This window comes from Phoxinus phoxinus, assembly GCF_949152265.1.
Source record: "Phoxinus phoxinus genome assembly, chromosome: 10".
NCBI lineage: Eukaryota > Metazoa > Chordata > Actinopteri > Cypriniformes > Leuciscidae > Phoxinus > Phoxinus phoxinus.
This window is the reverse complement of record NC_136885.1, coordinates 25,178,428-25,322,606: the sequence shown is the minus strand read 5'-3', so window position 1 is coordinate 25,322,606 and position 144,179 is coordinate 25,178,428. Positions and strand designations below refer to the sequence as shown.

At 38.1% G+C, this 144,179-nt stretch overlaps 5 protein-coding genes and 4 long non-coding RNA genes across 10 annotated transcripts; 1 reads left to right on the top strand and 8 right to left on the bottom strand.

Moving 5' to 3' along the window:
- Positions 1–50,789: 50,789 nt before the first annotated feature.
- On the bottom strand, positions 50,790–60,626 carry LOC307005826. Its single transcript, XR_013799336.1, has 3 exons — positions 60,589–60,626; positions 52,035–52,253; positions 50,790–50,828 (listed from the first exon to the last, which is right to left on the bottom strand). It is a non-coding gene; the product is annotated as an uncharacterized lncRNA (long non-coding RNA).
- A 5,389-nt stretch (positions 60,627–66,015) lies between these two features.
- LOC307005382 lies at positions 66,016–71,450 on the bottom strand. The gene is made up of 3 exons (XR_013799257.1): positions 71,319–71,450; positions 69,456–69,622; positions 66,016–66,511 (listed from the first exon to the last, which is right to left on the bottom strand). It is a non-coding gene; the product is annotated as an uncharacterized lncRNA (long non-coding RNA).
- Positions 71,451–74,679: 3,229 nt separating this feature from the next.
- Positions 74,680–97,132, bottom strand: LOC307005383. Its single transcript, XR_013799258.1, has 5 exons — positions 96,998–97,132; positions 96,852–96,869; positions 78,406–78,477; positions 76,743–76,865; positions 74,680–75,111 (listed from the first exon to the last, which is right to left on the bottom strand). It is a non-coding gene; the product is annotated as an uncharacterized lncRNA (long non-coding RNA).
- A 1,582-nt stretch (positions 97,133–98,714) lies between these two features.
- On the bottom strand, positions 98,715–108,675 carry rragca (Ras-related GTP binding Ca). The gene is made up of 7 exons (XM_079626940.1): positions 108,182–108,675; positions 106,347–106,550; positions 103,621–103,820; positions 101,179–101,293; positions 100,794–100,936; positions 100,373–100,521; positions 98,715–100,282 (listed from the first exon to the last, which is right to left on the bottom strand). The coding sequence occupies exons 1-7, from the start codon at positions 108,359–108,361 to the stop codon at positions 100,131–100,133; spliced, it is 1,143 nt and encodes a 380-aa protein (XP_079483066.1). The 5' UTR covers positions 108,362–108,675; the 3' UTR covers positions 98,715–100,130.
- LOC307006199 lies at positions 107,516–116,228 on the top strand. The gene is made up of 3 exons (XR_013799416.1): positions 107,516–107,906; positions 108,021–108,139; positions 116,160–116,228. It is a non-coding gene; the product is annotated as an uncharacterized lncRNA (long non-coding RNA).
- Positions 110,570–114,100, bottom strand: gja9a (gap junction protein alpha 9a). Its single transcript, XM_079625768.1, has 2 exons — positions 113,962–114,100; positions 110,570–112,683 (listed from the first exon to the last, which is right to left on the bottom strand). Exon 2 carries the CDS (start codon positions 112,659–112,661, stop codon positions 111,165–111,167), a length of 1,497 nt encoding a protein of 498 aa, XP_079481894.1. The 5' UTR covers positions 112,662–112,683; positions 113,962–114,100; the 3' UTR covers positions 110,570–111,164.
- A 584-nt stretch (positions 116,229–116,812) lies between the features above and the next one.
- Positions 116,813–123,017, bottom strand: rhbdl2 (rhomboid, veinlet-like 2). The gene is made up of 8 exons (XM_079626929.1): positions 122,514–123,017; positions 121,865–122,081; positions 121,031–121,179; positions 118,975–119,087; positions 118,191–118,291; positions 118,031–118,091; positions 117,862–117,923; positions 116,813–117,661 (listed from the first exon to the last, which is right to left on the bottom strand). The coding sequence occupies exons 2-8, from the start codon at positions 122,075–122,077 to the stop codon at positions 117,479–117,481; spliced, it is 882 nt and encodes a 293-aa protein (XP_079483055.1). The 5' UTR covers positions 122,078–122,081; positions 122,514–123,017; the 3' UTR covers positions 116,813–117,478.
- A 560-nt stretch (positions 123,018–123,577) lies between these two features.
- Positions 123,578–136,131, bottom strand: akirin1 (akirin 1). Its single transcript, XM_079625256.1, has 5 exons — positions 135,465–136,131; positions 125,390–125,536; positions 124,627–124,761; positions 124,414–124,485; positions 123,578–124,291 (listed from the first exon to the last, which is right to left on the bottom strand). Exons 1-5 carry the CDS (start codon positions 135,667–135,669, stop codon positions 124,281–124,283), a joined length of 570 nt encoding a protein of 189 aa, XP_079481382.1. The 5' UTR covers positions 135,670–136,131; the 3' UTR covers positions 123,578–124,280.
- A 1,013-nt stretch (positions 136,132–137,144) lies between these two features.
- cnr2 (cannabinoid receptor 2) lies at positions 137,145–143,820 on the bottom strand. Of its 2 annotated transcripts, none has more exons than XM_079626939.1 (4): positions 143,601–143,820; positions 140,886–140,988; positions 139,507–139,605; positions 137,145–138,899 (listed from the first exon to the last, which is right to left on the bottom strand). In XM_079626939.1, exons 3-4 carry the CDS (start codon positions 139,583–139,585, stop codon positions 137,821–137,823), a joined length of 1,158 nt encoding a protein of 385 aa, XP_079483065.1. In that variant the 5' UTR covers positions 139,586–139,605; positions 140,886–140,988; positions 143,601–143,820; the 3' UTR covers positions 137,145–137,820. The 2 variants fall into 2 exon arrangements, with proteins under 2 accessions (XP_079483065.1, XP_079483064.1); XM_079626938.1 differs by lacking the exon at positions 143,601–143,820 and adding an exon at positions 141,102–141,450.
- Positions 143,821–144,179: the final 359 nt, after the last annotated feature.

The following is a 144,179-nucleotide window of genomic DNA, read 5'->3' as shown; positions in this document are numbered from 1 at the left end:
GTTAGCTGACTGAGTTGAGTGAGAGCCCTCCAGAGAGGCCTCAGAAGAATTCGGCCAGAGCAGAAGTGTAAACAGGTGGAGATCTCTATTGTGCAGCTCCGCACAGTTTCCCGTACTGCGCGCGCACACACACACACTCAACATTCCTCCATCCACCCACTGTCAGTTATTGTTTTGGGCTTTTTTCTTCCTCCCACTTTTTATTCAGTCCCCACCGTCCCAAAAGCAGCCTTTTGTACTCTTGTTGGGCCACAAACTCCCAGCGGACCCCCCTGCTGTCAGTGGTGGGTCTTTCCCTTGGCAATCTTTGAGACATGGTTTGAGAGGGAAAGATAGGGTCTTGACTGGATCCATGCCTTGGTGACATAAAAGGACTGGCATTGCTATTTTCATGCTCCCAGAAAGCATTGCAAGATATGCACCTGTATGCAGTGTGTGAATTATTACTTTCAACAGGGTTAATTGTTAAAGTAGCCTAATAACATTCAGAGCCCATTGGAGTCAACGTGTACCATCTTAACGCTATAAAGCCCACTGTATCATATTTTTAAAGGGTTAGTTCACCCAAAAATGTAATTTCTGTCATTAATTACTCACCCTTGTGTCGTTCTAAACACGTAAAACTTCCGTTCATCAATATATATTTTATTAAATCTGAGAGGTTTCTGGACCAGACATAGGCAGCAACGTCATTGTAATTTTGAAGGCCCAGAAAGGTAAAGACATTGTTAAAATAGTCCATGTGACTACAGAGGTTCAACCTTAATGTTATGAAGTGAAAAGAATATTTTTTGTGCGCAAAAAACAAACACAAACATATCAACTTTATTCAACAATTTCTTCTCTTCTGTTTCAGTCTCCTGTGCTGATCACACAGTAAACACAGTGCAGCGTTTCTGGGTTCTACGTCAGAACGCCGGCTTATTATTGGCCAGCTCCTGCATCAGCGTCACACGCATGCGTCTTACGTGAACAGCGTCGGCCAATAATGAGCCGGCGTTCTGATGAATGGCAAATGATGAATGGTCAGAAAGCAATGTGTAGTCTGACATGTTGTCCACGACACCACAAGAATTTAGGAGTCAAAATCGCATAATCTGACACAGTGACTATCGTAAAATATTGTGTAGTCTAAACCTGGCATAAGACTATTAGGAAGATCATTAGGAAGGAAGTAACAGAGTGACGACTGATATTTATATGACAGTAGTGTGTTATAAAGATCTCACTTTTTTTACAAAGAATTTCATACTTTTGCTCAATTTGGTCCTCTGAATAAAGATGTTTTTGTTCCTCTTCGAGTTTGAACTCCATTATTTAGACTTTGTCAATAAAATATTCAATAAACTGTACATAATATACCTTTCTGACTATCATTTTCATATGTCAGGCTTTACAGGGTTAATAATATAGCTAACTATATAACATTTCCACATTTTATATACATTGTAACAGAATGCACTCATTTTGCTATTCCTATGGTTACCTCTTCAGATGGCTTTTATTCATAAGCGTCTTTTTAGCGGCAAATGAAAATATGCATAATGGCCCCCTTTACACCTGGCATTAGCATACGTTTTTCAGTGACTGGAATCCCTTGCTCATACTGGGAGTTGGTCTGGAATCGATTTTGTATATGCATTTTTATTATCTGCATTCAATTATGCAAGCAATATGTAATGTTGATGCAACAAAGGGAAACAAGAAATGACAGAAATCAGTCTGAATTATCAGTAAAAGTTTTTAAAATTCTATAAATAACTGAAATGTTTCAGAAAAATATTAGAGCATACACATACATATTATTGTTCAAAAGTAAGATTTTTTTTTAAAAAGAGCTAGTACTTTTATTCAGCAAAGATGCATTAAAGTTATCACTTAGGCCTATATTACAAAAGATTTCTATTTTAAATAAATGTTCTGTTTTACAGTTTCCACAAAAATAGTAAGCAGCAAAACTATTAATGTTACTTGAACGTTAAATCGGCATAATGATTTCTGAAAGTTCATGTGACACTGGAGAATAGAGTAATGGCTGCTAAAAATCATCTGTTTCAAATAAATCCAGCCTTGGTGAGCATAAGAGACTTCTTTCAAAAACATTAACTTCATATAATTCAAACCTACAGTAGGATAGTACTTATAGAGAGAACACAAGCAGCTTTAACTTTCCACCATAAGAGAGATTTCCTCTTTCATGGCATTCATGCATTAACACTAATAAGGCTCCCTACTGCTATATGACAACTGGCAAACATGGTGTATTTGCAGTTACCGTAGCATTAATGAATCAATAGAGAATTTTAAAAAAGGCCTTTAAAACTACAAGTGACCCAGATGGCTTTCTTCTGTATAAATGTTTTCTGAGAGTGACAGGGAAAGCAGAATGTTAGTGCATGCATGCATGAACGTGTGTGTATGCTCAGACAATACCTGAAATGACACAATAACACAGACAATCCTAGAGCGCAACTCCAGAAAGAAATGACAAGCAGAACGAAAGAGAGAAAAACTTCTGTTCGCCTGGGGAATTGGCGCTGACCCATCTGTTGAAACCGCTCCGCATATTGTGACCTAGATAATAGGGCATACTTGAGCTTCGTAGGTAGATCTAGTGATGCGTCTAAGCATTGGACACATATCGATTTATGTCTCTGAACTAGATGTCTTAAAATAGCGAGGGCTTTTGCATAATTTGAGAATGCAGACGGTAAGACGCTACCCTAATGATGCAGGCAAGCGTTGAAATGAATGTTTCAACAAACACATTTATTTGCTAAGAATGCTCTCGTTTCATTCTGCTGTCACTTTCTTTGAGAAAAGTCTCTGTCTACTGAAAAGGCAGACCAAAAAACGTGAACAAACTGACTCTCTGAAACGGCAAGGCGCTCAATTGCCCACCCATCGGCCCGCTGTTCCTTTTTGGCCCCACTTTCTCATTATTAAAAATGTTGCTTTTATTTTGCTCTCTTTTCTTTGCTCGTTCCAAAGACGGAGGTCTTTTGTGCGAGTCCAGAGGACTGTGCTCCGGGTGAGGGGCTGAGGTGTATGGGAGAGAAAGTGATATCTCTAGCTCCTAATGAAGGAGCTGTTCTGTTTATGAAGGCACCTTTTCAGGCCCACCTGACCTCGGAGGCACCAAGAGAAAGTTCTAGAACACTGGAAAGGGTAAGTGGGGAGCATGTGTATGTAGGGGGAAGGTGGGGTTAAGGACTAGGAGTTGCAAAAGAGCCCCCCCTCCAATCACTTTACCTCTGTAAATGCACAGAGACACAGGCAAGAGACATCCTCAAGAGTGCCCATTGTAGCTGGCAGTATTATGCTTGAAACAGAGGAAAATTAATTTGCCTTTTTCTATAAAGAGTCCTTATTCGCAGTCGAAAGGCCACTTCACAAGGGGGTGGGCTGGAGAGACCCTTGTCCGATCCTCACATCCGAGGAGGCATATGTGTGAACGGATGCACGCATTTACAACTGCCAAAGCTCACACACTTTTCATTCAAATACATGTATCTTTGCCTGTAGTAAAAGTTCAGATTTGCTGAACTCTGACCTGTGAATTTTACCAACGCTAAAATCAAAAATTTAGAAGACAAATTACTTTTAGTTGACAAATTACAGAATCCTGAATCAAATGCAAACCCAGTAACGGCAATCTGAACAATTCACTAACAGAGTGAGGCAACCATTAATTCAAACCACTAAATCACAAGCAAGAATTCAAACCGCTAAATCACAAGCAAGAATTCAAACCGCTAAATCACAAGCAAGAATTCAAACCACTAAATCACAAGCAAGAATCTTTTGTTTGCAAATCAGACATCAGGGCTCGCACTCAAAGGAATTAAAAGGAATTAAAATTGAAGTTGTATGGAGCGGAGCAGACGCTTTCAGTTTATAATTGTAGCGTCCATTGACCAACAGAATTACAGATTTAAAAAAAAAAAATTATTACTGATTTAAAAAATAATATATATATACATATAGCCTATATAGATATATATTAAAAGTAAAACGACAGTGGGGGCAGTGCTGCGGTCAAGAGTAATGTAATCGTGTACGGCAGGGGTCGGCAAGTAAGTTTGGCAAGAACATAGTCAAAGGATAATTTAAGAAATTAATTGATGAAAAATGCAACTAGAATTGCCTGTGACAGACTGTTACAGTGTCTTCCGTAACTGGTATTGAGCTGTGTTAAATCCTTTAGTAGGACAGTCATTAACAAAAAGCCACATTTGTGTGGCAGTGTCCGGGTTTTACACTGGATAAATTAATAAAGCAGTAGTGAGTGACACGTAATCTGGCAAGTATCTTCATTCACCAACTTGCACCACAGACTGCCTTGCTAAAACGCACATAGGCCTTATATGGGAGATGCAGAACTCAAAAAAACAAAAGAGGACTTGAATAAGCCCATTAATGTTTGAGTCATGTGTTTTATTTCCTCTTTCCATATTGTGAATCATAAATGTGTATCATTTTAATTTGCTTGTTACACAATGGAGCCTAACTTATTGTAATAATTATTTGACGTAGCCTACTTTTACACAGAATTATTCCGTGGCATCACACTGCATTTGTTTAATTGTTTGCGTGCTTGAGGTACGCTATTACGTCGTGTGCAGAGTGATGTTAACATTTAAGCTAGCTGGTGAGAGAAAATGGCACTATTAAAGAGTCTAAAGAGGAAAGTTGACATTGAAAAATAGGGAATACAAAGAAGAATGGAAAGACAACTGTGCATTCATCCTACCTAGTTTTGTGAATGCAAAGCCGGTGTGTCATATCTGCAACGAAGCGATCCAGACTCTTTTGAATGTCTTTCAGAACTTTTCAAATTAAAAGCTCTAAATTCATCTCAAAATAAAACAGTGCTGCAAAAACGTTCTCATACTTTTATTTTGAAAGCAAAATGTGAGTATGACGGCATAATGTTTTGAAGACTAAGTGATTGTGAGTAAACTGTTGCTGTCATGAGTCATGACAGATCTATTGCAGAACCAGCCGCTATCAAAATAATCTGGCTGCGGGCACTGGCCAGATATTATCGCCTGTTGCCGACCCCTGGTGTACGGTAACACCAACCACCGCAGCAAGCCTAGTTGTAATAAAGCAAAATGTTTCAAAATGACACTTATTTTTAAGCAATTACAACATACATTATATTTTCTGTATGTACACAACCATAAGTCTTTGTTGACTTTTGTGGGTGCCAGGGTTGGAGGTCAAAGGTCAGCTTGAGTGCAGTTTCGTTTAGTACTATTAGTACAATCAGCTTTGACCCATCATAGACCCTCAATCAGTTGTGGTTCAGGAAGGCCACTGTACACTGTCACGCCGTCACATAACTTCACAAGCAGAACTGTAATCACGGCGCCCTGGCCTGGCTTCTCTTTGTCAGCCTCACTGTAGTGGCATTAAATTTTAAGTGCGAATGTGATTATCGTGCCGCATTCATTTTTAATGGGCTTTGCCACTATGTGTTTTAACATGCAGCAAAGCACCACCGTCAGCTGAGTCAGCCAAATTTTGTGCTGATGGTGCATATATTCGCATATATACATGTGCTGCTTATTTCTGCTTCTTTCTTTCTAACCCTTCTCTTATTCTTCACCTCTTTTTTTCCCCCTTCCTAGCAAGTTGTGGGACGAAGGCCAAGGCAATGGTTAGTGGTGCAGTGAACTTGCAGTTTGAGCTCCAACTAAAGTTTCAAATGCAGATTTGCTGAGCAATACATCAATTTAAAGGTGAAGTGTATAATTTCTAGCTTTTAGTGTAACCAAATGGAACTGCAAAAATAATGATAGTTTAAACAAGTTTTCATAACACACCTCCGTCTACCAATAAATGGCAAAACTTTTTCAGCAGTTCTGGAAATATCTTTCCCATTAATTTTTTTCATAGGGATTAAAAAAATTTTTTTTACAACATATCAGGAATACTTTTAGCTGTGTTGCTAATATCATGAGTTCTAGACTAGATGCAGCGAATTGTGGCTGAATTTCTTTTCCTGTAACACGTCAGCCATGGTCCCACACAGGTTAAACACCCTCTGGTTCAGTAGTGCAGTAGGCATGCCAAACACTCATTATAGTTTGAGCTGGAAAGAGATTGATAGATCTGAGAGGGCCACTATCAATAGCTATGCCCGAAACTTCCCTACTATAGTATGTGAAAAACAGTATACACCAAAAGAGTAGTATGTCCGAATACACATTCGAAAAAAAGTAGGTGAAGAAAAGTACCCAGATGACACATGGCAGTGAAGTGACGCTGGTAGGTCACGTGACATTAATAACGGCGAATGTAGTATGACTGAATTTCATTAATTCTACCCATATTCATACTATATAGAGCATACTTTTTAACAGTCACAAACTAAATTTAAATTCAAATGTAAACTCACTCAAACAGTATGCGATTTCGGACATGTAAGGTTTTGATGGTGCCTGGGAGGCTCAATGCTTACACTTTTGGGGGAGATAAAGCCATTGTAGTCAATGAACAATAAACTGGATTAAGAGAATGTTTTTTTTAAACTTACATACTTCACCTTTAAGTAGTTTGAGAGTGTGGAGAGACTGACTCTAAAGTGTTCTTTTTAGGCGATTACCTTGTCTCCGTTCTCTGATTGGTAGAGATTTCTCTGTAGAATCACGGGTAATGTCGTTTTTCACCAGGAATTTCACTCTTGAGCATGATGTTAAAATAATGCAATTTATTGCTTCAACAAAAGAAGATAACATTGATCGACAACCTCATAGTCTTTCATTTTGTATACGTTATCATTCAAACTCAGTTACCCTATGGAGAATATTAATGAGATTTTACTTCCAGAACCCGACTGTTGCGCTCTTTGGCTGAAAAAAAGAAGAAGAAGAAAACAGGTTGCCCCACCCCAAATGAACACCATTGGTTGAGCCAGTGTTGAGTCGGGATGCTAAAATAAACAGTGGAATATTTTGAATAGCCACAGAGCCACAATCAGAACAACCAGTGTAAATCAACCTACAAATGGTTTAGTTGTGTTGTCTGTGCACAAAAAGCTGGGGCAGGAGAAAGTATTTTAAATTACACTCTTCAGCTTTAAATGAGCCAATGAAAGTCCAGTTTTGACAACTTGATTAAGAAAAATCTACATGTTCATAGACGTCTTTGAAAAGACATTGAAAATAATCAGCCACGATTTTCCTCGGGGTATTTGTTGGCATCTTTATCGAGAGCAATAAAGGAAATGGACCCATCCTACCACTGGAAGCGAACAAAGACTTGATTCAACATAGAGGAAGAAAGAACTGAAAGGTGATGCCTCATGGGAGGGAAGCAGACAGGAAGTCTGCCAAATCAATAACACATTATTAGTTTGGGGGGCATGAAAAGAGATAGGTGAACCTTAATACACCTATGATATCTTCATAATAACAATATTGAGATTTATAAATATGGGGGGGGGGGGGGGGTGTTGAAGGCAGATACTCGGGACAAGTGAATTCCAGCTGGCTTTATTAGCTGCCAGTCTCGCTGCCAATATGTTCCTTGACTTCACTGCCCGAAATGGTAACTGTCCTTCGTCAGATCAAATTAAAGAGACTGACAGGCAATAAGAAATTTGCGGCATTAAATGCATTTTCCTTTGCTGTGCATTCATGGCTCTTTACATACAGAAGTGTGTGTGTTTGGGGGGGTTGCTTCAGATAGAGCTTTTATTAAAGCAGGTATTTTCTAACTCTAGGTCCTCCTGATAAGCGTTGACAATGACACAGGAAGCTAGAAGAAATGCGTGTGACATCCCGTCACTTTTTCACACTATTGGTCTGCGCAGTGTCCACAGAGTTTACGGATGGTGAACAGGCAAACATCTGCATGCTACATTACACGACCAAATTTGTTTTGAACAACTATTTTATTGCCGTTTGCTGTGCGTCTTTCTCTGTCTTTTTTTAGATTAATTTCTCTTTCTTCTACATTTCTCCAGATGCACTGGGGATGCACGGGACCCCGCAATCCCTCTCGGGCTGACTTTTTGTTCAACTGGCCACACAGAGAGTGCTCTGTAAGCTGCTCTTGCAGAGAACCCACTTCACCTTCAGATTCTGAATAGAAGTTGCAGATGCTCAGGCTCTGCTGAGATCAGAAACATGGTGGGCTAAGCTTTACTTTAGGTGCTTCAAGTCATTTTCCTGTGTCGCCTTCAGTACACTTTATCGACAGGGACAATGTAAAAATACAGTGATTTTAAGAAGAAGAAAAAAACGGAACCCTGAAACAATAGTAAAAAGATAAATAAATAATATAAAGTCACAATTACAAAGAAATGTGGTTTTAATTCTAATAACCATTATCTTACAATTATTTTTTACTCTGAGGTAAAAATGGGGTTCCACAAAAGATTTTGTTTATATTTTACAAAAAGTTTGGATTGGCGTATAGGTGTATATTTGGTACTGACTTAATTGGTATCTGCCAGATACAACAATTCTGGCCTATACTGACAAGCCAATAATTGTTCATGTTATTATGGATGGCAGATATTATAATTCAATACTATTTTAAACCAAAAAAAAAAAAAAAAAAAACACTAACCTAAAATTAAAATGAATCATTTTTAATGCTGTGAATTTAGGCATCACAACATTATAATGTACTGAATAAATAAATATAAAATAATATAATAAAAAAAAAATTGTAAAATGGACCTTCATTTCAAGATTAGCTAAAGACCAAATGTAACCGTGTTAATAAATTATTAGTGTTTTAAAGATTAAGTGAGTGTTCGATGAGAGCAAGTGCAAGTTCACTGAAGTACATAGAATATTACAGACCATAACTGAAATTAATAACAGACTCACTCAAATATCTGCAACATCTAATTTCTCGTAAATAAACACTGAACTGAATATATGCGTGTATTTACAACCACTCAATACTACATCTTAACATGCTTACATTACAAGCACATACTGTCAACATAAATGTTATTTCAAATTATTACACACACACACACACACACACACACACACACACACACACACACACACACACACACACACTCACAAAAGAAAAAATAAATCTTAAGCAATTTGCCAAGACAAGCGCTCAGATTGAGACAATGCCAAAAACACAAAGCTGTCGCTCTTAGAGACTCCAAGGCCTTAGTTGGCACTAAAATAGCTCTGGTAACTGCTGTATACCCACTGGAGACCTATAGAGACATGAGTTTCATGCCAGCAGGACTCGCCGCTTACATAACCCTGCCAACTCAGAGGCCCGTATAGTACTGAGTACATGTGGGTATATGTTTGTGCATGCCCTCTGTGCCCTCTCAGCGTGCGGCATGTGCTCGGTTGCCCTGTAGGTCAGAGGTATTGGGCATAGTGCCTAGCACTGACACAGACTGGGCATCTGACTCCTGTCACTGTTCCCATTGCCCAGGCAGCAACAGCCTGGCATGGCCCATCGACAACTGGTAATGTTGGCACACAGACCCAGAAACATTCTTCTACATGCCTATTCAGCCCAGAGCTGTTTGGCAGACATTACTCCCCCGGTTCTGTCTGAGGCGGCCTCTCATTCCCTAATCATTAAATAGTTCGTATTTTGATCCTTTTCCATGTGAAATAAACACGTTTAACTTGTTGCTGTAAATGTGCTGTTTGAAATTTTTCTTTGTATTTGATTTTAGATTCCGTCTGTTCAGTAATAGACAGATATGAACTTGCTTTTTGTGCCAAATCAGTGTTTTACAGTGTATATTAAAATATATCAGATGATTTAAAGGAACATGGGTTCAAAACAAGTTCAGCTCAATCGACAGCATTTGCAGCATAACGTCTATGCTCTTTAAAAAAAAACAAGAATCGAGGTTACGATGAGGAAATAAAAATAAATTGGACCAATTATTGGACATAAATTGGACCAATTATTGGACATAAATTGGACCAATTATTGGACATAAATTGGACCAATTATTGGACATAAATTGGACCAATCTAATACATATATCTACAAAACAGACAATACAGACAAAACATCAGGATAGCACACAAAACTAAAATAATGCAAAAACATACAAAAACACGCATATATATATTCAAATGTTTTTGCATTATTTTATGTTTTGTCTGTTTATTGAGAGGCCACTTTCTATGAACTCTGATTCATCATGTGGCTTTCTATTTTACCACCGGCATTATTGTGGTGATTATCAGTACATTTTAAGGTAAAAAGCTGATTTTTGGTAGTAGATTGGTATATTATATAAATTAATGAAATATCATAATAAGTCGTAAAATACAGGCACCAATATACCATCCTATAATACTTGAAATATTGTCACCTCTTGTCACTTTTTTTTTACGGTAAATTTAACAGTATATTCATTTACAGTGTAACTTCACACAGATAATATTAGCGATTTTTTTACACTAAAATTGTGCATGTTAACATTGTTCACTTCCATTGTGAGTGCCTCACTGTAACCTCTGATATTTTAAAGAAAAAGGGGGGAAAGTCTAAATTACCTTTTGTGGTAATCAACATTATGCCACAAGTGCTGTCAATTGAGCTTAAATGGCATTGAACCTGGGCCATTCCTTTAATGAAGCTCACATATTCTCACCACTCTGTGACATTTCAGCCCCTTTTCATGAGCAAACACACCCAAATCCCAGGAGGTTGTGTGGCTATGAAGCTTTGCAACATGGTGCCTGGTGTGTAAAATAAATAAAAACGTATGCTAACACAATTGGGTGGGAGACCTTGCGTGTGTGTGTGTGCGTCTACGTGTGTGTACAGAGATGGATCACCACCGCCTCTATCTTCTCCGTGGCCATGCCTAGCAGCGCGTCAGCAGCGGGCCGATTTACATTAGGGAGATTTAAGCTGTCTGAGCCAATGGTGACAAGTCAAGGTGTTTCACTTTAATTACAGCCGGCAAGGTCACCTCCCTCCCCGCTCACCCTCAGTCACAAGGAGCACAGAGAGATGGCAAAAAGAGAGAGAGGGAGCACTCACGGATGTTTTTTTACATTTATGTTTAAAGACCCCATGTTTTTGAACACAGCCTTAATTACAAACACTGACACGTGAGTCGTGACCAACGTCTCTTGCACTTCCAAGACAGGAAACAGTCTGTTAGGAATAATACCACATGACAAAATAAATGCTGGGTTAGGGTAAAGCATGGGAGGCTATTTCTGTAATGCTTCGCATTGCATTGTGGATGACATAATGTATTATGATGCGATAATATGAAAGATTTCGCTTTTTTCAGCTCTTCGTTTTACAATAGCTGCCTGTTTCGCGCACCCCAAGGCTGTTGTTCTGTAAAGTGGATATGACAGGCGCAGAGTGCAAACAGTAGCTTAAAGGTGTGAGATTTCAGACCATCAGTAGCCCTCTGCAGGATTCAGGATACTGCGCTGATGAGAGGTGTCAGACAGGTGTCTAGGGGTCTTTTTCTCTCCATCCCATGACAAGTGAGAGCAAGCCCCCTGGGCAAGCTGATAGTCTACATTGCCTATCTCCTCACACATCTGTCACTGAATCCCAGGCCTCACTTGCCCCTTTTCCACCATCAGGATCCTGGTACTGGAGCTCAGTCTAGAACCTTTCCTCACATTTACACTCAAAAAGGTGGTTCAGGGCCAGAAAAACAGATAATGTGTGCACCAAGTAAAGGTTTCAGAAAAACATACTTCTGATGTTTGCATCAAAAGCTGCGTGTGATGGTATAAATTAAGTCTTTTTCGTTTTGCTTTAAATTTTTATATTAAAATAATAGTTATATTAATATAAATTAAATTAAAGGGGGCCTCATCAAACTTCCAAGGGGCCCACGGGCATTTTAAAACAACTTAAATAACTTGTTTTTACAGAACATATGTGACCCTGGATCACAAAACCAGTCACAAGTCGTAGGGTATATTTGTGGCAATAGCTACAATAATACATTGCATGGGTCAAAATTAGATTTTTCTTTTATGCCAAAAATCATTAGGATATTAAGTAAAGATCATGTTCCATGAAGATATTTTGTAAATTTCCTACCGTAAATATATAAAACATTTATTTTTGTGAGTGAATACAGCACAATCGCAAACATAAATGGACAACTCTAAATTTTTCGATTTTTTTGCACCCTCAGATTCCAGATATTCAAATAGTTGTATCTCGGCCAAATATTGGATTACCCTAACAAACCATACAGTACACCAATGGAAAGCTTATTTATTCAGCTTTCAGATTATGTATAAATCTCAATTAAAAAATTTTTACCCATATGACTGTTTTTGTGGTCCAGGGTCACACATGGTTCTTGAAAGATGAAACTTCTGTAATGAATCAGGGTTAATTCGTTTAATATATCAATACTCTTAGTGTCTGTAAAGAAAAAAGTTTGAAAAGAAGAAGCCTTGTTTTAGTTACAGCAGAAATACCTAAAATATCTTACTCCATGGGGGGCTTTAAGTCGAAAAATTGAAAACCACTGGTATAAAGACACAAAATTGTGCTATACGATAAAACATGTGAAAAGATTAAACAACGACCACAATGAGCTATTATATGCGCTCAGGTTTAGTAACAAAGTAAATTATGTCATTGTTTGACTCTGAAGTCTGCATATGGGAAAGGGAATATGTGTGTGGAAGGTGGGCAGACTTTGAACTGAAACATTTTGAAAGCATTGCTTTTTGGAAGCACCGTATCAAATTCACATGGTTCGTCTGGGACTTATCATGCTTTCACGTTCCCAGTCTAGCGTCTCGTTTTTACGCAATATTACAGACCGAAACCCCCTACGGGATGTGTTTAAGAGCAGAGCTCACTGAGTGGCATTGAATTCAGATCTAAATGCACACAAACGCATTTGCACATGCACATACAATCGGGAAGACGGTGAGCTGTCAGTTAAACGCAGCCATATCTTTCTTATCGGCATCACAGCTTTTCCAGAGAAAGCCATGGTCAAATTAAAAGGAAGGGGGTGTGAAGTGGAGAGAAAAAAGAGGGAAGTGCCTTCTGGGGAAGTTATTAAAAAAATAGAGAGGGGGAAAGAAAAATAGAGAGCATAGAAAACTGGCTGCAGTTCAAAGGAGGAGGGTCCTTTGCCTCTTAAGTCTCCAAATGGCAGTTGCTGGCAAGGCTGCAAAACACACAATGCCTCGTGGCCAAATGGCAACACACAACTCTCTGACAGAAAATGGTGAGAGGGGAGGGGCTAAGGGGCATGGAGGTGAACTAATGTGGTACCATTTCTTGTGTAGGCAAATGAAGGAAATGACCTAAAGTGATGCTAACCCTTAACCACAGGGAAAATGAGAAAGGGTGAAACCCTGGGCCAAAGGGAATTGGACTCTGTATGTTTATTTATCATTTTTATGACCGACTGTTATGAGAGACCAGACTCAATCGTTTGGGTCTACTCTATATAGCTTATAATCATGATAGGCGCCTTTTAGCCTTAGTCACAGTAAATGCATAGAGAGGATTATGCGAATACCGTGGTTGGAAATGTAAAAGGCATAAACTATACAGATCAACCCCAAATGCGCATGTATACCAACACTCTATCTAAACCACCAATTTAATGAGACACTATTTCATTGCATGTATGCAGCTAAGCAGATTTATGCACAGTCCTCCTCTCCCACCGCTGCTGTAGCCCTGACCTCAGGTCAGTAGCAAGGCTGGATGGAGGAACGCAGGCTCACAGTTCATCATTACAGTCTACAACGCGCGTCCAATACACAACACACCCAATCTCATTCTTAATCATTCTGGTTATACGATACAGCACATGGAGACCGACACAAATCAACCCCTGGTAGTACAAGAACATGTTACAATGCAAGAATATTATTTCTATAATTAAAATGTTACTACTTCTATATGAGCAAGACTGCTGTTGTTCAGAATTTCAGCAGGCAAACAGCCACGCGGCGCGCACACCAACAGCATGATTGTGATTTTGCTTTTATACAACAGTTCAATAAACAAGAAGTTAATGTTGATTAACTTATATGCAATTCTTCCTGGCAATTTGTTAGTTTTCGCTCTGCCAATCGAGATAATTCCAAACACATCCACAGCATTTGCGCGTCTCTGAGCAAACACACAGCGGAACTTGACTGAATCAGTGTTTCAGAATCGGGTGAGTGAATGATTCAATGACTCACTTGAAGACGATTGCTGCATCTCAATTCGCCTACTAAAAGTGTACTCTTTTTGTGGAGAAAAAGTGCATACTTTTTTCAGTGCGGAGCAGAAGAGTGGACAAGCTTTGGGACATACTATCACGTCATACAATTGCAAACGGTTGCTCTCTGTCGCTTAGTTACACGCATCATGTCACGCAAACTGGCCTGTCAATCATCTTGTCAATGATAAAATCCTCCACATTTCATTTAATTTCATTTCCTACTGTATCAGAGAGAAATGCAGTAGCACGTTGATCTGCAGTCGTGGGTCTCTCATGCAGAGAACTCTCCTCATATTAATGCATAATGATGCATATAAAAGTTAATGGCCAAACGGAACTTTATAAAAGTCCAGATTGTTATTGCAGATGAAATATAACACGGATAACATTAAATGCATATTTTTCTATCAGGTTAAACTTTGATTAGTCACTCAAACCCTTATCTAAACCTCTCACTGTCGGTCGCGCATATCCGCCATGTTTTGTATCCGCATAGTTTTTTAACACTTCCTCCTCCAAAGCGCAGTGGGGTGTGAGCAATATTAGCCTTTAGAGTGTGCACGGATCCATACTTCCACTGGAAAGAGTAGACCATCCGGGGACTTCTGGCATACTCTTTTCAACATACTATGCTTTGGGACATACTTATTTTAATCAATTTTAATATGGACATTGAGACGCAGGGGATCACATGTTTGTGTGTTTGAACGAATCAAACTAGTGAACGATGCAATACCTCACTCACCTCTAGTTTGTTGATAAATGAATCAGTGTTTGAACAAATCGACTTGCTCGAAAAAGACACGTGTTGCCACCTACTGGAGCGATGTAACCTGCAAAAGGGTCACAGAAAAAACATAATGCAGCTTGTTTTGAATTATTATCATAAAAATCTATTCATTTTTACTATGATAACTTTGATGTTAGATCCATGTTGCATAGGTAGATAAAAAAAAAACCTGAAGGATGCTTATGTCCATTTGCGCATATATACTGAATGCAGAGTGGGATAATAGGGGTTGAATGTGGGGTGTCTGTAAGAATTTACTGGCTTTGACCCAGTACCTCATGCCGCCACAAACAATGACCCAAATCCAATGACAAACTACCCATCAGTGCACATAGTCTGCGCAGAGGGTCCTTTTCGGCCCATCTGTCAGACTGCAAGTTGCAAAGCCATTGAAAAGTCAAATCAAAGTTTATTGTTCATGTATGCACACTAATGTCAACATAACAAAGAAATGTGAGTTTCAGTAAAGATTTCACTTATGTAACATGCTCTTAGTCCAGTCTGAAAAAACAATCCGCATTACTATAGAGCTCATTTTGAAAAACAGCATTTCTGTCTCCCAGGCTGAACAAAGCGAAGGGCCAACCAGCGTTACATGGTCATTCAGGAGAGCGAGATTTGAGGTGAATAGGCCCAGATTCAGATTTGACAGCAACAGCTGCTGAGAGATCTGCAAGCTAACAGCTGCTACTTTCAAAAATGCCTTTATTTTTTCTTTATTTTCAATTAAAAGCCTTTTTTCCTCTCTCGATCCAGCTCTTTGCTAATAACATAATGGCAGGTGGAATGTCATTGCTGGGTGTAATGCAGCTAAGTCCTGGTTGCTGTTTTAATGCTTTTCTAATTGGAGCCCACTCTCTGCCACAGCGTGCGGGAGGCAAACAGAAATGATTTGTAAAATAACGACTGCGGAACTAACTAGCCCTCGTACTAATGTAAGGCTTTTTGTGAGGTGAAAAAAAAAAAATGTGCGAGCCCTAATTGGGTTTGCCTCAAAAAGACGTTTTAAACTCATCATTTCATTTCACAGGCTTTTTATGTCACATTTTGCTGGAGAAGAAAAAAGTCGAAGAGAGAGCGCTCTCTCATCCATTTTGAGGTTAATGGTCAAGTTTCAAGCTTTTAAAACAGGGTGAAACCATGCTGAAAGGATTTGGGTTAATTAACTAGAAAGGTGTTTTACTTTTTTGCTTCTCTGGATGACTTTTCAAAGTGATTTTTTTTCCCCATGCCACACAAAAACAAACAAGCCATGTTTCCTCCCGAAAAGGTACGTACAGAGACAGTGCATGGCTCACCAGATGATACACCACATTAGGTATTCTAAAACAAAACTTATCCAACATTTTGCAGATAAATGTTATGAATATATAGGCCTCACAAAAGAGTTTGCTTTTTTATGCTAATCTGCCAATCTCCTCAGTCTAAATTCTGAAATTAGGGTGTAACAATATATCGTTATGTCATTATATTGTGATATAAAAATGCGACAATATGTATTGTGATGTGAATGATGAGTAGGCCTATCGCGATAAAGAGTTTTTTTTATCCAAGACTCAGCTTACTGTATTTATAAGGTAGCTAGATCACCCAAAAAAATAAAATTATGTCATCATGTACTCACCCTCATAGTTTCAAACCTAAAAGATTTCCGTTCATTTTCCAAACACAAATGAAATTATTTTTTATGAAACCTGGGAGATTTCTAGATCTTTCTAAATTTCTAGATTTCCTCCATTTAAAGTCCAAGTCCAAGCCTCAAGTCCACCCCTAATGTAATAACCAATTTAGCATTTTAATCAACAGTACATTTTGTTAACTTCTTAACATGTCTTAGAAGTAATAATGACTATAATAAAGACCTTTTTCTTTATTTTGGCTTAAAGTATCGCAATTGTATCTTGAGTTCAGTATTGTGAATTGTATCGAATCGTGACATGAGAGTATTTTTACACCCCTAAATGTATGTCAGGGTAAAAATAAAAGTAGCCATACTACTAAAGTGCTTTTGACTGAAGTACTCTTCATAACATCAGTTTCTTAGTGTCTCTGGTTAGCCCCTGCGATCCCTGTGTATTTATACCCCTGTGTTTCAATGTTTTATTGTGTTTTGTCAGTCGTTGTTCTTGTATGTGTGTTCTAATTTGTTGCGCTCCTGGTTCCTCCATTTGGATTATATGTTCCTGATTCCCTTGTTTGGAGTATATTTGTTCCAGGACTGGATTAACTATGTTTGTGCCTTTTTTGGAAAAACTGTGCTTGTATTTGGAATTTTGCCTGTCCTTGTCCCTGTAACACACTTTTTATATATATAAAATAATATATATATATTATTATTATTATATATATAATACAAATAAGTTGCGAAAAATAGTAAAATAATATTAAAGGATTTATTGAAAAATAACTTTAAACTATAAAAAACAATAACTAATAAACTAACTGTTATACATAATATTGAGTTAAATGATGCTGTTCATCATATGCTAATTCGGTTAAATATTCTCCAGTTTTACAAAAAAAATATTAAATAAATCATTAATAAATGTTAAATATTAAAAATGTGATAAGAAAATAGTAACTTGTAGCTAACTACTTTTTCAAAAAGTAAGTTTGACTGTAATTGAATTGAATGTTGAGTAACAAGCTGTACCTTTAAATAAGCCTCATAAAACCTGGAATGGGATGCTGCCTGGTGTGTTAAAAAGTGTGTTACACAAAATGCATGTCAGTGTAATATAGGCAGTAGAACTATGCAAGAAGACTTCAGTTTATGAACAGCCCAAACAGAGCTCTCTTTCTAGCCTGCATTAGTGTCCTGACCTGCAGGTCCTGTTGAATCTCTGTCACATTGTAATAACCTGTCTTTTATCTTAAACACCTCCTCTCCCCTCAGGCCATGGTAAAGCACCTGCAAGCCTGACATATATCAAAAGATAATGGTAAAAGCTGCAAAACCTTTTTTTTTTTTATTGGAGTCTCCTTCCACTAGCAGCCAAGATGTGGCAAGGTGTACAAATTAGCCTCGGCTCTTTTTAGCCGTTTTACTCGTAGATAAACAATGTCCTTAAAAAGCCTCTTTCTACCATCCCTGCTACTGTGTTTTTTAAGAGTTTGAAATATTATCTTGACAAAAATAGCAAAGGAAATAAGCCCAAGGTGAGAAAGTATATAATTCGTCTAGCGCTACTCGGTGTATTTGTTTTGCGAGAATGCTAATGAACAGGGGATAAACTTCGTAAAGCAGCATTCATCAATATTTGAAAACTATTCCTATGTAATTCATTTACTCTCCAAAATTCCTTACAAAACTCATTCAAGTCATCGCTTTTTACCATGAATGATACAAAATATGCACATTTGCCAAGCTCAGTGCTCATCAGGTGTCATCTCATATATTCAGATCTCCTTTAGCAACAGTCTAATACTGTAAAGTAACACACAGGAGATATGTTTTATGATATCATGTCTCATATAGGGTAGATTAGACTGTCTGTAGCCTCTAGCTATAGCTAAAAGCCACGCAGTGGACAACATCCACATCCAGGTTCATCCACTTTCACACACCTGCTCCAAAACACAGCTGCAACACACCTTCGCATCCAGAGGAACTCACTTTCACAGCTGTAGATGCTTCCTTAAAGCTGCTTTAAAGTGGTAGAGTTAATCTGAGATCAGATCGAGCTTGACAGAATGGATGTTGCTCACTGAATGCTATGTGTAAGACTGATCTGGAAACAGCATAGCCTCAGGTAGCCGCCTCACCTTAAAATACCTGTTTTATATACCAGCGTCTCAATTTCCCTGCCAAACATCTGCTTCCGAGTTCTTTAACTACCCCCATTATGGCTAATTACACAAGATTTTATCCGAGGACCGACTCTTAAAGTTCAATTTCTTGCCTGCGTACAAGCCAATGGGGCGAGAAGTCTGTGTGTGTTAACATGAGCCTTGTGCGACAGATGAGAGAGAGAGTGACATTAGGGGACGTTGAGAATGGCAGAGATGCCCGCTCCAGCTGGTAGTGATGTCTGTGCCAAATGTTTGTCGATGCGAGCAGCTTGCCGAAACATGGCAGTAGAGACCATCGCAACGACCAGCTCAAAGCTCTACAGGCCATCAGCTGCTGAACCCAGATACTCACTCACTGCCCAGATGGACTCATACAGGCATTAAATATAGTAGAAGAAAAAAAAAAAACAGCTTTAAAAAAGACATGTTTGTATGGGTTGCTGTTACCAAGACTGTGCCGCCTTTGGACCACTTTGTTAAAACCAAAGACAGCGTCCAAAAAGATGCTAAAAAAGGCTTAAGCAGCATAAAAGCTGAACAATCTGAATGTTATATGACTGTTATTATGCACTATATGTAGATGTGTACATTGTCAGAATTGTTTTTTGATGGTCCCTTTTGAACATTCTGTTGACTATAAATAACGTTGCAACTACATGTCAACTAACTCTCATTGGAGTATGACTGTCTGCTTAATATCTGCAAACTCTTTATTGTGATGCTCCTCCAACAGACACTCTACTGATTAACTTTGCAACGACATGTCAACTTATTCTAACCCTAACCCTACCAGTCTCTTAATACTCTACTAATACTCTAATGAGAGTTAGTAGACATGTAAGTGCAACGCTACTTGTAGTCAACAGAATGTGTTAAAGGGACCATCAATAAAGTGAAACCCATTTCTTAAAAGTTAGTGAAACACAAAGCTGTAGTAGTCCCACCCGATGAGCGTGAGATGGGGCGAGAAACTCCCAGGAGCAGCCAGATATCTTGTTAGTTCATTTGGCTAATGGTGGCCGCGTGAAATATCGAGACTGGCTTTCATTAAGGCAGGGCTGTTTTATTAGCCAACGTATAGCTCGGAGGACTGCCTGTTGAGTTAGCAGGGCAGCTCCATCTCGAGTCTGCGGATGAAGCAGAGAGCGGCGCATGAGAAATGATGGGAAGGCGTCTGAACGGAGCGAAATCAAAGGGAATCTGGTGTAGTACTTCACTGAGCACCGATTCCTGAGGTGGGTGATGTATGAATGTTTGATGAATCTACCACCATCTTTGCTGGAGCCTCCCCACACACGCGCAAGATTGAGTGCTCAGGCAGAGGTTTTGATAGGCATGCATAAGAGGGACGATGAAATACTCTCGCGCGCACACACGCGGAGCGCTCAGAGCCATCGGGAGGGGGCGTGGAGGTGGGTATGTAGAAGGATTCGGGCTGTCAGTTGCCAAGATGAGTGCTGACAATCAGTCAGTGGGAGAACAATGTTTCCTGTCAGTAAGTACTCTAATCACCTCACTACAGTTTTAGTTAAACTGCTTTCTGCACACGCGCCTCTGACACCCAAACCGCTGTTCAAAGACTACCCTGAGGGTGGGGAGGTGGAGGTGGAGGGGGGGGGGGGGGGGGGGGGGGTGTTAGTCAGCACCAAGACAGGTAGGAAAGAGGGAAACAAACAACAGCATTTTCACCTCTCGCCGCTTTCAAAGCGCGCGGGAGGGTTGCGAGCGGCACGGAGAGAGAAAAGCGGCTCGCGCTGCCTGCTTCGCTCCAGCAGGTAGTGCCTGTCAGAACACATCGATGTCTACTAATTGGGTCATTTTTGATATGAGGACGGCGTGCCAGCGTATTGATGGGGGAGTGATCGGGGAGCCAAACGCCTGTGAGGCCGCTCTGGCACGCGATCAAAGCCGGAGCGAACGCCGCCTGCAGACAATCTGGCACGGGCCGGGCACTGCCAGGCACAAGAGCATCTGAATACAGGCCTGGCGCCCCTGCTGCAGTCACAGGATTGTAATTTGTTACATGGGCATTTCGGAGCTGTTGAATGAGGAGAGACTTAATCCACATGTGTAGTATGAAATTGGTGGTTTTGTACCAGTCTATTCCCTCCCTTCCGATGTCTCAAATCCCCCCAGGAATGACCACGCTGTTTTGGCTGTGAAGGCGGACAGGGATCTCTAATCTGTACTCGTTTCTTGCTTTGACAAGATTTCGCTCTTTTTTGTGTGTGTTTGTGTATGTGTCTATTGGAGATTCTAAAGGCTGGAGCGAGTGATGTAGAAAGGGAAAAACCCCCAGGAAGTGTGCGCTATCATCCTCTCAGCATCCGTCCATCCCCCGTCATGTTAAAAAAGACAGGAACACACACCTCCCTCCTGCACTTTTTTTTTTTTTACTTCAGTGAGCATGTCTATAGGCCACCATATCTTCTTGATTACACATTCCATTAAAAAAGCAAAAAATATTTATTTAATATCTGAATTGTTTCTCTCAGACAGCAATGTGATTAAATTGAGACATTTGTTTATCCTGCTTTTCAAATGTTTGTACTTAGGAATATATATTATTAGTTTGATCTTAATTTTATACATCTATACTTATAATCAGTGCTGGGCAGATTACTTGTTACTTGTAGTCTGTTACTGATTACATATTAAATGAGAAAATAGTTGTTAGTAATGTAATATATAGATTACTTATTTTATGTAATGTATTCTGACTACTTTTTGATTACTTTCGGCCTGTGTGTGTGTGTGTGTGTGTGTGTGTGTGTGTGTGTGTGTGTGTGTGTGTGTGTGTGTGTGTGTGTGTGTGTGTGTGTGTGTGTGTGTGTGTGTGTGTGTGTGTGTGTGTGTGTGTGTGTGTGTGTGTGTGTGTGTGTGTGTGTGTGTGTGACATTCTTTATCAACAACATGAAAGGCATTAAACATTACATTATGTCAGGGTTTCCCCAACTTGGGTTAATGAAAGAACAGGAGTTCTTAATTACATCATAATACTGTAAAATGAAAAAAAAAAAGAAAATAACAACAATCAAAATAAAACGATTGAATGCTTAAAATATTTATGTTTTATTTGTTTACCTGCATGTCAATGTGACTATTATCCGATATCAGAGAATGTGAACATGCAAATGTGTTGTTCAATTATAAAAAAATTTACTTGCAGTTAATTAAATATAAGTGTTCCACAGCTACAGTATATCAGCAGTGTTTAGTAACTTGCATAATTGTTCATCTCAAATATGGTGTAAATGAGAGGTGTTTTTGTCCCCAGATTTTTTAGAAAGGAAAATTGAAAAGAGTAAAACGAAGAATTAGGGAGAATCAATAAATTATGAATAATGTACTTCCATTGTATGAATAACATGTGGCTAATTGTGTAATTCATTAAAACAAATAACTAATATGATTTTGAGCATTTAAAAACATAAAATATAATCTAATTACAAGTACAACATTTCTGGAATCCAAATACTGTACATCCAGATACATGTAATAAATCACTGCCCAACACTGCTCATAATGTATGTCAACAATTGTCTAATTTGTCATAAAAATTCATACTTAAATCTTATTTAATTGCCCTAAAGTAAAAAAAAGAAAAGAAAATCTGCAATAATATTGGCGTTATATTTGTGTATTTTATAGAGTGCAAATAGATACATATAAACTCAATGCATAACATGGTCATACACATATACAAATCTGCATATATTTTAATAGAAAAAAACGAATAATCTTATCATGTATTTAAAACTTTCACATTTTACATAACACATATCTATATTTTTTATAAAATTAAATAAACTGCATTTATTCATACCTTTCACATATTACTAAAACGAATTCTTGTCAAAGACTTGCTGTTCATTCAAGATTTCATGCTAATCTTTTATTTCAATTAACTAAATGTCTCCGATGTGTAACCCATATCAAAAGCTTGTCTGCTTGGTAAAACAAATCTGGGACAACCACTTTAATTTTACTTATATTTATTGCAAGAAGGTAACATTCAAAACATTGTAATGTGAGCGGATTCCAATTTTTTAGATTAGTTAGATCTTTATATTTCCCACCGGGGTCCTGTTTAAGCAATAATAAGATTAAGCCTCCTTGCTGCGTATCTGACAGTCTAGGGTTGTTTGTTTATTTGTTTACATGGTGTCTCTGTCGCAATCTGGCTCTAGCACCACTGAAGCAGTTCCAGTCGGGTAATAACTGTGGGGCAAACTCCCACACCTCCAGAAAGAGTCTCACTCCTCGCACACACACACACACACACACACACACACACACACACACACACACACACACACACACACACACACACACACACACACACACACACACACACACACACACACACACACACACACACACACACACACACACACACACACACACACACACACACACACACTGTTTGCATCCAGAAGAACTCTGAGACCCTTCTCCAGACCTCAGAAAAACCTCTTACTGGCCAACAGAGCAGAAGACAAAGGACAACTTCTCTCCCCATGCCAAGAAGAATCACGCCTCAGCCTCATACATAAATCATGAGATCCGGAGGAGTCTTTAAGAGAGAGAGAGAGAGAAAGACAGTCAGAGTGAGAAATAGGGAGAACCCAGAGGATATTTTGCCACTCAAATTCACCCACACTGTTATGGGTGAGTTAGATCCACTCATATATTGAGGGGGGAAAAGAACAAATAAACAGGTGCAAAGGAAATCCCTCTGAGAGAACCCCCAAAAGTGTTTGTGAGCTTGTGCATTTGCTTCCACGTGTGCTCATAAGTGCATGTGTGTGTGTGTCCACGCACAAACAAGTGGGCTTTATATGTATGGGATATAGCAGCTCTTTGTGTTTGGAAATCCAAAGCGAAGCCAGCAGCACTGGGAGAAAAGCACCTGTTCAAAGGGACCTAAAAAGCCAGTGGAGTCCTCAATAGTCTCCATAAGGCCTGCTGAGATGCTGACTGAACTGCCCAGATCTCAGAGAGCTCTCTCTCCTCTTTCATCACTTCTACCCCATGCACTACTCCACCAGACCTGCAGAAAAAGTGCACCAAAAAACGAAGACCTTATGCTGGCAAATTCAGACTGACTAGAATTGCCTTAAATAAAGTGCTAACAATAGTTATTTTATTATTTTATATTGTTTATACTTGTTAACACTATAACAAGTAGACTATAAACAATGTAAAATAATATATTATGCATACTATATAATTATTACAATAAATCATTTAGATTATTGCTCTTACTATTTCTAAATCTACGCACATTTGAGGTAAAATGTAAATAAAAAATAATGAAATATAAGATAATCATATATAAGAAAAGTATATTAAAAAAACATTTTACACATCTGTTTCTGGACATTCACATACCCTCACTATATATATATATGTACAATGGGTGTATTTATATATATATATATATATATATATATATATATATATATATATGTGTGTGTACAATGTGTGTATTTATACCTACACATGTTTATATATGTGTGTACAGTATATACACACAGTATATTATGCTTCATATTAAACATAAAACATAACATTTACATAAAATTAATTATACTAATTATCATTTTAATTTCTGGAATTTGTACATAAATAGTATATTTTAATATAGGTAAATATAAGCACTTTAATTTTTTTTCAATTGCTCAGCCATGAAGCAGAAGATCTGGAAAGTGGCAGCCAAATAAATCAGACCAGACCTCTTCTAGTATAGTGATATAATAGTGCTCGGAAGACAGAGGTCAGTAATGGAGAGTGGTTGGAAAAGACAGAAAGATACAGAAAGACTGAGAGAGAGAAAACCTGCACTCTTTCCAGAAGTATTACATCATCCAATATCACTTCCTCACAATCAATGTTACTCTTTCTACGACTCAAATTTTAAAACTTTGAGCATCTCCAAATTCCGTCATAAGTAGTTGCTAGTCAGTAAATTGCCAACAGCATCATCATCATTTATTTTGTGACACCAAACTTCTTTGTTTCAGAAAAGCAGGTCTGATTGGGAAGTTGCTAATTACACTGTCACAGGGCTATCAGTGTGTTCCCACTTCATGGGAAGTAAAGTACAGCCTCCTGAGGGACCCTCATAATGGGGAGAGTGGTGCTATCACCTCGGGGGCTGAAGTGACAGCGTGTATGGATGTCAACGCCAGTTTGGTGTGAGGTGTCTGACTGAGAGTACAGTTCACAGCGGGTCGATGACATCAACCCATCATCACCGTCACTGTTCTTACAGTTCGTGCACTGCAGCGCCTGTGATGAGTATAATCATCACACTCTATCCGTTAAGTCAGACTATCACACGCTCATGCCCAGCCAGAAGAACACAAGAGACCTCAGGTTAAAATAAAGCAGCTCAAATGGGAAATCAGAGGCTTGATCTATTCAATTGTAAAGTCAAGGTAACTATAAAGTAAAAGTGGATTATTCAATTTGAATGGTTTCTCCCATCAGTTAAATAAGCAGAGACATTGTAAGAATTCACAGAAGTCATTTTTGATATGGCAGCCTGCCTAGTGTCTCATGCGTACTCATTTACTGAATCGCCCTGCGCATCCATGCAGCCTAGCATGGATAAGAGCAGCAATAACCCTCTTTGGGGTAAACAGAACAGAACCAACATGAATGTATGTAAATATAATTAATTCAAGATTTTAAAGTACAACATAATTTGACAATTTATTCTGATTCAAGGGGAATCAGAATGCTAAATCCTGACTGGGCGAGAGGAGGAGCTGGGGATGGAGGAGGGTAATTTGCTCCTGAGAAACACGAGCTGCTGGTAATACTTAAGGAGCTCATGTATATGGTGATAGGCGTCGTATTCCTATAGGTAGATGTGGATCAGCTGAGAGTCAGCTGATGCGAGCTTGACTAACGTGACCTGCCAGAACTAACGCTACGCTTGATTTTTACTAATTATGTTATTTTCTTTAAAGAGACCATATTATGCCCTTTATTACAAAATCTTGAGTTTGACTTTTGCAGCACCTCTCTTCCTGTCTGTAACTTTGTTTATTCATGGTCTCTATGAAGCTCCTCCTTCCGAAAAGCGTAATGTGCTCTGATTGGTCGGCTGGACCAGTGTGTTGTGATTGGTCAACCGCTTCGAGCATGTTTCGGAAATGTCACGCCCCTTACCATAACCGCGAATTTCAACACACCCAGGCCTCACCCCCTTTGTGTGTGTGTTTGCGTGTGTGTCTGCCTTGGGCGGGAATTATTTAAATGAGGGATATTGTGAGGTGACAAACAAGGCGTTTTAGAAACAATGCTTACTGATTACTCCCTTTGGAGAGGAATTTGTGCTCACACAGCAACATTTCACATTTAAGAAATTTGAAAATGTAAAAAAACTAAAAACATTTGTAGACCTTTTTAAACAAACAGAATGTGCCAAAGCTGATTTAGCCTGGTTGTATGTTTTGGTCCTGTTATGATAATTTTTAAACGTCTTATTCCAATGTGCAAATTACGTTAAACATCTAAGTTGCAGTTTGGTCTGGTTTTTGTTTTGATAGTATTTACGTTTTTTTGACTACTTGAAAACATAACAGGAAACATTTTATTTTGGTTACTTTTATTTTAGATGTGGTTTCTAAAACGTTTTTAAAACAATGTAGGCTACTGCACCATTATATATTGCAACCAAAATACAACATTGTGAATGGTTGTAAAAATGTTTTGTGTTTGATGGGTTCAGCCCGTACTCCCCAGTATCAGTTCCTTGCAAAAATTATTTATTAACGATAAACTTGCAGCTCATATATGGCAAATTTGTGCCACGGGGGTTTTCCAAACCACTATATTTGTGTAAAAGACTAATGCACCACAGAACAAGTATGCAGAGCGGTCCATGTGCAACCCTGATTTACTGTCACCCGCTGCCACCTCCAGCAGCCGGGCTGTGAGGAATGAAGGGATTGAAGTGGAGGGCCGTGTATAGGGATCGATGGTGGGGGGAGGCCAATAAGAGCTCTCGCCCCACAGACATGCTGGTGGTACCGTGATTCTGCGGGTAATCAATCTACTCCCCAGGCCGCCCGGTCCAGCGAACAGCTTTGTTGCGCTGGGCCCTGTGGAGTCATGGAGGGAATCTGCTTTATTAAGACTCATTTGTCCTCTAACAAGCCACAGCGGTGGACAGGTGATAAAACACTACACCACAAACACATATGATTACCGTCATCATTGCCAACAATGTCAGTGCAGCCGCCGTCTCCCCCCGTGCAGGTTTCTTTTGTTGTGGCAGCTCACACAACTCAACCCAAAACAACACACTACACATGTTGCCGATCAGAAAAGTGCCATTAAAATCACTGTGCAAATTATATATTTTTTTAATATATATATACACAACACTACAAGTTTGAGGTTAGTCCTTTTTATTCAGCATGAATGCATTAAATTGATCAAAAGTGACAGTAAAGACTTTTATATTGTTACAAAAAAAATATTTAATATAATGATGTTCTATTCATAAGCAGAAACAAATCTATATTTTACATTTTCAACATTGATAAGAAATATTTCTTGAGCACCAAATAGAATGATTTCTGAAGGATCATGTGACATTGTAAACTGGAGTAATGGCTGCTGAAAAATAAAATTTTGCCATCGCAGGATTTTTTTTTTTATATATATAGAAAAACATATTTCGCAGAATGCTTCTGCCCAAACCTGCTCCTCAGATAACACAATTTACCACCTGCTGAAAAGTCAAACAGTATATACAAATGTATTAAAAACTATTAACCAATAAAACATATTTATATTTTTCAACAGTGTTAAAAACACTGGACCTTGTGCTTTGACTTTGTTTGGGGGGCCACAACTATACAAAAGAGAGTCAGACACCCCGAGACTTATAATCCTGGGAGGATTTTAAAATGAACATTGAAATAATATTGTACTCTAAGACAGATTTATACTCTGGCCACTAAGTCCATATTTCTGTACGTTTGTTGGACTATGAATACTTAATGATGACGAAAACCTAATCATGATGACCTGCTCGTATTTCAGTGCGAAGAGAGCAAGGGAGAAAGAAAAACTGAAACTAGACGAACAGCAAAAACTATCCCCAAGGGCCTTTTTTACAGTTAAATGAAATAATTAGAGCCAACTCCCCTGTGGAAGCACTTTTTTAAATTCATTTTCAAGGAAATAATTAGTTTTTTGTAATTATGTGTGTGTGTTGCATCTTTAATCTTTAATCATTGGGAAGCAGCCCCCCTTTGGGCGGCAAGGTGTTACGCTACACCTCTTTTTTTTGGAACACTTGTATTTTCGCTGAATGTCCATGCGGAGTGCCAAAAAACTGACTTGAATATGAGGGATGCATACCAATGCTGGAGCTGACCAGGCATCATGTACCAGTGCTTGAGGAAGCCTTTGCTTAATTGGGCCACAAGGTTCAGAGGAAGTCCCTTTTGTGGCGAGAGAAATATTAATTATATACAGCCTTCTCCGACTATTGACGTAGCAAAAATCTCAATAGAGCAAGAGTAAGAATAACCCCATTTAGCCTCATGGGCCATTGCATATTTTAAACAGTCAAATTTATATGGAAAACAGAGGTCAATGGCAACAAAAGGATATAAAAAGAGCAGGGCAATTCAAGAATGATTGTCCAAACACATGAATATTAGCTTAACTAAAAGTTAACAAGCAACTCTTAAGAAACATACACTAACTAAGTGTTAAAGCAACAAAATACTTCACACTGTGGCACAAAAACAATCTAAAACACATCTCAGTTCTTAGTAGTGGCCATTGTGGGCTTGAGAGCCTTTGTTTGTATGTTCATAAAACCCTCCTCACACACACAAACTGCACTTTAAACAGGACACAGCATTAGCGGTTAAGCCCTGAGATTGGATGTGGGATCGCCATCGGCGGTTTAGTTTATGCTTGGCCACAACATCTACTGCGTAACGTCTTTCCTTAGAGCTCTGAGCTCCCAGGCACTTGTATTAATTGAGCTAGTAATTGAACAGTTGTCTTCATTAGTTCTGGTCCCCTGCACACGAGTCTTGGTTTCGGGATTACCAGAGATGTGTTTGCATGAGGAAGAGGGGGTTGAAGCCCTGAGGTGGATTTGCAGAGAGGGTTTCAAGCTCACACTGCTGGATTCTGTGAGAGGAAATGAGAGATGACCAATGTGTTCACCCTAGCAACCAGAGCTAATCCTAACAAAAATCCATGAGATGGAATTGCAGAGGCAATCAATATAATCAATCACCAAACACCACAACAACAAACAATATAGTTATAGTTCCTGACAGACTCTGAGGAAGGCTGAACGGCTCAAATGCAACAGTGTGCAGTGTTTTAGTTATTTGTAATGTTTCTACAGTGAGCCATGGTTTGAATAGGGCTTTTTTAACTGGAAAAAGTGCCTTGGATCTTTTTTTCTAAATACTGATATAGTAGTTATAGTGTAAGTTATATGAATAAATATACAGACTTTTATGTCTGATAAACTAATTATTACCTACAAATGATTCTTTGAGTTGGATGGTTTCAGTCAATTGATTAAACCAATTCACAACACTGATTTAATTCACTGTTATTGCAAACAAATCATTATTTTGAGTTAGATGGTCTCAGTAAAACATGAATCAGTTCACAAAACCATTCAATTGTTAACGCTATCAAATCATTCTTTAGAGTTGGATGCGTTTCAAATAACAGATTTAACTAATTAATAGAACCAATTGGCTATTGCTATTGCTAAGTTTTTGTTGCTTTAAAATTTTTCATTGACGTTTTCAATGAATTGACTGAACCAGTTCACAAAACATTTTGTTCGCTCATTATTGCTAACAAATGATTCTTTGAATCAGACATTTTCAATTACTGACAAATGATTCACAAAAATGATCTGGGATGTGTTCTCCAAAGCCAATTATGTTCTGTCGTTACCAATAGAGTACAAAAGAACTTGCGACCATAGTTGGCTAACTATGCTTTTGGGAAACGCACCTCTGAATGATTCGTTCACTGGTTATTGTTAACAAATCAGTCTTTTGAGTGGTTTCAGTTAATCATTTGAATTGGTTATAAAAGCAGTGTGATTGATTAGTTTACTGGTTAATTATTTTTTAGTTGGATTTTTTCAATAAATCGATTGAACAGATTTAAAAAAACACCAATCTGGGGTGCGTTTCCCGTACAACTATATAGCTCACTGCTTAACTACCATAGTACGATGCATCGTTGGAGAAATCAACTAGCTAGTCACGACTGTTTCCCGAAACCGTATGTCGCAAAGTATCGTTCAACCACGTTGGTTTATGACATCTCACACGTGGTGGACTAATAACTTATTTTAATTAATCTGTTTGAGATCGAATTAACGCTAGATTTTGTCATATAAGTTACAGACATGGAATCTGAAGACCATTTCTAATTTTTCTCAGTTATTTTGCTTTATTACCAGACTCAATATTTGGCTCGTTCTTACATAGTAGAGCACGTTCGCACATGCGCAGTCTTCAAAAACGGTGCTTTAAATCTCTTGACAAACTAAAAGACGTAAATTACATTTGCATGTATTCTAAATAATAAATAACACGGGTTGTACTGAATGTCAGCTTGCTTATTTTGCTAAAGATAAGGATTTATTCAGTCTACATCTCATGTAAACTAGAAACTATGCTTCTAACCACAGCTCGAGAGTTTCAAGTTTGCGATGCTGTTTGCGAACGTTCGTTGGAACGCTGGTTTCGGGAAACACCAAATCGTTGAACTATGCTGATAACGACGGAACTTGCGACCATAGTTGGCTAACAATGCTTTCGGGAAACGCACCCCTGAATGGATGACTTTTTACCTTTTAATGGCTTCAATGAATCAATTGAACCAGTTCACAAAACCGCAGAATTTTTTTTTTTTTTTTTACTGTTTGAAAGAACTCTGTTTCATAATCCAAATAAGATTTTAAGGGGAAACTATAGAAATTACCTAAAGCATTCCTAAGTGCTTTCTACCATCATGTTTCACAGTAAAACAAAAAAAAAACAAGAACACAAACTACTGAGAAACAAGCAGGATGCGGTTTGGCAAAGCAATGCGCTTGAGGTCAGGAAGAACAGGGAAAAAGATAAAACTAAATTAAGTGAGGGGTCCCTGACCTCCTTTCGGATAGTTTTAAGTGGTTTACAAGAGCTGCAAATCCTCACAAGATGAATAAAAAGCTGGTGTCTGACCTCATTCTAAGTCTGAAGATTTTTATTGACAAAAAAGAGAGAGAACGTGTAAGAGAAAGTGGTTAAAAAAATTATACTTTGACTTCCAAAGAGACATCTCCATCCCCTTTTAAGATGCATTTTAACATCAGCTGCAATTTGCATCCCACTCTGCCGACCAATTATTGTGGCATGCAACGTGGAGAGGCAACAGTTCTAGAAACTCAAATTGTCAAGGAATAAAAAACAAAATATACCAAATAAAAAAATAATAAATAAATAGGTACACCTCAGACTTCAGGAAGAGTGGGTTAGTATGCCTCCTGATTTGCCAGAGGATTTAGGACAGTAGTTCTCCTCACAGTGGCTCGTGGTGAAATAATTATGCCTAAGTGCTTTCAGAGTTACGCTGAAAATGAAAAATGGTGGCGGTGTCCGCAGTTAAATAATGTTAATGACTTCGACTAGAAAAAAATGCAATGCACTTTGCAGCGCGTGTCAAGAGCACATTGTTGGCTTAAAACAACCAACTTCACACAATATGGAGGGTTTTGACAGGGAGTTGGCTGGGGGTGAAGATCAAGCCACGCTTTAAATATCATACGCAGCGTGTGGCAGACACATAACACCTGTTTGCGAGGATTTGAGACACCTTCTTCCTCTCGTTGATGCGGATTCAACGATTTCCTGGTTGCTAACAGCTTCTCGAAATGGGAAGACGTTGCACCAAACTGGAACAAACAACGGCAGAAAGCATCATAAAAGGGATATATTATGAATATTCAGCGAGGAGGGAAAACTGAATCCCTCATTTTCACCTTTCCTCCGTTCTCTACATTGCAGCTTTTTCTTAACTGCATAATTAATGAGCAAAAAAAAATGTGTGTGAATTTGTTTGTGTTGCCAAATAAAAAGTGGTGAAAAGACAGGGTTTTTTTTTTACTTTCCTTTTCTGTTTTGTATTCTTTTGTGAAAACAATAGCAAGAAATAAAAACAGTAGACATTATATATCTTGTTGCATTTTGTTCTGTAATCTTATGGATGGACGAGAACCGGATTATATTGCTAGAGCAAACAAAATAGCAAACAATATATAAAAGCTAACAGCTAAACGCTCTAATTTTTGTCTAACAATGACCATTTATAATACACAGTCACTCATTCTGTCACTTAAAACAGCCTCGTGATAAATCCTTCCCGCTCAGACATAAACACAAACTCCTTTGAGCAGGCGCAAGTAGAAACTCGCATTTGTTTCTCTGACATCAATTGTTTCAGCTGTAATTTTCTCGACCTTTCTGTGCAGTCTTTATCCGTGAGAGCGTGACGTGCTTTTAAAACCCTCGCGAGCTATTTGCCTTCATGAAGACAACTGGCCATAAAAAAGGGACAGAAAAAGAAAAAGTAAGAAAAGGGGTAACTGCATATTTGCTCGCTAAAGGGAGGTGTTTTTTTCCCCATCCCTCCAAAGGTACACGCATCCCCCCAGGAATAGATTAACTGGCCTAGAATCAGCTGTCAGAGTTTGATACATTCAGAAGTTATGCAGAGAGGGAACTAGACAAATTCATGCATTTGTGATCCATCCCCGCTCTGGTGTACAGAGAAGTAAGGGGGAACATTAGATGCGGCTTGGCTGCAGGCAGGAAGAGAGTAAGACAGGTATATGAAAGAGGCAGCAGAGGCTAATCTCGTAACCGTAGCCTAAAGAGACAAACTTCCCCTTCAGTTCTGGAGCTCCATTATAATCTGTTACGCTCTTGATTTCTATGGCCACATGACAGAATCCACCCCTCTCAACAGCACACCTCTGCCCCTCAATCTATCACCACTGTTAGAGCACAAGAGGATGAGTTCCTCTTCTCGCCTGTAATGTTTTAAAGGCAAAAATACAATTTGTAAGTCAGTGCTCAAAAACTCCCAGTAACATGAAATTACATATTTGGCACTTTCCATGAATATGGTATACTTTTTACTTATTTTAAAGCATTCAGGACACAATAACTATTAAATATGTTAGATAAATGCATCAAATGTCTGTCAAAAAATGGTGACTTTGGCGTGTTCCACCCTCAGAGGTCGAGACCACCTCCACTATATCCAATAATAAAAATCATCTATCCAATAATTGAAATCAATTAATGTCATCTTTTTGACACTTATTTTTTGACATAATTAAATTAATTGCATCAAATCAATATTTTTTATAATTTTAATGAATAAAAACATAATATTTAGCATATTTAGCCCAGATTTAGTCCCACACATAAGAAAGAAAGTGTTCTTGGCAATTTTTTTTGCAATTCTGTAGTCTAAGTTTTTTTGTTCAAAAGTTTGAGGTCACTAATATTTTTTGGGTTTGTTTATTTCTTGAGCACCAAATCAGTATATTAGAATGATTTCTGAATGATCATGTGACACTGAACACTGTGATGTCATATAAATATATCACTGTAATGCCATATATTATTTTAGGGTATTTATATTTTTGTTTATATTTATAATTAATATGACTAAAATCAGAAATGAAACTCAAATATTTACTCAAATATTTAGGTTTACAAATGATGGTAACTGGCATTATGGTAACAAAGTTGCAAAAAATACAAACCTCGTGTTAAATTAATTTAAAACAACAAAAACCCATCCTTTTACTGACCGTTGACAATACATTTTTAAGAGCTTCAGGTCTGATTTTGCACCCTGTTAACCCATTGCCTTACATTGCACTGAACCATTAGCAGTATTTCATTGGTGCAGTGTTCTTTTTTTTATATCTTTTTATCTGTCTGTCTTTTAGGTTTATCAAAAGCATTTGCATCTAATGCGCTGTATTTCCTGCACTGAAAAGACCTAGCTCTGTGTGTAATTTCCCTGCACTAACCCCAACGGCTGCTTGTTTTCCATCTAGGCTGTCTCTCTCTGCTGGGTAACTGCTGACCGTGCTCTCTTTGTAAATATCTTTGATATGTATTGTGCTCATGTTTAAGCAAATATCAGAGGATAGCAGTGTAGCTGTTTGGTGGCCATTAAGATGCAGCGAGTGGCGTTCATTCTCAGACACTGTCTCTGCTCGCAAAGGTCAACTACCCAACCCCTCCCCCCCAACAAGACACACACACACACACACACGGGTAAATAAGGGCCCGTTTACAAATGTGATGGGGAAACAGTTCACCTTAAAAAGCCATTAGGCACTGGGCTTTTGAACTTTACAGCCTGCTTTTTAATTTGCTACTGTCTAGCCTTTGCTTTTCCACTTTCTAGGACTGGCGATGGCAGCAAAACAAGCGGAGCTTCTGTATCAGCTTCAGATAAACGGTGGTAAACTTGAGGCAAACATTTAAATGTCTTTCTTTTTCCATCACTGATGCGCATGTACCTGTATGTACCTGACATGACATGAACCGATCGAACGGAAGACTCGAGATGTGACTCACCCATCCTTCCAGCAGCGGTCAGTGCGAAAGGTTCACTCTCTAGCTGGAAGCATTACCTGTCTCCTTGGGCTTGACAGGTTTCTGCACTGTCAACACGGATCAGACCAGCAGCCTAACCTACAGTGGCAGCTTCTGACCCAGGCAGCAACACACCTCAAAACCAGCTTCGGGCACGGCCGGGCCTACCGACGGATCTGGATGGACTCATCGGCTGCAAGGGCGGCAGGATTGTTCTGGGGTGAAGGAAATGAAAGTTTAGTATTGTGTTTTTGTGACACAGGTGTTTTGGGTCATGATTTGTTTGAATTTCAAGGTCCACACAGGACATGCTCTTGGGTTCAAAAATAGATAGATGGAGAGAAATTGAACAGAATACAGGGGATTTGTGTTTTTTTTTTTTTAAAGGTTTCATTATTTTATAAAAAAAAAAAATGGATTGAGATAAAGTAAAGTATGCAACTGCAAAATACATCCATATGACTCTGTAAAGTCGTATTCTAAAATAAAAATGATAACTGCAATAAGGTTCATTAGTTAACATTAGTTAAGGCATTAACTAACATGAACTAACAATGAGCAAAACATTTATTACAGTGTTTATTAATCTTTGTTAATAATAAAAATACAGCTGTTCATTGTTTGTTCATGTTAGTTCACAGTACATTAACTAATGTTAACTAATACAACCATTGGTTTTAATAACGTATTAGTAAATGTTGAGATTAATAAATGCTGAAGAAGTATTGTTAATTCTTTAATTCATGTTAACTAAGGTAGTTAACCAACTAATGAACCTTATTATAAAGTGTTACCATAAAAAAAAAAAAAATTTTGCTGTGTTTTGTACACATTTGTTTCAACCCTTTCCTACCCCCTTACTTCTCTCCTGTGTTCTCCAGGGGTTCTCTCTCAGTTGACTGGTCCCTCTGGAGACTGCAGAAAGCTGTTAAGACTGCTGTGGTGTCTCCTGCTACAGCACCACTGGTTCATGTGTGCCGTGTCCCACAGGGAGTCTCCACCCGGAACAATGGACAGGTTATGAGAGTAAACAAATGTGGCTTTTCTCCATTTCAAATGCAGAAAGCTGTGGTTAGGATCAACTGGGAGAGGAGATCAAGCTAACTGGGAGGGAGGAATAATAACATATCAGAGGAATAAAATCTTATCTGAGAACAAGCTTGAGACCGGACGAATAAATCTCAGGTTTAGGACTAGGGATCTGGGTGAGGACACTTTGGACCGGCAGTCATCGTCAATTGAATGACAAAAAAATAGAGAGACTGAAAATCAAATCCGGTTGAGGTCAAACCCCCCTTTTCAAACCTCTAGTCGGTCACAGTACTTGACCACGTGGCTGCAGATCCGACAATGACATTCTATTCTATTAGGTAAATTATGACATTACATTATCTTAATAATTTTTTTACTGATTTTTTCCATCCATGGATGGATGGATGGATGGATGGATGGATGGATGGATGGATGGATGGATGGATGGATGGATGGATGGATGGATGGATGGGTGGATGGATGGGTGGATGGATGGATGGATGATGGATGAAAATTACATAAGATAATAAGGTTTGTTTACAGCGAATATATATTGTTCTCCCACTGGCTAATTGTTTTTATTTTCTAGTTATATAAACATATCTAACAAAAAAGTCATGCTTATGCTTCAAGTTCAAGTACTATTTAGATATTTAAATAATTTACTTGATAACAGGAAAATCCTTTATTTATTTTTGTGTGAACTATTGCAACAATACAGACTGAAGCACGCATGACATTCTAGGTGAACCTACTTAAATGCACGACAATACACCAGAAACAGGCTTTAAAAAAAAACAATTGTGAAAATAAATAAATAAATAAAATACAGTCCTCTTACAGTATTCTATGTGGGAAATAAAAGGGCCTTCCTCTGCATACCCTATTTTCTCTGTGTCAGGACAACCTTGCTTTTGAGAATTATTAATGGCTCCCTTGTAAGCTGTCATCTTTTTCACTCCCCTCATCTTGCATTTTCCTCCGTTCTGTACGAAGCAGCACCACCACCATACAGGCCACAGATCAGCTCTATCAAACTCCGTGTGAGAAACCAAACAGTCCCTTAGGGTGAAATGAGCGACCTAACACAGAACCCCCAAAAAAGTGGAGTCCCGTTTTAGGAACGGTATATTATTTTGACTGTGTGTGTGCAGTTGTTTTGCGAGGAAGCTGAGACGAAGGGGTGCGGGGACAAATCGCAGCATTGGGAGAGACATGTGGCCTTCGTTTAAACTGAGTCATAAATCAGAGCACTGACACAGAGAAGGAGAGAGAGAAAGAAGGAAAGAGAGAGAGAGCCTAAACTTAAAATTGCCTCAGCTCATTTTCGATGTTTTCACGGTTTTCCTCATTTTTGTTGCTTCACCTTCCTCTCCTCATCCTGGTACTTTGTTTACACACCTTTTAAAATGCAATATCTCAGACGCATTAGCCTTCCTCCCTCCTTTGCAGTCGCTCTTCTCTGGGTTAAAAGTTAATAACTATAAGCTCTTTTCCTCACGTACCTCCATCACTCTCTCTCTCTCTCTCTTTCTCTCTCGCGTCTTCGCAGTCTCCCCCCACCCTAAGTAAAGTACACAGCGCTTCCCTTGGGCTCACAACCAAATGCCACGGCCACGTTAACCCCCATCCGAATTCACACCACTGCCCCTCGCTTTCATTTGGCCCTGCATACATTACGCCCTCACGTGTCCTCTGAGAGTCTCTCCGAGGACGCCGATCCGCCCAGCACCCCGCCATCAACCACAGTTCACCGCCCGGAGAGGACGTAAGGTCAGTGTGAGGAAAAGCAAGGGCAAAGCGGCCTTGTGCAAGAACAACAGACAAATAACATCTCAACATGTTTGCTATATATGAGAGGAAACAGGTTCTATAGGTAAAAAGAGAAGTGTGCACTGATTAGACATCGGTACTCTCATTGCTGACAACTTAAGAGATAGTTTACCCCAAAATCATTTATACACCATCATGTCATTCCAAACCTACAGTCAGTGTGTCTTTGAGTGTGTGGGTTAAATTTGAGAATTGGATCAATCTCATTTGAAAATGAATCATACAGTTTTGTGAACCAGGTCAGGTGATTCTTGTATGGTACTTGTGCATAAAATAAGGTAATCTAATGCAATAAAGTCATAAATATAGCACTAGAATGATGACATCAATGTCGTTTTTGGGATGAACTATTCCTTTAAATTTCCTTTACTGCTTCACATGTGCATATACATTTATGGCAATTAAAGGCTTTCAAAAGAAGCATTGACTAAAGCCTGTTTTTGTTTAGCTCTGAGATAAATTCAACTCTCTTGAAATTAAATATAACATAGGTCTTGATCTTGATCTTGACTGAAGACTGGAGTAATGATGCTGAAAATTCAGCTTCGCCAACAGTGGAATAAATTAAATTTTAAATTATATTCTGATAGAAAACTAAATTGTAATAATATTACACAATATTACAGTTTATACTGTATTTTTCATCAAATAAATGCAGGCTCGTGAGAATAAGAGACTTCTTTAAAAGCATTACAAAAATCTAACCGACCCTAAACTTTTGACCAGTAGTGTACATGCAAAAATTAAAGTAATACTAATCTGTACTATCGCATTACGTTATTGTATTTAAGCCATTCAAACACACGAGATTGGTTAAGTATATCCGCCCGGTCTAATCCCATTTGCATCAATTGCCACTTATCAGTATCATGCAAATACACAAATGCTATACTACTGCTTGTATAGATTTTCTGAATGAAGTGCTGAAGATGATTATAATTGCTCAATAGTCATCGGCTTGCGCATGAGGAAGAGCCTAATAATGCTCTTTGGTAGCTGCAGCTGTAATATTTATCAGCTTTTCACAAATCTACAGTGTTAATGTCAATCACGCGAGTACTTATGCAAGGAATCGGATTGCATTCAAATCCATCAGACAGGAGGGATAAGAACAATAATCCGAAAGTCATTACAATGATATTTCTAATACAATTTGATTAGATGAAGGAGGGGAAAAACAATCAAAGGGGATTTAAAAGAATGAGTTTAATGTACAAAAAAAAAAACGTCAAAGGTATCAGATCTGAAAGCCGAGCAGCCGTGTTTCCAGAGGCAGTGGAGGGAAGAAGAAAAACTGAAAGGCGAGAGATTTTCGCCCTGCTCTGCTGTTTGCTCTGTTTGTCTGCTTTTGCATGATTAATATTCTGGTCCATGCCATCCCACTGCGCCCCTGCAGACAGCCCCCAGCCTACAGCTCGGACATTCCATTTTCCTCCAAAATTCACGCCCGAAACTCTCAGAGCGGCCCGTCAACAGTGAAAAGGAAGGATTCAAGAGATGATGGTCTTATCGCTGGGGCTAATGATGATGATGATGATGGTGGTCCTGGAGACAAGTGAGAGGCCTTCTGGGGAATGAGGTGTGGGGGTGTTGGGGGGTGGGGGTGGGGGGGGGGGCGAATAGCACCCCCCACCCTCGGCGGCGCTGTGGGCCGTGGCGATATGCGGGGTCCATTGTGTAGCGATTATGTAGGACGAACACGAAGGGTGCTAATCTTACTGTGGGAGGGTACGTGCTTGTGAATGATTGAGCATAAGGAAAAAGAGAAAAGGAGGAGATGAGGAAGAGGAGAAGGAGAGGACGAAGAGAGAGAGAGAGAGAGAGAGAGAGAGAGAGAGAGAGAGAGAGAGAGAGAGAGAGAGAGAAAGAGAGAGAAAGAGAGAGAGAGAGAAAGAGAGAGAGAGAGAGAGAGAGAGAGAGAACCCCCTTAGCAGCGATTAAGAAATGGTCTGTCACAGATTAAAGCTGCGGGGAGGCAAAAGGGAGATGAGGCGAAGCCTCCCACAGACACAGGCTCATGAGGACGCTTTGCCGAGATTACCTGCGGTTATACGCAAGCAGCTGCTTGGGCACGCACACACACACACACACACACACACAGACACGCAGAAGAGCGGGAGGGTGAGAGAAAATGAGAGACATTGAGAGGGATGAGAGGGGGTAAAACAAACCTAAACCAAATAGGCTTGCAATTTACAGAGGGTGAGCGGAGAGGGAGGACGACAGAGATGGAGAAAGAGACAGATGCCTGAGGAGAAAAGAAGAAATAAAGGAAGGATGGAGCTTGAAAAGCTGCCTGCCACGAAAGCAGCGACAAAAAAAAGTGATGAAAAAAATCGCAGAGGGCCACACAGGAAAAATATATGCATCTTTCATTTGTTCCTAATTTCGTTTTCGAGACTGTATACTAACAGCTTTTTCTGCTATTCTTAGATTTACTTCCAGTTCAGCTACACATGATAAAGTTCAAGTCAAACAATCGAGAGGTCCTAATTAAAATTGACTTGTAATGTCAAGTCAAGTCACCTTTATTTATATAGCGCTTTATACAATACAGATTGTTTCAAAGAATCTTTATAGAAATAATAGGAAAATTATGCATTTCGGTCACGTTGTAAAGATGATCATTTATTAAATTAGTTAGTAAATTAGTATTTAAAGCAGTTAAAAAAAAAAAAAGTATGTCATCATCCAGCTTTGATAATATTGTTGAATATAATGTGTCTCCAACTTAGCATGCTAGAGGTTATGTCACAGTTTGGAATCAAAATACTCTGTCTCCCAAAAAGTATTTAAAAAATAAAATAAAAATAAACTTTTCATTTATATTATTATATTTATTTCAAATAAAATGAAACAAAAATCTGACATTTTACATTATAAATAAATAAGTAAAATATGTTAAAATAGATATCTAAAAGTTGATTGATTGATTGATTGATTGATTGATTGATTGATTGATTGATTGATTGATTGATTGATTGATTTCTAAATGAAGGTATTTTTTCTAATATTACAAAATGCACATGTAGCATTTTAACAATTAAAATAAAAAGTGCAAATATACTTGCAACTTTCTACTAGAATTCGCCAGTACTTCCATGGAGCGAAAAAATGCAATTCATGATCCACTTATATAAGTATTTATATTTATTTTTAACACAATTCTTTAAGTAAGGGTTCATCAGTTACATTTCACAGTGTCTGTTTCAAACAAAGAGAGGAAAAAAAGGCTAATTATGGCTGAACTTCTCATCCCACGAGAGTCTTGTTTTCACACTCTACGCCTGCCATGTAAATGTAAAAAATTCTTCACTCTCCCATTGACTGATTGACACATATGGGCAAGCCTCTTCCCACAATGCACCAAACTGGCAGGTCAAGTTTCGTTTTAGATTCATACCGAGGTGAAGAAGACGAAGACTTGCTCAGTTTGTTACAGAAGAAACAAGGTCCTCTGACTGGCAGGTGAGGCTTGTTTTGAACTGCTGGAGCAATTAATTGATGAGCCAATTGAAACAAGAAGCCCGGGGCAGTACGACTCAGTCCAGGGAAGAGAGAGCAAGAATCGAGTTTAACCGTTTAAAACAAATGCTGACACAAAAGAGACAGTGCTACATTTCGGTTGAACCATCTCAGACAAAGAGCCACAAGTTTTTACCTGATACAAAAAAGAAGTTATGGGATAAAAACAAAACTGATAATTAATTTGTTTGCAGATACATCTTGGTTTGATATTTTGGATCCAATGAACTGACAATTTGATATCTTGCAGACATTAATCTGGTCTGAAATACATAATAACATTAGTGTGATAGAATTGTTGTTTTCTCTGCAGTGAAGCATTATGCACAGTTCTTTACATTTAAACAGCTCTACAGACCTCGATCGCAGGTCAAGGACACAGGAGAGGAATGGCCTTGTGAACCGTGAGTTTTCAACCTGGTGACCCGCTGGTCCCTAGTCCATCTCCACAAGCACTAATAAAACACTTATAAAACACAGCGAGTTGTGAATTATTACTGCATCACTCCCGACATGCCTCTGACAGGCTACGGTAGGCGAAGATAATTGCCCTTGCACTTGCTGCCTAATGAACATAATTACACGTTATTTCCCATTCTCCCTGTGATTAATTGTTACAACATTTCTTTGTTGGGTTCCCGACAAATTGCCACTTCATAATGACACTATTGCCTCTCTGCAGAGTGCACAATCAAAAATGGTTCTGGCACTTCAGCAGGCAGGCCTGAGGTCCTTGACAAGCAAAGTTAAATTGGTAAAGTAAACAGTCTTGACATTTGTTTGACCAGTAAGCAGTTAAAGCTCTTTAACAGAGCTTTTACCTTCAAATTTAGTTGCAAATCACTTTGAGTTTCTTGGAACAACGCTGATGTTTAATACTGTATTGGACTGTAATAGTCAAATAGAAATTTTTACATTTTCAACAATCATGTAGCCAGTTTCATATAATAATATAACGATCATTACTTCACTTTTTAAAGGAATAGATAAACAAAAATTGTGTTCTGTGGAACACAAATTTTTAAAGGTTGTTCAAGACAGTGTTATTTTAGCATTAATTATACAGGTACAGTTTTTATTAATATTTTCGGTAATACAAGTAACTTTTTGATTATAAAAAATGTTATAGTAAATGTTGAGATTAACATTAATAAATGCTTTAGTTCAGATGTTAGTTCATGTTAAGTTAACTAATAAATGAAATCTTATTGTAAACGGTTACCATATTTTGACTTTTGAATTGGCTTTATTTTATATATTTTATAGTTTATTTATTTTAAAAAACAAAAAATCTGGAAATCATGCACACTATCAATACTTGCAAAAAGTATCAAGAAATATTTATTAGCAACGTTTCGGGCTCATAACCTTCGTCAGGCAAATGCCTATAGTTTATTTATTTGGAATTTTGTTACATGCTTTTGTCATTTTTATTACTTTTTAAATATTACAATTTAGGTTTACCTTATTTTTATTTTATTTATTTCCAGTTAGTATTGTAAGTGCTTTACCTTAAACTTATTTTAACTTTAAGTTCAACTTTAACTTATTCACTTTCATTATATGCAAAACAGCATTTTGGAAAATCTGCTTGTGTTCTACAGCAGAAAGAAAACCATACACGTTTTGAAAGACATCACATGAGGGTGACTATGACAGTGTTTTAATTTTTAGGTACATTATTTAATTATTCATCAATGAACATATCATAATCGTCATTAGGAAAATAACATCAGGCATTTAAGTTCTCAGCAGGTCATTTGCAAGGGCAATAAGTTTGGTATGTTGTGCACAGAGAAGACTTAATTGTGAGGTTGTCTACCAGTTAAGCAAGGTCTTTCCTCTAAGCGTTTGCTTAATAAGGCATGGGCTAATGCAATAGGGTGCTTATTTCAAATCAGCCATGACAAAGACTAATTTGAGCAAAGAGAACGTAAGCAAACGAAACAGAGAGGGGAAACTAGCGGTGACTAAGAAACTGTGACAAAGACTTGACATGAGGAATGATCCTCACGCAGGAGGTAAACTGAGGTAGCGCTCCCCCCAAAATGTCTGTGGGCCGGGCCTGAGGAAGACGAAGAGCCGGTCACGACGAAGGCTCACGCTGAGAGGATACGCTTGTCTCTCTGCCTCTGTTGGTGCATTCCTGCAGGTTGATGGATTCGCTTGAGTGGCAAATCGTTCACGTTGACAAATCATCCGATGACACCGCAACACAAAACCGGGCCCGTACCCTGACACCTAACCTGTGAGGAGAACCGGTCACACAGGGCGGTGGAGGGAGAGACGCATGGAGGGGGGGGGGGGGGGGGGGGGGGTGGAGAGCTGGGTGACCCAGAAGAAGATGGTGGTACGCCTTTTTTCTGTCTCTTTCTTCCTCTCACTCTCTCTTTCTGGAGCAGGGAGTGATGAATTCCCCTTTAGTTCATTCATCTAGGAAAGCAAGGAGACGTGTGAGTGTGTATGCGTGTGATGTGATCCATCTCTGGGCTGTTCAGGAGAGCAGCGTGTCCCTGATCATAGACCCTATCAATCTCACTCATAGCCTGACATCACTGCCGCTGTCACAGACATCACCACACTCTTCTATACCTGCATTATGTGTGCTGGCAGTTCTACAGCCCTGGGCCGGGTTTCCCGATAACGATGTATCTTAGCTCTTAAGAGCGCTCTCTACGTGCAAGGTTACGAACGCTCGTGGCAATTCCACGCGCGTTTCCCAAAAAGGCACTTAACATGAACGCGCGAGAACGCGTTTTACGTGCTACTTAAGAGTCGCTGTCCATTTGCGAAGTGCTGAAATATAACCTTATATGGATTCCTTTTCTGAACGTTTAACCTAATAATCGTCATCTGTTGTGGATTAGCAATCAAGACAAGTCTACATAAAGCACCTACAAGCGGAGGCACTGACAAAATGGCTGGGAAAAAAATAAAAAAATAAATAAATAGATATCACTTTTATCTAGATTTAACACACTACAACGTAAGTAATATAATGTTTTGATTGTACTTTATTGTACACTTTCTTTTACTCGTTTTTTTTAACATGAATTTATAAATGAAATAATTAAAAAGGGAAGAAAACGATAGAAATATACACCTAAATTAAATGAATTAACAAAAAAATATATAAAAGAAGTAACGCGTGTAACGCGTCTTTGCATTGACTTAACATTGAAATCACTCGCGCTTGACGCGCTATTCGCGTCCGGTGTGTGGGTGCAGTAAGATGGCATGGGACCACATGATGGCCAACCAAGAAATCGCCAATACATGGCTGGTTTTCCTGCACGTTATTGACAGATGTTTTTTGAATTCATCCAGTCTTTGAAGCATATTTTCCACATTACTTCTTTTATATATTTTTTTGTTAATTCATTTAATTTAGGTGTATATTTCTATCATTTTCTTCCCTTTTTAATTATTTCATTTATAATTTCATGTAAAAAAAAAACGAGTAAAAGAAAGTGTACAATAAAGTACAATCAAAACATTATATTACTTACGTTGTAGTGTGTTAAATCTAGATAAAAGTGTAATCTGTCGGTTGTCCTGCAGGTGACCTCATAAATCTGTCTTCTTACGATGCACTTGGGGATGTACGATTACTCCAGAGCACTCGTAGTTCTACGAAGATTTTCAAGTTCTACTTAAGCTACGATGCTTTTGGGAAACAGACCATAATATTAAGATCAGTCGTACGATCGTTTTTACGATCAATTTAGGCTTACGATGCTTTTGGGAAACGCAGCCCTGGTATGGATAAAGAGGGTATTATCTGTTATGCTTTACAAGTAAAGCTTAATGCTACAAAGTTAAATTGCAGGTTTAAACAAATATAAACTGTGCCTACGTGTGTGTCTACGCAATTTCTATACAAAATCAAACATACATTGTTCAAATGTTTGGTGAAACTATTTAATGTTTTTGAAAGAAGTCTCTTTTGCTTAAAAGGCTGCATTTTTATTTTTTAAATAATTGTTTTCTACTTTAATTATAAAAGAATGTAGGCTAATGTATTCTTGTGATGGCAGTGATTCAGTGTCACATGATCCTTTATCATTCTAATATGCCGATTTGCACTAAAAAAACAGCAGCTATCGCGTTTCTCGGGAGCGAATTACCCTCCTCCATCCCCAGCTCCTCCTCTCTTCGGTCAGGATTTGGCATTCTGATTCCCCTTGAATCAGAATAAATTCTCGAATTGACCCTTCGCAGGGAGCTTGATTGACAGACGATCTACCCAATCATAATTCGCCATCCGCCATTTTGTCAGACAAAGCAGTCAGGAGAGTTAGTAGATTAACATGGGAAGATTTGAACTTGAAAAACTGAGTGTACTGACGTCTTTCCGCGGTTAAAACAACATTCCTTTTTATGTTCATTCATGTTTATTTGATGCTATAAATGAACTAGATAAAGAGATGATCGGTTCAGTAGGAGCTTTAACTGAGGCTCTACACAGATCTGCCCGACACATTAAAGAGCCACAAAACGGTATTTATTGTTTCAATTTCTTTTAAACAAAAACCAAATTTGAACGGTGAGACTTTGTTTAATATCAAAAGTAAGCTGGTCTGTCCTTTCTCAGTGTTGTCAGTGTCCTCTCTGCTCCGCGATGTATTGCTCTGCACTGCGTGAGAACATGGTGTGTGTGAGAGCGGCGTAGCTTGTCGGACATAGCAACAGTAACTAAAGGGGACGGTCAAATCTTGAATTAATGATATCTGAATAAATTCATGTTGGTTCTGTTATGTTTTCCCTAAGGGGGGTTATTGCTGCTCTTATCCATGCTAGGCTGCATGGATGCGCAGGGAGTTCTCGCCCAGAACGGAACAATACCGCCAATCCAAACTGTGTGCTAATTGTCAATCATATTTGATGATAGTGGTCCTGACAGAAATGCCTTTACTGTCACTTTTGATTTGCGTACTTGCTGGGAAAAGAAGTATTATTTTCTTATTAACCCCAAACTTTTGAACGGCAGTGTACATTTTCAAGTAAATGAAAAAAATATACAAATAAAAGTCAATACATTAAATTAAATGAATATCTAATATTTTATATAAATTAACAAAAATAATAAACAAAGTTCTTACATTTTACATTATTTTAAATAAATCTTTTTTTTATGGAAATTTCACACTTTTACAAACTTTATTCTTAATTTAAAATGTGGAAAATAGTATGAAGTGTCCAAACTTTTGACTGGTTGTGCACGTTCTTAAGCTTAACACATCCACACATCAAATATGCAGAGAGATATAACTCTTGTGTGTTCACACTTCATAGGAACACAAAAACAGCTACTATCCACAAGGTACCTGTGAAATGCAGAAAGCAGCGGACAGACGTTTGAAGTAAGAACTTAAATTTCTTACCTATGCCTACACACCGAGTGCACATCAGAATCAGCAGGCCATATAAGGCTCTGTTCGCACCTGACACTTTCGACTGATCAAATTAGGCTTGATCAAAACATGCCATTCAAGCAGGCTAGATCTGAGACGCACACACAGGTATACACACTCAGCAAAGCCCAGCTCAAGCTCTGACCTTGGGAACAATTAGCATGACTGATGCGCCCTGAGCTGAATACTGAACCTGCTCTGCACAGCTGCACACGAACACAGTCCAACACATTAATGTCAACACAGTCTGTACCATACTGACACTTCCCATCATCGACACTAATAGAGAGATGTACTCTTGCTGTATACTACTCTTAGAAAAAACTTTCATTTGGGCTCAATACAATTTTAAAGAACACTTTATGCCAAAAAGTGTGTGTGTGTGTGTGTGTGTGTGTGTGTGTATGTGTGTGTGTGTGTGTGTGTGTGTGTGTGTGTGTGTGTGTGTGTGTGTGTGTGTGTGTGTGTGTGTGTGTGTGGCTTGGTTTATTATACATTGTGGGAACCGAATGTCCCCACAAGGATAGTAAAACCTGAGATCACCTCCATTGTGGGGACCAGCCAGCGGTCCCCATGAGGGGAATGGGTTAATAAACATACTAAATTATATATTTTTGAAAATGTAAAAATGCAGAATGTCTCCTGTGATGGGTAGGTTTAGGGATAGGGGCAGTGTAAGGGGATAGAATATACAGTTTGTACAGTATAAAAACCATTACGCCTATGGAATGTCCTCACAAGGATAGAAATGAAAAACTGTGTGTGTGTGTGTGTGTGTGTGTGTGTGTGCGTGTGTGTGTGTGTGCGCGCGTGCGTGTGTGCGTGTGCAAATACATTACTCCAGTCTTCAGTGCCACATGATCCTTCAGAAATTATTCCAGTAGGCTGATTGGCATCCAAGAAACATTTCTTATTAATATTACAGTTGAAGACAGTTGTGCTGCTTAATATTTTTGTAAAACCTGTGATATATTTTTATAGGATTTTTGATGAATAGGAAGCTCAAAAGAACAGCTTTTATTTGAAATACAGTGTATCGTACCAAGGCCTTTACTGTCACTTTTAAAGAACTTAATGCATTCTTAATATTTTATATTTATATAAATAAAAATAAGCATAAATGTACTGTATTATCATTTATATCATATTATATAAGCAAATAAATGAATACTACTTATCTACTATACTATAACATGTTAATACACTACTTTATCACTAGGAAATGTTAAATAATCTGTTAAACATGACATTTTCAATCATTTAAGAAATTTCTCCTTATGTTGAACCTTTTTTGGCATAAAGTGTTCATTAAAATTGAGTCAATAACCCAACCGAACCTTTTTATTTTAACCGTGTACAATTATTATGTTGTTCTTGTAGTTCTGGATAAAACATGATGACTATATGCTATGTCATTTTTACAAAAATAAATAAATAATAACAAATAAATAAATACCAATTAAAAGTATAAGCCAGTGCATTTCCAATTGAATCATTCAGGTACTGTAGATTGATTATTCTCAGTATAAACTAAATAAGAACCCGCATGGCTCCATTGCATCTTGGGATTGCAAACCAGTCCCACAAGCTGTAACTGCAGTCTGGGTCCATCTATCCTCATCTAACATATTCAAATCCACCCCAGTCTGAGTGTCCATGTACACTTCAGCAGAAAATAAGCTTACATTGCTTCCTAATGTTAACTAATACACATACACTGGATTTAAGCTGGGAAGCTTGAGCATACATGGACTTCTGTGAGTAAGCCTATAGAAATACGACTGTAATCCACGATTCGCAACAGAAACCGGCGCATTCAGCTTATAGGCCTCTCGTATGATCTGTTCTGCTGTGGGCTGGAAGAAGTCAGTGAGAAGAATTACTGGAGAGAAGAAAACTCTTAAATGACATGTAGCCTTTGTGAGCTCTGAAGAATTGAACAGAAGATAACACAAAGTACAAATGCAAATGCTTCAAAATGCTTGTGTAAATGATTATTGGAGTGATCTGTGATATACAGTACATAGATAGACAGATGGACAAGACGGATAGACAGACAGACAGACAGACAGACAGACAGACAGACAGACAGACAGATAGATAGATAGATAGATAGATAGATAGATAGATAGATAGATAGATAGATAGATAGATAGATAGATAGATAGATAGACAGACAGACAGACAGACAGACAGACAGACAGACAGACAGACAGACAGACAGACAGACAGACAGACAGACAGACAGACAGACAGACAGACAGACAGACAGACAGACAGACAGACAGACAGACAGACAGACAGACAGACAGATAGATAGATAGATAGATAGATAGATAGATAGATAGATAGATAGATAGATAGATAGATAGATAGATAGATAGATAGATAGATAGATTATTATAACAAACACTGCCTTTAATTACAAGGCTTAAATTGTTAAAAAGTAACAGAGAGAAAAGTGATTGTTGCTTTAGATTGTTGACAACGAACTGTAACATGAAAACAAAAACAAAGCTCAAGTATGTAACGCAATAATCGAATAAATTATCATTTTGAGCAGAGGGACAAACTGACATCAAGGTTTCTAAATGCAACCAAATCAACAACAATGCACATAAACATGTTAAACGATCGAACAATTCATGACCTCGAGCATGCTGGGAAGAGGGTGAACAGGACCGAACCACATAATAATACACAAAAAAGCTGAAATTTCAGTGAAGGCCTATATAAACAACAACAAATAATAATAATTACTTACCCGATGAGCTTGTTGGTTCAGAAAAGCTGCATTAAGATGCATTACTCGTGTTCCTGAAAGAAGCAAGTTGTTAGAACTTCAGAATAGTAAGTAAACTAAAATAAGCAAGACAATGTTGGGTATTTACATGATTTAAGAAGCATTTTTACAGTGATGGAGAGACTGATATGAGATCAAGCACAACGTGAAAATGTACATCTTTCCAACCTTTTGCACACATCAACCACACTAAATGTGTGTTCAGCAATGGCAGTATCAGCTCAATGTGAACACCTCCTCACTGCTAGATTATAAACAAAGCAACAATATCTCTCCTTTTCAGTCGTTCTCCTCCCATTCTTTCTCGTCTGCACTAAACCTGTCTAATGCTTACATGTTTAATAACGATCAAATATGCACTAACAAATCTGTACATAATACCTTTCTCTCCGTGTGTGATAACGGTTCAGTGTTATGCTAAATACCCCAGCTACAATTTGATGAAAAATGAAAACACTTCATCTTATTTGTCTTTCTTCTGCTTCACTAAAAACAAAGGGTAAATCCTGATTAGTGCTTTGGGTTTTCTTGGCTTCCGTTCCCTTTTTAGTCTCTCTGTTCATTCAAAACTGTGCTGTGAACTGCCCTGTTAGTTGTCTAGCACTTCTTTTTTGTAGTTAATTATATTCAAATGCGGTGTAGAGGTGTGGAGTATACATGCTTTTCACTGCTTTGCTCAGCAGCATTGTGCATTCGGTTTACTGAGCTTATAATAGCAGTGCATGTAAACCTGTGGATGGTATAATGCGTAATGCCATGGGAAGTACAATGTTCACACTCTAGCTATTCTTTGATCTGAGAGCTGTTCTTTACACTGGCGGGATTTTATTTTTTTCTGTTCAGTGTGCGGTCTCTCGTTGTTTTTTGAGGAGGCACCAATGACAGTCTATACATACTGGTTTTTTTTTTTATAATACTTATATATCATATTAATATATTACATATACCGGTATGTGACCCTGGATCACAAAACCAGTCACAAGTCGCACGGGTATATATTTGTGGCAATAATCAACAACACATTGTATGGGTCAAAATGAACGATTTTTCTTTTATACCAAAAATAATTAGAATATGAAGTAAAGATCATGTTCCATGAAGATATTTTGTAAATTTCCTAACGTAAATATATATTAAAAATATATTTTTGTGAGTGAATTCAGCACAATCGCGAACATAAACGGACAACTTTAAAGGCGATTTTCTCAATGTTTTGATTTATTTGAACCCTTAGATTCCAGATTTTCAAATAGTTGTCCAAATATTGTCCTATCTTAACAAATTATACATCAATGGAAAGCTTGATGATGTATACATCCAAAAATTATTAAAAAAAATATATATATTATTAAAAAAAAAACATGGACCCATGTGACTGTTTTTTTGGTCCAGTTATGTAAGTGATGGTTGTTTTTTAAGTATATATTATATTATATTTTAAAATGGTTCATACTTAAGAATAAATGTAAAATATCATATTTTATATATGTATATAATATATATTATACATTTATTTTTTATATTAACTATTTAGTGACAGTAAATAATATATAGATATTAGACATTAGTAATATAGACATATTAGATTAGGGTCCTCACTATTATCTAACAATTAACTACAACTTTTGCCTCAATAAAGTCCTAATTGCTGCTTATTAATAGTTAGTAAGGTGGTTGTTAAAGGGATAGTTCACACAAAACTTACTCACCCTCAAGTTGTTCCAAACCTGAATGAGTTTCTTGTCTTCTGTTGAACACAAAAGAAGATATTTTAAAGAATGTTGGTAATCAAAGAGTTGATTAAGTGACGTAGAATATGCTCATGCCGAATAAAGCATTAATACAGTATGTGTTAAGTACTAATAAACAGCCAATATCCTTGTAATATGCATACTAATAAGCATTGGGGGGGGAAGTGTTACCAGAAAGATTTTTTTAAAATTATTCCACTAAGCTTGGTTGATATTTAGCTCTGTACTTGTTTCTGTGAGTATGTTGAAGGTCTGTATAAGTTGCTCATTAGCTGTACACATAACCAGGTATCCATTTCAGGGACCCGGCCGGCACCTAAACTCACTCTAAAACTAAATGAGCAGCTCAGGAAACACTGTGGCCTTGGCTAGCCGTGTCCTGCCCCGCAGCTACATTATTGAGCCATGCTAATAACCTGCCTTCACTCATTTAAACCAACTTTAACACAATTTTACCAACTTTACACACACACTCCTTCCACATTTGAAATAGACCGCCTCTCTCTCTCTCAAGGCTGTTTCAGCGCTGGTTGCACGTGTTTGCACAGATTTTAATAAGCACAGGAGAGAGGTGTTTAAAGGCGAAGTGAGGCAGCAGCCATACCGTTAGCAGCGCCGCGTTGTTGTTGACTTAAACAAACCCTCCGCGAGATCTGGAGCTTGCCGCACACACAGCTTTACTACTGTTAATTGGTCATTAAAGGTAGTAGTTTGCGGGCCTCACTAAATCTTTAAACAGACCATGAAAAAACAGTTGAGGCTTGCAACTACAGGCCTGGGGAAACGGAGTGATAACAGGCATGCTTTTGATCAGTTCCTCAGAATTAGACTGTCTGTTGATATTTTTTTCATTCTACAATTATAAACATCTTTGAAAAGATTAAAATAATGTTTTTATCAGAGTTTTGTAGTTTGTACATGCAACATGAAACCAGATTTCATTAATTAAATAATTAACTAACCACATGGTAGCAGTCACTGTAATTCATCTATTAAATTTAATGATGCACACCATGCATGAGGCTGGGCAAAGTCTCTGGTGGATGCAGGTTATCGCCCACAGCTATTGAGCAGAGTTTGGGAATAACATAGCCTTTTAGAAAAAGCACCTAGCAGAATTTTTTTAAGATTCATTGAGCTTGCAATGGCTTTTTTTTTTTTTTTTTTTTAAGACATCATCAAAGAATACATCCAAATCCCACCTGAACTCCAGTTTCCACAGTCCAGAAGGGGCTATCTTTTAAAGAATATTTTTATATAAGCATCAGGGTTGATGTGCAGGCATCCTAGGCAAGAACACTCTGTGGCGGACAGGGAGCAATTCCTGAACCTGCTGATCTCCAGGAAAAGTCTGATGTCACAGGTTTATTATGCAGAATCTGCTCTCTGAAGAGCAGTACGACAGATTTGTGGTCCCACTCCTGAAAAAGAAGTTTTTAAGGCTGTGTTAAACCAAATCTTTTAAAAAATGTCTGCTTATTTGCAAAAACACTTACGTTTGAGACGTATTGTCAATTTTAATAATACTTCAAAGAAGTATTGTGTGTGTGTGTGTGTGTGTGTGTGTGTGTGTGTGTGTGTGTGTGTGTGTGTGTGTGTGTGTGTGTGTGTGTGTGTGTGTGTGTGTGTGTGTGTGTGTGTGTGTGTGTGTGTGTGTGAGTGTGTGATTTATGAGGACACAAATTTGTATAATGACATGTATTACACTGGTATTACAACTTAAACATGGTTTATGAGGACATTTCATGAGTCCTCGTAATTCAAATAGCTTAAAAAACTGTGTTTTATTAAAAATGTAAAAATGCAGATTGTTTCCTGTGATGGGTAGGTTTAGGGATAGGGGCAGTGTAAGGGGATAGAATATACAGTTTGTACAGTATAAAAACCATTACGCCTATGGAGAGTCCTCATAATGTAGTTGCACCAACATATATATTAATATTATATAATTATATTACACACATAGAACATGTCGTTTGAAATCAAGTATCCTTTCAGGAACCTCTTTCTTAACAGAGGACGTCATCAGTTTCTATCCAACATGACTGCAGCACTCTCAGATATTGAAATATAGACCACACATTTATCTCATTTATAAGTCAGTCAAAACAACACCTCTGTCAATTTATCTTTCAAGCCTGAAACGAGAGGCTTCTGATGTCAGGGGCTTCATTAGGGAAGGAAGAGCAGATAAATTTAAAGATAACAGCTGTCGTTCAAGTATGCGCACACACACACACGGGCTCCCAAAGAGTAATGATTTTGTTATACTTGCATGACTTCTCTTTTATTGATTTCAGTCATGATATCACCCCCTGCACTGGGATCCTTTTCACCCAGCGCCCTGCTCTGTCCTGTGTGGCTGCACATATGTGCAAAATACCAGCAGTTGGTGTCCACACAGTACGTATGGATGTGTGTGAGTGGGAGAGAGAGGGAAAGAGAGAGAAAGCCAGTGTTAGGGTGCGTGGGTAAATATGTCAGGGGGTCGCTTGGTCTCCGTGACATCTGTGGGAGCCGGGACTCATTGTTGGGGTATCAGTTCAGCCCGTCAATAATGAGGCAGTAGAGTGTGAAGAGAAGGGCGTGACCGAGTCCCCTCGCGCATACACACACACACGCAGACACACACACGCATAAACACACATTCTAACCCCGATCGCTGACCCTTCTGTCAACCCCCTCCCTGCTTTCTCTCTCTCCTGCCGTCTGTGCCCCTGCACCCCAGCCGTTCCCTTTTCAGCCGCTCTCCCTCATTGCCCCCTTCCGTCCCTCTATTGTCTCAGTTGGGGATAAACAGGGCGACTCGACCCTCGCATGTGCTGCAGACGGAGGCCCTGTTCTGTGATCAGCACTAAACTCACCTTGAACTGAATCACTTGGGTTCTGAAACCTGATTGTTTAAATGGAACCATGTATCGTGAATTTGAGCTGCTTCTATTTTACCTGACCTTTAAAAATTACTTTCATTAGTGTAACCCCATATAGGCAGGCTGATTTAGTCATATTAAATAATATATTTGACTTGGGGAGAAAAAAAAAGATTATATAGACATTGCTTACCAAATAAACAAATAAGGTGGAAGAGGCCGGGGAGTGTTGTAACACCAATGTCCTAAGTCTTAAGATGTACGTCTATATATATTCTTTTTAATTTAATTTTTTAAATTTAATTTGTAATCATTTGGATCATCTGCATTAGCAGATTCTCTTGTTTATAACATCCACACAAGCTTTTCATTTACATGTAAATAAAATAAAATAAATAATGGGATGTTTGTAACACTTGCAAATGTACTGGACCCATAAAGATTTCAAAGAAAAAAAATATGCAAATGTTTCCAATATGTTTATCCTTTTAAATAAAAAAATACATTGGAAATAATTATTTTGAACAAGTACATTTCATTACCAGAGTAAATTCTTGCACAAATTTTAAAATGTGCATGAATTTATTTCAGGCCGCCATTGTAATCAGGCCGCCATTGTAAATAAGAACTTGTTCTTAATGACTTGCCTGTAAAAATAAAGGTTTAATAAAAATGTATTGTTCCAATCTACCATGGTAGTGAGGTAGGTTGTAACATCAGCACTTTGTACTTGACATTAATTTATACTTTTTAGGAATAAGCTGAGTTTCTAAACTACACTTTACATGTTTAGCAGACAAATAATGGCAGATTATATAAAAGTTTGAGACACATGACACAATAAAACACAGCTACAGAAGTTGAAACAAAATGTGTTACAACACTCCCTTGTCTGCACTATTTTTAGGTTATGTGACAAAACATTTTCATAGAATAGCAATTTGCAGATACGTTTTTCATAAAAACCTAAATGGCTTTTATTTGTTAAGTATAAAACTCCTCAGCATAATTCAATTGATTCAGAAACTCTATAAAATAATAAAATGTATGTCCAAATTAAAGTTTGGCTAATCACCATTATCCACACCACTTTTGCATGACTTCTAACTTGTTGTACATACCTGTAGCGTGTGAATGGATCTTGAATTATGTCTTTTTAAAAGTACTCCACATCGAGAGATGCAAATCTGAATATATTTGGGGCTGTCTCTGAATGGAGTGCATGTAAATTGAACGCATAATCGTTCTTCACAGACTGACTGAGAGTCAATGGGATTTCAGCTGTGCTGCTTGCCAAGGTTCTGACTGCCATCTACAGGCTGTTTTTATGATTGCAGCCATCTTTAAAATTAAAAAGAAAAAGAAGCACTACGTCAAATGCGCTCTTCTTTTTGGAATTAAAAAAAAAAAAGGTCCTTTGAGATGCATTATGACATTTGATCTAGGATAATGAATATTTGCAAAGTCATCATGAATAATATGACAGTGCATGATATAACGTGCACAACAAGATTTTACTTTTATAAGAGAAGTTTTCGTTTAATTAGCTATATCGTAGGCCTACTTGTTCCGTCACGTATCTTTCAAAAGGCGGCAACACAATAAAAGTTGCAAAGAATGAGCTCAGGAGAATGAGGGAAGCTCAAAGAGTGTCCCTGATATTATACTAGTTATAAATATAATAAGCCGGGTTGAATTGAGTTATACTGGAGCCTGAGGGTTTGCTGGGATGAAGCAGTGGCTACTTAACAACTGGGAGAGAAGAGAATATGAAAACAATACAATTATTTCTCTCAATAAACTACATGATGCAGTCTGCACGCACAAGTCCAAGAACTATGTTTTAAAAAGTAAATTTGATTCTAGTTATGTTGGCCTAGGTATATTTTCCACAGTGTTAGAAGAAGATCAAATGTTTACAAGGATTTCAGGATTTCGGAACACAAATTAGGCTATCTTTTAACGTGCCTAGCTAATCATCAAAAATCTTAAAGACATTTTAGACTGAAGTTTTTACTATGTGCTTATGATGTGTAAAATGTAATAAAGTGATAAATGCTAATGAGATACAGTGATGTGGTTTTTGTTGCTATGGTAACATCGCGAGAAGGTGGTTTTGCTAAACATGTTCGCGAATTTGTTGATGAAATGTTGTTTAAAAACGCTGTACAAGACTAAAATAATTGTAAAACAAATATAGAATATGACACCTCAACCTTTTGTTTTGTTCATCTTGAAAACACTAAGATATTTTAAATTAAATCTGAGAGATTCTTGTCCCTCCGTTGACAGTCCATGTAACTACTTTGCCGCTTCAAAAAGTTCATAAACAGATTGTAAAACTATTCCAAATGAATCGAGTGGTTTAATCCAATTTTTTTTAAAGAGATTTGATCGCTTTATATGATGAACAGGTTGAATTTAGGCTTTTATTCACATAAACATCGATGCTGATGCTCACACGTAGCCTGTAACACACAAGAATGAACCTCATTGGTTCTTGCGGAAGCTCAAACGTGCTGCGTAACACACAAGAGTGAACCTCATTGGTTCTCACACATCAAGCAAGCATGCGTGAGCTTCTGTTTACTACAACTGTTGTGTGCATTGAATGTTTACATGAAACAAGTGGTAGTTGTGTGGACTGTCAAAAGAGGGGCAGTTATCTCTCAGATTTCATTCAAATATCTTAATGTGTGTTTCGAAGATGAATGAAAGCCGTACAGGTTTGGAATGACATGAGGGTGCGTAAATGATGACAGAATTTTCATTGGGTGAACTCATCCTTTAAGATATCTTGTAATTACAGTCACGACATGGCGTGAACACAGCATAGCCTCGTTGTTTTTGTTTGTACATGGCCTTAGCGAGCAGGGTGCGCGGATGTATGGAAATACATAGGTTGACAGGCAGGACATCCTATCAATCAGACCGAATGCAATCATTGGATGAATATTTTTTGGTCCTGAAACTTCCACAGTAGATATTTTACCACTTCATATTTAGACCACTTCTATTATTGATTGCTATCAGGATGTGAAAAGAGTTTCAACCATACAAAGTATGTATTAAAAACATTGCCTTTAATTAGGGGATTTAACTTCTTCCAAACTCCCCGTAATTCAGATCCAGATTTTCCACACATCGTTGTTCCCCGGAATCAATTGAGGGAAACAATTCTATTGAATTACAATGCCTGTCTGTTATACCTTTACTCTGTTATTGAAAGCTGCCTAACTATTGATAGGCTACAATATTTCCATTTCCCACGTGCATGTTGTTTTACAAATACAATTAGACATTTCTGTGTCTATTCAGTCTATTGTGTTACGCTCTTTTTATTAAAACATGTACTATGATTACAGACTGTGAATTAAGCAGCAGTGTCATATTCTGCCTCCCCCTGCTCCAGATCAGCTCTCATACAATCTTGCTTGCCTAGAGTGGTTTTCTCAATAATGTATTAAACTGCGTGTTTATTATTTACTGTTTACACAAGCTGTGTTGGAGTGACAAGCTCAGTCTGTATGAGCGCAGTGAGGCTCACGGAGACGCGCTACACGCTCCAGCGAAGCCAAAGCTGCTGGACTGCAACATGAAAGACATCTCGCTTCATACGAGCTGTTCTACACGCACCCCTAGGTTGTCAAAGAAAGAAAAAATGGGGCTAAACATGGGGGTGTTGAGTATTGATATTAATATTAATGGAGTAAGGTGAAAAGTGACCAGTGAGTCTTTTTATGATTATTTTTATGCCTCAAGTTATAAAGTATAATGTATCACAAATGTGGGAGATAAAAAGTTTCCTAGATGCACTACATCAAGACTCCCTTGACAGTCTTCACAAGAGCAACACTGTGAATTTTGAAGCAAACTACTTCTATTTATACAGGATGACATTGTAGGTGTTGTATCACTGTTCATCTCTATAACGCAAAGACAACAGAAAATCTGCATCTAAAATGGCCTGTATTGCATTAACAGTTTTATGTTTAATTGTGTAATGTTGTTAAAATGTATTAATGCTTTAAATATGAAATTTTCAATAAAAACATGAAAATATTAAATGATGTGTTAATACAAAATATAAACTTGTGGAAACAACAAGTTGCAAAGTTAATTCATTTACACAGAAGCAAAATGGGCATCAGGTCAAGTTGTAATATATGTAGTTGTAATATTTTAGTGTGGCTTTTGCGCGTTATTTTTCGAGTCTTCACACAGAATTTTGGAAACAAAACTGAAACTGCACTTGCGCTAATATTAATTGTAAAAACATGTGGTCATACGCATATCAAAGATCTTGCATACTTAATAATTACATGCCATTCTCTTTTTTTTTACCTATCTTGTTTCTACAAATGTGATTAAAAAGAATATTTGTTTTATAGATGGATTAGAGCTCAATGCATAAGAGTGTAAGAAATTATCTCAATGTATGTTTTAAATGCTCATTATCATCTTGTGTGTTGCTCCAGTTTCATAGAAACTCCAAATGAACACACAAACAACGAAACACTAAATAAACACACACACACACACACAAACAAACATGCAATTTTCCAAACTATAAAACGAGGGACATCAAATGCAGCTATTTGTTTGAGGCCTGTTGTCGGGGGAATAGGCTACACGACTGCCTGGCTTCATTAGAATTCCTTTCAAGTTGTGGAGTGCGGCCTCCCTGTGTTCATCTCTCTATATCCCCTGACCCTGACGATGCATCTCCATGGGGCTAAAGAAAGGGCGGGGCATGCGCGCACACACACACACACACACACACACACACACACACACACACACACACACACACACACACACACACAGTAACGTTCTCCTCCTTCTAAACACTGTCACCCCATCCGCATCATCCTCCCAGGGAACGACAGAGAGTTCCACCTTCACTCATAGTCTGGGGAATGTGGGATTGTGAAGTGAAACTGGCAGAAGAAGACATGTACACAGTGACTGTGGTAGCCTATTTTGCAAAACAATTAAAAAATGAGAATAGAACGAATGCAGGTAGTCAGGTTGATTATCCCAATCTTAACAGCCACAATTATTTGAAGACCCTGAAGTGAGGTGCCGTTTACACAACACTTTTCAACAAAAGACGTTTTAGACGTTCATTTAAATGCGTATTATGCGTTTAGTCTTTGGGCGTGTAGTGTTTCTTTATAAAATGACATTGCCAACTACTGGTCTGGCAGCATAATGCAGCGTTGTTAATTGTTTTGCAGATCCGTGTGAAAGGGGATTGTTTTGACAACATTGTCGTCTGTACACGAAAAACGCAAGTTAAAACTTTTCCTTTTTTACTACATCGTTGTCATGTAAATGACATTGTAAAAGGCAGATAATACGTTTGTTTGTCCCACTTACACTATCGTTCAAAAGTTTTGGGGTTGGAAAAAAAACACAATATTGAATGAAATATATTTACAATTAAAAAAAAAACAGTTTTCTATTTTAATATATGTATGTTAAATGTAATTTATTTCTGTGATGGCAACGCTGACTTTTTTTTGAAACCATGATACATTTTTCAGGATTTTTGGATGACCATAAAGTTCAAAAGAACAGTGTTTGTATCAAAAAGAAATCTTTAATGTCTTTACTGTCTTTTATGATCAATTATATGCATTCTTTCTAAATAACAGTATTAAATTATTTCAAATAAAATAAAAATTTTGAACAGTATATAATTTGTATAGCATTAGTATTGTAACTTTATAATTAAAGTATAGCATTTCAAATACATTTTAATGCTTTTTATTTGTTTAAATGGTATACCACTATTCTAACACAGTCAGCAAGGAGTAGAATTTAAAAGAGAATGTAATACACCTAATCATTAAATAACTTATATTATTTATGGTATATTCTTGATTTGTCATCAGGTGTAGATACTACAGATAAAACACAGACAGGGTTGCTTTAGCAGACAGAAGGCCTGTTGCATTTGCAAAGGAACTCCTCATATTCAACATCAATATTTAAATCACAGATCATAAAGTTACTGATATTTGTAATAGACAAATGTACCTTGATCTGGGACCAGGACTAATCTGGGACTAATCACTAGTGTTACAACCATCCCCATTCTCTTCTAATTATCTAATAATTGATTTATGGTCAGTCACATATAGCTAAATTCAGCATACGGATAAAATCTAAAAAACATTTGAAGCTGCCATTGTATGTCTTTTTTTGTCACAATTAAAAGGTGTTTTATCAACCATGAGTGAACATATTTTGATGTGTTCTGAATCTCTGCAAAAACTCAAATGAACCAACTCCCAGCTAACTAAGAGGTAAATTACCCACATGATCTTAATTGTTCAGTGATAAAGAACAAGAGGCCACAGTCATTCAGGACATTTTAGGAGGGGGTTTGTGCAAGGTAGCCTTTGGCAGGAGTCGCCGGATGGTCAGTGGTGGGTGCCAGGCCACGTGGGGTGAGGAGGATAAAGAAGAGGAGGGGGTTGAGGAAGGAGCCTGGGCCGCCCGTCACACCCCACTGCCTGTCTGACGGGCCAGGGGCCAGACTGACACCCATAGAGAGTGGGAGGGGGAGAGAGAAAGTGAGAGAGAGAGAGTAAAAGTCTCCGTGCCCGACATTGCACACAGTGCCAAAGTGGCCCGAGGGCAGCTGCTCAGTGGGTGTGTTAGCGGTACAGCAGCCCTTGTGCGGTGCAATCACGAAGAAATTAAAATAGCCAAAAAACAGATTTGATATGCCAAAAATGTAAGCTATAATAACCGATAAAGATACCATAATCTGTTTTCTTTATTGATTCAAATGCATGATGTTAGTTTGCAAGTACCTAAGTTTTAATAAATAAATAAATAAATAGATAGTTAATTTAATTCATAATTTACTCACCTTCATGTTGTTCCAAACTTATTTGATTTTCTTTGATCTGTGGAATACAAAAAGGGGCATTTAGCAGGATGTTTGGAGCAGAAAGTTCCAAAAATGACAAAAGGCACCATAAAAGTACAAATTTGACTTTTACAGATTACACTATGTTCGGAGTCTTCTGAAGCCATGTAATTGCTTTGTGTGAGAAAAAGACCTCAAATTTAAGCCATTAAAGTGGCTCACAAATCGTATTCAGGTTTGCATATGCTTATCATATGACTTCAGAAGACTATAAAATATATGAGTCTTATAACCGAATTAAAAAAGAAAAAATGAGAGTGAATACATTTAAATTTAATTTTAAAAGATCAGCATGTTGTTACTCAAATTTAATTACACATTTCTCAGTGTGCTAAAACAAGATGCCTATTTTTGATCTGCAAACATCATGAAATCGTTTCAAAAACCCGTTTTTCCTGAACTGCAGTTGAATGTGATAGCTTTGATTTACAACCGACTTACAAAGTTCAAGAGAAAAAGTTGCAAATGATGTGTGCATGCACACCTTTCTGTGTGTGTCTTTGAGAAAAAGGTAAATAAAAGGCTGCCAGCCGGGGGGCATATCCGTGACAGTGAGAAATGTGTTTGCATGTGTGTATTAGTGTGCTGACATAATGCCTTTCAGGGTATTTGGGTGCCAATGTAAACATGACACCCTCGCAGAGAAAACGCTTATCTAGTGACAGCGGTGGCCATGTCGAATCAAAGCTCCCTGATTCTCTCTTGCTCTGTCTCACTCACACTCAGTCAGTCTGCGCGAGCCATTAAGTCATTAATGTAAGTTGTGGCTATATTTCCGCATGCATATTACTGCGTTGTGCGGTTATATTGCTAGCGTAAGGGTAAGCATGTTTATTTACAGTACTGAAATATATATTACGTTTATGTGTGTGTGTGAGTACAAGAGGTTGGGGGCCTCAGGGGCCCTTGCTAATGAGCTATCTGTGTGTATTTCTAACAAGAACGCACTGCAGTGCTCACAGCACTGTCATCAGGGGCTGTGGCTGACCTTGCTCTGCTGCTAGGCTCTGTCATTTGCTATATTTATGGCACCGGCACCTATTTTGTGTGTGTGTGTGTGTGTGTGTGTGTGTGTGTCTTTATAAGAGTGGGGAGGGAAAGAAGGAGCCCCGTTCAGGAAGCAAATACTGTGCATATCAGCATAATGAATCAAGTGCCTGAGCGGGGTAGAGAAAGAGAGAGAAAAAAGAAAAAGAGTGGGAGGAAAGGAGATCCATTTTTCTCCGCCGCTTTTCCCCCCCCTTCCAGTAGCAAACCCCTGCGGTTAGTCTTCCTTCAGTTAGTCATTTGGTCTCTCTTGTTTTATTTTTCTCTCCTTGGTTGGAATGAATGCTAATTTTGTCCCTCTCCTTATCACAGGCTCTCCCATGCGTTCTGCGATCACTCACACGGGGAAGATCTTCCACGTATCACTCACTTGACGGCTCAACAGCAGGTTCCCTTGGCCTGATATCGCTTTGCTCTCCAAACCCTTGTGAAACATCTCTGCAATGTTTATGTATGATAACAGCCAAATCCAGGTATTTTCCCCCGTTTTTCTATCACCAAGCGACGCCAAAAGGCACGTGCTACGTGAGGGGATCCAACCACAAGAGATAAGAGAGAAAGAAACAGGCCTGGCCAAAAGTAAAAGTTTCTAATTCTGTCCTCCAGGGCAAACGCTCGCTCATCCCTCTATCCCTACATCCCGAGGAGGCTCTCTGTCAGAAATCTATTCAAATCGCATTTTCTCGGGGATTTTATTGCATTGCACATCATCCCATCACCAAATGACAAATCACCTGTAAGGCGGGAGAAAGACTCAGTCTCGAGTTCCGGATCCAACCGGCATGTACTTTGTTTACGTCCTTCAGCACCTAAACAGATAAAACTCGGGAACCGCAAGGACCTTGTGTCTGTCTGAAAGTTTTTAAGAAGTGAAGAGATAAGGCAGAAAGGGTGTCAACAACTCCACACCTGACGGAGTTCCACAAAAGCACCCTCACACACACTTCTACAAGATCCTCGTCTCCTAATAAAGCCTGGCGATGAGAGTGTCGGAGAGGATAATTAGTTTATCCCGACACATGACAGCGGCACTGGCTGAATTGTTATTATTTCCCCTCTCCCGTTGCCGTGACACCGGCGACGCTTCTGCGCCCCTGCCACCGCTCCCCACATCCAGCTCGGCGCCACTTGATATATTCCTAATGTTCCTTAATATTTTCATTTTGATGTAATTTGTGGCCCCGGTTTTTTAAATATCCGCTCTGTAATAATGTTTAATTTCAAGGGTCAGTCTGCCAAGGAGTATATTAAAGCAGATAAAACTCATTTTCCAAAGCTCCAATATCGCGCCCAGATCAGGTTAGGAGGCCAGCCGCCGCGAATATTTCATCTTTTATCATGCCGATAATGGGCCGATGACAGAGGCGCGTTATTACAATGAGAGAATTGCTCATTTTCCAGGAAAGGGAAGGGCTGTGGGAAGCTGGGGGGTCCGGGAGTGTGCGTGCGTGTGTGTGTGTGTGTGTGTGTGTGTGTGTGTGTGTGTGTGTGTGTGTGTGTGTGTGTGTGTATGTGTGTGTGTGTGTGTGTGTGTGTGTGTGTGTGTGTGTGTGTGTGTGTGTGTGTGTGTGTGTGTGTGTGTGTGTGTGTGTGTGTGTGTGTGTGTGTGTGTGTGTGTGTGTGTGTGCGAGAATGCGTGCCGACTCACTCAATAAAAGGCAATTCTTCCAAAGAGGAAAGGAAAGAGCGGAGAGGAGAGATGGCGGGATGAAGGGGGTGCGGGGAGAAAAGCAGCTTGCTCCAGCCCGCCTTTGCTCTTATTTGATTGGGATGAATAATAAATGCAGGCTGGGTGCTGCGGTCAGGAGGCTGAAGAGGGGAAGGTGATGAGAGCTGATTTGAGGAGGGCCGTCTCGAAATTAACCTCTTTAATTGAACCATTAGGAAGAAACAAAAGATGATGAGAAAGGTGTGGAGGAGAGAAGAGCGAAGGAGAAACAAGGAGGCGGAGGGGGGTGGGGGGGGGGGGGGGGGGGGGGGCAGAGCTCATCAGGACTCCAGGAATTGGACCTGAAAGTGGAATGACTATGCAAACCGTCCCCGTCCCTCTAGCCCATAATAAATAGAGCCAATCAGAGGGGTCCTGGGGGCCAGATGGGTCCTGTACAGGTCAGACCCATTAGAGTCAGATTAGCCTGCTGACAGACCCATCACATCACTCAGTCTAAGCCACTGTCATCATCTTAACCCAATTCTGCTCCACTTATAGCCCACACCCTGCCTATGGGGCCGCATATACAGAGCTGTATCTGCGAGGATGCTTGACTCAGTGCGTGACCCAGAACATCTAACTCAGGTGAGGAGCCTTGAGAAACTGTGACAGTTTGGCTTGTCTTAAATTCTTATATAGTTGGGGAAAAAATTAGTGGACAAGCATCCTTACTACTGCTCATACTCAGGCTTAGAGATCTGAACAAATCACTTATTTAAGTATTCAAATTTAGCACATAATGCATCCTCTACCATCTGATACTTTAACTCATGTGGCTTGTTGAGGCAGAGCAACCAACTATATACAGTTGGAACAATTTCCATTTTGTTTGTTTTTTTGAAAGATGTATCTTATGCTCACCAAGGCTGCCTTGATGTAATTAAAAATACAGTAATATTGTGGAATTTTATTACAATTTAAAATAATTGTTTTCTCTTTTAATTAAAAAATATATATATATATTTATTCCTGTGAAAACAAAGCTGAATTGCAACAAACAAAGCTTTAAAAAGCTTGAAACCATGTAAGCAAACAAAGCTTTAAAAAAATGTTACGCAGCCAATCTGTTTTTAACATTGATAACAAGAAGAAATGTTACCTGAACTCCCAATCATATTAGAATGACTTCTGAAGGATCATGTGACACTGAAGACAGGAGTAATGATGCTGTAAATTCAGCTTTGCCATCACAACAATAAATTATATTTTAAAACATATTAAAATAGAAAACAGTTATTTTAATTTGTAATAAATTTAATTTCGCAATATTACTGTTTTTACCGTTGCTCTTTATTTATTATTATTATTAAATAAATGCAGCCTAGCATAAGAGACTTCTTTCAAAAACATAACAAATATATATGTTTGCATTAGACTCTGTTGAGAAATGTAATATTTTTAAACATTTAAAATCTATTTGATACCATGTTAACACATTAACTTTGGCGCTCCTAAAATATTAAAAATAAAATAAAAATGAATAAACCCTGCAAACAGAACAGAATAGAATAGAATGAGGCATTTATATAGCACTTTCATGTGTACTACTTTGTACACGCTTTACAATCATATCAGGGCACTTGGATCCAAATAAAAAAATAAAAAAATAAATATTAATAATAAGCAATGATAGAGTGAAAACTACCATTAACTAAATATAATTAAAAAGATGAGTTAAATAATAAAAACTAGCCTATATAAAAAAAAATAAGAACACCCAAGCAATTTCCCAACAACCACTGAGACTGCCCAAGCAACCACCTAGAAACCACCTAGGTGCCAACTTTCACAGGTAAGCAGCACTCACCATTTCTTCAGAAAAGTAAGAATCTAAGACTGAATATCCATATGCAAGATGTCAGTACACACAAGATGTTAGATAGCTACGTGTAAAGAGCATTGCCTTGAAAAGAGTCTGAACACAGCTAAAGTTATTAAAGGTGTAGGTGAGTTTAGATTAAAGCAGCAGATTGAATTGATTGTATTAGGAGGAGAACTCAGGTTGCCCCGGGTGGTAATGTTCAGCTCTCATACCAGCCTTTAACAGCAGGGGATACAAGAACTACACTCATCAAATCATCCCTCCCTCCTTCTCTCTCTCTCTCTCTCTGAAGTAATCAATGTACCGGCATTGTGCAACAGCACCAGGATAGTCTATCAACCCCCTCCCGTGTTCATGCAAATATTAGAGCGGATCTTCTAAGTTCTACAAACTGTTTTGTGTGTGAACGCTGTGATGTCACTGACAACACTTTCAGCACACTTTTAATGTAATCCTTAAGGCAAAAGCATGAGCTGGCAAAGATAAAGATGTAAATATGTGCTCACTTTATCGAGTCGCCCCTATACTTGAGGCCAAACATTTAAAAAAAAAAGAAGACATGGCTTACCCCCAAATCTCAATGTCCATTATCACATATGGACCTTAAGAACTCGGTTGTCAATAAGGTTTAAACCCAAAGTACATCATACGTAAAGCGTCAGGCAAGCATATCTATAAACATTGGGAAGAGGGTTAAAGGCAAGAGTGTAAGCTCAGTGTTAACCGATACAGAAGTCAGACAGAATTAATTTATTCCGCAAGCAAAAGTGTCCAATAACAGGGGATTTATACTGAGATAGTTCAAGTAGTATTCAACTAATCATGTGAATCAAAATGGCCGCATGCCCCATGTAAAATAAAACAGCTTGCTGATATGACTCATGTGGACATGATTTGAAACAGCTGTTTTAAAAAGTAGGCTGCTATTCATTTCTCATCTGTAAAACTTTTTAATGAGGAAAAGTGCACCTTTGAGGTGTGCAACAGATGTGAAGAAGAGGAGGAAGAGGGCAGGGTTGGTAGAGAAAAGTCTTGTCCATAGAATTAACCATGAAAGGGGTGCCAAGTTGGTCCCCAAAACCCCTAGGCCAGGGTGGAGAGAGGGGGAGAGATGGGCCAGCAGGCTGGGGGCACCTTGGGGAGTTGAGGAGGAAGTGGCATGCACCATGTCTCTTGCTCCTGTTGTTCCCTCATTTGATTTTGATGAATAATGCATGGGGAGGGGGGCCCAGCCTTAAAGGGGCACCGCTGCCACAGTGGGAGTCATTACTGAGCACAACGCACTGATGAGGAGAAAGAAAGCAAGAAAGAAAGAAGGAAGGAGAAAGAGAGAGTGGGAGGCAGGGGGGGGGGAGGCAAAAACAAACAAGAAAATTAGAGAAGTAAAACAGTTCTTTGAATATTCTTCGAACACTCCAGATGAGCTTCATTTCATATCTGCTGCTTTTCTGAGTTAATCAGAAATATTTTGTTTTTGCTGTGCTTTTTCATTATTAAAATTAAGTTAATTTATACACAAGTTCTTGCATGTTCCAAACAGGCTGTCAGTCTGTGTATAAGTGGTGGGGATTTTTCAGTGACTCTTTCTACATTGTTACGCCAGTAAGTGACGACCAGTCTTTATGAGTGAGTCATTGAATTGTTCACTCAAGCGATTAGTTCCAAAACATGATTCGTTCAGAAGCTAAACAAGATCGATTGAAACATTCATTTAAGCAATAAAATTCAAAAACACTGATTAATCCAGAAAGGAAGCAATTAAGTGACTTATTTTATAAATGAGTCATTAAATAATGAACTTAAACAATTTGTTTAAAACACTGAAACTAAACAAGTGACTAGTGTGTTTAATTTGAAGCAGCGTTGCGCAGACTGATCAGTGTATGACATCAAAGTATCACAAGAGCGATTTGAAAAGCATACGGATCTGTCTGGCCTCTAATCGTTCTTGTGATACTTTATTAATATCACAGCCTACACCGATCGGTCTGCGCAGCGTCGTTTCAAATCGAACACACCTATTGTCTTAAGGTGGGATTCACTGAATAATTCATTCAAGCGATTCATTCAAACACACTAATTCATTCAGAACGTAACACATAAACAAGTCATTGAATTGTTCACTCAAGCGGTTTGTCATTCTCTCAAACGATTCATTCAAAACACTGATTCATTCGGAACGAAACACTAACTCATTAACTTTTTCCTCAAAAGCTAAATGAAGTCCAGCAGAACGTGATTTTGTATCACAGGTTTTTGACGGACAGCCATCTATACTCCCTTTAGACATTAGACCGGTCACAACACAGTCACAGAAATAAACCTGCTTTTTATAACCAGTGAGACACAGCATTCCTCAGAAGAGATGACTTTCGGTTTCAGCATTACCGGAAAAGCTGCATTTATAAACCAGAGTTGCTGATTCATGCGAGCGCTCGGGACCCGACACTGACTTCTGAGAACGCGCCTCAAAAAGTACGGCGTTCAAGCAGGAACTGGGCGCAGAGAAAGAGCAGGGTAATGCTACAGAAGGGGATGCAGCAGGCACAGTGCAAGGTGTCATCACTCATTTTGATTGGGTATTACAGCATGACGGATGGGGCCCCGCGGGCCACCGCGCGTCTCCTCCGTGCTTATTACAGCTGTTCTTAAGTGGGAGTTGATTTAGCTTAAATAGGTTGTTTCATAAGGAGAAGACACCGGCGCTGTCACCGCATCTCTGTTCCTTTGCACTGTATCCCGCCACTTTAATTGAATAATGCCTCCTCTACATACCTATTAGTGTGCTTAGCTACATACCATGCCCCTATAATTGCTTATACAACCCAGCTAATTCCACCACTCCCCTCCTTTCCTTTCTTTTCATGTGATATTTCACGCAGTTAATATAGAGAGTGCGCCGGCAAGGATAAAGACGGCTTGTTTAAAGGGTTATCGGGTCTGTGCAGCACCGTGATGTCTTTTATCCTCCCTCCATAATTAGTCGTGTAATCATTAAGCTGCAGTTTATCAGGTTTTAGGGCTTTTATTAATTACAACACTCGAGCGATTTCACGCCACTTTCACGGTCACGTAATTCACGAGCCATTGTCACGCTGTGTGTAAAAGAGAGATGAACAAGGTTTTCACAATTGCGTCTGACATTATTGCAAAGATTTATCTGAGCTGGTACTGCTTCAATATTATCAAATTACAGACATCCTGCACGTGTCACGTGATGCAAACTGCTTTATATTACAGAGTTGGTTCTCTCGGGTCTTCTTAACAGTGGTGATTGTACCAATAAGATGAATGTGCTTTATGATTTTAATCTACATTATAAGTTTCCTGTAATCCTAAGTCTGCAGTTTAATAATGAATTTGTTATAGGCCACTATTCTTGCTCTATCCAGCTCAGTCATTTGGCTAACAACAAGGTATTTGGCCCTATAAGATTTATTTGTGGATGTAGCAATTTTTGGCTTTCCAGAGCTGTCCAGTCAGCACCATCAAATGTTCCAACTGACATCAGCACCATAGACAGCTCCAAACAAAAAAAAGGCCTGCAGGACACCACTTAAAGAAACAGAAAAAATGTATTCAGATAAACAATTCTGTCATTATTCACCCGCCCTAATGTCGTTCCATACCTGCTATTGTTTTGTTCTGTGGATTTTCACAAATCTTTTCCATACAATAGTCTTGGGGGGATCACAGGATGTCAAGCTACAAAAGGCTCTATAAAAGTAGTCCATACAACCTGTGCTGTATGTCCCAAGTCTTCTGCAGCCATACAATAATGTTGTGAGACCAATAGACAGAATTTGAGCGATAATTCAACATCCAACCTGTGCATGTTTTATTTGAGTATCTCGCTTTTCCTAACATCAAATTACAGTGTTTACAATCAGAAAGCACAGGAAGACCTTTATCTTTCTAGTCAATGATATGCATGTCGGTAACACTTTAGTTTAAATTGTAATTCAGTTCAATTCAATACTAACAATAAACAATTTTTACAGCATTTATTTATCTAGGTTCTAATGTTAATTTATAAATATATTGTTCACTGTTAATCATTGTTTGTTTTTATTCTTATAATAAATTAACTGATGTTAATTTATACAACTTGAAATGGTGGGGGGGAAAATGTGTAGTTTTTGTATTTGTAAATTCATTAAAATATATTTCATGTTATCTATTGCATTAAGTAATGTTAACAAATACAACATTATTGTAAAGTGTTACCTGTTTGTCTTTATAAACCAGAGATTAATGTTGCTGTTTGCTGGCACTGATTCATTGATGCACTTTTGTTGTTTATTCCATTGACTTCCATCTTTTTACTAGGCAGAGGTCACGATGCTGATGAAGCTGCAGGATGTAAAACTCCACAAAAGTAGAACGCTGATATCCTGTGTAAAAAAAGAAAAAAGAAAAAAAAGAAATTGGTATTAATTGCTGATGCATTGATGAAATTGACACACTGGTATTGGGAGCTAGGATGTTTTTTAAGGAAGTCAATTCACACACATTAACAACAAGCCAAGATGGAGCTCTGCCAAAGACAATACACACAGTCTCTCTCTCACACACACAAACATGGGCGATGCCAAGTATGCTGCCAGTCTTGCCCCACAAACCCAAACATTCATATTTGTCATCAAACCCCTCAACTGCACACACATATCTGTCCCACCCAACACAACGCCAGCTCTGGCTGCCTGAGGTGCCCGCTGGTTCTGCATGATTGATGATGCCGATTGAGAGGCAGATCATTTGGGTGCCCCTCGCTACCAAGGACGTAAATCACATCAGCCCACTCTAATGATTTCTCACAGACCCATTTGGCAGAATCCACAATAACCTATTGAGCCTTGCATGGGGACAAAAAAAAAAAAACATCAATACAGTCAAATAATGATTTTATTTAAGCACTTTATCAAGGATTGACAAGCATTTTTCCAAGGTTGCATGGGGTAGGGAAGCTTCTGGAAACCGTCAAGGTGGCTTGATATGTTAAAAACGTAAGAGTCACTGCAAGAGTATAGACTAATAAATATGTCTATTTCGGCCAGGTGGAATTAGTTGTTTTAACGAGTAAAGATGTCTGTGGCATACTACAGTGATAAATGACGACCGGCAGAGCAGATTTGGACACTTGGTGCCCTGAGGGGCGACCCATTTCAACTTTTCATTAAAACGTCCAGCCCAGGCCAAGCCATGATTTGCTCCTAATTGATGAGGCCATTATGATCTAATTAACCACACATTTTCAAAGCCACTCTTATTTTTGGCTTCTTCGTGGCAGTGGAAAGCTCATTGGCATCAGAAATTCAGATATACTTTACAAATGACAAAAGATGAAAATCATACTATGAGGCAAATTTACATCAAACCCCATTTCACATTAATTTTAGCTTCTTCTTAATTTTTGTATTAATATATAAAACACATTTAAAGTAATATATAGTTGATAAACAACTGATTTCACTTAAGAAACAAGTCTTACTATGGCTCTGTTTATTCTGCATGTCAAGCAATATGTCCTGATAAGCCAGTGCAGACCAGATTTGTATCGTCTCGCCTAACAATTGCCTCTTAAAGTTCTTTAAATTTAAAAGTTCATGGATTTGATTCTGTTCATTTTAATTCAGCTGCCATGTCTATACCAGAGGTTTAGTAACTGTGATTAAAATGTAAATATTTGTAATGGCTCATGAAACTGACCACCAAAAACTTTCTTATGGTCCATGGCAAAGAATCACAGTAATCAAGATTTAGAGTTTGTATAAACCGATTTCACTTTTCTAACTTTAGTTTGTAATGTTGCTGTTTGAGCATAAACAACATCTGCAAAGTTACAACACTCAAAGTTCAAAGCAAAGGAATATATTTGCTTTTAAAGAAATCGTTTTTTTTTTTAAGGACTACAACAAATAGCTGATATGGACTAGGCTACACGACATTCCTCCCGATTATTTTTTCCTCACGATAAAATTTACAGTAACCCCTCCCCCGGGAACACGGTTTATAGATTATCATGACAGAATATGCTAATCAATGACTAGAAGATAACTACACATAAGCTACATAAATTCATCAACTAACCAGTATGAAATGTCCTGTTGCATTCTACATGTTCTCACTTGTTCTTGAGGTTCGCCATCTTTGTCGGTTTGAACATAAAAGGCTCAAAGTTTTAGAAATGTTCAGGGCATGTCTGTGTGAGGTAAAAGGACAAGCTATTTAAGTTCCGCCCTCTGTGCCGGGAGCTCATTTGCATTTAAAGGGACAGACACAAAAACTTTTGCTCACCCTCAAAAAGGGAATTGCTATGGGCAATTCTGCCCATAGTCAAAATTCAAAGAACAGGCCAACAAGAGTGTATTTAATTCAAATTAGCTTTTGTTTTTAGTCATTTATCATTCATGTAACTGTTTTTTAAAAGTATTCATTGAAATGTTCAACCTGTTCTTTGAATTTTTAATTATGAGTCCCTTCCAATGAAAGATCATACTGGAAAAAAATAAACCATACAATTAATTTTTGATTTAACCAGAAGTATTTTATTTACACTACTGTTCAAAATGTTGGGGTCAGTAAGATTTAAAAAAAAAAAAGAGAGAGAGAGAGAGAAATTAATACATTTATTCAGGATACATTCAATTGATCAAAAGTGACAGTAAAGACATTTAGAATTTAGAAGAATCTTTATTTGAATGATATCTGAAGGATCATGTGACACTGATGAGTGATGACAGCTAAAAATTGAAATTCAGCTTTGTCATCGATAAAAAAAACAATATATAAAAATAGAAAGCACTCATTTTAAATTGTAATAATATTTCACAATATTACTGTTTTACTGTAATAAATGAAGCCTTGGTGAGCATAAGAGTCTTCAAAAACATGAAATAATCCTACCAACCCCAAACTGATTCTTGGAAGATTATTATCTTTTAGAACTGGTGTCAAATTGTGATTGAAATGTAATCACTATCCTGTAGTATTGACTTAAGCAATTGCCTAAAGGAATAATTCACACAAAAATCTAAATTAATTTATCGTTTTTTAACCCTTGTGTCTTTTGAAACCCTTTCTGGAGTTTTACAGCCCTTGGTTCCCATCCAATCGTATGAAAGACTGCAGTATGAACACTCTTCAAAACATCTTCTTTTATGTTACTTGGGCGAAAGAAAGTTCGGAAAAGTAAGGTCATCTGTAAATCACATTTGCTGTAAATGGAGAGAAAAATACTGCTCAAAAAGGAGTTCTACCTTGAATTCAATGTAAATTATTTTGCTTAAAAGTGCCGGCCAAATGCATGAATGTAAATGTAAACCAATAGCTCTAAATAATGGTTTGATAGCACAACATTCTCTTCCACAACGGTCTTATCCAGTGAGGGGCACCCTTGCATGAAAGTCAATTCAGTGAAAGTATGTGCATCTCCTTATTAGTAACACAAAGCTGGATAGGGAGATGTAAGGCTCTGTTCAAATAAGCTTGCTGTCCCTAGGCCAGGTTTTATGTGTGAGAAGGCCGGGAAAGAATAAGAAGGAATGGCTGAATGGTTGGATGGAACTTTCTATTAATTTGAAAGTCTTGCGGGAATTGTGCATATACAATTACAGCTCATACGAGTGGAGCTCGGGACCGGCACTAAAGAGGAAACTGAACAATGAAACGGAGGTGATCTTGGGTGTTATCATCTTCTCCTCCTCCTATCATATTCTGCACACAGTCTATCATGCAGGAAATGATAAATGTAAGTAATGCCACTGTAATCCATTACTAAGAACTGACAGTTAGCATGAATAGGGCTGTAAAGTTGTGAGGGAGGGGATGGGGGTCTATCATCAAACTCAATTATCATCTTATTACAGGCACTAAGTGGCCTCATATTAGGGTCACTGCCCTTAATTTCAGGGGGGAAATAATTGGTAACCCCCGTAATAGCAATACACAGACACCATTTAGCAAACCCTGAGGGGATCCTGTGGGATAATCAATGGGAAGTCTGGTGTATAGGGCAATACAACCGTCATCTGATAAGTGTCCGTCTTTGTTTTTCTATGGTGCTAATCAAACTTAACAGAGACCTAAAGTGATGATTATGTAAATATAGTGCAAAGAAGACGTTTTTAAAAGAGATATTCCAACTGAAAATGAAAGTTTGCCCATTTACTCACCCTGATGTCATTGCAAATATAAGATATTTTGAAGAACGTTTTTGTCCATAATATAATGAAAGTCAATGGCGTCAAAAACAATAATGGACCCCATTGCCTTTTTTTGTGCTCCTCAGAAGTATACGGGCTTGGAATGACGTGAAGGTGAGTAAATTCTGAATTTTCATTTTTTCATACCTTGAAGTTTGCAAAATCTTAACTTAATAAACTTAATCTTAAAGTGTGCAATTACGTTTAATGATTTGCTTTGAAAGATCTGATTTGTTTGTGGTGTTTTTCATTTTCAGTCCGTTTGGATTTTTTGAGCAACTTCGGATATACATGATCTGTCCTGGAATCCAGACCCCATGTGGTCCCCTCGACCGTCGCATTTAATTTAGAAGCAAATTCTATCCTCATGAGCCAAGCAGAGTGAAAAGCTTCTGAGAGGCATATATGGGGAAATAATCTCTCTAAAGTGATATTGATATCAGATTTGACCAAACACACATTCACAGCCCTATTTTTCATTCCCCCGAAATATGCGGCTGAAGTCTCGGGAGGGACCAGTCAGAGATGAAATAATCCATCTGTATTGTAAAAGTAGTTTTCTTATTCAAAGAGCAACCCCTCCGGTCCTCTGTTTTGTAGATTGAGAGTGACACTGCCCATAGGGCTCCACACACTGAATGCTTTTAGAGACGCCCTCTAAGTGAGTTAGCCGATTCTGTGGACACCACAGATTCAATAAAACACTTGCCTGTCTGTTCTGTTTTTTCGTCCACACACTCTCACTGCAGTCTTTTCTTCTCACCTCACTTCTCACTCCTCTCTCTGTTCCATCACTGCTCTGCTAACTTAGAAAAAGTGGAAAAGTACAAACAGGTGATATTAGAAATGTCATATCATATGCCTTTAAATGAATCAGACCCTTTAATTGGTTGACAAAAGAAGAATGTCTCTTTAATTCGGGGCATCAATACAAAAAAAAATTTGTATTATTATTATCATTTTTGAAGTGACCATGAAAGCTTGGTTTCATCTCAGAATAAAAATAATTAAAAGGCAATTGTAACTCAGAAATATATCCTTTTTTATATAAATCCAACTTTATTCCTTACAGTCTGACTTAATTTCTTACATTAAACTGTACTTATTTGTTTTAGGTTTTACTCTGAGGTGGAAACATGCTTCCATAGACAGCAGCTGCCCTAAGACAAGAAGAAGAAAAAAAACATTTGAAGACAAGAAGAAGAAAAAAAACATTTGACAGCCATTTATTATCATGCACCTTTAATTGCATTTAAATTCCAATTGGTATGGCGTGGTTTGGGAGGCTGTCCCATAATTCAACATGCCAATTTTGAGTAAAAGTCACAGAAACAAATTCCACTGTTTGCATCAATAAAAATTATATCGATAAGCTTCTGAGGTGTGGTTCATAGGAGTGTATATGCAAATATTCATATGGCTCTCTCCTCTGAGCAGATTATGAGCCTCTTATCAATATCCCAATTGGGTTTCCTCTAACCACACTCTCTCCTTTATTTCCCAGGAGTGGAAGACGCTTGATGCCTGGGGCTACATGACACTACCGTGCAAAACAATTAAATAAATAAAACACTCTTTGGGGAGCTTTTATAAATCTGTAAATGCTTTTCTCTGGCTCACCGGTCCTCTCCATCCCATAGATTTCCTTTGCCTTGTGAATAACATTTCTCCAAATTATCCTTAAAAACAAATACTACGAAATCATTACAATTAATCAGATGTGAGTAATGGGTCAAAAACATGTGATTTATACGTTTTCAAAAAACTATTGAATGAATCACAAGAAAGTTCCTAACAGATATTAAGCAGACAGTCTAATAATACTCTACTAATACTCTAATGACTGTTAGCTGACATGTAGTTGCAAAGTTACTTATAGTTAGTAGTAGAGTGTCTAATGCCTGCTACAGACACAGATCTAATAAACCTGGGTACAACATAAACTGTGCGATGATGACACCTATTAAATGGTAGGCTACGACGCAAGTTAGAATAGAAGAATAAAACGTCATCAGTATGCGCTAGTGGTAAACAAACAGAGCAAGATGAATCAAGAAAAAAAGAGGAGGAAGCGAAGGAGGAGATCATGGCACGGTCATGGCTAGGGAAAAGAGGCCAATTTGGCATGGCAATTTTGCAAAAGGAGCTTGAAGTAAGTAGCTTTAAGTTTTAGTGTCATGACGTGTTGATCAATACACCATTTTATGTTGCAATTTTATTGGCTATATAGTCTATCTTTGGTCGCAAGACCGTGACAGCGGCCGTATTTGAACCTATTTCACTCTATGACGTAGGAACAAAGGAGCCAAGACCACAGAAATCCCAACGATTGCTCATCTGGAACAGCCCAAAATTTTACAATGTGTACCGGGCATAAAGTGTACCATTAAAATAAAGTGTTATCAATAATAACAATAATAGAAAAAATACAAAATGGATTAGAAATAAATGTATAATTCCTTGGTTCATAATATTTTTTCCCTTTATGTAGCCTGTCCTATCCCAAGTATAAAGAATCTGTGTTATACTTAGATGTTTAAAATGTTATACAATGTACTCAAATTTGATCCTTTTATTCTCTGAACAATAATGCCTGTAAAATACTGACTGTAAAATAACGAATGAAGAAGAAGAAGAAGAATCTGCATCATGGGATTTGTTTTCCTTTACAACTGTTTCTACTAGTAGAGGATGTAAAAACTCAAATGCCACTGAAACTTCCCTCAAAGGTGGTTATTTTGTCTGCATAAAGATGGACTGATTCCAAACCTCTTATAAAAAGTAACCTCAATCATTAAAAACAGGCAAAACCATTCAGGTTTGAAACATTTAAAATACTTTCTAATAAAAAGACTTCCATGAGTTGGAATTACAGGCAAACCAAAAGCCAATGCATCTTTCTCAGCCTGCCACAACCATTATCTTTTCCAAACAAGTCTTTAAACAGTGAAAAGAAGTCATAGTGCGCTCTTCTATCCTGTGCTGGTTCCCCCCCAGGAGACGAAGCTGGTCAGAAGTCAAGATCATTTCAATTCCTCTCGTCTCTGTTTCCACGGCAGCGCCGCAAAACAACTCGCTCTTCCTCCAGTGCCATAGTGGGGAAACTTTTCTGCTCTCTGAGGGAGATGCTAAACTATTTTAAAAGGCAATTACGACAGTTTTGGGGGCCCTGCTGAGGGGGGGGAGAAAGAGAGAAAGAGAGTGGACTGAAAACAGGGAAAAGTGAAAATATGTTAATGGAAGTCAGGCACTTTTGTGGAGCAGGGGTGGTGTGTGAGTGTGTATGGGTGATCTAATGTGGTGACCTGACCTGTGGGTTGCGTGTTTTTGGCGATAAGGGCTGGAGATGAGGTGGAGGGTGCAGTGACAGTTCAGTAGTTGTAATTATTTTCAGGTTAGGTCACTCTCCCTGAGAACGCAGAGGTGAGGGAGCCTGGAGAGGAAGGGAGGGAAGGGTTAGGAGGTCACAGTGTGGTTAGCAGAACAGTTCTTCTTCAGCTTTTTCTCTCTCTCAAACACAGACACAGCCCTGTCCCAGCCCCTGCTCAGAGATATGACAGTAAGCTTCATAAATGCTTCACATTACAGTCCCATATAGAATAAATTGCAGTTACGAGTGATACTTGGATAAAACATTACAACAAGGTTCTATATGTTAACATTAGTTAATGTACTGTAATAGCTAGCATGAAATAATTTGTTAATTTATGTATATTATGTATATTATGGCTCAGTGGTTAGCGCTGTTGCCTCACAGCAAGAAGTTCCTAGGTTCGGAAATTATATGAATATAATTGTATATATGAATAATATTGTAACATTTCAATTTTATACCTACCTACCTACCTACCTATCTATCTATCTATCTTATTATATAATTAATTAATTCATGTAACACATTCTACCACATGAACGTTTACACTACGAAAGCAATCCGTTCTAATATGTTATCGACTACCTCTGGAAGTGTTCGAAAGTGGACAATCTCAAAACATTTTAGACACCGATTACACGTATTTATTATCGTCCACATTTTTGACACATGAGTTTGGAACGACATGTGTAAATGTTGACGATTTTCATTTATCTCTTTAAGCAACCATTATTTTTCAAGATTTTCATCAAGACATGTAACTAATAAAAAAGATTCCAACTCATGACGGCACAAACTTGTCAAACCCTCATCGTACAGTTATTAGACAGCATTTCCGCTTGTGAATACGTTGAGAGGATTTTTGCAAAAGGTTATTTCCATTTACAAGATGAGCCTAGGCCATTGGCACAACAACCCCCCATCTGCCCCACCCCCCTTCTTTCTCTCCTTCCAAAAACACCCCACTCTTTATCAGTGCAATTACCACACAAACAGATCCATCACAGCCTGAACTGTCCTCTCAAATCGCCACTCTTTCCACGGGCACGCTAATTAATCCTAAAGAGAGAAAACTGATGCTGGAATAAAGAAACAGAGAGAATGGACCTATCATGTCCTTCTGTATGCGTTTGCAATTGTGACCGTGTTTATCCTTTTCTCCTTTGCTTTCTTTTTTTGTTGTCCCATTCTTTCTCTCTTTATCAGCGAAGAGAAAGCCTTCAAAGGAACGATTGTGAGGGCGGCAGGCTGAAGTGGCCTGTTGGTAGCGGCAACAGTGAAGGCGGAAAACACAACATAACAAACATGGTTGCATCTAATCAGGGGCCTCGGTTAATGTAAACAATGTCATTTTTTGGCCTTAATGAGCCAATTTTCCCCGGACACGAGAGGCTAACAATTGGGGCAGCGCCTTTGATGTTCTTCATTTGAAGGTTTGTTTGTGATTGCCGGCACTTTTGTTGGAAGCCCCGTGCCGGGTGTCTTTCATCTCGCTGAAAAGCGAGAGTCACGGCTCACTTGGACGCAAAACAAGGAGAAGTGTGAGAGAGAACGAGAGACATAGAGAGAGTGAAAGAAAGATGACATATTCCCTATTTACCTTAAACAATCCCTAATCAGCTGATCTTCCCCAAAACCTCCTCCTCTTTTTCACCTTCGTCGTCTTCTTCTTCTTCAGAAAGCACACACACAGACACATCAAGACATAAAACAAGCACATTGGTTTGGTGTCTATAACTATCAAATGGCTGGCTCATTAAAAGGCACCCCGGTGAGGGTGCATGTGTGTGCGTGTGTTTGTCGTTGACGGGGCTTAATTAACATGAGCCTGACAAAAGGTGACGCAGACCAAAGAGGCAGCCGGTGAGCCAGGTGTGTGTGTGCGCGGTGCCTTTCAACTTCATACTGTGCAGACATCCCACGCTGACCAATATCGGCCATGTTACGGAGCGAGCGAGAGAGAGAGAGAGAGAGAGAGAGAGAGAGAGAGAGAGAGAGAGAGAGAGAGCGTCAAGGCAAAGATCAAGATAATTAAGCATCTACTTTCTGCTTTACATATATATACACGAGTTAAACTATTTATAATGTGTCAACTCCCATGTGATAGGAAAATGGTTTAATTCTACGTTTAGGAGTGCATAAAACGCACACAAGAGAGTTGGAAATACAAAGAGAACAATGGGGTAAACTTTTTTTTCCTCAATGCGCATTTCTCCTCAGATAAACTGCAAATTAAGGGAAAAAACTACAAGAATATAAATAACTTTGTTTAAAGGACAATAGCATTGTAGATAAAAATCACAACTAATATGTCCAGGCTTTTATCTATCAGTCAAGCAAACTCTCACACACACACACACACAGGCTCTGTGAGTCAGGGGCCTCTGGGGCCTTGTCACCGCACCTGCTGGGCCCTGCGGAAGCCAGCTGTCAGCTCACATGTGCACCGGACTCTATATGTAAGTGTGTGTGTGTTTCTCTAGAGGTGAAGGGTGACGATGTCCAGGGGAGAGAGGGACGAAAAGATAGAAAAAGCGAAAATGCAAATAAGAGAAGATTCTCCTCGAAAGTTAGGCTACATGACTCAGAAGGAGAAGAAGCGAGCAAAGGCAGAAACTGCTTTTGTTGTTAACAAAACACATACAACATGGTTACATTTCCTGTTTGAAAGAACTAATTGTAAGAAGTCGGGACAGATCGATAGATCGCTAAAAAAAATATTTGATAGATAGATCAGAAAAATATTAGATAGATAGATAGATAGATAGATAGATAGATAGATAGATAGATAGATAGATAGATAGATAGATAGATAGATAGATAGATAGATAGATAGATAGATAGATAGATAGATAGATAGATAGATAGATAGATAGATAGATAGATAGATATAACTGCACATATATAATAAACAGAAGGTTACACTTTATTTTAAGGTCTCCTTGTTACAGTGTAATTATACATTTAAAGGGATAGTTCGCCCAAAAATTACAATTCTGTCACCATTTACTCATCTTAAGCTGTTCCAAACCTGTATGAATGAACACAAAAGAAGACATTTTTAAGAATATCAGTAACCAAACAGTTGATGGGCCCCATTGACTTCCATAGTATTTTTGTTTGGTTACCCATATTCTTCAAAATATCTTCTTCTGTTTTCAGCAGTAGAAAGGAACTCATAGGTTTGGAACAAATTGAGGGCCCAAGGCGTCATATACTGACGCTTTTGAAATATCGTCTACATCCAACGCACATGGCACCCTTTAGCGTCAATATGAGACGCAGATAGATATGGGCCAGAAGGTGCCTCCTAGCGGTCTAACCCTAACCCTACCCCAGACCTAAACCTAACCGTAACCGAACAAAGCTCTGTGCGTGTCATATTGACGCTAAAGGGTGCCATGTGCGTTGGATGTAGACGAAATGTCAAAAGTGTCAGTATGACGCCCTAGGATGAGAATGCGTTGGTAAATACATTTTCATTTTTGGGCGAACTAACCCTTTAAGTACTGAGTAATATTAATTAACTACAAGTACTTATTATTGGGTTAGGGTTGGGTTTAGGGTTAGTTGCATGTAATTATGCTTAATTTGGTTATTATTATGTAACATGTGAAGTAAAGTGTTTCGCCTCTAGAGATGGGGAATGGGTGAACACCCTCAGCTACACGAGACAGACGTGTCTCAGCACACCTCAGGTCTTCTCACCCTGAACCACTTCAGTCCATTACAGAACACAGCAGCAGTCACTTCTGATTGAGCTCTCCCAGGGCCAATCTGACAGCTGAGCAGAGTTTAATGTTACTAAGGAGGATCACAACACATCATCATCTACACCAATATGGCAGACAAAGTAAGCCTGAGCCAAACATTTGTGTATGCATTTGTATGCTTAAATACAATTAGCTTAACAAAATAGTTTCACCAAACTCTATTGAAATTAATTGAGTGAAGTTTATCATGCAGAGTGCTGTTTGCGTGGCGTGCAAGGTCCATATAGACCATTCCAAATCATTCACTTCTGAGGTTCCATGATCGTTTGGATGCTATCTTAGAAGGCAGCTGCCTATGTAGACAGTGAGGCAGCTCATTGGAACAGAGCTAATAACAGACAATGATTTCCCAGTTTCTACTCATATAAAATGGTTGTTCATGCCTAAAGGCCCGTTCGCACCAAGAACGATAACTATAACAATCACGATAAAGATTCTAAAAATCGCTCTAGTCCACAACACAACTACGATAGCGGCACAGTGAAACAATATTGTTGCAATCAATTTCAGAACAACTTTTTTCCCAGCTGATGAACGATAAAACAATGACAGCCGATTAGAATCCAGCCTGCTTGAAAGAGCTTTGAGTGTTTAAAACGGCAGGCGACAAAACTGCAGCACGCGCTTAGAATAAACAGAACGATATCGTGTGCTGGTGTGGACACTAATATAGTTATCATTATATTATAGTTATCGTTCTTGGTGTGAACTCCCCTAAAGAAATATGATCTGGTGAAGTGTTACAATAGTACAAAAGTGTAAACAATTCAGTCCAGTTTTCTCCATTGTATTTCTTCAAGAAAAAAGAAAAGAAAAATGGAGATAATCGTACAATGGACAGGTGTTCTCTACATCTGACAGCAGAATACAACAGATGCGTAACCTGCTGTGGAAGAGAGAGAGAGGAAGATAGAAAGAGACACAACAAAGGCAAAGGGGGGAAAAATTGCCCGTTTTGGAAAAATCAATAATGTTCACTGATATGAATCATTTCCCAGCAGGACTATCTGTGCTGTGCAATCCGGTTTTCTTCCCCTGAGGTCAAGTGTGTGTGTGCGTGTGTGTGTGTGTGTGTGTGTGTGTGTGTGTGTGTGTGTGTGTGTGTGTGTGTGTGTGTGTGTGTGTGTGTGTGTGTGTGTGTGTGTGTGTGTGTGTGTGTGTGTGTGTGTGTGTGTGTGTAAGCCTTAGAGACCTCTTTCTAGGCTGGAGTTGTGCTGGAATGTATTAGAGCAGCCCATGTCAAAGCAGGCTAAAGCACGCATGGCACTGGATAAATTCCACTGGGCTATTCTCTCCACACGCCGGACCTCTGCAGAACACCCTCTAGAGAGGCCACGGATACCTGTACGCCCCCGCCAGGTGCAACAGGTCAGAGTTCGTCTGGCTGTTTTTCTTTTATCTGAATTGATGTGCATATATGAACTGCTGCATGGTGATGTCAGAACAGATAGTGCTCCACTCAAACTGACATTCCGCTACTCACAATCGCAGAACATTATTTTCACCATCATTCCTAATGGTGACCTAATCAAATTGATCATAAGTGTTGAAAATGGAAAACTTTTTTTGTATTTTTGTCTGCTATTTTTAATACCAGTTACACAATAGTTCCTGTTCTCAAATTTGACCCTAAAGACTTTTATCCTTACATTTTTTTTTTTTTTTTTTGCCTTATTGCATCACAAAATGTTCTATATTTGTTCAAACTTGTCTTGAAAAAAATAAGGAGCACCAAAAAGTGCTATTATTAGATATAACTGAAATATTTGATTACCTGATATTTGCTCAATGTACACTGCTGGTGATTCGCCACTAAAGAAATGCTAAATACTGAGGAATAAAAGTTAAATCTGACAGAATTCACAAAATATTCATAAAGGAAGAGTTTTGTCATATAATTATCAAATAGAGTAAAAATAATTAATTAAAAATAATTGAAAGAACAATGAAAAACTTTGAATGTTCAAATAAAGTAAAATGTTAAAAAACTTGTTAAAATTTTAAATGTAAGAATTTCTATTTAAAAATATATATATTTATATAGTATTATTTCTTTTTTTTTTTAAATGTGCACTGTTTTATTTGTATGCAAATGCTATATCACATCAATCTGACAATGACATTTGCTCAAGGTAAATTGATGATTTTAATAAAAAAAAAAGATCTTAAACAAGGTTGGGTGTAATGCACCCAATTTACTTCTGATGTAATTGCATTAAATACTGTATAGACTATAGAACATTGTCTCAATATAACACAATAGTGGATTTAACATAAACATGTAATGTCTAATGTTAAAATGTATGTTTTCAATGTAACATTCTCCCTTTCAATACTTTGGTCAATTCAGGAATAATTTATGTAATTTTAAATTACTTATTTGAAAGAATAAAAAAAAAAGCAGTTTTATGTATTTTCTTGTATTGTTTAACTGGTCAAGGTTGATATGGGATTTAAAAAAGTAATTAGTATTAAGTGATGCAATACTTTTTTTGAGAGAGTAATTAGTACAGTAATCTAATTACACTGTTAAAGATAATTAGTAGATAGTAATTAATTACTTTTTTTTTTCAATAACCAACCCTGTGATTTTGAACACAGAATATGGGAATATTTTGTCTTTTAAGACCAGCTAATGGCATGCAGAAGAAAGAAAGAAAGAAAGAAAGAAAGAAAGAAAGAAAGAAAGAAAGAAAGAAAGAAAGAAAGAAAGAAAGAAAGAAAGAAAGAAAGAAAGAAAGAATGAATATGAAACAATATTAATGTCTGTAATGCAAGCTTGTTTAAGTCTTTCTCGCTTTGTACAATTACTGAGATTAGCGATAAGATGAAGGCTAAATAATTGCACAATAATAGCCAATAATGAGACCGAATGAGGAGAGCTCTGAGAGACAAATCAGTCAAAAGAGGGGACGCAGCTTCAGACAGCTGGCTAATTTCCACTGACCCTTCCCTTTCACACAAACTCTTCTATTTCTGTTTTCTTCCCTTCTTTCTTCTCTCGCTCTTAGCCCCCTCCCCGGAGAAAGCGCAACTGCTTTGCATAACGGCTGCGTCGTGTTGTGGACCGGGAGGAGGTGGGTCGAGTCGGGCTGGCACTGAGGTAAGCTTTCTCGTTTTCCATCCTGACCAAACACACCACCACAAGCCTCCCAAACTTACCCCCCCTCCTCCTCCTTCCCGCTCCCCTCTCCACGTCACCCCTACACACTGGCTGTCCCCATCTCTCCAGGAGGCAGTTGTCAATCATCAGCGTCTCTCAGAGTCCCGCTGGAGCTCATTGTGCCCGCGGTCGCCGGCGGAGGCAAGCGCTCGGAGGCAGCGGCGGGCCGCAGATGGAGAGTGCGCTGTCAATCATTGTCACTAATTATTAATTTCTGTCACTCAGCCCCGTGGCAACCACGCTCTCTGGCTCCCCCTCCCTCCTTCTCTCTCTTCCTCCCTCTCTCGCTGTGGCTTCTCTCTCCCAGGGTGAGTTGATTTGGTATGCCATCTCTGCGACGGAGGGTTCAACCTTTCATTATGTGTCACACACACACAGTACTCTCACCTAGGTCACTCCCCTTGACTCCCTGCTTGGTTTTAATTGTATTTTACCTTCTACCCCCTACTAAACCCTTTGCACCCTTTGACCTTCGTCCTATAGGCCCCCTACCCCTCCCCAACACATATCATCCCAGTTCCACTGTCCTATTCCTCCATCACTTCCACAGAGGAGAGGTGAGGTGGACAGTGTGTTTGTGCCATTAAATAACACCTCCCTTGATTAGGCCAGTGATCATGAGTTTGACATTTCATTTGATTTGAACTTTGCGGGGCAGATCGCGCCAATATTCATTGTACATTGCTGAAATTGAACTTTTACAGTATTAACACTTTATTTTCCTGTTTCATAATGTGATAAACACACAAAATAAAATCAAAGCTTTGTTAACAGACCATACAATCCTGCTAAATGATAAAATCCTCAAGACCTCGAACTTACTAAACTCTCTTACCATGTTCTTGTCTACATAAGGAATATCCAATGGCTAGTGCTAGAAGTTTTAACTTGAACTTTAATTGTATTATTATTAACTATACTTCTACTAACTATAATAACTTTGCAACTACATGCCAACTAACTATCATTAATTTGAAACTACATGTCAACACTCTTATTAGAGTATTAGTAGACTTAAGTTAGGGTTGGTAAAATAAGCTGAGATATATTTGAAAAGTTGATTATACTCAGTAGAATGTTGGTTGGAGGACCATCGAAATAAAGTGTTAGCAGATATTAGGAAGACAGTCTTTTATTAATACTCGAATGACTGGTACTGTAGTTGACATGTAGCTGCAAAGTTAGTTAGGAGAATATCTAAAGTAGACGGTTGAAATAAAGTGTTACCAAAATATCGTCACTTAAAGATGGAAATTCTGTTTTTAAGAGATGTTTCAAACCTGTATGAATTTCTTTCTTCTGCTGAACACATATATTTTGAAGAATGTCAGTAACCAAACAGTTGATTGACCCCATAGTATTTATTTCTCCTATATGGAAGTCAATGGGGTCCATCAACACAAAGACAACGGAGTAGTTATTAAAAGTGAAACAAAAAGCATTGGTTATCATAGATGATTCTTCTCATCCCTTATTCTAACTTTCAGTTGTTACCATCAAGGAGACGGTTTAGACAACCCCGGCCGAGTAAATATGTGTACCAGATGTCTTTTGTGCCAACTGCCATTCGAATGTTAAATGTTGAGAAGATATGAATATGAGTAGAGGTGGATATGTAGGCTATGCATATGTACATGGGAATATTATTGTTTTACTTTTATTTTTTATGTACATTGTTGTGTTGTGTTAGTGTCCTTGTGTGGGGTGTATAGTGAAGCCAAAGACAAATTTCCACTTGTGGACAATAAAGAAACTAAACTAAACTACAGTAAACTAAACTAAACTACAGTAAACTAAACTAAACTAAATGCAGAAGAAGGAATTACATACAGGTTTGTTCAATTCAGAAAAAACACTGAACACCAGATACAAATCTTGTTTTCAAATCATACACACTTTTATAACATTCAGGTTGAAAATCTGTTTCAGATCACTACTTTTCTCATTGAACGAAACTAACAGACCCCCCTCTTCCTCTCTCATTCCCTGTCCATCTCTGTCCATTCACTCTGTTCTGCATATTTTTATCCATATCTCTATCTCGTTCTCTCTCTTTCTGTCCTCAGCCCTGTAGAACAAAAGACCTTTTAAAACAGATGAAGCACTTATCAGAACCCTTCAACACATCCTCAGTTCATTCTTTGAGTCTGTGAGTTATAAAAACAGGATCTTTCCTGACATCAACCACTCACAGTCTCCACCAGTGCCTCCAAACTATACCGTCAGTGGACGAATTAGACATCACTGCAAAACAAGCTACTAGCATTCTTCAAAAACAGCTGTCAGGTGCACAAAGAACGGGAAACAACAACTAACTGTCTGCCAAATAAGAACACATCATATAGTCTACATTAAACAGAGATCCTGCTAAAATACGTTTCCTTTCATGTCATATAATAATGACAGAGAAATATTCTGTCCGACAGAGTTGAGAGCAGAATTAGTGAACAATTTCTGTTTTAATAAAGAAATAAACCAGGCAAGGTGGCAGAGTTTTTAAGTGTAGACATCATGTACCAGGCTGACTTAAAAGCCTATCGTGCAGCAATAAGCATGAATTTCATTCGTGTTCCCCTTTTTTTTTTGACATTGTGACTTGAAGAGTAATGGATGTAATTGCGAGAGGAACCAAAAAGCAAATTGCATACCAATTACAGCTTATGTGTGGAAAAAAATCATAGGACTATCTGTAGATTTAAGACGCATCTGAGAGGAAGAGAGTGAAATGTTCTCTTGTGAGTGTCTAAAGACTTGAAGACTGCTCATGTTCCAAACAACAGCAAAAGATTCAGACATTTGATTGAGCAACAGGTAATCTGAGTAAAATAGGCAAGAAAATGTTGTGGATTACATTTACTAATACTAACACTTACATGTCTTCCTCCTGAAGAGAGGTAAACTCTAGCAACACACACCAAAAACACCATCCTCCTATTTTTATGGGGGGAAAAGTAGTGTCAGGGAGGGATACTTTTAAAAGTAAAAAAAAAAAAAAAGTTATTCATTCACTTAATTTCTTATTTTAAAAAGTAATCATTTATAATTATCTTTGTTAATTAAGTAACATTGTTTTCTTTATGGAAAGCAACACATTGAACATTACTTTTCCATTAATTTAAGAGGGTATGAAAAGGATTAGGCTATTTATCTGTGCCCCATCTACCATTGTCCATAAATAAAGGCAAATATATGATTATACAAATAAGTTAAATTTTAATTAAATTGCCTTTACATTGCAAGGGCAGCACAGATGTCATGTCTACATACCACAAAAAGGTGTTTACACAGACCTTTTTATTCAGAGCAAAAACCACAATAGCTGAAAAAATTATCATATGCTTGAATTTTTTTACAAAGATGCTTGTCATTCACAGCAGGATTTTTTTTTTTTATGACATCACCAAAATGGCAGATCTAATGCATTGCTAACATTATACAGTGCTTAGCATAAGTGAACACACCCATGCTAAAGTTGACTAAAGAGAGGAATAAAAAAAATCATCTTTTTGATATTGATCTTAATGCCTTAATTTAAAAAAAAAAAGGACACCAATTTTCTTTGTGAATGAATAATGTATCGTAAATAAATAAATGTTCTTCCTTAAAATTCAGTTCTTGGACCGCTCCTCTTCTCCATTTACACCACCTCACTGGGACCCATCATACAGGCACATGGCTTCTCTTACCATTGCTATGCGGATGACACCCAGCTCTACCTCTCATTTCAACCTGATGATCCCACAGTAGCTGCACGTATCTCAAGCTGCCTGGTGGACATCTCGGCATGGATGAAGGAACATCACCTGCAGCTCAACCTGGCAAAGACTGAGCTTCTCGTCCTCCCTGCCAATCCGTCTCTACAGCACGACTTCACTATCCAGCTAGATTCAACTTTAATCACCCCATCAAGGTCGGTCAGAAACCTTGGAGTAACATTTGATGAGCATCTGACCTTCACAGACCACATCACAAAGACAGCTCGATCATGCAGGTTTGCACTGCACAACATCAGGAAGATCAGGCCCTTCCTAACTGAGCATGCAACACAACTTCTCGCCCAGGCCTTGGTTATCTCTAGGCTTGATTACTGCAATGCTCTTCTGGCCGTAATCAAGTAAATCAACTAAACCTCTACAAATGATCCAGAATGCTGCAGCCCGTCTTGTCTTCAACGAGCCCAAAAGGGCCCACGTCACTCCTCTGTTCATCTCTCTGCACTGGCTACCACTCGCTGCTCGCATCAAGTTCAAGGCATTGACGCTTGCTTACAGAACAACCACAGGCTCAGCTCCCTCCTACTTTCACTCGCTCCTACGAGTCTACATCCCTACCAGAAGCCTGCGATCGATAATACAGCACTAGAATGAATGAAACCAAAATATGGCGTGTGGCCTGAAGTAAAACATCCACAGCCCAGTAATGTTCTTTACCTGAGGGGAATCACACTTTCTAACTTTCTAGTACAAAACACTGAATATTAATTAATATCCATATATTTCAAAAATAGTACAGCTTAACTCTAAAGAACACCAGAGATAAAGACAAAAGAAGAGAGAGAGAGTGCGAGTGCGCGTGTGTGTGTGTGTGTGTGTGTGTGTGTGTGTGTGTGTGTGTGTGTGTGTGTGTGTGTGTGTGTGTGTGTGTGTGTGTGTGTGTGTGTGTGTGTGTGTGTGTGTAAGAAAAACGAGGCCATAGATTAAAAGCTAATAGCCAGAGGTGCTTGTCCTGTCTGATTTGCTCTTAGTACAAAATGTTTTCACACAGTAAAACCGCCCCATCACCACAGGTGTTGGCACAATGCTGTGATTGCCCTTGACAAGAGAAAACAGCGGAAGGGCTCCAAAACCAGGAAACTTTGAAAGACAAGGTCACAACTTTGCTTGACATCAAAGGTTAATCCAAGAAGTTTTTTAATCATAGAAATAAAAGCCAAAAAAAAAAAAAAAAGCAAGTTTATTCAGCATCCTTGAGACATCACCTTCACCTAAAGAGAATAATGGCTCTTTTGTGTTTTATATTTTTCAGTTTATGTTTCTTGGACAATGGTGAAGATTTAAATGAGAATCGCTGCGAGGGAATCTACTGGTTTAGATCCAAAGCTCAAATAACGAACGGGTGGAACGACACTTGATTTAGAGAGAGTTTGTGCGATCAAGAAATAGACTGAAACAAAAAAATGGCACAAAAAGTACTCTAGTGATGTAAGTATAATGCTGTCTAGCAGGAAGTGCATTCAGAGTTTGTGCCAAAATATCCTTTGTTTAATGTCTCTTGGTGCGGCCTGCTACATCCCATGAACTCCTGCTTTGGACTCATACTGTCTCTCCCGTACATACTTTTATCCTCACATCATATCTTGTTTGCATCGCTTGTTCTCCATGATGTATATTTCACTCGTGCAGTCAGTCTTTGCTGTAATTCTCTCCGTCCTTTGCTCTTGCTTAGTTTGCAGCTTCACTGCTATGTAAGCAATCTCAAACACACACTGTGCCCACAGCAGCAGGTCTCCAACTGTCACTTCTCTTGCTCCACAGTCGTTCACACTCTCTATTCGTCATCCTGCGAAGGTCTTAAGCCTGACAGTTGCAGGAAACACCATCTCGCACAAAAAAAAAGAGGGAGTCATCACTTTTAAATCCAGCAAAAAGAGCATCAGTGAAAACGGTATGTTTGCTGGAGATCTGACATGCAGTTGCACAACTAGATGCTCAATTATAATCTTTGGGATGATATATAAAATCTGCTGATGGACTCGAGCGAGAGTGGCACATGTGGTACAGTAACACCAATGTTTCTGTCATTTGCCATGGTTGGGACACGGGGTCCTGACATGTTGAGCTGTGGCGCTCATGTTGGCGATGCAGGTTCAATCCCGACCCTTTCAAAAGTCTACTTTTACTGTAGTTTAATAAGGCCATTTGATTTCCACTTTTTTTTATATTACAGTGAAGCACTTACAAATGCAAGTGAATGAGGCCAATCTGTAAAAGTTAAAATACTCGTTTCAATATAGCTACAAAACATAAACAACGTGTTACTTTACTGTGAAAAAGAATAATTGTATCCCTTAATACTCATCTTTAATCACCAAAATTACATATTACATTTTTTTTTCCTTTAAAAAAATGTATTGCCTTAGCTTGAATGCAACTCTACACCCTTGCCTCATTTAGTATACGCGGTTCCATGACCCCACTCACACAGGCTCAGAGATCCACTCGTTGACGATCACACGTTGACCTGATTGGTTACAAGGTTGTGACATCAGAAACACCAGTGATTTCAAAACGTTTTTGAGAGTGCCTTTGGTTCACTGCCGTTTTAAGGAGAAAATACTCAGCAAATACTCAGCAATGGTGCTTACTTATGAATTTGCACATGGTTTGTCTAGCAGGTCCCACTTTATATTAAGTGGCCCTAATACCTGTGAACTTACATGGTAACTACATGTGTACATAGTATGTAACTACAGTGTAAGTACACATTAGTACATAGTATCTACAGCTGTATTATTAGTGTAACTACACGTATGTAACAACCCACGTAATGGTATGTGTAAGTACAAATGTGTAACAGGACATTGGTAACAACACTTTTTCACATTAGTAAGTACACATGTGTAACTACATTTTGTATCAACAATATGTAGCCTATTTGTTGTTCCAATTCCACATGCAGTCTTAGATACTGCAGTTACCAGTTTGGGTATAAATGTATTTAATTTCCAACAAGTGGACAGTTCCTATGGAATTATCATGTAACGACACTGATGTACACAACAATTACCTTAACAATTACACTTTATATTAAGTGGACAGTTCCTGAGGAGTTACCATGTAACACTGGTATCACAAGGTGAAACTTTAGTTGTAATTCAACATTAGTCCTGCCAGTCATAAATACATGTATTCCAACTGGTAACTGCAGTATCTAAAACTGCATGTGGAAGTGGAACAACAAATAGGCTACATATTGTTGTTACAAAATGTAGTTACATAATTACTGTTACACATGTGTACTTACTGAAGTGAAAAAATGTTGTTACCAATGTCCTGTTACACATTTGTACTTACACATACCATTCTGAGGGTTGTTACATATGTGTAGTTACGCAAATGTTACAGCTGTAGATACTATGTACTAATGTGTACTTACACTGTAGTTACATACTATGTACACATGTAGTTACCATGTAAGTTCACAGGTATTAGGGCCACTTAATATAAAGTGGGACCGTTTAGCATATTAAAAACATTACATAGACATATAAACAACATTAAAAGCTTGATTTTCACCACAGGAGGACTTTAATGTATATACAACTCCTTCTCCATGAAAACACCATTTAGCCCTGAAATGAGTGTAAACACTTCTTGTTAATTATGAACAAAAAAGGTTACATAGTGCACCTTTCATTCTGATTAGTCAATACATAAACTAGCACAGCACAGGCCAGCAAACAAAACAGAGCACTGCTGAGAGCAGAAGAGTTGTGCTATGCCATTTAAAGCTGCTTGAGTAGGCCACATTTCTCAGGGAATCAGATGAGTGCTCCGGCAGTGTCCGTGCTGTTCCTGACCGTCTGAGAGGAGTAACAGTCTGAGATGTGGTTTCTGTGGGATTTATTACCACAGCGGTGTGCTGTCCTCAACTCTTACACTGCATTAAAATGCAACCCGCATTCTCCACCAATCTACACCTTAAGCCTGAATTTTCATTCATCTCAATAGCAGTTGCTAGGGTGCCACAGGACACCCTCAGACATACACAATGTTTCCAAAACCTTCAGTCACATGATCCATCAGAAATCATTCTAATATGTTGATTTGGTGCTCAAGAAACATTTCTTGTTATTATCAACATTGAATAGTTTTGCTGCCTAAATTTTTTCTGCAAACCATATACATTATTTTTACAGGATTCTTTGACGGATAAAAAAAAAAAAGTTCAAAAGAACTTATGTAAAATTATTTTTTGTAACATTATTGTAATTGTCTTTACTATCACTTTTGATTAACTGAATGCATCTTTGCTTAAAGCTAAAATACGTCATTTGTTTTCACCGCTAAGGGTCGCTAACCTCTTACAATAACAAAGGCGTAGGTTGATGACGCAGTGATAAGCGGAATGATGGGACTTGCTGTCATGATGATGGATCTAATAATGTTTACGGATGAGTAAAAACATTCATGTTTTTAACATGACTGTGGTATTAAGCAGGTCGCAATTGCTAATGACAGATATCAGCACCACACGCGAGTCCCACGGATATAAAGGAATAAGGACAAGTGCTGAATTACTACTCACACAGGTCAGTTTATTTGACAAATTCAACTTATGAGGTAACGCAGCACTGTTTAATTTGGTCTAACGTTACACTATCATACCAAAGTTATAATGTTGTCTATGTGTTAGTTTGTTCGCTATATGAGACTAGCAGTAAGCTAGATCAACATTAGAATAACATACTGATCATATTCTAACATTTCATCATGTTCTATATAACATTGATTAGTTTTATGTACATTTGCTCACCTGTCTAATAAAGTACATGCAAGAGTATGTCAAGTCGTGACTCGTGAAGCTCTGTCAAGTCCAAGTTAGTCGCGGACGTGGAGCTCTCGGCATCTCCAAAACGCCACGTTCATATTGATCATCGTTTTAGTTTTTCTTTTGTCCCAAAGTCTGCTTGCCATGGTCCATAATGTTTGAACAAAATAACAACAGCGTGCCCCTAGACGTTACGCACTACGCAGTTGTCCACGTCTGTCACCATTGTTACTATGACAGTACAAGTGGAAAGGATAACGTGGATATTAAAAAGATACTGCCCCAATACTGTTGAATGGTGTATACTTGATAATTCAAAGGACTTGAGTCAAATAATTTGACGAAGTGATATGAGACTTGTGTTTACTGGAAAATAATTGTGCACCTTAGAACGTTTGTCAACCAATCAGAATTAAGCATTTGACAGGTATAATATAATAAATTATGTAATCAATAATCCATGGCTAGCTGCGCATTAAACGATTTCAATGCAGGACGTGGCAGCGTTGATACGTTTCTGTGCCCCTGAATGTTTCTGTGTGAGCATAGCGCAATCTCCAATCTCTGTGTGAGTGACGTATACTTGTGTGTGCTTCAACGAAAACAGCACATGAATGTAGAATTGTGACTGACTTGGAACTAACTGTGCATTAAACTGTTTTATTGCACACCTTACAGCCAATCAGAATAGAGTATTCAGACAGACCGTGCTATAATAACAATATATTTGTTGTTTGTAAAAAAAATAAAATAAAAGAAGCTACTTTTTAATGGCCGTCGGTGGAGAAATACACTTGTTGACAACATCAAACAGCAACAGCCAAGGTAACATGCTAACCAGCCAAACCATGACCCGTTGGTCTCAACAGTTGTGAGAGAATGTGTAGGAGTTGGACCACCTGTCATTGTAGCTGTATAAGATGTATACGAATGTGAGATCTTAGCGATCATCTTGTCAGTTTGTATGTCCATGATCTGTCATCATCATCAGTAGCATGTCGGTATGGACTGCCAACTTACTAGTGCAGGAGTACAGAGTCAGGGAGACACTGAACAGAGGACAGGAGAGAGAAATGGGACTCTTGGATGAGGGACTTGAGGACGAGACATTTCAGGAGTCTTTGATTAGTCCAGCAGTGTCAGGATAAACCTACAAGACACCAAAAGAGATGGGAGAAAGAAGGAAGACAGAAGCAGTCGATTGGAGTGGCAGGCAGACTTGGGGAAGAACAGCCTGGTCACTTCATCTGCCACTGCCTATGGATGAAGAGGAAGTAGAGGAAGAAAAAGGGCAAAAGGAACCGCATTCAAATGCATATGCCATTCTCCCCCTCTCTGGTTAGTCTCGGCAGCTTCACGTCTGACTGGAGACTCCAGCAAATGGCTTGATGGGTGCCAATCCACTGTCAACAGCCATATAGCTGTCCCACATCACTGCACCAAAGCGAGCACGGATCACATTTGTTATACCCTCCAAAAATGTTGCCTAATGACCCTTTCTCGCAGCCTGGGTCGCACCCTCTCCGCCCCACCACCAGAACATCCCTGGCGATGCGAGAAGAACATGTTTTAAACCCAAACCTGATGAGGGCGGAAGGCTGGCAATATGTTTTTCATGATGCCTGTGAATAGACAATGAGGAACGGGCAAGTTGAGCGACGTGTCTCGTGTGCGTCTACACAGCCTAGGACAGGCGAGAAGAAGAACGGGCCATCCAGATCCGGCGATTACCCGATCCATCGTGTTCCATTAAGTTTAAACAAGCACGCACACGCAACTTCGGCACTGGGCTGAGCTGTCCAGGACATTGTATCTGCACGAGGCTGAGATAATGGCATCTGTCGCTGTTCCTTTAGTCACAGTCGACCCAGCGCTGCCCATTAGCCGGCTGCTGGCTGACTGCCCCGGCTCGACACGCTCTGATGGCCCAACACAAAAAAAAAAAATACAGAATCCGACCGGCGCTCCTGTCTCGCTCCTTACTTCCCCTTTTTTCCCTCCCCCCGTTCCTACTGTCATGACTAGAGGCTGTCTGGTGTTGGATTTTGTTGGCAAAGCAGCGCTCTAATAAAAGAGGGCCCTGACAGTGCTGAGGTATGACTACTGCTTTTCTCTGATCCATACCAGACTAGGACAGGCCAGCGGATCAGGTCCCTAATTCACAATCAGAGCGCTGCTCCTGTAAGACAGATCTCTCCTCACAGGACATCTCGCTCAGATCTCGGAGCTGCCAGACAGCGTTGTCTTGATGTAAAAAATAACCAGCACCTGGAGAAATGGCAACCGGCGCAGTTTCCTCAAGTCCTGTCGCTTTATTTAGTAAGAGCCGAGCGTTGTTTCATCTGCTTCACACCTACGGTGACGCAAGATAAAAGTCAATGCGCAGCTGACAAATGTCTATCATTCTCCACTTCAGTGTGGCACTTTCTAAACTTAGCATAACTAGCCATCAGAAAAGTTTGAGACGCTTTGGTGTTAGGACTGTAACACAATCACATCAACATTGCGGTTGGGCTGAGGTGTAGAGCGGTAAGCGTTCCCAATTATTAGTCTGGTCATTAGCGTCTGAGAGCGGAGGGGTGTGTGCGGCCGCGTCAGTTTTGATAAAGCAAAGCAATTTCAGCCGCTGCTATTCAGCCAAATTACAGTTGTACATCATGCTGGTTTCTCTCTCATTGTACAAGTGCGTGATGTTAACATTTCATTAGCATGTTGGTCGCCACTGGAAGGGTGAGAGAGAGACGAGACAAACAATAACTAGCCGTAGAGAAAGAGAGAGAAAGACAGAGTTGTTCGGGTCTAATTCAAAAGCATTGGCGACATCTAGTGGATTCAGAAAAGCATTCTCAAGAGATTCTCTTCAAATACTTGTTTCAGAAAATCACTTTGAGTAAATAGCCTACATTTGAATGAAAACATTATTGTTCCATTTTAAAAGCTTAAAGATGACAGTAAATTTGAAATTAAAATATGTATTACTTATTTATTTATTTTAATTTATATACTTATTTTTAACCTTTGTTTTATCCTTTTTGATGATTACTGCATTCTTTATAAAGATATTTAGAAATCCATTTAATTTGGCCTTCTTTGAATAAATTAGTATTTAAAAAAATTTACCATGGTAACATTTCAACCTTTTGCAGTTGTTATGCAACAACTGTGATAACTTGGCATTAAAACAAACAAAAAAGCACAGAATTCTGAAAGCCTCTTATGTTTAATCACATATTGTACTGCATGGTTTTACAGAAGCCTAATAATAATGGGATTAAGCAACAATAATGGGATAATAAGTGGTAGAAGCAACATTGTCCGATACATGAACAAATTGTTATTTTTAGTCAGATCTTTTATTGAATTTGATTGGTCCAGTTCACAAAATAGGTCTAAATGATTGATTCAAAAATCAGAATGATCTGATTCTTGAGTTCAACTCACTAGTTTATAGGCTAATCTTAATGTCTGGATCACTAAGTAGATAATAGCCTAACACAACTGAAACATAATTGCATTATACATAAGCCTATTATGCCTATATATTCAGTACTTCAGAATAATTGCAGTACTGCTTTAATAAAACTATAAACTGTGAAGTAATTAGGCCTTGTAGTTAACATTGCACATAAAAAATGGTGGTTAGCAAAAATGTGTCAAGTCATGCCTAGCTCTAAATGCTTAGTTCTAGGGTAGGCCTATTTTACTGTGGTCAATATAAGAATGGTGGATACTTAAAAAAAAGATTTTTAAATTTAAGTCTGACTAATTCACTCACAAGTTGCATGAGGAGCTGCTTGTTTTGGCCAAAATTTCTACCGTAGCCTACGCAAAGCCATTTAAGGGATTAATGCAACAATTTTTACAAGAAATTAGAAGCTTAATGAAGTGGACAGAAATGCTGTCAGTGTTTTATTGGCAGTAAATTGCGTTGATGTGGGTTCTCATAATGAGTCGTGACAGTAGTTGCGAGGCGTAGGCCTATCTGATTTTATTGGCTTGTGATATTACTGTGTTATTCAAGCTCGTATTTAACAAGATTCAAGTAGGCCTAATGGTGTTGCCAGTGGGCTTCTCGTAGAACTGAATTAAGTTTCAACATTTAGAGATATACAAAGATCCTCTAAATTATTATTATACTGCTATTTACAGTGTTGGTCTACATTGTTTAATAATGGTTTTTATAAGGACCTAAAATGAAGGAAACAAAATATAATGGATGTTTGATGTAAGGTAACGTTATCAAATTCCTGGGACATATCTAAGCACCGGAATAGCATACTAGCATACCTCTATTACTATTTAATATTACAATTTTTGTTGGGACAGTTTAATAAGTTTAATTGCAGTGCTCTGGCGCCCCCCAACTGTCAAACAGTGAATGTTCAAAATAAAATGATCCGTTTAGAATCAATTAAAAGCAAACCTGTTATAAATAATTTATTTAAAACTAAATTAGGCCTACATAACTCGTTAATAAGTCTCTATAACTAATCGAGTGTATCAATTATAGGCATTGTTTTGGGTTAATTTAAAATGAACATTACGTCAGCATTTACTCACCCTCATGTTGCTCCAGACCTGAAAAAATATATATCATATTATATTAGAAAAAGTAGTAGGCTACATTTCACTTACTATTCTCGTTTTATATGGCAGCGTTGTGTCAAAAACTTTTAACAGATTTATACTGATTGATAATTACTTACGTGGGCCGTAACTCGATAAAAAAATCATGAGAACAGGATCATTCCGATTTGTGAACAAATAATTCGGACAGGCGAGTTGTGTGAAGTGGATCAACCGATTCGCTCAAAAGATTCGACTCAAACGAACGATTTGTTCATTAAAGGGTAACTAAACCCCTGGTCAGAGCCTGACTCCACCCACTGGCAATATTTGAAAAATGCTGGAAAAGTGGGCAGAGCCCAACGGACGAACCGAGGGCGGGGTGAGCGGGTGATTGACAGACCCGCAGTGACGCAGTGATTGACAGCTGCTGTCAGACTCGCTAAGATGGAGAGTGACGCAAGTAGCTTTGCAACAGAGCGGTCATTTAAAGTTGAGGACTTTTCTCACCTGAAGTGGAGGAATTGTCTGTGGACACAGAGCTAAAACCATATCAATTCGAGCCGCGAGCTCAAACTGCGGTGTCGCATCGCATTAACTCCCGCCTCGCGATCTCCATCCGACGATGCTAGCGAAGCAGCCGCGCAAGAGAGAATGGGGCCAGTATCTGAGTGGATTATTATTACTATTGACCTCCGTTAAGCATATTTTGCCGCTATGTGAAAAAAAATATCCAGCAAAACGCGCCGGCGGTTGTGGAGTCCATGCAGGAAGAGCAGCGTTTGGCACACAGGTGCATGTAAACACTGGCGCCTAATTTCCAAGTTTGGGGGAAAGTTATGCAGTCCAGCAGTGCTGTTGCCACCAGCAACACTACACCTATACCAGCCTTAACCACTGTACTAAACACAGATAAAGCTAATGCTAAAAATCTACACTATCCTAACTGATGCAATACTATGCTACTAACTAACTATGCTTCTAACAACACTAACAACTATGCTAAATAACTACCTAGGCTACACGAAATAATCTAAATAACTATAAATGCTATGCTAACTAGATGCTAAAATACGCTATCCTGATCGTTTTCAATACTCGTAATTCCAATTTCCAACTCCCGACTCGCTCTGGTGTTGACGGAAGCAGATGCTTTTATACCAGGGGCTGCCAGGGGCGTGGTGAGCTCGCAGCGTGGTGACCCTACGTCAGAGAATACCCCTACTTCAGGAGATTCCGTTTAACCTGAAGAGGGCAGCACTCAGACGTTTTTACACCATATATTTGAAAATTAAAACACTTTATACTCAAATGTTAAAAAAAGTACTCGAATCAATGAACAGCATTTATGAAGCTCCATTCGTACAGATCATTAACTAAAAAAAGTTGGTTTAGTGTTTAGTTACCCTTTAAGCGTTAGCGTACATGCTTCATGAACCCGCCAACGATTCGAGGGTTGGCGGATGTCAAGGTTTTCTGTCAATAGTAGGACAAAATCATTTTCAGTCTGTTCGGCGCACAAAGATTTTATATTACTTTGAATACTTTGAAGAGTCATATATGGACTTTTAGTGTTTTTCGTCATTAAGGAGCTCAATAATCATGCTGTATTTGAATCACATTTCATTTAAAACAATGCATACATTTTACCAGTTTGTGAATTTCCTAGGGGTCAACCATATCCTTGGTATTGCTTTGAGCAACATGAAAGCTATTTTCATTTTTGGATTAACTGTTCCTTGAAAAATATATTTAGTATTCCCCCCAAATTAAGCATAAACAGTTAAAACCTTTAATAATTACAATTTTGTCCATCTTGAGTGTGTGGCCAAGTCAAAGACAGAACATGAATACCGATTCCGGTGTGTACATGTTTTATTTCTTGTGAATGATAACACCTTTGGCAAAACGCAAGACAGGCATAATTTGTGTCCTATATGTAGTCTTAGAAACAAGAAGGCTTAAAGATCAATTGGTTTGTGTTCTTCATATTACATTTTGTTTCCATTAAATTATAAATGACAGAGCTGATTGCAAGATAATATGAAGCATCTCTACGGACATGCTTGGAATGGATTTAACTGATTCAAATGTCCTGTCACTTCGGCATTCCTTAATATCTTAATTTTACAGCAGATTTTCTCCAAATCAAAAACATCATGGTGATTGGTGATCGGAAGAGTGAAAGCAAAGATTAGTTAGTTATAAATGTGAGCACAACTGCATTGGCACCTCAGAACCGGAATGTACGATATTAAGGTTCGTCCTACAATGTCCTCGGATTGCATGAGCTACATGCCAAGGATGCCATAACGTAACTGGAGGGCAACAGTACAGCATACCAGTTTGAATTTTGTTAGTTAGGATCCCTGACATCTTCAAACGTAAGTGCAATCACAGTGTCCTAGAGGTCAAATGGAACGGTACAACTTTTTCCTCAGTCTTCGGAGTCTCAAACGCTCTCCCATGTGTGACTTTGTAATATCTCTGGGCCCTGAACCAGTGCATATGCAACACCCACCCACCCTCTCCACTGAATACATATTTACATGTGAGCATGCGCACACACGCATGCGCACACACACACGCACGCACACACACACACGCACACACACACGACAAAATCCACATTGCAATCCCTTTAGTTACCTTTCATACACAATACATGGGTTGTTTAGGTGACCGAGTGTGCATGTGTGCACTAGGGGCTTGCATTAAACAGGCAAACTCTACATAAGGCTTCAGAAGTATACTCGTAAATTTTGTGCACCACAAATTTTCACAGAAGTCTGCAACATTCACGTGTTGAGGAGTAAACCAGGTATGTATTTAAACTTGGCTACTGTGTTAAGTGACCAGCAGCATATCATACAGCATTCATCCAAGTTGTCAGGCAGTTTGGCCTGACGGGGTGAGAGGTTTCTTGCTGTGCTTTTGTTTTTTCCTCAGTGACTTGCACTTTGTTACTTCTTCTCCTGAGGAACAGTTTGTTAATGCCTCTTAGTCACAAAAAAAGTGTTCCACCTTCTTTTGTGCCTCTTCCCTTCCATCCATCTGTAGCTTAGCTTTGCAAGCTTACCCATGTTACATTTCTGCCCCACCCACTGCAGCAAGTTTATTTTAATGACTTTCAAACTCTTTTGCTTCTGCTTATAAAGCTTTTGGGAGCAGTAATGGTCAGCATACTCAGAATGCAGCCCATCTTGTAGTCTCTCTCTTATTACCTTTTCCATCATCTCCACACTTTTTATCATTGTCTTTATTGCCGTCTATCTACACAGTGCTCCTGGGGGTTCCGTTTAAGGCAACAGTCTTCATGAGAGGGGTGCCAGTTGGCTGGCTGCTTGTCCTTGAAGTGGAAACACCCACTTCAAACACTTCATGAATGGCTTTCCGGAAACAGTGGAAATTGTAGTCTATCAATCCTGTGGCACAAAAAGGAGAATAAAAATAAAAAAACGAAGGCCTGCCGCTACAATAAAAGACACCAATATAACAGTATTACTGTGGTGTACCTTTACGCTCAAAGCTCTCTTCTCTCAGGATGCAGACCAGAGCGAGGAACCTGGTGACCTCTTTCAGGTACAGCACTGTGGTGTTGTTGAGTTTGATGATGGCCATAGACTCCTTATCATATGCACTGCCACTGCCATCCTCCTTTAATCTACACAATCAAAACATGCACTCACTATGCAGAACTGATAAAAAGCATGCTAAAAATAATGTTAAGAAAATGTGAGCTCCTCTTCTTTAGAGAAAAAGTACATAAATCTAGATAGATAGATAGATAGATAGATAGATAGATAGATAGATAGATAGATAGATAGATAGATAGATAGATAGATAGATAGATAGATAGATAGATAGATAGATAGATAGATAGATAGATAGATAGATAGATAGATAGGCAAATAGAAATCATATACAAAGTCTGACCCGTAAATACAGGAGACGTCGATGACCACATCAATCATGTCGCAGCAGAGCTCGTAGGACTGCATGTCCACCGGTGAACTGTCGGTGGCGATGTAAATCTTACTGACGACGTCAAACAGGAAGGCCTTCTCAATCCCTGAATTCTATTAGCAGAGAAACACACATTGCATAATGCCCTGCAGGGTTTGATATGGGGTCTTACAGCATTGAGAGCATAATAAAACATGCATGAGCATTACTGCATTGGAGATGGAGAGCCATTTCCACTGCAACAACACTATATATTCTTCATAACAACAATAATGTAGTGACCAAAGAGGGAATGGAAACTCATTAAGGTGCAACCATCTAGAAACATTAGGGTCTTGAGGTAAGAGACACATACAGATATAAAGATGTTGAGAAGGTTCTCCAGTGTGGGAAGCTGAGGGATGAGCTTCTGGACAACTTTACTGAAGGCCTCGAAGATGGAGTGATCATATATACTGGTCAAATAGAAACTGCAGAGGACAGAAAAAAAATCCTTAGAAAGCATGAAATACAAAACATCCGACAGATTTAAAACAGCTTATATATCTAGTTCTCATTTCACCAATTATTAACACAGTGATCCAAATGCAGTGTAATGCTTTTCTTAGGTTCGCATTAATGGTACTGGTAAAAGTCACTTAACCTCATTTACACAGTGAACCAATTAAGATTTTATTTGTATTCATTATCTGGCACAGATAAGATCTAGTTGCAAATGTTTAAACAGGACAACTATTCAAACTAAATTGCAGGGTAGTTAAAGAAACGTTTCTCATAACATTCACTCCTGACAACTGCAATCTCACATGCATATGTGCGCGTGGTGAACAGTTAAATCCACTACGCGGTTAAAATGGCCGTCTTAGTGGGGTATTTATGTAAAAACAGTTATGTGACTATATATCGGGACAGCATCTGTTGCCAAATGAACAGAAGTGTTACCGAGACAAAAGAACAGCAGAATCTGCCAGAACAGAAGTAGCTTAATGGCTCTGCAGTGTTGGACAGCAGCCTCAGACTTAATCAAATATCCTCATATCAAACCAGTCTGATGTGCAAAGTTCTCTTCTGAAAATATAATGAGCAACAATTACTTGCAAAAAATGGTAGCAGTTGCCAATTATTACAATATAATAATAATTTTTAGTACACTATGATAGGTGACAAAACTGAGAAATAGTGTATGTCTAAATAATAACCACATTCATTTGCTAAGTGAATTGTAAGTGAACAGTTTAAAGTGCTTGAGAAGTCAGTGCTTTGTGAACAACAGCAGGCAAGGGTGAATTGCAAGCGTACTTCTAGCCGAACATTCTAAAAGTATGCTTGCAATTCACCCTTGCCCTGTTGTTTACGAAGCACTGACCAGCTTCTTGTTCTTGCTTTTGCTTTCCTAGTATAATGCATTTGTGTAAGTGCTTATTCCTTGAAAGATACTAAAATCCAGTAATCCACATGGCCTTATTGGTTCCAAAAACTATAGTAACCTAAACAGCAACCAAAAATGACCACAATTCTTTCTTTTCTGAGGTGATCAGAGCATCTGAATATGCCATTTTTAGATTGATACAAACAAATTATACAAATGTGAATGCAAATATTTTCAGATAACACATAATTAAGCAGACACTCTTTATCTAGATCAGAGAGTTGAGAGCTGTGGATACATCTTCACTTTCAGTAAAGAGTACCAGGAGATTCTATAGCATTAGTGAAGACAGCAGAAAGAAAACATGTAATCGGATCCAGCCATAAGTGGCACTCTATTTAAACTTTGATAAAATTAATTTAGCAAATGCCTGTAATGACTGAGATTTAACACAGAGCTCATGAAACATCACCATTTCCTTGGAGAACCACTTTTCAACATCAATCCATTACATCCATTATTAAGTCAACACCAGAACGGCTCTGACTTAACAGTTTCTCTGATTTAGCAACGTAAAATAAACAAACTAAAAAAAAACAAAAAAAAAACAAAAACAAACGTCCTTCCCACATATTCACACATTAATTAGGTGTTCTGCAAATGAAAACATTAAGAATATAACACTAAAAAATAATAATAAAAATCACAATGCATTACATCAGTGCAGGATTACTGTTCCATCTTCTCAGATCGCAGAAATAGTGGTACATATTAATATGGGTCAAGAAGTATTTTAGTTCACACTTGTAATTTGGTTTGCTTGGTTCATTTGTCCGGATCCAAAAAACAATAGAAAAATTTAGTTTAAGCCAAACCTAAAGGGATAGGGATATGTTCACAACCTGATTGGTTGGCTTTTATTATGTATAATTCGGGACAGAGCTTACCGAACATCCAAAACAATGCTGTGTGTTGAGTAAAATGCACTTATTGTATGCGTGTAGCCTAGATATGGTGGTATTTTGACCAGCTGAGAACTTGTGATCGTGAAAAGCTTATAAAATGTGTTAAGGAGTCAAAAGAGCGGGGCAGGAATCCCTCCGTCACACACACAAACGAAGATCTGCTGCGAGGAGACGCGATTCTAATGCCTGTACCAAACTGTGATGGGCAATATCGAGACTATAAAGAGAAAAAAATAGCATTCTCTCCTTTTTAGAGTCACATCATGTCCCGTTTTTGGTTCATGCCTTTGGTCTGTGTTGCGTTCATTTTGGAAGTGGTCTCAGTCTGCTCTAACTTATTCAAAAGAATCGCACTAACAGAGAAATCGCACCAGGGTTCGTTTTAATCAATTCAAACATGGTAAATGTGAACAACACACCCTTAATCAATAAACAGCACCAGAAATAAAATGCAAATGATTACCTGAGATGAAGTTTCTCTAAACTGGCATCTGCCAGGTCATCATTAGCCCTCTGGTGTATATCCCTCTGGGTCTCAATCTTATGGTCATCAGACAGGCCGTCTACTTTATGGATGAACACTTCAAAGTTGATCTCTGGGTTGACTCTGTAGGCCCGTGATACTGTTAGGTGGAGTCGACCAAGGGCCTCCATGTAGTCATCCTTTGAGAGGAAAAATGCAAAATAGTATCAGTTGGCAATGTACAATGTAGAGGCTGATTAGGTTTAGAGATAAAGCTATACTTGAGGCTACCAAACAAATTGAAAATTACATTTGACATATTTACAAAATAAAAGAATACAGAAATACAAAAGAAATATGCAAAAAATATAGGTTATTGCTGTCTCCTCTAAAAAGCAGATGACAAGAATGTTACCAGCTCTTCTTGACACAACATCTTTTATTATGGGGTTTGCTAATCTGCAATCTAATCAACCATATCCTTTAAAAACAACGTTCAGCTAGAAGAAACACTGAAGTGCTGAGATAAGATACTGACTTCTCTGTATCAGCAGAAACTCAAAGTCAATCTTGTGCCTTTTTTTACCTTAAGCCAATGTGATACAATGAGCCAAGCCTTATGGCAAACAACATTCAATTAAATGAAACCAGAATGCCTGGACTCACAGCCAAGATTTAAATAATCTAACCATTTACAACCATTAATCCATTTCAACTGCAGTTTAACGATATTTACAATAGCTTCTCGATTGGTTACATGGGAAAAAAAATTAAACTTTCTTTTGGCTATGACAACTTTATTGATTAATTTGTATTAAAATTACTTTCTTTTTTTAAATGTAAACAACCTTGGATACTGAGAAGATACATTTTATCAGGGTAGAAATAAAAAAAGTTGAATAATAAATAAATAAATAAAAAGTAAAACCTAGAGCTGGATTCTGGATAAATTGAGAATCATAATTTTAATTTTTTTTTAAACATAAATCACGATTCTGAACAAACAACTAAAAAAAAGAACTAGAGGTTCTGACCAATAATTGCTGCAGTCTATTTAAAATGTTTAATTAAAGGATAATTCCGGTATTTAACACCTTGAGTCTATATTGTAGTTTGTTTTGGATGAACAAGAGTGGTGGACAACATTTTTTTTGACAATGGTTCCTCTCTCGAGTTTTTGACTATAAAAGAATTGGCCATGGACCCATTTAACATTGGAGTCAATGGGCATGTCCGAAAATGTCATTAAAACAACCTTTAACATTAGTTTTCAAAACTGTGCAACTCACCGAGTGATTAGTGATGTTAGTTGATATTCCAGAAACAAAAAGTGTTGCGAAATACAGTTTCTGTCGTGTTTTATTCATCATTTTGTAAAATCCCATTGAATTCTGTTGAAGGACTGAGTGCTCGTTAATATAAATGCGCTACCGGAAACGGAAAGGGGGCTGTTTACATTTGGTCGATGTAGTCTTTTTGCTCTCTTCCGTTTCTCATAAGACTAGTTTTTTAGGAACTTTACCGCAGTTTTTGACCACACAAATTCTAACCATATTGAAAGACGTGACCACTGACCAGTGCAATATGAAGTTGAACTCGACTGTGACCGTGAGTGTCCCGCGAGACATAAACATCGGTTATCGCCATCAAGTGGTCGGGAGTGTGCTAACGCTTCAGATTCAAATATTGAGCGGAAGTTACACAGTTGTGAAGTGTCTGAAAAAATAGTTCCACTATAGCAAAATAAACGGATTGGAATCATATATTGCGACGATATATTGTTTATAATAATCAACGAACACCACTAACCACTCGGTGAGTTTAACAGTTTTGTAAACGAACATTATTGGCTGTTTTAATGACATTTTCGGACATGGCCATTGACTCCAATGTGAAATGGGTCCATGGCCAATTCTATTATAGTCAAAAACTCGAGAGAGGAACCATTGTCAAAAAAATTTGTCCACCACTCTTGTTCATCCAAAACAAACTACAATATTGACTCAAGGTGTTAAATACCGGAATTATCCTTTAATCTGAATGAATTGTAAAAAATAAAAATAAACTGTTTAAATGAATGATTCAATGACTCACTCATAAATACTTCACTTGTTTCATTACTGGATGAACTTTTTTTTTTTTAAAGAAATCTCTTAAATGAATGATTCAATGACAAATACATTTTTTAACAGTCACTCGTCACAATGAAATCGATACAATCGTCATTTTAAGCGGGAAGTTACTATTAAAAGGTGATTTTGATCACTCTACCGTAGACAGTGTTCATATCCAAACTATAAACTTTTATCACAGTTCTTCAGTAATAATATGAATATATCTGTAACACAGAAATAACAATACTCTGTGTTTTGTACTATTTTGAAAAGACTGTTGTTGAACCTGTTTAATACCTATACATGACAACCGCTTTTTCTGGGTCACAGATTTCAATGTTCTGGTGTGATTTTGTCAAAGGTTTAATAAACAGGCAAATCGTTGTCATTTAGGAATGAGGCCGTGTGAGTGTTTGAATCGATTTTGTGATATTCTTTTAACGATTAATTGTGCAGCTCTACTAAAACCATAGATATTACACCAACGAAAATGATATAGCTCACAATGTTTCACAAAAGAATCCAGCCATCTCGAATTACTGACAGAAATGCATCACTTTGTTGTTTGGGTGTGTATAGTAATTAGTCAAGGCTTTGCATTTTCTGTTTCACCTGTGCATCGATGACAAATATCAAGGCCCCAGTTCCTCTGAAAATCATCTCGTAGTCAAAGGTAGGATCAAAAAAATCCACTTGTCCAGGGAAGTCCCAGATCTGGAAGTTGACAAAGGAACTGCTGGAGATGTCATCTTTATATATCTTGTTGGTGCTCTCCAAAAAGAGGGTCTCGTTGGGGGACATCTTATGAAACACCACCTGATGATTCAAAGACATTTAATACATTAAAAGCATTCTCAAAGTGCCCTGTCTCCCCTCCACGAGGTAAAGTCAACCAGTTGTGAAATCAAACTAAAAGCCCAGTCACATTCATGAGGAGCTTACTGATGGCAAGGCTTATGTCTCAGAGGCCTCAGATTCAAATTTTTAAATCGTAAAGCCAAGGGAATCATGGGCACTTAAAGGTTGCACTCTTTTAGCACAAAGTTTTAACATTTTCTATTTATTTTAGTAGCCACTTTATCATTAGTACAAATCGTTTTGGACATTATACTGACACCAATTATGCGAAATTATGAGGAAAAGAAGTCGAAACAAAATATTATACTATATACAATTTTGGAAAGGGTTTTAAAAAAAATTGTAGTGATAAAAGTTTAAATACTTATTTCATATGTCGCTCGCAAAATAGACACTAAAAAACAAGTCATGTTCACCACAAAGTAATTATAACAACAGTATGCTGCTCACACACTTTCAAGTGGTGCGTGAAATTAAGTTCTGCATTTTATGAATCATAATGTTACAGATTTCACATCAAATACCCTTTCATATACCATGAAAGTCATTGTATATTTTGCTCACTGCTGACACCTACTGGCGTGGATGCATGATGTTGCTTCACATCTGTTTTTTTTCTCCACAAGTTGTGACTGTCATGTGTTCACGTTCAGTGCTTGACGATGCAGCATTTATCCTGAATTGCTGGTGTGGAAGTTGTAGTAGTCATGACTTGTTTCAACAAACCAAAAGGAACAGCTTGTTTATAAATTGTTTGCTGTTATACTGTTTGGTACATTTAGGATTGTTTTTAAAGCGCTTAAGCACTGACTGAAAATGCTATGTGAGATGAACATAATATTACAATTGTATTATTATCAGTAGTAGTATCCCAATCAATTGCATGAAACAGCTGGTCATGTGACGTCACCATGGAAGCGCCCACACAAGGGTGCCCGCTCCATAAAACAGCTTGTTCTAGTGTCTAAAGTCTTCTTCCTATGTAATTGTTAATCATTTTGGTACTATTTTTAAAAGCTCTTTTCATTACTTTGTGTAAAACATTTTTGATTAGAAAAATTAAATTCTGAGTGCGCCTCACATAAAAAATGCACTTACACAATTTCATGTAACTTACCAAACCCAATTATAGCCTTAATGCGCAAAAATTGTAAAAGGAAGAAAATAAAATTCATGGACAAGACCGAGCTAAACCATTTCTGTTCGTATGATCTACAATACATAATCGGTGATGAGAAGTTGTGGGGGATGCTGATGTATGAATAAGCATTTCAGGTTTTGATATGAAGAAATCACGTGCCACATCAATGCCGGGTGAGTTATCAAACATGAACATAGGGCATCTATATGCTACATATTCTTAGCTTGTGGTGTATTTAGGCCTGTGTAGCATCCAAGTCCGTAAATCTACCACTGCTTAATAAATAGGTTGGTTGTAACGGCTCTGAGTGGTGATCTTGCCCGTGCCCAGTGACAGCTCGGCTGCCCGTGGCGGCTCTGACCCGGTTCTAACTCGCTCGGCTAAGAAGTCAGCAGGGGAAAAGAACGTAAGTTACACTGTTTAAATAAAATCTCTTCCTCCTAGCTACCTTTTGGATAGATGACTTTCCGCTCCTCCTTAATCCCATCAGCAGGATTCTCGGTTTGCTGTCGGAGGGACTAGGACTGTCCTCAATGTCTCCCTCCTCTTCTCCATATCCAAAATCTTTGGGAAACGAGTCCGCCACCCCGTAGCTGTCCGCCAGCGGTGCCTCGTACTGGATCGACATGTTGACCCCCCTCCCCAACCCCTTTAAAATATAACCTGGCTGATTATTAGTAATATTATCAGCACAAAATAAATGCTGAGAGAACAAACATAAAACCTCGTTATACTAGAAATGGATGAGAGCAAACTTATTATGGATTCTCCTTTAAATCTTCAGTCTCTTATGTTTCCCATCTCGATGAAACGCCCACTTAAGATCGACACTTGCGTGTAATTGGGCAGCCACCCGGTAGCTCGTATGCTGATTGGACAAATAAAGTGTCACTCTACTAAGCTCTTGAAATGCGGGCGGATCGTTCCAAGTCATGTGCCTGGTGGTCACCTGACAAACGGAATCGTGTGAATGGTTGTTTTTTTCCGACCTTTCACCTGAAATAGAGTTTCTTGTCTTCAAATGCTGCTGATAAATAATTGGTGGTAAATGTTAAATGTTGTTTATCCCTTGCAATTTTCCCTGTGGGAAAGTGGGCACACATTACTCCCCGCCCCGGACATTAAACAAACTGTATGCCCTTTCTAAAACAAGTATGAATCAGCTTTGTTTTGCAAAAGTGACGACTGCACTGACATAGATCATGATCGATGTGTGAGAGCAATTTTATAAATACCTTATACTTATAGCTTTCAACATTAGGCTATGCATATGGTAGTTTTGAAAATGTTCATATTAAAATAAAACTGATATTTACATTTAGACCTTCCAAAACTTTATTAAACAGTCTGTTGTTTATTATAATGGAGCTATGCCACACATAAATCGTGTTTCTCGGTTTTATGTGAACCACAGGCTTTTACAACAGTGGCTGACCAATGTGTCACGTGGCTGCAGAGCAGTTGTTATTGTTCAGTTTTACTAATGTATATAATATATTCACACAATCAGTGCTGTTGCACAACTATACTGAGTTTTCTGTCAAGACTGAAAAACTGCTACAGTTTAGTTTTCACAATTGTAGCAGCACAGATACATTGAATTCATAAAACATTTAATGATCTCTGGAATGTTGATTTTTTGTGTGTGTGTGGTTAGGACAAAACCAAAAAAGACTTTCTTGAAATGGTGCCAGTAAAGTTTGCCATTCAAGAGTTGAATAGTAATTAGAATTGTCTTACAAACAGCTTAATTTGAGCAACTGTTTTGTAGTTTAAATGACACATGGATTGTGTTTTGTTATTCGCTCATGCTTTCTTTTTCTAAACAGCATATAATCCAGTTCCAATAGGCCTACTCAAATTAAGCAGCATGTTAGCTGCTAATATCTCAAGTCAAAGTATAAATATTTTTGTGTGAGAAGAACTCAAAACAAATATATGCTTAAGTCCAGTAGATGGTGTTGTGAGCACGTATTAGCTGTACTATTATTAAAATTCAGGGAGAACAATAAATAATAAAATAAACTTTTAAATGGCTCTGTCCCCTTTTAATGGGAAGTAATATCAAATTGACTTTTTCTCTTTAATCAAGTGTAAGACAAGAATAATTTCTTCAGAAATAAAGCGTGATATGAATAGATGACAATAATATTTCAAGCTGACAGTAATGGCAACAGAAAACACAACAACAAAAAATTTGGATTTGGTGGTTTTGTAGAAAGTTCATTTGGGGAAAAGCTGTTGGATATTTTGGTACTTACAACTTGTACTAGCATTAGTATTAGTGAACGTTGATAAATTAAAGCATGTGTGCATGATTAAACAATGCACAGTAGGCTATATGTACATTTAAATGATACAGTTTAGATATAATCTAAAATCTAGTAGTAATGTTCATATGAGTTACTTGCAATGAGTAACTTCTTCTAGGAAAAATTAATTTGTTCATACCACGGGCTGTTGAATGCTTGAATCTGATTGTTTTACAAACGGTCTAAAGTGGGCAATTCTTTCAGGGAAACGCGCAGCTAAAGTAGTTCCAGACTTGGCCATATTGTCCATATCATGTTGCAAAATGATTTAAGTTATTTCAAAGGTCCTTACAGTCTACAACAGAGAAAGAACCAAAACCCACACTGACACCTACCAAGCAAATAAATATAGCAAACAATTTAATAAAAACGACAAAATATTTCCATGTTTTTGTTTTGTTTTTACACAAAATTACATTTGACTAGGCTACGGAAACCACATGCACTCTTTCTCCGCACTCTCTCCCTCCCACTCAAATGCACACATACAGTATGCGGACACACATTTGCACATAAATGCATTAGAAATTAGTCAGAGCAATGTCTTGAGTGTGCATTATTTTCTAATAATTCAACGTTCCGTCTTCAATTATTCCTTCCTTACTTATTCTGCTTTTTCTTTTGAGATTTAGTCGAAATCTAATTTAGAAATGCTCTTTGTCCATATGCTTATAAAAGACTGACTTTACAAATACATTTTCAATCTGGCTTGATTGCATTGTAAAGTTTATTTAGCTGTAATATGACATGCTGATAGAACATATAATATAATTCAAAAAAAAAAAAATTTAACCATTACACCATTTTGACTTCTGATGCAGGAAGCACTTAAAAAGAGAAATGTCCAGATGAGAACAAGGCATACATAATCAAACGGACAATCCATTTCCTGTATTGTAGTCATACTACTATTGTTAATTAAGTATACTGTCTGTGTGTACTGCTGAATTGATATGTATAAAAGGAGAGTGTAAGCAGTCCATAAGGAGTGCTATCACTTTATAAAGTTGAATATAAAACTTCAGTCTGAGATTCCATGCTAACATCAAAGCTGTAGATGTTAACTTTGCAGTCACTCTGGTAAATTTCTGGTCAATGGTTACCATCTGTGAGTTTTTCTCATATCTTTAAGTCTGTGGGAGCAGCTCGCCTGCTACTGGAACTGCTGGCTAATGAGGCGCGATGGCTTGGTGATGCTCGTGGACTATGCCGTGACTCAGAGCTGGATTCTTCTATCGAATCAGGAGAGGTGGGCCTGCTCCGCTTGGAATCGGACCTGGGCGAAGTACGTGCCCGCACGGCGGCGTAGGGACAGCGGGCTTTAGCGCCTTCCAGGGAATCCGAGTCTGAGCCATTGCCTTCTACAACCGTTGAGCAGTTCCACGGTGCGCTGGCCTTCCATGGCTTCTTTCCAACGCCAGATGATGAGTGAGAAGATTCTCTGGGGTGGCTCGATGAGTCTGGAGTCTTTGACTCCTGCCCTTTCTTGTGCGAAAGTGGAGGGTGGACAGAATCTTCCCCCTCTTCTTGCTTCGGCGGCGTGACGGAGTTGCAAGGTGGCGAGCGCGTGTCACTGCTGGTGTTGTTGGAATTGCTGTTGTCCTCTGTGGGACTGTGCTGCGAGTACTTTGGCGCATCAGAACTATTTTTAGCTGGCAAATCACCCTGAACGGGCAAGAAAGCAGAGGATGGATTAATCAAAGGAGGGTAGATGGTTCCATCAGGTGGTCTCTCGAGCAGAAGGTTGTAGCCGCTGGGTGCAGATGCAATGGTGGCCTTGCGGCCAGTTGAGGTGCCGATGCACGTCTGGTGGACCACCGAATCTTTCTTCAGCTTGTTGGGATAGTAGCTGTCATCAGGATCCTCCCTCAGCTGTGGGTAGTAGTTCAAAATGACCTTTTTAAGCTTTTTGTAGCCCAGGTGCAGGATCTCCAGGATGTTGAGAAACAATGAGATGGCAGCTATGCATTGCATGAACACCATGAAGACGCTTTTCTCAGTGGGTCGAGATACAAAGCAATCCACCGAATTCGGGCAGGGCTCACGCTCACATTTGTACAGCGGATTTAGTCGAAACCCATACAGAACATATTGTCCAGTCATGAAGCCCACCTCTACGGCAGAGCGGGTGACTATGTGAGCCACGTAGGTGCGCAGAAGGGACCCCCTCAACGGAGCTTTGTTCAGCTTCCCTTGGTCGATCTGCCGAAGCTCACGTTCTATTTTGCGTCGAACTTCTGCCATCTCCACATCCACGGCCTCAAGTTCTCGTCTCAGTGTCATCTTTTTGCGCTGTCGCTCTTTCTCAAGGGCACGGAGGCGGTAGAGGGCATGGCCCATGTACACCAGCGAAGGTGAAGACACAAAAATGACCTGCAGCACCCAATAGCGGATAAGGGAAATGGGGAATGCTTTGTCATAGCACACGTTGCGGCATCCAGGCTGCTCAGTGTTACAGATAAAGTCAGCCTGTTCATCATTCCACACATCCTCGGCCGCCACCCCAAGCACCAGCATGCGGAATATGAAGAGGATGGTCAGCCAGATCTTTCCCACCATAGTGGAGTGGATATGCACCTCTTCCAAAATCCCGCCAAGGAAGTTCCAGTCTCCCATTTTCACTCGGGCCTTTTTGAGTCTTTTAGGAAAGAAAATAAGAAGCAAGAATCATGAAAATGGACTGTGAGTCGCATTTGAATAATGAAATACATTGAATTTTGTACCAAACTATTATTTGATTATCGCGCATTTCACTTTCATCCTTACTGTCATTTTTATTTTAAAAGAATGAACAGAGCTAAGCGTTCCCAAACTAAGAACATCTCAGAGTTACCCTGTATAAATTGCATAAACCATAAATAAGTGGGCTTCAAAACTAGGAAGGAATAACATAAAAAAGAGACAAAAAGGAATGGCAAACTAAAGAAACTTATGTAAGATCAGAAAGTCTCCATTGCAAGCATCTCAGGTATTAGGTATAATTCAGACATAAACATTGAATCCGCCCAACAAAAGTCAGATTAATGGCAGATCAGTATGGGGTTTTCAAATACAGATTCTTGTTTGGTTGCAAACAAAATATAATAATAATAATACATTTACCTTTTTTACAATATTTATACCTGAATGTAAAAAAATTAATTTGGTCCCAACAACAAATAAGCAAATGCTAGACTAGAGTCAATGATTGGATCATTATCGCACTGACTGATTATTATGTTTCTAGCATGTTATATGGTTGGCAACAGTTTTTCTAACCCTAATTGGTTGGAATGTGGAGTGGAGTGTGTGAGTGGAGTGTGTAGCTTTTCATTTATTAAACAACCATGTAGGAGGAAACATCATAGCTTCCAGGATGACAATGTCAAGATTCATCAGGCTCAAATTGTGAAAGAATGGTTGCTTTGGAGAAAGCACTAAGAATAATTTTCACACATGAATTGGCACCTCTTGAGTCCAGACCATATATTCATTGAAAGTCGTTGGGATGTGCTGGAGGAGACTTTACAGAGTGTTTGACCCTAGAGTTGTCAAAACAATATCTTGGCCAACAATTGAGGCACCTCTTGATAGAAATAACATCACAACAATTATTTCCATCAAGATGTGCATACATGTGTGGTCAAGATCATCTTGATCTAGATCGTTGGTCAAGATATTTAATAAATGACAAGCTACACACTTCCATCAATTAGGGTTAGAAGAACTGTTTCCAAACATGCCAATAACATGCACTGCAATAATGATCCAAACATTGCCTAACTTAGGCACCTATTAGGTATAATTACAACTAACCTAAACGACTAAATAATCAACAAAACATGCAGTGCTACTAAATGCAGTCAATCAGTGCATTGCCATGTTAAGCATCTTTTTGTTGAAAGTAAACATAGATAAGTAAACTGAAGCGACATACCTTAAACAAATTGGGAGAAAATGAAGTAAATCTTCATTGTAAAAGCGACTCAAATGCTACTCCAACGCCTACACCTTGTTAAGTGCGAAAAGCTAGACTTATGCCATCCTGTTTATCGTTAAAGCTCTCGACTAAACACAAAACAAGCAGGTCTTCTTGGTGCCAACTTATAGGCATGCAGGAGAAATCAATGTGCTAGCCCATGTCATTTACCTTACAGCAGTATGGACAGAATGCCGCTGCTTTAAATCCCCGCGGGTCATACAGGCGCGACGAGGCCACAAAAATATTTAAAAATCGTTGGTGCCCTGCAGATCTGACGCAGCACATCACCTGAACTTTTGTGACCCCCTCTTTCCTCTCTGTTGGCACCGAAAGAAGGTTTCCAAATGTGCAGGGGTCTGTTGGCAAGCGCACTGGTTCTGTATGTCAGTGCATCAATAACCAGTACTCCACTATAAACATGAAGGGAGCACTGCATTGATTGTGTATTACATGAGTAAATAAAACATTGTCGAATGATAAAGGCCTCTATGAATTTAAAGCTCTTTTACACTTGGTGCCCGCTTCATGCTCTTGTGCACCCGCTCTTAATCACTACACAGTCTTGCATGTTTGATCGCTAGTTAACACCCATTAGAGAATGATTTTTCAGTTTTTGAAACCAATTGTGCACACAAGCCTGAGCTAAAAGCACGAACGCAACATTACTGGTGAATTTCCATGTTTTGTAAAGAGAAATTAAGGCCTTTTAACGACATAAAACCAAAACCAACGACTGACATTATGAGTGTAATGTTGAATAAAACTGCATTGAGAGTTGTTTATCGTTATCCATGATAGGGATCACAGCTTAACACAATGCTTCTAATGGCATTTGGCCACATGTTGGCACTACTTTTAGTAGTCAATACTTTGGAAAGCAATCAATCGGTCATGTCCGATTTCATACTCTGCTGGGTCCAGCCCAATGTAATTAAGTTGTCTCTGCTAGTTGTGGAGATATTTTATTCCATTTAAAAGAAATCAATGGTGCAACCCCATTACACTCACTATATGCCGTTGGTTGGTTTTTATCCCCGGCCTGCTATTTAGGGGCATATCAGGCAAGCCCTATTTAACATAGTGAGTGAGTCTCTTCATTACATAATTTGATTCAGACTAGGCATGCTTTTAATGAATAACTGAAATAAATAGTTTAATATAGCTTTGGTATGTCAAAAAGAGAAGCACATCAGGTTAGCTTGAATGCATTTCATGCTCTCCGATGAGTAAAAACAATCTTTCCAATTTAAACCTTCCCATATGATCATATAAAAAAAAAAAAAACATTTTATGCATTTAAACACCATCCTTGTTCAGGCCTATATATATATCTTTTTTTTTTATCCATTATTGGAATTGTCACAATAATAAAATATATATCAATCACTACTTGAGTAGGCCTTTGGAGGACAATTTAGTTCAGACAGTTTGTCTAATGACCAATGTTTTGAGCATAATTAAATATTTATATTCTATACCGTTATACTGTACAGAGACAGTGAGACAACAACTATTAATCTGATTCATCGTGATATGTCAGTACGTCCATCGTAGATGTGGTCAAAATTACCATAATGCATACATATAAAACTGTGGTGTGTGTTTATATTTATTTATTTTGATTATATATCTGTTGTCATAAGATTGCAAGATGTTTGTTATGTAAAATAAATTATATTTCAGCATCATTACTGCATTTGATTTGATGAGTATAAAGAGCACCATTTGTTTGAAATAAAAACATTGGCACTTTTGATTAATTTAATGGGTCTTTGTTGAATACAAGTCTTAATTTCTTTCAAAGAAAAAAATAATATTGACGCAACACTTTCGAAAGGCAGCGCAGATTATATTCATATTTATTATATTTATTTATCTTATTAAGATTATATTTATATTTCTACTACTAAAAATACATTAGAACAAACTGTTTGCGGAAGGCAGGGGAATATCCCTGGTGGTGCCGATCTGCATTTCTGTTAGTCAGGACAAATAACTCAACATTTGATGAACATTTAGTTGAAAACACAGTCCCAGACATGAGTCAATATTGTTCTAAAAATAGGCTAGAATTAGATTGAGAGAATATTGCACATTGATTTGATTCACAACCCAAATTCTGGTTTGTACTAATTGATGTAATTTGTCAACAGAGTGGAAAATCAGCCTCAAAGCAACCTCTTGACGTCCTCAAATGCACTGAGGACTTAGGTCACATCAGGTAAGATATTTTCAGAAACATGCATTGAAAATGGCAGATATTCAGATTATTATAGCACACGTGTGAGAACTAGAATAAGTATATAATAGGATCACTTAATGAAAGCATGCTTGAACGATCAGTGAACTATTTTGTGCCATGTGGCTGGAGTTTATTTGTTAAATTAAGAAGAACAAGTTGAATAGGGGTCTGTATCAGTCATTTTTAGCTGCAAACACACTGTATGAAGGACTTCAGTGAACACTGAAGTGCCATGAATATAGTAGCTCAGACAAATGAAAATTGATTTTTGTGAACTGAAAATACCTGGAATGATCTGTTTAGACTGCAAGAACACTGTACCCACATTGGCTGGCAATCAATTATCGGTTTTGGAGAACTACCATCAGCTCATTAGAACTGAGGGGACAGCGGGTCAGGACTTTTGTTTTAGGATGAACTCGCTTTACCTTAAGCTATTCGTCATGGTACAACATTTACTCTACACACAAACCCCAGTATTAACCAATACATAAAACAATTACATGTAAAGCAAGTGGATACAATTAATGAACTTATATTAATGTTTGCACATTTTATTTTAAAAACCACATTTCCAACCAAAACACTTGAAACAAAATATGATAATCGTGAATATGTAACTGTAGATGCATGTCATTAGCATTGAATTGACACAAATTCCTATTGATTATAGGTCAATAACTGTAATACCACATTTAAACTACATTGCTGTGACCTGAGGTTGAGGTCTGTGAACATGCTGATCAGTGCTGCCCTCTACAGTATTATAAGGACACTTCCAATATTCTGAGTCTAAGAAATTAGAAATAGATTTTTAAAAATTGTAAAAAGTACATGGCAAGTTCATTCTTTTTTGACTCTTCAAATCATTTAAATTTAGAGGTTTGTTTAGTCAAGACATCCGTTTGTAGGCCAGCATGTAGAGGGCTCAATAACTTTGTGAATGCAAAATAAATGGTCTCATAAAAAAAGGAATCAAAATGTACATTTTAAACGTTTCTTTGTTCCCGAGTAACTAAATTACTTGAGGTGTGTTTAAGCAAAACCAGAAAAAGGGAATATTTGGATGTAAAATCTTTCTTAAAAATGACATTTATTTACTTTAGATTTTATGTAGTGTATTAGCATACGACCTTAAGAGTCTTTCTGACAGTTACATTGACCTGAGACTTCTTTTAAAAACGCCATGATTGTCCATTGTGAACTGATGCATGACTTCAACCATCATCCTCACGCGGGTGCTGGGGACAGGAAGATGTTGAAAATGACAGCAAACAAGAAGAAAACGATGTATCCCACAATGCACATCCAGAAGCGTGGGTCCTTGAGGAGCGCTTTATTGTAGTTGGTGAAAAAAACATAACCAACGGTCATGCCTGCTACACCACCACCAATATGGGCCACAAAAGAGACCTAACAAAAAAAAAAAGGAAAGTATGAAGGACCTTTCTAGTATATTATCATATAATGAAGTGTGAAAAATAGTGAATTCTTGTGGTAAGTCCTATTGAGCTTGTAGTCTAAATCATTCTAGTTGAGTATTAGGTATTATGGTTTAAATACCCGTTTAATGTATGGTTTATGATTCTGCAATGGTCTTAAAAATGTCTCACCTTCATGGCAGTGTCATGGACAATGAACCTTCTGTAAATAGCAAATCCAACATCTGTTCCAACTGGGGGAAAAAACAAAAACATTTTAATGTCAATAGGTCCCAACAAAATGCTTAGTTTATCCAAACATTAATAGTAGATGTCGAGTGGAAAGTGATAATGGACGCACCAATCATAACAATTACCAGAATGCGAAACACTCCCACAAGTGGAATCATCTCCCTGAAATTCTATTGGGGAAAAAATAAACATTTCTGATTTGGGTACTTGACTATAGTATTTTCTATAAAAAGAAATATCCCATCAAATATTACTGGAAAGTTACTCACCACCACAGCATTCATGAAGTAGCCTCCCATGAGGGCATAAACACCACCTGAAGCACCCACAAGAGCACTGAGAGGATCAAAGATGGAGCTGGCGAGAGAGCCTGAAAGAGGATTCATACACACACACATTCCATGAGAATATGAAGATTTGGATCAACAGCAAAATTATAAAACAGTCAAATCTTAATATTGTTCAACTAAAACCACATTGTATCTAATCAGTATATTCTCATTAATGAGTCGATGTCCAAAAGTTTTGAATGTTACCATGTTCTCACTGTGCCATTACCGGTACTTCATTTACCCCCTTTTTATCAATTTGAAAATGAACAAATTATTAGAATTCAAGAACTACAGCAAAAAACAATGTGATACAAGAAGACAGTATTTTTGAGAAATTGTATTTGAATATATCAATTTATAAAAACATATAATATGAAAATTAATTGATTTAATTAAATTCATTGAAAATGTAGACTATTTGGTCTATGAACGTTTGCTCTACAATCACAATAAGACCATTTGTTGGTCATTTTATTGTAATTTCAGAATTATTGTGTGTGTATATGCGAGCATGTTTATAAACAAAATGCAGCATTTTCCTACGCTTACACACTTGTGTGTATTGAGTAAATGTAGGAAAGAGGCTAAATCGTACTAATAGATGTTAACATAAATGGCATAATTTCATGTGTATAGCCACAGTTCACTTTCGGGATAAAACAGACCTGAACACAAAAGGTGCAACAATTTAGTTCCCAACTACTGAAATACACAAACCCACCTGCGAGGACTCCAGACATATAGACCATGCCCACCTCAAAGCCCTTATGCACCAGCTCCAGGGGAATGCCAAGAAGAAGCTGCATTACCAGGTTTCCCAAGATATGCTCCACCCTAATTGAAGAAAAATGGTCATATATATTAAAAGGTAGGGTAGGCAATTTCAGAGAGGCTAGCAATAGCAAGCTAGCTTTGAAAGCATAAGATCCCACCCTCCCTTTAGGGCGCTGTTCAAAGCCACACCTCCTCCAAAACATATGAAAGCTCAAAGCCAGAGCAGAGTAAATACCTCATGTTTCAAAGCACATAACTTATAATAATGAACGTAAACAACTTAAAGAGCCCTGACTTGTACCACCTGACTGCTGCAGATTCATTGCAACATTGTTGACAGAAACGCAAAATTCCGAGGACGGGAGTAGAACATCTTTTAGGGTTGCCATCTTTTAATTACGGTAATGGCATGGCGTGAACGCAGCATACGATTGTTTTTTCTGTTCAGGAGGAATTGTAAAAGGTGGCTGCTGTTTGTTTGCGGCGCTCTGTGAATATCGGTTTACAACTCTGCATAACCTTACAGAAATCACTGATGACGTGTTATTTCTGCATGAGCAGGGTGCACAGATGTATGGAAAGACATATGTTAATGAGTTGGTAGGCAGGGCTTAAAGTTTTCCAGCACCATGCCGGATCTCCAGCGTGCGGCCGTAAGGGGAAAGAAATAAAAACATTTGGGAACTTGCATGCGGTTTAATATTTTTGAGTCAATTGATTTCACCTACCAATCATATGAGAGGAACGCAGCTCTAACTAACGTTATAAGCAGAGCAGGGCGGGTCAGTGTGATTGAGATCCATACGTCACGTTATTAGCGTTGTCGGTAAAAGCATGGAGCGCAAGTTCATGAAGCCTGGGGATGATGTCCTACCCATAGATAAAGGACTCAAAAATAAATGGCACTGGGCGTGGATAGAAGAAGGTAGAGACGGCGAGCCTTTTGGCAGTTGGTCCCAGAAACTGAGAGAGCCTGGTGCTTGTTTCTGCACGTTTTGCTCGAGGAAGCTACTATATGCCAGCAGCGGTAAGACAGTGCTTGCTCGTCATGAGTTAGACCCCTGGTCATAGAGCCACTGCCCGTGCACTCAAACTTACCATGATGCTGCTGGGAGCAACTGTTACAGCTGGCACACCGTTGTCTATGACTGACCGTGTCTGTGACTTAAAAATAAGTTTGTGCACATTTATTGTGGAACATGACTTGTCATTCACAATTTCGCAACCACTTGTCACCCTGTGTAGAAAACTAGCAAAGACAAAAAAGCGTTAACTAGCCTGTCGGTTTCAAATCAACATCCGAGTTACATGAACACTCATAGCATCGCACTACAGTTAAAAAAAAAAATGTCTGAGAAGCTAAAAAAAATGCATGTTCAAATGTCTTATAAAGGAAGAGTTTGCAGGACTTTGCTTAATACAACCCGGGGGAAAAAGAAAGAAAAAAAAAGTGATAATGGCCTTAATTTCACTTCTAATCTTCAGTTTACCATTTCAGTTCTTTAGCACTTTAAGCACTTGTTATTTAAGCACTTGTTATTCAGAAGAAAACACTTTAGTTGACATAGTACTTTAATGTACGCTATATAAATGCCTCATTCTATTCTATTCTACTTTAAAATAAATGGAGCAAAGCATAATCATTGAAGAGAAGTGAATATCTGTCCATCTCAGTTTACCACTTTTTTAAGCAACTCGTTACTGTATTTTTGTTATTATCGTCAATATTTGTTTATATATTTTACATTATTTACGCATTTCAGTTAAAATTTTAACATACAGCCGTAATACTAGAAAATAAAAGGTGCCATTGAAGATAAGTCCGTCTGTCCAGTTTCTCTCCAATAATGTAACTGGATTTGTCATTCTACATTAGAACAGGAGTTTAATAAACGTCACTAAAATTAACTTTTTATTATTTCATTCATTCAGGATGACAAGGGGCTAAATAAATAGTTTTCTTTGGAATTTTAAAATGAAGAAAAAGACCAAAATCACCTTACCCGGCATGTACAAACATGTAGGAGAGAAACCGCCATGCTTCCTCGCGTTGTTCGGGTTTATAGGTGAGAGGACTCTCCCAGATCCCTGTACCCAGGGTTATCCACTGCTTCTGAGGCTTCCATACCGCATAGTAGATAAACACTCCTAACTGTCAAAGATTGAAAAGAGTTTGAGACCAGACCTAAAGTCAAAAAGCACTGTCAAAAACATTAACCTGTGTCAATGTCTCAAAAGGCCTTCCTTGGCCTGCTTCTGGTTTAGCAATATACTCATATTTAGGGACATCATTTTTGTAAAAAAAAATTATAGTAAAGTATAGTAGCCTACGTAAAAAAAAAAGAAGACAATTTTAGTAAAAAATTATTATATAAAAAAAAAAACTCTTTCTAATGTAAGGTTTTCAAACACTTTGGCTAAGACTTAACATACAGGAATGGAAAAGTGGAAAGTGAAGCTCAAAAGGATCTCAGTTCTTTCATAGTGACACATCCCAACTAAAACATTCACAAATTAATGGAAATGTACAGGTTGCTGCAGGTTTTTTATAAAGAATTAACATTTATACTAATAATAGTATGCATGTTAATTCATTCATTAAACCAGCTTAAACTGTTTTCTGGTTTTACAGTATTGCAGTATCTGGTCACAAAGCCTAGTCTGTTGGCTGTTTTTTTTTTTTTAGCTGGTTGGCCAATAGATCAGCTTGGCTAACTTTATCTGGTTTAAGCTGTTGTGTGATCAAGAAACTGTTCAATTTATCAGATAGCCAGAAAGATAAAATTCCAGTAAAGGTTGATGTTTCGCTAAAAAAAAAGAAAGAAATTTGATTGTACCTCCACTAAACTGATGAGGATGATGAAGATTGGTGGCGGACAGCAGTTCGCTCGTTCCAAATACTTCTCCCGTAACTCCTCTGGAAGCATCCATTTACAAACATTCGAATGTATCTGTTCTACCCTGCGACGACTCCTCTTCGGATTTGCTCGATTATCACCTTCTCCTTCATCCCTCAAAGCGTCTTGCTCTTCGATGTCATTATCGCCCATTTCTCTTAAAAATGCAAATCAGAAGGGTCGTTTTTTGGATTAGCCTAATTGACAATGAACCAATAAATTCAAGTTTTTAATTATTTCATTAGGCTATCAGAAATGTTTTTAGTATAGGCGCCTACTAATCTTTGCAATTGCAGCAAATCAAATATAAAAGAAATCTAAAATGTATTTCAAAGCTATTTAGATTTCAGATGCACATGCTTTTTCAGAACTCTCTTCCGGAGTTATTGGCTCTTCCTGCATAAACAAACTCATCCTGTGTAGAATTATTTAAGAGGTGGGCTATATACTTTTCATTTTAGAAACAACTTTATGAGAGAAATAAAAAATCTCTTGTGAGAGTGATTAATACATTGGGTGCTTTTTATAAGTGCTGTTTATGCCCGAAACTCTTTTGAATAGATAATTTGCAGACATAAACTCGACTTACCCTTTCTTCTGATCCACCACCTCTCACGCGAGTACAAGAGATTTATCTAAGAGCGCGCGCCGACCAGAGCTCATTAATGTTGTTGGTTATTTGAAATGATAATAAAGTAATAAAGTCTATGTTTTAAAAATTGTAAGATAAACAAAAATAGTTGTGTGACCACCACGGACTAAAAGACGCTCTCCCTGGACGATAATTACAGGCTTCATCCAGCTTTTCCGGTTCCAGTCTTCCTTCCTCTTGTTCCTAACTGAAGGGTCTGCAGTGCAGGATCGTTTTGTTTGCTTTTGTTGAGCAAAAAAAGCAACCTCTGACCCGTCAAAGTATAGCAGACTCTTTACCTGAGCTTCCGCAAACCGCCACACCTGAAGTCACGTGATGCAATTAATTGTTTTAAACATTTCGTCCAAATGATAATAAACGCAACAAAAATAAATATATATTCTAAACCCTGACAACCAACCAACCATAGATAAACAACATTTTTGAAAATACATAAAACTCATTCATAGAGAATGGTAGCATGCTTTATGGGCGCTAGATGTCGCCATTTCCAGTACAATCTACATTCAGGTTTCTTAAAACTCAGACTGACAAATGAAAATTCTGTTCATACTCGTTTTAAAACCTGTACCACGTCCCTTCTGCAGAAAACAATGTTTTTATGTTATTTATTCCTTTGATGGCAACGCTGAATTTTCAGCATAATTACTCCAGTCTTCAGTCACATGACCAATCAGAAATCCTTCTAATTTGCTGCTTTGGAACACAAATCAATATTAAACAGTTGTGCTGTGGAAATCATGTTACGTTTTTTCAAGAATCTTTAACGAATAGTTTAACTGAAAAGCATTAATTTGAAATAGTACATTTATAATGTTAGATTTTTTTTTATTTTAAGTCATAATTTTTTCTATGTTATGACAATAAATGTGACCACATAAGCCTTTAAAAAAAAAAGTTTTTTGAGCGTTTTACATGCCGCATAGACTATTCCAAGTCTTCTAGGGCAATTCAAAAGCTTTATATGAGGACCAGAATTAAACGCTACAAGAATTACATTTCAGTTAAAAAATACTTTTATTTCTCTCTCACACAAGGCTATCATATGACTCCAGGTTTATGAACCTATGAACCACTTTCATGGCGATTTAACATTTAAGGTTTATAAACTTGTGAAGCATTATTATTAAATCCATGAGGGGGTCTTTGTGTTCCAAAGCAGAAAGCCATAAGTGGACATTCTGTCATTAGCTACTCACAATCATGTCTTTCCAAACACTTGACGTGCGACACAAACCTTTGCAATTTCATTCCAAATTATTTGCAAGAAAGAACAGAATCAATTCAAATGATGACTTATCACAGATCTTTTATTTGTCAAAAAAGAAAAAAAGTTGGAGTTAAAAAACAGACTGAAGGATAGAGGGAGAGTCTGGTATATCTGCTGCAGGTCAGTCACATTACATTAAACAGAGAGATCGCATCAGCCAAGCTTTTTTACAGCGGTAGTTTGACATTTTCCCACAAATTCTTAGAGATTAAACTTCCTTAGAATGCATCTAGATATGCATGTTTGGAGTTGGGCCATCAGTAACAGTTCAGCAATAAAAATGAGTTAAATGTGGATAGACCATGGCACCCAAGCAGTTTAAAGGGGAAAAAAGATTCAAAAGTGGAAGGAGGAAATTTCAAATGAAACGAAGGGGGCTGGTTCTCTATAGTAACCGGCTGCTGAGGGGAGGCTAGTACCATCTATACTGTTCTTCAAGACACATCTGAAAATAAAGAGACCATAATTAGCATTTGGACCAACTGATTGTTATTTTTAACTGCAACAAACCAACCAATAATTTGACAATGTTAATTGCTTGCTTATAGAGGAAGTTACTATACTTACAGCTTGCAGGCCTGGCGCCATATCTTCGCATAATCTGATCCTGTGTGAATTTCACAAAGGACTCATATTGTTCTTAAGGGGAAAAGGAAGAGAAATGGCATGTTAACACAATTCAGCCATAAACATAATAGTGAAACCAGAAAACATGACAATGGGGGGGGGGGGATAAATTTAAATTAATATTGATACTAGTCAAAGAAAGACCTTAGGTACCTGCAAGCTTTGTGTTCAGTATCTGTTCGTACTCTTCACGCATCTTCTCCTCGTGATCTTTGATAAGGCGCTCGCACAAATAGCCAACCTGCCTCAGCGTGAACAGTGGCTGATCCTTCTTCAATGATGAGGCACCTAAAAACACACACAACTCTGAATATCCATTCTTGACCATGTCATTTTACATTCAATTTGCAATATATCTATTGGAATCGATAAGAATCGGAATAGTTAAAATTAAAACGATAACCAATCCTACTCACTTAGGCTGCATTTATTTGATCAAAAGTAAAGTATAGTAAAAATCACAAACTGCTGAAAACAGTGCTGCTTAATATTTTTTGTGGAAACAATTATATATTTTTTCAAGATTCTTTTGTAAAGTCCAAAAGAAAACCCATTTATTTGTTTAAAAAAAAAGAAAAAAAGTCTTAGTCACTTTTGATTATGGCAATTTAATAGATCCTTGCTGAATAACTCTGCACACTCAACACACTGCATCTTCACAATGCACACTTGAAATTAAAGCCAGGATCCCAATCCTGTTCCTAGAGAGATTCTGTCCAGCAAAAAGCAGCTCCAACCCTAATCAAATACATCTAAAGATATTCAAGAACACTTAATTACAGACAGGTGTGCTGGAACTCTGTGGGAAGGCAGATCTCCAGGATTGGGCAGGATTGGGCATCCCTGGTCTAAAACAAGGTTGATAAATGGTGTAAGCATCTCAATGGAATGGACATGAGGTTTTCAGTGGACTGACCTGTGGGAGAGCTGGGGGAGGTAAGGGCGGGACTGGAGCTCTGGATATCAGTGGAGCTGCAGGGCTCAGTCTGGTTGAAGGCCCCTTCTAACTGCCGTCGTCTCTGATAGCGGCTGTACTCCTGACGGATGTTCTGGAAGATCTGTTCTGTTGGGGTCAAAGGAAGACAAATCGAGAGAAAGGTGTTAATTCAGCTTACATAAGACTTAAACACTTTTTACATTTCAAAAAAGATTTCCCCTAGGGGTGTGCACAAATAGTCGAATAATAAATTATTTAAAAAAATAAAAATGCTATTAAAATTGCTACATATGCTGGCCGTAAATGCAGTGAAATAAAACTTATAACTGAATGCACTAGGTGGCGCTGCGGAGCTTGTTAAGATTGTATTTGATCACAATATCATCTGCCTCCAAGCATAGCGAAGTTTGGAATTACTTTGATCAAAAATAATTTACTAAATGACTACAAAACTTTAACAAATGGATCAACATGAGTGGAAACATTGTCAGGTGAAAAGACTATAGTATCATTCAGGTTCGGCACACACTAGCACGCGGTTTGTCTATCTGAAGACGCATCTATAGGCTAATATGGTTTATTTAAAACGCATAAAAGAGTTATGCAAATGCATGTTTCTGTCGATTGATACATAATCTGGGTTCCCAATAACATTACAACAATAACAATTTTTTAAAAAGTGGAAAAAACAGTTACTCATTGTAAACGTTTTTCAATGCGAGTGTTGTATGCTCTAATATGCCCAGTCATTTACGCCGTCATCACCCGGGTGTTGATAGCACGTGAGCACACCAAAGTTTTGCCAAAGCAAACTTTTCGGGGAAATTTATCTTAAAACTTCCAATTGGTCCATGACAATTATGTAATTGGTAGTGTAGTCTGGGACTCCACCTGGTCCCTTATTTGACATGGAAATCTTATTGGTGGCAGACCTGTTCTGTTCAGTACATCAAGGTCAGAAATGCACACTTTTTTCTCTCTTTACTGTAAAGGTGCTTGCTTTAAAGAAATATATTGTATGAAGTGCTATATAAATAAATGTGACTTGATTTAAGTGCAGAATTGCAGAGCTCGTGCAAACATCTCTACATTTCCATTATCAGAAGCTTTCTTCACCCCGGTTTTCACACTGCTGTCATTTTTGTAGTGTTCATTTTGTTATTGAGCGGAAAGTAGGGCTGCACAATGACAAAAATCAGTGTGTGTATGTAGTTGCAATTATTAATTACGATCACAATTTACATATACACACACACACATGCATGCATGCATATAATACAGGTTTACAAAAAAAAAAAAATTTACACACACGTACTGTCTCCCTTTACTTAACATGCACACTGTAAGAATATGACTAGTAAAGAAAGACTACTGATAAATAAACATTAGGCCTATATAAAGCTATTAAATAACAGTCCCAAACTGTTTGTATAGTAGCCTATTAGTTTTCCGTTTTGTATTTGTATTAGTTTGTTTATTAACAATGTTGGTATGAGCCAACACAATCATATAAAAAAATATAACAAATAACACAAAGTGAAAATAGTGGCATTTTGGGGTTATGGCAAAATGACAGTTATGGTGAATACACATTACTAACAAGAACCGGTAATGAAACTGCTCCTGGTGAATAGAATTAACATCATTCCAGCATGCAAAATCCTTCTCAGCGAACACACGACGTACCAGTAACGTAATGTATTGGTATTTTACTTTTATTTCGCGACTTACTAATTTACAGCGTAACGACGTAGCATGCTTATAAGTTTCTTTTGCACTTTATATACAGTGAAGCGATACACAGAAATTCACGATTAGAAATTCGATTAATTGTGCAGCCCTAGCAGAAAGCATGCAGCACATTTACATATTCATCTAAAAGTCGCTCTCTGCAGCATGGTAGGTGTCGGGATGTTCACTAACAGTGCACCTCAAGTACTTTAACTTCTTTTTGCCCCCCAAGGAGAGAGCAAAAAATTACTTTGCCAAGAGAATATCGGGGCCTATTTTCAATCATCTTAAATGAGGTGAAGAAAAACAACAGCAATCACTGGCTTAACTTCAGCAGGCGCACACAATGCACAGAGGATATCCTGCTTCCAGCATGGGTACCATGACAAATAGTGTGAAGAAATAAGTTTCACTTCAGTTTTACAATCAGCCACAATGGTACACTGACAACGTCACCAACACATAATACATTAGGGGAAAAATGGGATGCAGGTTAGTTTCGTTTGGCTTTGTGGAGGGTCAGGCTTATTTCTGGTAACCGAATCTGGGTGACGGGACTGCAATGCGGAGGGCAGCAATGAAACCAGGAACCTCCAGAGTCCCTTTATAGAAAAACTGGGTTGGGTTTAGTCCCCCGTCCAAATCTTTAAACACCAGCAGATGACTCAAAACTGATTATTAGAAACCTGCATGACTTCCATGAGCCAAACTCTTTAAAATCATCTTAACTCGATCACAAAAATTAGTATTGGGAGGTTGATCGTCTCTGCTTCCTCAATGTAGGTCATTTAAAGCTTCAAGGGTGGACAAAAACCAGGGCACATCTATCTGCTGCGCCTGCATCACTTATCTTGGGTGTGGAGCTTAGTTTCCCCCCCTTCTAAAGGCATTGGCCTTCAACTAACTAAAGGACAGGGGGAAAAAGGATCAAAACCATAGGCTTTTATGCATCGATTTGAAATCGTTCACATCAGCATCGTGATGATGCATCTTAGAAACAAATACATTTCACAGCTTTATCAAGGGGTGGCAACTATCTTGACGCTAATGCATTCCAGCAAAGCATGCAGTGTGGCTACAACCTAACAGTGCCTTGGCTGCATTGTAAGCACAGGAAGTCTCCTCTGCAGTCTCATCTGATTGGTTTTTATTTGTATAAACACAGCTTTGCATGGCCAATAAAGAACTGTTATTGGGAAGCACAACCAAACCCAGTGTTCACTCTAGAAATGAGTATCCAGAACCAAAGGCTCACCCTTGAGTTGTACAAGTCCTGTAATAAAGGTTTTTATAACAAGAGCAGGAGTGTCCAATCAATGATCCTGGAGGCCCAATGTCCTGTAGAATTTAGCTCCAACCCAAATTAAACAGCTAATCAAGGTCTAACTAGCCATACTAGAAACTTCCAGACAGGTTTGTTGAGGCAAGACGACTCGACGCCTGTGAAGAGACGACCCAACGCCGGCAATATGTTATGCCCTAAATTTTATGATTAACTAACTGTATTTTGTGTGTATATTTTTGAAATGCATTTTCTGTAAAGCTGCTTTGAAACAATATGTATTGTGAAAAGCGCTATACAAATAAACTTGAATTGAATTGAATTGAAAGTTGGAGCTAACCTCTGCTGGACAGTGGCCCTCCAGGGCAGATTTTAGAAACCCCTACAATAGAGGTACTAAAATGTTGACAACAGTGTTGCTAATCTAGACTGAAAGGTTTCGGTCCAAAACAGACACACAAAATAAGCCAGACTTAATGGGACAGTTTTCCAAAAAAATTTACTCATCCTCATGTTGTTACAAACTTATAAGGTTCGTCAGTGAAACAAGACAATATTTTAAATGTCTCATTTTTGGAGCCAATGTAGTCCAATGCTGTTTTGTAGCCATTCATTGCATGGCCAAAAGCAGTTCTTTTCTTGTGTTCTACAGACTAGGGCTGTAACAACTAATCAAAATCGCTTCATTACGTCTGCGCAATATGCACGGAAAACATCTGCCAGTCTTTACAGCAGTGAATAACGCATTTCTATGGACATAAAACATCTGGAAAATAGTGTAGGACTGCTGTGGGGAAAGTGCATGACCCAAGCTGATCTAAGCATGAGAATGTGTCATATTACGCGCTTCAAACAAAAATATTTTAACACTGCTTGCCCTGTCATGTGCTTTGATGGATGTGCTTGTCGCTTAGTGTTTGAGACGCGTTTTCCTCAATGCATAACCTCAATGCATAATATCTGAAATCTTAATGGGTTATTTCACACTTCCTATTGGTTTAGTTCACAATTATATGTTAATGTTAGAAAAGAAATGCTTGTCCTGACAGGACAGCAAGACTTCACACCCTTTAATGAACAAGGTAGGCAGAAGCAAGGAGAACAATAATTCTGACGTTAGATGTAAAAAGCAACATGTAACAATTTCGTAATAGAGTAAAAAAAAATGTCAGTAATCATGGAGTTTTCCATTAAATTAATGAAATAATTGTCTAATCTGTTGCTGCAACTAATAATTGTTAGTTGAAGCCCTACTGCAGAATAAAGTCTAAAAGGTTTTGAATAAAACAAGGGGGAGAAATAAGAAATTAAATGTGCACTAACTCATTAAGTTCAGATCACGCAATAATCCGTTTCAGAAACATAGAGATACACAAACTTAGTCAATGGGCAACGCCAGACCCCTTGAATGACAGGTAAATCCCTCCGCCTGTATCAAATGCTGCCAAATGCTAAGACTAGGTACAACAGGTTACTTAGCAACTGTAACCTTATATGGTCAAACCAAGCAATCAATCACTGTGGCTTCCTGAGTGAGGATGGGAAGTGATTCAAGGCCCAAAAGCACAGAACAGGGATAATACAACTACAATGGAGGTGTGGGATGAACTGGACTGGGGGAGGGGAGTGTAAGTGGGTGTAGAGTTGAGGCATCTTATTCACTGTCGAGGAGGGAATTTGAAAAACCCAAACTGGCAGGAAGCGCCCTCGAGCTAGGAGCTCAAGCCCAGGGTGTGTTCCTGCGGGGAGCTTGATTCGCTTTGTTTAGGATTTGGTGTGTTACAGACGTTAATTATTCTGAAGCAAAAAGCTTTTGTGTTTGAATGTTAGATGAGTTATCACAGCACAAACAGGGTCAAGCTACTTCAGACATAGCTTGAAATATCAGACACTGGCTCGTAATAAGAAACTATGAGCTGCTGATGGAAGACTTTGATGATGGAAGATTTTATTCAAAATCAAATGTGCCTATCTAGAGACACACGCCTAAATACGGATGATAAAGAGGGTTGTTCTATGAAAGCAAACAGGGCATTTGGTTTTACAAAGGCAAGACTACTAAACACCAAATTGGGCCAGTCACATTCCATCCTTGCTATTTTAACAAGGGAACTGATGGGCAGGCTTGGAAACAAAGAACAAGCCCCAAAAAACAACAACAAAAAACACTAAACCCAATTATTTTAGTGATGTTTGTCTAGCTAGTGTCAAGCAAAATCCTAACCCCCAGGAGACCAAAGCAATTCCATTGGCTGAAAGAACATAAAATGTCTACTCTATATGGTGCCCGATTAGAAATCCTACAAAATTGACTGTCATTTCACTTTGTAAATATGAATTTTCAAATTACGTCACAATTCACATAATAGTTAGTTAAAGACAATAATTTCTTGTTTTTTTCTTTCAGTTAGCTCACGTTTGTTTAAACAAATGATTATTTATTTTAGTTTGTAAACCACTACTGTATGTTATCAGCATATTTGCCAGCTAACTTGGCAAATGATACTACCCCATTAACCTGCAAGCTAAGCATAGTCACACACAGGTCACTATAATACCACCAGTTAATTTAATTGTACAATTTTGATAACCTAGAAAAAGATATGAGGCATTCTAAATGACGACCTCTTGGGGTCCGAGGGGAACCAGCAAAAAGACCTATGCATCATTCAGTGATTAGTGAATTAGTCACCATGAAATGGACAATTCTTTACTTTTTATGGAATATGCCCGCATAGGGATGCAAATTATCGATTAATTCATTAATCATTAATTGATTGACCCTATCGATCGGTTAACGATTAACTGATAAGCGGCTATTTTCCTGAGAATGTACATTTCTCACGGTATCATGTGTCTAACATAAAAAGCTAAATATTGCTTATATACTGAACAAAAATGCATGTTATATTGCTCAAATTATGTTTTATTTTAACAGTTGGGATACGGTACAGAATGGCATTTATGTAGTTTAACAAAATAAATTATGCACAGAAAATTAAGATACATAAAAAATAATTGTGCACTGGCTCACCTGTTGCAAACATTAAGCAACATAAAATAAATGTTAAATAAAAATCTATATGGGTAGGCTTAGCCTAAACTATATTAAGTCTACATATAATAATCTATCTGGTAAAACTTGAAACATTAGCAGCAGCACTTATTGATGCTTGGTCTGAGAAAGGTAACAGTAAGATTACTAGACCTGGAAACTTCAAATATAGAACTGAAGGGATGTCAATTTTCACAAATTCCCATGATCGATCGTAATTTAAATTAACGATCAATTATGCGTCTGCTGCAGTGCATATGGCCAACAACATGACAGGGTTTGTTAAAAACGCTATGTTACTCACCAAATGAATGAGAATGGCTTTTAATCCAAATAAAGGGCTAGTAGGATTGTAAAATGTTTCGATGTGAATGATAATTAAATTAATTATTTAATAATCAAATATAACGACTAATAATACAACGTGTCACCAACGCCGCCTCAGATGCGTGCTTGCAGTGTGTTACGTTAGACGTGCACTGAAACGGCAACTAAACCCAATGAATTCACAACGATTTAATAAAATAGTTTTCTGATGTTATGTAATATGACAGTCCCAAATTAATCATCGTTATTATTAGTCGTGTATTGCTGCTTGAGCGGCGCTCGCTGAATGAATAACCGTTGAGCACTTTGCTAGCGCGTTATTTAACTCAAAGAAGCGCAACCTATATGAGATTAGTCAGATATATACAAAATAAACATATTACAAATTATATCTGCACAAAATGACGTGAATGCACAAGTGAACTTGAGTTACGTGCCATTCAGAATGACTCATGTTGTGGACGCGCTCTTCCTGGAACAACGCGACACGGCAACTAAACCCAAATACTTCACAATGTTTTATTACACTATTGTTCTCTTTATAAATGTTATGTAATATGACAGTCCCAATAGTCATTATTAGTCGTGCATTGCCGTTTGAACTGCGCGCGCTAAAGATCACGCTTCAACAATTCTTAACCAAATGCATCCAATATGAGATAAATCAGATATAGATAGGCGTAGGCTACACATAATAAACTATTACAACTTACATTTGCACAAAACAAAAGGCTGCGAATGCACACGAAAACTGAGTCATGATGAAGCAAACATAACTCCGACGCGCTCGCTTGTGTTTCGCGGTTGAGCAGCACGCACGCGCATGAACCTGCTTAATCGATGATCGATAAGTTTGATCGATTAATGTATTATCGACAATTAATCGATCGTCGATTAATCGTTTGCATCCCTATGCCCGCATAAGAGGTCGATTGCTGGAACAATCAGTTATCTGCAAAAAAAAAAAAACTTACTGATCATTTTCCCAGGTTGCAACCATTATGAGAGCAGTCAAATATATACATGAGTAATTTCAATACAATTTATGTAGATATTTGGATAGTGTCAATTTTAAAGTTGTAGCTGTTAACTTTAGTTAATGCACTATGAACTAACATGAATAAATCATGGTATGATATTTATTATTTTTAACTTTTATTTTAAAAAGTAGTCCATTTAAAAAAATAAATAATAATTATCGGTCAGTGCGGTCCAACCTAGTAATTATTGTTATCTGTAAAATTCAATATTGGTCGACCTCTACTCATAATCTTTAATCACAACCACTTCCCCTCCCACTTGCATGACATATCTGTGATGACGCGTTTACAATAGAAAACAAACCTCTGATCCAATCAATTCCAGATGGACAAAAAAAATCAAGTCCCACCCTACACTATTTTTCTTGTTCGAGAAGCAGTTTCACTTGAATATACGTCACAATAGGGAATAACAGTAGAGCTGCCCCCTAATAGTCGACTAGACGTTAGTCATCAAGAGGCTTAGTTGACCAAATTTTATTTTAAAGTCACGCAGTCCGATGGATAGATCGTAATTATGGCCCTGTCCCAAATGACACACTTCATGCACTTACAATGGATGCTGCGTACATGTGTGCAATAAGTCTACAAGACCACAGGGTGTACGATTTGTCAGGGTGTCCGATTTCACTTTGCGGTCGATTGGCGCCGCTGATGCACGCTTTTGCAGAGCCCACACTGTAGCGACCTCCGCCGTAGACTTCTTCCCGACAGTCAAAGCTGCGTTACGTCACAAAAGCGCGGACTCATAGGAGGACAGTGTTTAGGGTGCCATTTGGGACAGGGCCTATGTCAGGCAGGAAATGTTCACCTTTCATTAATCGACATCAAACATGGCTTATCTGAAACATGCTAGTAGCTTAACATTAGCTACTTTACATGACCGCTCTCTCATAAATTAGGCTAGAACCTAAATAAATGTGGGCTTTTATGAGGCGCATATCCAAGTGATCGTGCGGAGTGTGGAAGCTAAATTAGTACAGCACTTCCTGCATGACATGTTTTAGTTAAACATGCATTTCTCTATACGAGAGTCTGCGTCGTCAACTTCACAGTTGTTGCTGAAAGGGACTTAGTGGTTTAGTGCTTACCTTTAATGTAGAACAATGTAACAGAATATCTCATTCTCAACCCTGAAACTCAAATCATCATAAATGTGCAACTAGTCGACTAATGCCTTAAATGAACGACTAGGCTATTAGTTGACTAGAAAAATCTTTAGTCAGGGGCAGAACTAAATTAAAGAATGACCATTGCAACTTCCGTTTAATGCCACTTGTAATGCCTGTTCTGTTTCTAATCTGCTTGTCAATGTAAAATCAAACAATATTTTCTGCATTCGCTATGCATTTTAAACAAAACTAAATACTAGAGAAATAGTTCTGTATTCTTCCCCTGCTATTGACTGTCACTTAATGTTTTTGTAAATGCCACCAAGTTGTAGTTCTATGTAAGAGCAGTGCGAAGGAAAAGAGATTAACAGTTAGAGATCTGTTTAAAAAAAAACACTGCAAGCGTAAAAACGTTGGTCTGAACAGATATTTATAGCAGCACCAGATATATCCTCCAAAGTACTACAACGATTGTTAATGGAATTGGAATCATTAAAAATCAGAAACTAAACCATCCGTTTTCTTACATTCTCATTCCTACTAATGAGGATGCAAACAAACCCCTATAGTACCTATAATTAAGAAATTAACGATGATGGCAAAGTGATAGAGTTTGCTCAGAACTTTTGTTATTTATGTCACTCATTGTTTACCCATTTATTCAATGTGGCGTCATTGATTTGTATTACTTGCGATAAATGCTGTAACGTTAGCCGTTTTACAATCGCTAAAAAGCAGGATTTGGTCGGGTTCGCCAAGGGGTCCAACATTTTCGGATAAAAGCAGTGCAAGTAACGTTACACTGACAGACCAACGTTACATTGACGAAATTATCCATGTTAAATATCAAATTACTGGAAGTTTGTTTGACGTGGAAAAATGTAGCCTGGATTATTTGATGTATATGTGCACACAATACGAACACATGCACTTAATAATATTGTCAAATCAAAAATAAATAACGCCAATCCACCCTTGCGCACATACCCACCTTTCCTCTTTGTTTGAACATACTGGTTCAATCCCGCTGGTAAACTATAACGTTAACTGGCTGAGGGCAGAGATAAATGTTCACCATCCAGGCCAGACGTTTGTAGAAAAACATTGTCATGTGTATTGTTTTCGGTAGTAATGGTTGATGGCTATGTGTATGTTCACACTAAGCCATGGGAGTTAAATGAAGCTCTGTGTCAGCTAGTCTGAATTAGCGGCCGCTTTCAGCCTAGCTAGTCGAGCTCAAAACAGCTATTCATCCAAACTGCATAATTACCGGTAACTACAGTCCATACCAACTACCCACCACAACCATACCATCCATTAAGAAACAGCATTATACATTCAAATCGTAACTCAAAGCAGCTTGGTGGGGGGGATTAAATTAACGGACTGTCGAAATTCAAAAATCCACTAACGTTAGCTGGTTAGCTGAGATTAAACAACCCCCATTCCCCTCCTCCATGTCAAACAAACCAACGTTAAATTGCGAGAATCAAGCATTTTTTCTCACCTGGAGTTAGCCTGTGTTCTCCACCCATTGACTGGGGCGACATCGAGTGTGCCGGGCTCTCTGTTGACGGGCGAAGACCGCATCTCTGCGGGGAAGGAGTAGTCGGAGTCCCCGGTAGAGGATTGCACCTCCTTCGCTTGGGGGACTGCGGGCTGAGAAGGGCCTCAAACTCCATAGATCGCTTCAACGTCGCGCCACAAGCCATGATCGCTGATTTAATGCGACAATAAACAACAACGGTAAAATAGCACCTTTTTTGATAATAAAATTCTCAGATTTCCTTTTCTAATTCGACTTTTTCAGGGGGTTTTATTGAGCTTCGCACGATATCGGCGGCCCCCCCTCTGTTCGCACACCGGTTTAAACACCAAGTGCCAGATTTGTAGCAAAAATGCTAAACCGACACAGCCGAGGACTGTACCATTCGCGGGGAGGCGGGGGAGGGCAAATGTTATAAACGAGTTTGTTTTTTCTCAAATAAAGTTCTATCATAACTTATTTTGTTTACTAAGCAACAAAAACATTCACGTGGTTTTAAATATATTCCAAAAATATAGGCTATATGTTAATTTTTTTGCCCTTTATTAGTACATCTACTACAGTGGTAATCGTCCCAACCCGTGAGTAGTGGATTATGTTAATGCCCTCTCTCCACATAGTTTCCAGTGATGTGCTGCTGCTCCAAATCAAAACGATTATTAATAATAATGAAAGTGATAGTTATACTTACTCGGGTTTATGCTTGGCATTGTTTAGCTTTTCCTGTATAAACAGGCCTCTTGCACCGACATTTATGTGGAGGCTATTTGCATAGAAAAATAATATCTTTTAATATAAATGTACTAAATATTTGAATATTATATTTCATATTTTAAGATGTACGATCATTATCTATCTCCATTATGGATATAATAAATAGGTAAATATATAAAATTAATATATTATGTACAATATTTGCTTAATATTATTCATGTATAATATTTGCTTAATATTATTCATGTATAATATTTGCTCTTTTTTCGTCAATATTTGTTTTTCTAATTTAAACAATATATTTATATGCTCACTGAACTCTTTCAGTTTATATTGGACTAGTGTTTGGATTTCATTCTAAGAAAAAAAAAAAACTTCACTCTCCACTCCTTGAACAGCTTAATACTGATTGGTGCCATACAATCATATGACTCTGATCAATATTAATTGAGTTTATTTGGCCAAAGACCATATTTCTGGAGGATTTGCATGTTGGTGTTTGTTTGTGTTAGCCATCAAAGCAGTCTTTCAAATCATGAGGAATAATTTCCTCACTGTCTCTTAACACCTCTGTTTAGACGCAGTGTTAGGTATTTGAATATAATATTACATACACCATATGAATATCACACACTTTTATATTCCAAAATTAGTCAATTTTGACTTCATCTAATGAAAATACTGTAAAATGTAAAACATATTGGAAGCTAATAATGTAGGCCTAATTGATTACATATACAATAATCTCAAAAGATCCTCAAACTGTGCCATCAAGAGGGTTAATAATATTCAGGAAAATGTGTTTTTAATGATGTATCGGTCAATTAACTGGTCAGATTTAAGTGTAAGTATGGTTTCTTAAACAATGTAACAGTATGGCATACAATATTTTATTGAACATACAATTATGCAAAAGACCTTAAAGTCAATATAAGAGTACACTAATTACATTGGATTGTGCATTATTAGCAGACTCTTTCTTACCAAAGCAACATATAATAATGTACTTAGTGTATCATAACAATTATCATCGTGATATAGTAAGACATACAGCCAAGACCATGTGATAAAGGCAGAAAATGGGTATAACAGAATGTAGTGCTACAAAGCATATTGTACAATCTATCCAAAAAGGAGAGGTGAAAAAGTTTTTGCCTGTAGTCATCAATAATGCTGAAGGTATTTTGTTTCACAGTGTAATCAATTTATATACTGGCATCTTTTATGTTTGGGACAAAATGTAGCAAGTGATTCAGCTGTTCTGAGTTCTTAAATAGATAATTGCACTCAGAAATGAGAAACAGTATTATACATCAAAAGCTGATCACAATAGCCACATTATACTACGCACTGACCTTGTACGTTCCTTTAATTTATAAGCATGTTTTGCTCATGTTAAAGTTCTTATTAGTATGCCAACTTCTTCCTTCCATATTTTCCTATTTTCCACACTTTACATGATATCCTGCAAATTCTTATCACAAAACAATGTAACTGCAAGGCCTACTATGATAAAGAAGAACTACATTTTGTGGAATATTTCAGCTTCTGACCAGCAAAATGGATGAAAATAATGAACAAAATATTTTACATAAATAAAACTTTATGAAACTTGTATGCTGTTTTGCTGGTTGTCTACACTCTCGGAAATAGTATCTGGATTACTGTCACTCACTGCCTGATCCGTGCTCTTTTTGCCGGAACTATTTTCATTTCTTATGCTATATGTGTTTCCCAAAGTATGTCCCCTGCATGCCATGCAACATTTGAGCAGTGCTAACAGTTCCCCCCTTAGCTCTCGACAGCGTAGAGCGTATAGGAGCGGGTTTACGCCCGAGTTCACCAAGCAAAGCGTGCTACAGAAAGCGAACATTCGCTGTTGTTTATTTGTAAGGGTCACCATGACATCCACCATCATAAAGGATAGGACAGGCAACCAACAGACCGCGAGGATTAGGAGGATCAGACTGAAGGTACGTGCGAGCTGAATGTCCATTCGCATTCGAGCCTGTCCTTTTATGCTCTGCCTGCCCAACTTTGGTCCACTCATAGCTGCTTCATGCCGGTTTGCTTTCAACAGGATGAGGGCATAAGCCACAGTGATAAGGAAGAGTAACACCAGTTGCAGGCCCGTCCAGCAGGCCAGGTAGTGATGATCCACATAGGGGAAAAGACGGGAACACGGAGGATCCAACCAGGTTGTGCACCTCCAACCGACCAGAGGAAGGAATGAAATTATAATCGTTACACACCATAATAATACTATAGCGAGCTTGGCCCTTGTGCATGTCAGTAGCACCTTGTAATTGGAAGCCTGGTAGATGCAGAGATAACGGTCCAGTGCTGTCAGCAATAGACTTCCCACAGAGCCCGTGAAGGCCATTGTGACGCCACCCAGCTTGAACAGATAGATATTAGCGCCGTCGTCTTTACTATAGAGATGGAAATCTAGAAAACTGATGGTGAAGAAACAGCTGGCAAAAGTGTCAGCCAGTGCCAAGCTGCTGATGAACAGGTATGATGGCCGTCTGCGCAAAGTGGCGGAGCTTGCAATGACCAGCAGGACCATAATGTTCTCCAGGAAAGTCACAGGACCAGCTAGAAAGCAAATTGAGCCAATAGCTTTCTTCTCTGGTGTGCTCAGGACCATGTAGCACTGCAGGCTGTTGCACAAGCTCGCAACTGCAACAATTCAGGAACAAAATTATTCAAAATAATCACTTTTTTAAGATAAACAATTAATATAATTCATATTTTTTCATTAAGAATACTTTTAAATAAGTTCAAATATTTGGGGTCAGTAAGATTTTTTTTTAAATGTTTGGTCTCTTATGCTCACCAAGACATGTTATTTGCAAATACAGTAATATCGTGAAATATTATTACAATTTAAAATAACTATTTTTAATTTTTTATCTATTTTAGATTTAAGATTCATTTTATTTCTATGATGATGAAGCTGAATTTTCAGCAGCCATTACTCCAGTCTTTCGTCACATGATCCTTCAGCTGATTTGTTGCTTAAACATTATCAACCTTGAAAACAGTTGTACTGCTTAATAATTTTGTGGAAGCAATGATGCGGTTGTTTATTTATTTATTTTTCTGAATTTCTTTGAAATATAATTGTTTTTGTAAAAAAAAAAAAAGAGTATTTTACTGACCTCAAATCAATTAATTTTAAGAAAATCCTTAACAATTACTTGTAAAATGATCACAACACAACTTGGAAAGACATGTCATGATCACAAACATGCAGACCATAGAAAATCTGAATGAGAAACTATACCTGTGGTTGAAATGTTTGTACTTTCATTTAAATAAAGCACAGTGGTAGCTTCTTGATCTTGTTCCAATTCACTCTCCATTTCCCCAGGACAGAATTTATCTATTAAAAGTAAATTATGAATCATAAACTTTGATTTTGGAGTTCGACATGATTAAGAGGGATAAAACACTCATTTAAAGTCAAACATGTCTCCAAGCAACATTTTTATTAGGCTAATGCATTCTATAAATAAAACGACATTATTCAGGCTGAATGGCTTAGATTTGGAAGAGAAGTTATTTTTATGTGAATATGTGAAATAACCTGTCCCACAAACCACTCACTGTGTGTGACCTCAAGCTGTTCAATGGATTAGAGGGTTACATATTGCCCTCTGCTGGCCAAAAGACCACGCAGATTTATTACAAGAGAAGGATGGACAAAAGCAAAACTAAGTGTTATTGTTTGATTTACATGTTTATTTTCATCCCAAGGCGCATTAGCTCCATGCCATCTCTTTTGGTCTTCAATGTTCTTAAAATTTCTGGAAATGTCATAATGTTCCGGTTAAAGCCAGCTCTAATAGAAGGGCTTTCCCGCAGAGTCTTTGTTCCTCCCAAAATTTCTTCCTCATTTAGACTACTTAAATATTCTTGTAAGTTGTTCCACTTTCACCTTTGGTGGCTCATGGGGGTTACATGATTTTTCTTTTCCTTTATCTTCTTTAGTTTTCTCATTTCTGTAAAGGTGCTTTAGAACAATGTAGCTATGAACTGACCAAAATAAGACAAAGGACTGTACATATCACCTTATGAAAAACATCTGAAAACTTAAACATTGAGTCAGCACACACGGTTGGCAATAAAATTTAGGAGTCACAAACACACACAAAAAAAACATCCTCAGGTTAAAGCTTTCAAACTCTCACACAAGTGAAATGGAAGAAGATCTTAAAGGGATAGACCCAAAAATTAAACTGCCATTACTCATTGACCCTCAAGTTGTTCCAAACCGTTTCTTTCTTCTGCTGAACACAAAAGAAAATATTTTAAAGAATGTTAATCAGACAGTTGATGGATTCCTTTGACTTCCATAGGAAAAAACATACGATGGATGGAAGTCAATGGGTCCCGTCAACTGTCTGGTTACCAAAATTGTTTAAACTATCTTCCTTTTGTGTTTAACAGAAGAGAGAAACTCACACAGGTTTGGAACAACTTAAGGGTCAGTAAATAAATGATGACAAAATTTTCATTTTTGCGTTAATTAATAACAATTCTATTTGTCTTACAAATAAGGGCAAGAAAAAAAACTGCAGTTCCTTTTACCCATTAGAGTTGTTTCAGTTGACACAGGATTTTGGCATAGCCTACACATTGATCAAATGAACTGGTTCTTACCTTTGTGGTTTGCTGTTGGTATAGGATAATGAATCCAGTTATTGTCTTTCTGGTCTTTCTGCAGTTTGCCTCTGATTACAACACGAAAGCGTATGCCACACCCCTAATGAGAGAAAGAGAGAACCACGATTTCAGTATCCTTCCAGACAGAACTGGGATGTATTCATCATATATGAGCAGAGATGCAGGTTCCAGAGATTAAAGTGACCATGACACCTTACTGAGCAAAGAAAAGCAACAGATGGAAAGTACCAAAACCGTTGCTCTCTTAGATACACAAAGTATTAAAGAGGAAGCTTTTTGTGTCTCATCACCAAGATGAAAATCGTGTAATAAATGCTGAAACATTTCTTTCACCACAGCTTCCTCGTGTTGCTGGCCTATTTCACAATAATTTGACATTTGTCCTTATCTTGGAAGCAGATGGTGGAGAAAAAACATTGGTTACCTTTCACTGCAACTGTCCCAATTTCAATTTCTGTAAATGCTTATTCTGAAAGGCTTGGCACATGTTGTGAGGAATAACAACGCAACATGTTTTTGAGCGTTTCTCATTTTAAGCTCCCCTTCCTGTAATAAATACATTTACTATTAATGAATAAAGGAAGAAATATGTTGATGTTCATGGGTGTAATCGAATATAGATATCAGTGTTGGGCAAGTTACTTCGAAACAGTAATGCGTTATTTATTACTTGTTACTGTCATTTCAAAGTAATTCGTTACATTACAATATTACTGTATTTAAAATGTAAGGCATTACACTACTATTGCATTACTTTTAAGTTACTCTCACCAAAATAACTGCAAATATGGATTTGGCAATCTAAATGTAGCGTATGATGCTCAATTAGCTCATTACACATCCAGTAGAAGGTGATGTGGTATCCGACTGAGCTTGGACCCATAAGAAATTTTACCATGATGTACTATAGTACATACCATGGTATACCATAGTAGTACCATATGGAAGTACCATGGTACCTTACATCTAACCATGGTACATACTATATAGTACTTCAGATATTATCATGGTACCATGGTCATTGCATGGTACTGTAGATGTTACTATGGTACATAGTATGGTACCTCAGATTTACCATGATACCTATCATGGTACATACCATAGTACCTCAGATATAACCATGGTACATACTTTATAGTACTTCAGATATTATCATGGTACCATGATAATATCTGAAGTACTATACTGTACAGTATGTTACTATGGTACATAGTATGGTACCTCAGATTTACCATGGTACATGCCCTAGTACCTCAGATATAACCATGGTACCTCAAATATTACCATGGTACTTTGCATGGACGCATGGTACAGACATCTTTTTTACTTTAAGCCCGGGGTAAACTTTAAACTTAAACTTTAGCAAAAATAAAAATAACTAATGAATAATAACTAAGCCAAATATATATATATATATTTTTAATCATTATTGTGAGTGACTGCAGTAGTGTGGGCATAGGCCATTTGGTCTATGAACGAGTCATAGATCTCCAAAATCAGTTTTAAATGTATAATTTAATATTAATGAGATTTTTATTTAAGTAATGTTCTAATTCTAGATGTTTGTAAAAGCTGCATGATTTTGACGTGGTTTAATCAATGGCCGTGCGCGTGAACTTTGAACATTCATGTCGCTTTCAAACACTGGAGCGGCCGCGGCGCAGAGTTACCGTGGAAACGGCGCTGGACCACTGCGACTGGTAAGCAGAAACTCCCTCTCTCGCTGTAGAGATTGAGAATGTACTATCCGCTGCAGGCTCACTCATCTCGGCTCTGTCTGATTAACGTACAGGAAGTGAAACATTTTGCGCGGACGTTTCTCCTCTGCTGATCTCGCGGTGATTTTGGCGAATTTGTATGAAGAAAAACAAAACTACCACTTTATTCCAGGTTAACTAACAATGCTTGTAACGCGCGTTACTGACATTTGTACCGAGTAAAATATTACTTTTTTCCCCCCTGTAATGCCTTACATTACCGCGTTACAGCAAAAAGCAATGCATTACAGTAATTAATTACTTTTGTAACGCGTTACTCCCAACACTGATAGATATACACACGGATAAATAAATATGTGACACCTTTAAGGCAAGACACCCCATGTTGAATAGGATAAAAAAAAATGTATTACAAGTTTTCTGAAATGTTATGTTTAATTATGCAAATTAGGTTTTATCTAATTACGCACTAATTTGCATACATTTCTAGAACAAAAATCTAAACATTGAATGAAGTCAGGTTCAGAATTCTTGTTTCATTTTGGATATCTCTTATTATTTATCACTCCACAAATCAGAAAATACTGTCAACAGCCAAAAAGAAATACTTTTTTTTTTTTTAAGGAATAAAATGTTGTAAAGTCAGGAAAATTATAAATGAACAAACCCCGTTGAAAAAACCTACAAAATATAGATGAGAATAAAACTGTAAAGTTTGGTGTATGTAAGTGCTACTGAAGCGGAGATTTCTGGCTCAATGTAGGAACTAATTTTGAGAAAACGTCCTTTACAAATAAAGACTAATTGAAATCCACAGACACAAATAGATATATAGTGCTCAAGATTCAGTTAAAAGTGTATTTTGGATGTTTTCCCAGTAGTTTTTTCTTGTATTTTCTTGCCTTAAAATTATATTGTCACCCTTAAAGGGATAGTTCACCCAAATATGAAAATTAGCACATGATTTACTCACCCTCAAGTCATAGGTGACATTCTTCTTTCAGACGAAAACAATCATTTTTTTATATAAAAAAAAGCTTCATAATGGCAGTGAATGGTCGTTTCTGTTTTGAAGTCCATTAAAATGCATCTATCCATCATAAAAGTGATCCACATCCAGGGGGTTAGTAAAGTCCTTCTAAAGTGATGCGTTTGTGTAAGAAAAATATTAATTTTTTAAACTTTATAAAGAATTTCACTTAAGTCTAAAGCAAAACTTATGCGAGTAATGCGACATACTGCTGATATTTACACTAACGTCATGGCGCACTATACTTATGACGTCACAAGTTGCGAAAGTTGCGCTTTGGACACAAGACTGCGTATGTTTGTTTGTCCGGAAGCTAGAATTTTACTTTGTAACGTGTTAAATATGATTTTTTTTTTTACACAAACTCATCGCTTTGCTTCAAAAGGCCTTTATTAACCCCCCGGAGCCATGTGGAGCACTTTTATGATGGATATAGATGCACTTTTATGGAATGGACAAATTCACTGCCATTGTAAAGTATGGAAGAACCAGGACATTTTACTCCGACTGTATTCGTCTGAA

What these genes read in the sequence shown, in the direction of transcription:
- rragca (XM_079626940.1), bottom strand. Translation starts at nt 108,361, where the DNA reads ATGTCGATCCAGTACGAGGCACCGCTGGCGGACAGCTACGGGGTGGCG. An exon ending in TTAGAGAAACTTCATCTCAG is followed by an intron (nt 101,294 to 103,620) that starts GTAATCATTTGC and finishes TGTCCTCTGCAG; the next exon opens with TTTCTATTTGACCAGTATAT. An exon ending in TTCTCAACATCTTTATATCT is followed by an intron (nt 100,937 to 101,178) that starts GTATGTGTCTCT and finishes CTCTGCTAATAG; the next exon opens with AATTCAGGGATTGAGAAGGC.
- gja9a (XM_079625768.1), bottom strand. Translation starts at nt 112,661, where the DNA reads ATGGGAGACTGGAACTTCCTTGGCGGGATTTTGGAAGAGGTGCATATC.
- akirin1 (XM_079625256.1), bottom strand. Translation starts at nt 135,669, where the DNA reads ATGGCTTGTGGCGCGACGTTGAAGCGATCTATGGAGTTTGAGGCCCTT. An exon ending in AGAACACAGGCTAACTCCAG is followed by an intron (nt 125,537 to 135,464) that starts GTGAGAAAAAAT and finishes TGACCCCAACAG; the next exon opens with AACAGATCTTCCAGAACATC. An exon ending in CTCCCCCAGCTCTCCCACAG is followed by an intron (nt 124,762 to 125,389) that starts GTCAGTCCACTG and finishes GTGTGTTTTTAG; the next exon opens with GTGCCTCATCATTGAAGAAG.
- rhbdl2 (XM_079626929.1), bottom strand. Translation starts at nt 122,077, where the DNA reads ATGGGCGATAATGACATCGAAGAGCAAGACGCTTTGAGGGATGAAGGA. An exon ending in TATGTCTGGAGTCCTCGCAG is followed by an intron (nt 118,292 to 118,974) that starts GTGGGTTTGTGT and finishes ATCCTCTTTCAG; the next exon opens with GCTCTCTCGCCAGCTCCATC. An exon ending in TCTGGTAATTGTTATGATTG is followed by an intron (nt 117,924 to 118,030) that starts GTGCGTCCATTA and finishes TTTTTCCCCCAG; the next exon opens with TTGGAACAGATGTTGGATTT.
- cnr2 (XM_079626938.1), bottom strand. Translation starts at nt 141,287, where the DNA reads ATGTCAAATTATTGTGAAATAGGCCAGCAACACGAGGAAGCTGTGGTG. An exon ending in GCTTTTCTTTGCTCAGTAAG is followed by an intron (nt 140,989 to 141,101) that starts GTGTCATGGTCA and finishes TTCTCTCATTAG; the next exon opens with GGGTGTGGCATACGCTTTCG. An exon ending in ACCAACAGCAAACCACAAAG is followed by an intron (nt 139,606 to 140,885) that starts GTAAGAACCAGT and finishes TACTTTTAATAG; the next exon opens with ATAAATTCTGTCCTGGGGAA.